Genomic DNA, 144,179 nt, shown 5'->3' with positions numbered 1-144,179 from the left:
CCAACCACAGTACCTGACTTTTCTCATAAATGATCCTACTTGTCTTATAAACATAGGCAGGTCATTTAACCTGTCAAAGCCTGGCATCCATTTAAAGGGTGCCATGTGCCTGTTGACTTCAAGGGATAGTATCAAGTTAATCCCTACAATAGCTTTTCTCATTTATTGTGACAGTGGCCAAAACCTGTGGATATGGGCCACAAAGGGGCCCATAAACCAGTTCTGCCCTGGCTCACCAGAGAGCTCTGTGAAAAGAAAATCTCATGATCTCATTTATGTTTTGCTCCAAATACTTCTCATGGATCTTGAATATCTTCCAGGACTTTGTTTTTTGCCTCTGGCACACTGGACATGATGTTGGTCAACCTGCACTCTGTAGCAGGGGGCATCACCAAGGAAAATGGTTTCATTGGCAGATGTCCTACTGGGATATTTCAATTTGGCCAAGGCATCTCCTGTATTGCAGTGGTGTTGGTTCTGCATTTCCACATCACTTTGGGGAGGAATGGGGTTGTGTTGGACAAGGGAACCCAACAAGACTGTCATGGGGCACATCCAAAGTGCTGGGAAGTGCATGAAGATGATGGCCTGTACGATTGAGTCTTAGAGCTGTGGTGGCCTCTAAAGGCTTTATTTAGGCAATCTGTAACACATCGGGTGCCACTTTCACTTAGTTTTCTTTTCCTTAATTAATGTGTTGGTGAAAGCTTCTCCACCTGGCCCTGCACTGGTGTAAGAGCTGTGCAAAGACAGGAGGTGTTCCTGTGAAATTTCAGTATTTCCTCATTGTCCTTCATCCCATCAGGCTGAGATTAAAACTTACTAATAGTTGTAGAATTAGTTTTTGTCTCCTGAACACCACAGAGACCCTAAGGAAACTAAGTTCTATCATTTCTGGCACCTTCCATGGCTTATTTGTGTAAAACAGCTTTTGGGGAAGAACAAGGGAAACATCCCTGAGTCTAATCTGGAAATTTATCTTCTGCAGTGCTCCCCTTTCTGTTTGGCACTTAGCTGAGCTGAGCTGCTCTCTCCTTTGGAGTAGTTAATTCCAGAGTGATGGAGACATATGGTTTTGAACTTCTGGGTAGCACTCCAGGATGGGTTAGTAAATCACCCAAAACTTCCCACTAGAAGATGTATTATCTAGCTTTTAACATTGTGAACTCTGAAACACTCAGGCAGAAGTTTTCTATATTGAGTGTTTTGTACAATTGCTCAATCTTCAGCCCAAACCATTCAGCCTTTTCTAGAAACCAATAGAGAAGCGTGAGAGGTTTCTCCCTTTTAAGAAATCACCTGTGGGTTGGAGTTTTGGAGTAGGATTGTCTGTTGGATTCCTGTACCTGCCTGAATGCAATCGTCTCTAAAAATGGCCATTGGCCATTGCTCAGGTGAGATTTTTTCACACAGAATCCCAGACTATTCTGAGTTGGAAGGGACCCACAGGATCATCGAGTCCAACTCTTAAGTCAGTGGGGATTGAACCCATGACCTTGGCATTATTATAACCAAGTTTTAACCAACTGAGCTAATCTCAGGGTTTAAGATGTTTTTGGTGACAGCAGCTGAAATCCCAGCAGGCTCAGAGCCCACCAGGAGCCCTCCCTCCACCTGGAGACAGAGCAGGGCTATCCCTGTGCTGTGAGGGCTGCCAGGTCCTTCGGGCCTGCGGGGTTCAGCCCCAGGCAACCAGAACAACACTGATTAGCTGCTCATTAACTGAGCGCGGCACATCCTGAGCACTAAACAGGCAGCAGTGCAATGCAAAAAATAGCTCGGGAGTGCTCAATTAAGGGCCATCAGAGCTCACCCACACAAGGGAGATCATAGCAGGTCGCACAGATATTTTTAAGCCAGGGTCTTCCCAGCTTGTGTTCACTCATCTTTGCATGGCCAGGATGACCCACCAAAAACGTGCCTGGAGTCAAACTACTGAGATTTTCATATAATTTTTGAAAAAATGGTTCCAAAATTAAGGGAATACAGCTGTCTGTTACTAGAAAGTATCAATAGCAGTGATTTCTTCCTGTCCAAGCTCAAAAGGACCTCTCATCACTCAGACACGCCATACAGGGCATGGTCGGGCAGACCCAAGAATGACCACACTCCTTGCTGAGAAGAGCAACCACACTCCTTTCTCCCACGGGCATCAGGACAGAGCAGGTGTTCCAGCAGCACACCCCAAGCACCTGCCCTGTCCCACCAAATATTTGTCACAGCTCCAACCGTGATGGCAGAAGTAATGTCACCCTGCCCTGGCCCTGCAGTGTCACCCCATGCCAAGCCACTGCTCCAGTTTCAGGGTGATCACATGGTGCTTACTCAGAGGGGTGAGGTAACATCCCTGTCAGCAGTGACGCCATCACCTTCCCCGTAAAGCACCCTTCTTATCGCCTTCTCAGTCATGTTTTCCTGGCAGGCAGCCCAGCCAAGGGATATGGTAATCTCCAAAGGGTATCAGGGCAATCAGCGGAGGCTGGAATATCTCACTGCAGTGTTTAGGGTGATTGCACTCCATCCACACAGAATCTTAGAGTCATTTAGGTTGGAAAATATTCTCAAGATTGTAGAACGACATCATCATTTAGGTTGGAAAAGACCTCTAGGATCATCAAGTCCAATCATTCCCCCAGCACTACCAAGGCCACCACTAAGCCATGTCCCCAAGTGCCACATCTGCACGTCTTTTGAACACTTCTACCACTTCCCTGGGCAACCTGCTCCAGTGCTGGACAACTGTTTCAGTGAAGAAATTTTTCCTAATATCCAAACTAAACCTCCCCTGGCACAACTTGAGGCTGTGTCCTCTAATTCTGTTCCTCATTCCCTGGGAGTAGAGCCCTTCCTGGCTCCCCCCTCCTGTCAGGGACTTGCAGAGCCAAAAGATCCCCCCTGAGCCTCCTTTTCTCCAAACTGAGCCCCCCAGCCCCTCCTGGTGTTCCAGACCTTTCCCCAGCTCTGTTGGTCTTCTCTGGACACTCTCCAGCACCTCAATGTCTTTCTTGTTGTGAAGGGCCAGCAAGACAAGACAAAAATTCCCAGTTCCCTCACCATCCCTCTTGCACCTCCTGTCATTCCCTCCCTGCTGTTCCCACAGCTCTCCCCTTGGCCAGCAGGCTCTGTCCCTTTCTGATCCCACCATTGCAAATGGGATCAGTCTGGTGCTGTCTCCTGGCCCTTCCAGGGTGATACAGGTGGTCTCCATGGGTTCTTTCATCTGGAAAGGGACTGCAATCAGAGGGCAGCGAGGGTGGGTTGGCCTAACGGGCAGCCCAGATGGATTTTAAAAATCCGCTTGTTTTCTCCTCTGGATGGCATTCTTGTTTCTCGTGGTAGGTTTCAGCATTGCTGACTCATGTAATTTTATTATAAATCTTGTGATATTTCATGCCATTGATGACGCAAGGGTGGCCAGAGTCACGTGGCTCTGTGACAAGGAGCTTTTATTAGGGGCAAAAATAGTCTGGTGCATTTATTGTCCTCACGCTATGAAGGGAGCAGGAAAATATGCCCCCTAAAAGTTCGGGAAGCAGGCACAGAAAGGAAAGAAAAACCAAAACACAACCCAAATTGGGAGGATCATGTTATAAAAATCCATGATTTTTAACCTGCTGTGATTTTTCCTGGTGCTGGTTCACATCTGCTCTCCCGAGAGCAGCCACTGCACTGGCTTCCAAGCTGTTCCCTGAAATGTGGAAATCCCCCTTATACAAACAATGGCACTGTTAATCTTGCTGATTTTCTGGAAGCACAAAAACATGTTTGTTTTCAGCCATGGTCCACTAAGGGAATTTCCTCCCTGATTTGGAGTTTGGGAATTTTTTTTATTCCTCTGAAAGCCGTTTTCCCAGTTTCCAAGAACCTTAATAAACTATAATTACCAAGATTAGGAGCATTATATGGTTGGCATCTGACACAGAAACAGACCCTGAATTGTGATCACTTTGGTGGAAACTGGCTGGAATTGCTGAGTGAAAGGATCCCTTTTCCTGCACAGAAGTTGAGAGAGTGAAACCAATGTGTTCCTCTTTGGGATAACAGGCTCCCTGTGGCGGGAATTTTGAGTCAATGGAAGTGCAGGCACCTGCCCCAAGTGCTGTGCTGCAGCTGAAGGGCAGGGTGGACAACTTTGCACCATCAAAAGGTGCTGCTGGGGGGTTTTCAGGTTCATGGAAAAGAGGTTCAAGGACTTTTCCCAATAATGGCTGAGCCTCCAAGGATCCAGCATCTTATTTATAAAGGGAATAAGCATGCTGGACTCCCTGTCCTCACTCAATGTGCCCCAGATATTGCTGGTCTCTGTCACATCCCAGTGTGTTCTCTTCCCACTGCAACACTGTGAACAGCGTCCAGCAGGAATTTGATGGAGGGATGGGTGAAGGGGAAGGCAAAGGACTCAGGTCCCCACCTGGATGGGTGACAGGGAGGAACATGCTATTTTCACAAAGAGCATGGGAGCACCACGCTTGGAGCTGGTGCTGGATTTGAGGGCATGGAGTCTGTGATTGAACTGGAAGATGATCCATCCTGGCATGAGGGCAGGAGGAAGAGCTGCTCCACAGGATAAACATCTCCACCTGCATCCCTGGCAAATGGTCTTGCGGTTCCTGGAGCTTCCTTGCTGTTCTTGCTCCAGCTGCTTATGTGCCCCTGTCTGGAGAGATGTGGGCAATGCCGAATCCCGCCCAGACCTCGCAGGGATGGCGAAGTGCCACTGGTGGAGAGCAAATACTGACCCATCCCAGCAAGGCCTTTTGGAGCCAGATGGGCTGCAGCACTTGGGAGCTCCCAGTGCCGCCCTTCCTTCCTTTGTGTTTCACTGACTGGGGCCACCCTGCCCCTGTGCTCCGAGTCTGGATGGCACGTTGAACCCTCTGATCCCTCCACATCCCCAGACAATGCCATGGAGACAGAGCAGATCCCAGTCTGGGTGCCTCAGCACAGGGATCTTTGCAGTGTGGAAGATCTGAAGGGAGGTCTGATCCTCCCAGGAACTTCAGAGGTGGGGAGTGCCATGAGGGCTCCACGCACATCCCTCCCGTGGGAGGAAGAAGCTCCTCTGCCAGTAACACATAAGATCTTCCCAGCAGGGAAGACGGCAGCTATTGAAGGAGGAAGTCTTTGAAACGTACTCTGCTGCAAGTACCTCAGACATCCTCAGTGACCCCAGGATGAATAAGCAAGGAGGGTTTTTCTTTTTCCAGAAGAGGTTGAAGGATATGTGGGATTTCCTGAAATCCTCCTATTTGTGTGACCACATAGCTTTGATTCCAAGCTGCCAGGCACGTTAACAGCTCAGCACATCCTTTGGAGGACAACATTTGCTGTTGACCACAGTGGGCCTTTCCACCCCAGCTACTCAGTAGAGACCCAAGAGATGCCAAAAATTTTCCCAAATCCATTCTTAATCAGGCACCCACAACAGGCTTTACAAGAACATCCACATCTGCCCTAAAAAATTGTCCCAAGGGAAGTGTTCTCCAGTCACATCTGCAGTTTGATGGAGAGATTGCAGCTGGTGCAGGAGGACAAGGAGCCCTCACTCAACTTTTTGGCTGTCTGGGCAGACCCTGAGATGTTCAGCACCAACTATGCCTTGACAGGCTCAGGAGAGCATCCTGCAGGTGGATGTGCAGCACCAAATATATCCTGATGGGCTCAGGAGAGCATCCTGCAGGTGGATGTGCAGCACCAATGACATCCTGATGGGCTCAGGAGAGCATCCAGCAGACAGACACGCTGCTTTTCCCATGCCGTCTTTCCTGCAACACTCCACCAGCGTGAGAGCTGCTTCGCCTGCGAGGGAGGCAGGACTTAATTAGAGGAATCTGGAGAAAGGCAGATTTTGTCATGTAAATGATTCCTGTCATAGGACACGTTCTAAATTTGGATTCTGAAGCTGAGGCTGAGCAGAACAATCTCTGCCGTAGCGTGGCAGCTGTCAAAGGTAGGGAGAAGCGTTGAATGCCTACAGGAGTGATGGCTGGTGCCTTTTGTTTCACTGCAGGGTGCTTTCAACCTCTGAGCACATCAAGTGATTATACATTGCTGGACAGGAACAATCCTGTGAGACAGGCTCCATCATCCCCACTCCTTTTAGGTACAGTAGCCAAAACCCCAAGTGCTTGTCGGCAATAAAAGGAGTTGTTATCACAGACATTATTTGATCCTGGATTTCCAAACCCCCAGGCCTGTGCCCAGGCTACGAGCCAATATCACAGCCTGTTTCTGTTTAATGTTTGCTTTCTCCATTGCTCAGTCCCGCACAGCATCACTACGGGAGGCAGCGTTTTCTGCTTGGCTCCACCTGCTAATGGTGTCTCTCACTGGGTTTTTCTTCTGATGCTGCACCACAAGGTACCTACTCCTTTAAAATTACAGCTTCTAAATACATTTTTTAAAAAATCAAAGTAGTTATTAGCAGCAAATAAAGGTCCTGTTGAGGATGCATTTTAAGTGTGGATTCTCTGGTGCCTCATGGGGTTGAGGCTCACCTTGCTTGCAGGCAAAGGTCTTACAAGACTTCATTTCTGTCTGGATTTCCAGGGGAATTGCAGTCAGCCTTTAATCTTTCTTGTTCTTGCTAGTATCCTTTGCTTGCTTTCATTAAACTTCCAAACATTTTCATAGAATCATAGAATCCCAGAATAGTTTGAGTTGGAAGGGACCTTGAAGACCATCCAGTTCCACCCTCCAGCCATGGGCAGGGACACTTCCCACTACACCAGGTTTCTCAGAGCCTCATCCAGCCTGGCCTTGAACGCTTCCAGGGATGGGACATCCACAACTTCTTTGGGCAGTTTTTTACTTTTCCATCTCTATAAAATTCAGATGAAGACACCCACCAGGTTCACCAGCTGTGAGAAGTGCTGGAGAGACAGGTATGTGAGTGTGAGCTCAAACATGCAGTGCTCCAGCGTGGAAACTTTGCCTCCTTGGGAAGCCAAACTAACGGGGAACTGTGAAAATTCACTTTGGGAAAGGTCTGGAACAAACCCTGTTGAATGTATAATGTGGGTAATCTTCCAGCAGCTCAGAGAAGTGCTAAGAGAACCAGAGCAGAAGTGCATCATTCATAAGCACCAGCTCCTCTAACAAATGTGGCTCCTTATTATGCTCATGAAATAAACATGGAGAAATCACAATTCCTGACGGTGCTCGGTGTTCGCAATCGTTCGGTTCAACTCTTTGATTCTCCACAGACCAAGCACTGGTGCCACCATGGAGCTGATTTCATTTGGATGGGATCTTTTTGGCTGGCCAGAAAGTATTGCTGCTCCTGCCTGACTATTTAAACAGCTTCAGCCTTGATGTAAATCTCCCTGCTGTGCATATTCTGGTTGTAAATTTACATACAAGTCCTATCTGCCAGTAAAACCTGACCTAGGCCAGCAAAAATCTTAATGAGCTAAAAAACCCACCCACCTAAACACAAATCTAGCAAATCTCTTGGACTATGGAAGAAAATAGAGGCAAAATACTACTGGCAGTTTTTGCTGAAGGTTCTCCACCAGATTTTAGTTTTGTGAGCCACAGAGCACTTCCATGGTGTATTAAATCAAACAGAACATCCTAATAAACCATTTTCAGGAATAAAAGCACTGAGGAAGAGGTCCAAAAGTCAGACTGCTTGCTGTGCCATCATGTACTGCAGTGATCTGCCCTCCCCCTGCCCTCTCCATCTGCAGGGGATGAGAAGCAGCAATTAGCCAGCCTGGGGGTGTATTCCCTGCTCAGGCTGAATGACACCCTGAGCCTGAAAAGTTCAGGTGTGACCCCATTTGGTGGGAAACCTGGCTTGGGTTCAGCCAGCCAGTGGTGAATCGAACTCTAAGGTCAAGCTGAGTTTGCAAAGTGGAAAACCCCAGCAAGCAGCAGCCTGAAATCACACCCCGAGTGCCCCAATCCCAGAGTGGTGGCTGAGCCATGAGCCAGTCTCCAGGACACCAGGTCCTGGGCTCTGGCTCATCTCACACTCAAAGACATGGTCCTGATTTTGGAGACCTGATCCTGAGCTTGGCTCACCTCCAGGATGGAGGAAATGACTCAAGTGACTCTTTGGCAGCAGCTGTGAAGAGGAAATAATAAAGAAATCCTTGAAAATAAAAATACACTGTCATTAGCAAAGGGCAGCGAAAGCCCAGCAGAGTTTTTATGGGTTTTTTCTCTGGTTGAACAACCAAACCCAGAGGGAAGCAGCACATTGTTCATATTCTTCCTGTACCTGGGGACTGTGTGGACCAAGCTGTGCAATAAATACAAAATCCAGAGTAAAGGACTCACCTCAACCCAGCAGTGGCTTTTACCTCCTGTGTTTAACACAGGAGATGGCAGATGGACTTGGATTGAAGGACAGATAAATGAATATGGGATTTCAGTGACAAAGCCATCTGTCTAGCCAAAGTCACCCACTTCTGTAGTTTGTGAGGTTTGGTTCCACCCACTTGTGTTGTAGAGCCAGACTCTAAACTCAGTAATTTTACTTGTGTGTGGAGTCTGCTTTACAAGGGTCTGTACTTCTCTGCATTTACTGCAAATGCAGAGCAGGATTTAGTTCTTGTTTTGTCACCTATAGTCAACAAGTCCCAGGCAACTCAGCAACTCAGCTTTTTCCCCATGAGAGATAACTTGGTTTGGTGTCTTGACTCATCAGTATTTAGGTCTTAAGTGATGGACAAGTAAAGGGGATCTTCAGGATACTCTTATGAGCTGACCCAATGGCAACAGGACTCGTGCTCAGAAGGACCAATCCTACCTCTTCTCACTCACTGCCACTTGATCATGTATCTTTCTAGCTTAAGAAAAAATTAGGAAAATTTCTTCACCAAAGGGATTGATAAACATTGGCACAGGCTGCCCAAGGCAGTGGTGGCATCACCATCCCTGGAGGGATTTAAACACCTGTAGATGTGGCACTTGGGGACACGGTGTAGCGGCAGCCTTGGCGGTGCTGAGTTAATGGTTGGACTCAATGATCTCAGAGGCCTTTTCCAACCCTAATAATTCTTTGATTCTGAGCTTAAAGGGCCCATTAGGAGCACAGTTAAATAAGGCCTTTGATATTTTGGTGCAATGATCTATTCCAGCTGGAAGAGAGGTGAAATTCCAAATTCCCTGCCATGCCACAAGTTTGCTTTTTGGCTTTATGTGCTTGGGCATGAAGAACTGAGTGGTCACCCACACATTCATCCCAGTTCAGTGTCTCCTTTGCGTCCCTGCACACTGGGAACTGGCAGAAACATCTTGAATACACATGTGGGCACAAGCCAGACAAGAAGATCTCATTGTCTTTATTTAGGCTGGCTTTGTGGAGGTGTTTGTGTCTGCAATGACCTCTCAAGAACACTGGACCTAAACTGGAGTCCCTGGTGTGGGGCAGGCTGCCCCCTTCCTGCCCACCCCTGCCACTCACAGGGAAAATGGAGTTGCAATGTCTCCATCTCCACGAGTCCCTAATTTATGCTTAATAAATGGCCCAGCGGGTGATAAAACCACCCATTTCTTGTGGTTTGTCCCACTGGGTAGAGGGGGCTTTTCATGCTGAGGGATTCTAGGGCTTGGTAAGGTTTTGTTCTCACATTATTATTTTGAAATGTCAGGGCCACGTTGTGTTTTGGTGCTCGCCATGGGCAGGAACCGCCCCACAATCCCTATGGGATGTGCAGGGAGCTGAGTCCAGCCCTGGCAGAGCCTCAGGAGCTGCAGCCTGGGAGAGCTATGCAGAAGCCAAGTGGGAGCCTGTGCAGTCTCAGTGTTACAGTCAGGAAAGGCGGTAGCTCTGCCTCAATGTGTTTCCTTTGCTGTCCTCCCACCCTCGCTCCTACGAGCTCCTCATCATCATTTTTACAGCACAGCTGACAATTCTCTCCTATATTTTCTGTCCCTGAGAACTCTCTGTTCAAAGCGCCAGCAGGAACTGCCAGGTATTTAGACCAAGGGCTCACACAGGTACCTCTTAAGAGCTGTTTCTCTACTATTTACCTGCATTTTTTTGTGTGGTCTGCAAAGTATTTGAAGGGGGCAAAGGCATATTTGCCCTCTGGGCTGCTGGGCTTTTTATGGCAAGAGCATCAAAAGCTCCAACCTTTCAAAGCTGTGCTGCAGAGCTTCTTGCGGAGTCACTGCTGGCAGCGATTGTCTCGTTAAAATACAGGTTCCCATTATCTCTGACTTGGGCAGGAGTGTTACAGGTGCCTTGCTTGTCCTGCACGTGTTCTTCCTGCAAATCCATCACTTTCCTTTGGTCTGGCTGATTTTTTCAAGCCTCCCCACAGCCATTCATTGATTCTTTTAAGCAAATTGCAAAGCAAACAAACAAACAGAAACAAACCAAACCACAACCCCCAAATACAACACAAAATACAAAACAAACACCCCAAGCCTCATCAACCTGAGCAGTTTAAAGCCAGAGAATATATTAAAAATTTCCATCATGGAAATTTCCTAGCTCAGCATGGAGACTTCCCAGTATATTAGACTCTTCTGTTTTTCAGGGCTGCAAGCAAAGAATGGAAATTTCCAATTACTGCATCAAAGGCTGCTGCTCTCCTGACAGTCTGCTTAGCAGGGGTCATCTGCTCCTGTAGGACATTAAATAATTTAAGGGAGGGACAGGGAGGATTTACTCAGCAGCACCATTTCCTGCACAAGGCAGGAGCATTTCCGCTGGTGATTGGTGGAAGGGAAGGAGCCTGGTGGCCCAAGTAAGAGCTCGGGGTGAGGATTTGGGGGAATGCTTCTCTCTCATCCCAGTAAGGTTGGTGTGCAGAGGTGGGACCAGGGCAGCCCAGGCACCTTTGCCTTCAGGGGAGCTGTCCAGCCCTCAGCCCACCACTGGGATGCACATGCACAAAGCTCCTCCCTACCGATGGATCATCATTTTTATTCCTCCCAGTGCACTGTGGAGGAGAGCAGAGCAGAGAACATTCCAGATCAGGAAGGAATCACACTGCCTCCCCCACTTTGCAGTTTCCTTGAACTGCAGAAAAACCTTCACTGGCCACTTCCAGACAGGTTGTGGATTGAGGGGGTCAGAAAGGCAGGAGAACCATTCCCTGCTTTCTTTGCCCACTCCACCATTGGATCAGCAAAGCCCACCAAGCCTTGGCATGGTGTGATGGCTCCTACTGGGCAGTGTGTTGTGGGGCTTCATCAGTTTGTGCTTGTGGACAGTGTGGGAGTTCCCAGCTGCAGGTTCTGTATAAAAGTGCAAAGTAATGCCATTACACGGGGATTTTCTTTAACAAGTCTTGATGCTGCAACATGAGAAACGCTCAGGGGGATGCCATTAACAGTAGCCAGCTCATCTCCTTTGGCAAAAGCAGCAGGGAAAAGGGAAAGGGAGAGAGGGAGGAGAAATGAATACATATCAGTCCTAGGAGAATTCAGATTTGAACTCAGTGCCTCATTTTTTACAGGCTGTGTCTTATCCATCTTTGTAAATCTGGCTCTGGGGCATTTAAGGGAGCTCTTTTGTACCAACACTTCTTCTGAACTCTGGTAGTTACTGCCTGGTTTTTGTGGGTCCCAGCTCATTACAGAGGTAATCATGTGAACCAGTTTATTTAAAGGGGAAACTGGATCTGAATGTTCTCCAAGCTGAGAACATCTCTTACGAGTGTGAGTCTGCAGTAGTAACTGCCTGTACTTTTGCAGCCTCTTGTATCCAAGAAATTCAGAACCTTTTGTAAAGCAAGGTTGATGTTGTTTCCCTTACAGTGATGGGGGGATGGAGAGAAAAAGTGGCTTCTTTGTGAGTTATTGGTAAAACACAATTAGAGGTTTGGTTTTGTTGGCCCACATACCTTCTACACCCTCTCTGTTTTAAAAAGAAGTCAGGCTGATCATAATCAAGCTCAAGGGCAGGTATTTGTAGCATCAACAGAGGTCACAGAGTAACAAGAACATTTCTATGAGTCCATCTTCATAATGCATTTCAGTAAATACAGCTGTTGTTAAGAGGAACATCAGTGTGAGTCAGGTACGTGACAAGTCTCAGGCAGCCAGGAGAAAAAAACATCCACAAGCCTTCTAAAAATGAAAGGAAATAATTTTTGACACAAATTGTCTTGCACCAAGTGGAAGCCAATTGTTTGAAACCTGATTATGACAGATAAAATTGTACTTACCACTGGACTGGAAGCTGGTGGCTGTTCACAGCCTTGTGAACATCTCCTCTGACAGCATTTGGTGTGAACTAAGAGAGAACAGACCCAAAGAGAGATGCAGCAGCTGGGAGCACAGTAGGTTTCCAAAAGCTGTGGAGAAAAATGCAGTAAAACATTGAGATGAAGCCCCTTCAGTGGAAATGAGAAAGTAGCAAAGAAGAGTTTTTTGGGGATGTTCAAAAAACTGAAGCGTTCAGGGTGGTGCTCATCGTGGGTGAACAACAAGAATAAAGCAGCAGGAAGAAATAAAAGGCAGGATATAATCAACAAAAAGCAGGGGAAAGAGGGGATGCAGAAACCAGGTAGAAAGTGTCATGCAGAAAATAATTAGGGGAGCTGTAGCTGTGAGAAACAACACAGTGGTGGTTGGGCTGAGAAGCATGAGGAAGATAAGAGGAATATTTAAAGTATATGGAGGAGCAAAAGGAGAGCTTGAAAATGGAGATGTTAAATCATTGCCAAAAGGGAAGAGGGCTACCAAGTGTTAGCTCCTGATGCAGCTGCCTACTTTGCCTTTCTAAGCAGCTGATGGAGAGAGACAGTTCTTCTGGAGAGTGATTCAGTCGCTCCTGAGATGGGTGGGATGAGATGCTTTCTAAAACTGCTTCCCTCCATTGACTAGAGAGGGGGAGGCCAGACACTTGGCTCGCACCGAACACCTGACGTTTTGGCAGCTAAAATTAGGTGAGATGAGTCTCATCTGTTGGTAGAACCAAGGAGGATATTGGATATCTACTACAGGCAAATATTTTTAGGTTAGGCATCTAGGAAATTTGCATCAAGTGGTCCTTAAAAGCTGCCTCCATAGGCCTCTGGATTGCTCATATTAATATTATTGCAAGCCTTGGAATATGGAGGAGCTCTTGAAGGCCTGGAGCAGGATAATCATAGAATCATCAAATGGTTTGGGTTGGAAGGACCTTAAAGATCATGTATTTTAACACTTCTGCCATGGTTGGGGATACTTTCCATGAGACCAGGTTGTTCCAAGCCCCATCCAATAATGATTGAGGAAAAGGCAAACAGGACAGAACAAGTGATTATAGGCATGACAATGGTCCCATGCAAAAGACTGGAAATGCTGACACACAATTCAATCCATATGGAATTAAACAACAAGAATATAATCAACGTCAATCAAGTTGCTTTTGATAGAAAACCACTATTTTCAAATGAGCTTTGGCTTATCATTCTTGAGTGAAATTACAGATTTGTTTGAGAGAGGCAATTATGACTGTGCAATATGCTCAGACCTTTGTCCTCATGCCCCATACTCAATACTCACTTGTTGGTGATATATTTCCATTAAAAACTGGCACTCTGAATTATCACAAATGATTATTTGCAAAATGGATTAAAAACTGGCTGTCTGGCAGACCTCAAATTCCAGCTTTGGCTGGGAATTAGCATCAAATGCAATTTGGAAGGCGAGGTGTCGCAGGGATGAGGAGTCTGACGGTAAATACAAATTCACTGCTGGTGATGTGTCACTTTCTGATGTCATGTGGTTGGATGAATAGTCAGACTTGGGCTCCTCAAGCAAACTGTGCTCATTCAAACACTCACCAATGGTGAGTTCTCCAGCCAGGGAGATGGATGGCCAATCATCCCCATCTGCTGAAGGATTACACTCTGAAAATAATAACAACTGTGGAAATAATTCAGGGGACAAGGAACTCAATATGGTCTTCCAGTGGGGGACTGGTTAAAATGGTTGATGCAGACCTCCTGCAAGAAGCACATCCTCCTCTCTGTGTGTGGGGAGAGAGCTCTGTCCTGTGGTGGTTATGAGAGGGTGTTGAAAAAGGGATGAAAGAAACAAGGAGAGTCTCATCCAGTGAAGAGCAATGGAGCTGGGGAAGGGTCTAGAGCAAAAATCTGATGAGGAGCAGATGAGGGAGTTGGGAGAGCTCAGCCTGGAGAAAAGGAGGTTCAGGGGAGATCTTTTCATTCTCTACAGCTCCCTGAAAGGGGAATGTAGCCAGGTGGGAGTCAGCCTGTTCTCCCAGGTAACAAGAAATAAGTTGAGAGAAAGCAACTTCAAGTTGCACTCAAAGAGGTTTAGATTGAATATTAGGGAAGATTTCTTCAATAAAAATGTTGTCAAACCCTGGAATAGGCTGCCCAGAGAAGTGGTAGAGTTACCATTGCTGGAACTGTTCAAAAGGCTTGTGCATGTGGTACTTGGGGTTGTGGTTTAGAGGTGGCCTTGGCAGTGCTGGGTTAATGGTTAGACTTTAAGATCTTAGAGGGCTTTTCCAACCATAATGATTCTATGATTCTATGATCAGTGGGCTGGAGGCAAGGCTTTGGAGAGAGTGGTCAGGAAGCTCTGGCTTTTTAGCTGGCCATAAGCAAGGCAGAAGTTTACTATTCCACAGGATGTGGTACTCTAGGCTCTTGTGGGCTCTTGAAACATCAAACAGTCATAACAAGACCAGATGACTCAAAGTGGAAGCCAGACAAGCTTAAATAAGAGCAAAGCTTCAAGACCACAGCGGTAACCCTGACCTACCACTGGAACGAGTGGTGAAGTGAACAGTGGCTCCTTTTCCCTGTGTGAGGCTTTTTGGGCTGGAGCAGGTGCTCCTGCTGGGAAAGTCTGTAGGTTCCCATGCTGGGGAAACCAGAGAAATGCATCAGCTCATCAGCTCAGAAAGATCGAACCAGATGATCTCACACACCACGTATGACTCTGACTTTGAACTCCCCACATGCCTCCCTGGGCCAGGGAGCTCGCCAAGCCCGTCTCCCCTCGAAGGGGAGCTCTGCGTCACCAGAAGGAGCCATGCAGAGCCAGCAGTGCCTCCTCTGAGCCAACTGTGCACCACTCACTGTTAGGATTTGCTCCAGTACTTTGGGCTTTTTATCATTTTCCTGCTGCCGGTCACACGGCTCTGACAGGGCCCTGACTCACGAAGGGACGTGCTGCGTGGGCATGACTCCCTCTGCCTCCCTGACCTCGTAATCCTGTATCCAGTGCCTGCTTGGTGATTTCCTTGCACCAGCTCTGCCTCCTGTGACTTCAGCCCTAATACTTCCCCAAATCCTGATGGCTGCTTTTGCCAGCAGCTGCTGCAGACACTGAGGTTGCCATGAAGGATTCTGACAACACTGGCAGTGAATTTTGGGGTTTGCAGCCTGTGGTTGGGGTGGTGACACCCCAATGGGTGCTGCCAGCTCTGGTCCTGTTGCCAGCCAGATGATCCCTCCTGACTGCTCCCTCAACTGAACATGGATGAGCTGTGACACCCACAGTGCGAGCATAGGCTGAGAGGAAGGATTCTCTACAGAGTGATCTGCCTCAAAAAGCACCTTCTGTTCCAGGAGTCTCCCACCACGTGGAGAACTGGACAACTAGAAGACAGCCGCTTCACCAGGTCCATCTTACAGTGTGGGATTTAGTCTCCTCATGCTTGGGAAGGAGACTTGGGAGAAGAAGGCAGGTGCTTTGGGAAGTGCTGTGTATGAACTAGCAAGTGATGGTTCTTGCCTTTGTGAGGGGGAACTTAGGGAGCAAGGACAGGGTGCCATGGCCAAGTGGAAGGAACACCTTCCATTCTTGCTATGTCCAACTTGTTGGGTGGCAGCAAATCTGTGTCCCCCCGTGCATGGATCAGTTTCCTGGTTTATAAAATCCCATGCCATAACCTGAGCAGTATGACAAGGGTGGAAGTCTTCTGTGCATCAATCTAATCCCATCATTAACCCCTCTAAATAATGAGGAGATGGCTGAAAAGTTCAGTTTAACCTTTCACACTCGAAGGACAGGGTTTTATGGGCTGTAACACATTTTCCAGATGGGCCCTACTGCTCTCCCGGTACCACTTTGGACTTCCAGGGAATAATATAATAAATATGATAGAATATAAAATGCCTTCATGCCAGGCAGTTACACATTGAAAACAAAGCCAGAGATGTGCCACATGAGATGGCAAAAATTAGTCTGGTAGCCCAGGAGATGCAATGCACAAGGTTTTTTTCCTGGGATGCCCAAGCAATGACGAAATCTAATGCTTCTTGCAGCTTCACTATATCACCCAGAGACAGCAAGAGAACTGTGCAGAAAGCTTCCAAAAGTCCTGGGCTGAAATCCCAGTAAAGCTGGTGGCAGGACTTCCAGCCATTTCAGTAAAAACAGGGCATTTTCCCTGAGAATCCTGGCTGGCTCTGCTGGCCTGTGTGTCCATCACCAGCTTCTCTTTCTCTGTTATCCATAAAAGGGACACAGGAGCACCTGTTTTACTCCTAGGGCTGTTGGGCAGCTTCACTCATTTTTGCATGGTGGATGGGAATTGTCTTTTGGCAGAGTCAAAATAACCACATTATTGTCTTTACTGCCTGAATTTCTGCCCATTCTAAAGGTTATGAGCAGATTCTCACTCCCAGTCTGTGCTGTGTCAGAAGATGTGAAGTTTGTTGTTGGAGTTCTGTATCCTCCTCTCCATCCCTGTGCTTCAACTCTTATTACAGTCTCTGAACTGTGGCAAATTAAGATTAATGAGATCAGTGATGAGTTTTCCTGGTGTTTCCTCTTTCCTGCCTGGGGCACAGGTCTAGTCCAGCCCAGTGCGATCGCCTTGGGCTGGAAGGTGGACCAATATTACGCCATTTTCACACAGTGATCCATCTGCCCGCCCATCCACCCCTCTGGACAACTCATGGATTCTACTACTCTACATTTTTAGATCCAAAAGCAAAATATAAACTCCAAGTTTGTTTTTTTTTAAAACCTTTGACCATGCAAATCCCTATTGCTTTATGTTCTTCCTGGACCTTGGGCTTACACCCTTAAAAAAGAAACAAAACCAGGACTCAGATTGTGCTGGAGGGGTTCTCTCTGTGAAAGCTTCATAGATCTTCCCTGCCAATAGGCTGAGATGAACTCTGTTGGAATGAAACATTTCCAGGTGGTTCCCCATTAAAACTCGAGGTAGTTGCAAACCCCTCATATCGTAGAATCGTTGTTTGGAAAAGATCTTTGACTGAAAGGATTAAAGGATGGTGGGGGGTCCTGAATCATCTCAATCAGATGAGCAAGGCTGAGCTATTACCTGAATAGCATGTCTTCCTGAAAAGACAAGAGACATTTGTGTTTAAAGATTGAAATACCTTTTCCTAAGCAAAAGAGAACTGCTGACACAGCATCCCTGTGATCCTGGGACTTTGGGAGAGAGCTTGACGTTCAAAGAGACAGAAGTGGGGGAGAGACTTTTGCAGTCGGATGTGTCATGGTGGGGTCAAAGCCAAGGAGAAGGTGACATCACAGGTGCATCACCCTGCAGATACAAGTCATGGGTAGGAGGGGAAACCAAGGGATGAGTCAGAGTCAGCTGCTGGGAAGGAGACAACACTAGTGTGCTTTGTCCTGGGTCTGCATCCCCTGTGCTGTCTGAGGCAGAGGGTTTACAGCTCAGCCTAATCACCCAGTGAGGTCCTGAAATATTCCCTCTGGGGACAGACTGGCACATTTGGAGCAGGGCTGCAATCCAGCCCTGCTGGGATCTGTCCCAGCCTTACCTCTCATGTCTTGAATATCATCCAGTCCTCTGAGAGCTTGAGCATCCCAGGTGAAACTCAGGGTTTTCCCCATCCTCTGCTTGTGCTGGAGAAGTATCTGGGGGCTCACACTGCAAGCCCAGAAGAATCCCAAGGGATCTGCAAGAGAATAAAAGGGAACGTTTGGGAGCTCACCAGTGGACCCACCGCAAATATTTCCTCCCTGGAGAACATTTTTAAGGCTTCACTAATTGCCACGTGCCAGGCAAGTCCTGGGCTAGGAAGTGCTCAGGTAAGACTCTGCAACGCTGCCCACCGGCTTTTTGCATGAGGTAATTCAGACTCTGTGTCATTTTACCCTGACCACTCTGTCCTTGTGCAGCACAGAGGCAAAGGCTGCCAGGAGTTTTTAAGTCTGGATATTACTGTCTAGTGGGAGCCAAGGTTTGAGTTGCTCAGGAGTGTTAGAGGAGCCCTAAATGGCCGAATTGTTACTTGTGCTGAAAGAAGCAGGCATGGTGTTTCCAATTATTCTTCATTTCAGACAACAGCGAGCTGTTTTGGTTTATTGGAGCAGTAGCTGGGTAGAGGAACAATATTGAGGAAACTGTGCTGAAAAAGGCTCAGTGTGAGGCAACAAATTTTTCTGACATAGACCCAACCTTACTTTGGAATATTGCTGGCAAGTCAATAATAGGTACAGCAGAAATCAATCGGGAATAATGTTGCAAATGAGGCAAGGAGCACAAAAAGTTCTTTCAGCGCCGTAAATAATTCTCTGTTTGTTCAAACAAGTAGCATTTATGACATGATATGGAGCTTCCAAAAGCAGGGATTTGGGCAAACAGGGAAAGACGTTGAGTTTATTATGCAGAAAAGAAATAGGCAGCCTCTTTCTTCTTTTCCTCCCAACAGTGTGGAGATAAAAGATTAGAAACAAAATGCAAGCAAAGGGTTCTGATGCTACAGCATCTTACAGAGAGATGCAGCTGGGGGGAGGCAATCTCTTGCTCAGAGATGCTCTCTTGGGCATAAAATTATTTTTAGGCTACGAACGTATGTTACAATCCCATAGAATTTAGCAGGAAATTATACCTTTCTGTTGAGCTTTTAGCTGATATTAAATCAGCGCAATGGAGTTTTAGAGGTTATTAAAAACTCTGTAAAAATTAAATTATTCTCTGTTTAACTCTACAGCGTTTTAAAATAACTTCCATAAAACTGAGTTACCTTTCTATTGACTCACACTGCTTTCTTTCCCCACCCAGTTCTACGAGACTTTTCCCCATAAAGTTGTATTATGTAACATTAAAATTGCAGTTGATTTTCATTTGCTAGTGGACTGTCTTTCAGCTATTTTAGTCTTTATTAAAATATACAACTCCATAGTACTAAAAAATCAGTAGCACAGCAGAAAAATCACATAAAACATTCACACATGCATATTAAAAGAAAGGTGGTGTTAACTTAAAATATATTGAAATTTAAACCTTGGCAGGTCTGGTATCATCTGGATATTAAAAAAAAATAGGGAGAATTCAAACTGCAAACAGGAAAGGACATTAGAAAAAATTAGGAATTTTTATAATGTATGAGGCATAATAAGGAAACCTGGAAGGAAACTGGTAATCTTGCAGCACATCAGAAAGTAGAAAGGGCAATTAGGATGTTGCAGAGAAGAGAAATAATTTCTTTGTGTCTGTTTCCGATCCAGAGATTGTCAGTGAAATACTTGTTCCGTGCTTGCTCGTTGCATGTAATAAATCTGGGAATATTGTCAAAGAATTAGGCTAAACCCGTACTTAAACATTTTGCTGGTATAACCACGTCAGCAGAATCCCATGTGCTTTTTCTATTAAAGCAGCAAAAAGTCAGCATAATGCACAAGACAGCTTATTCTGCTGGAGGGAGCTTGTTTACCCCAAATTGGGGAAAACTGAAGTGTCAACAAAAGCTAACTGAGTGTAATATCACCATTGAGGCTGCACAGCCCTCGCCTGCCAGGATGGGTCAGGAAAGACCTGCAGGGTTGAATACCTCCTTCCCCATGGAAGTGTTCAAGGCCAAGTTGGACTGGGCCTGGAGCAACCTGGTCTAGTGGAAGATGTCCCTGCCCATGGAAGGGGATTAGAACTGCAGGATCTTTCAGGTCCCTTCCAACCCAAACCATTCTAGGATTCTATGATTGAGTGGGTTTTGGGTGTGCCCTGCAGAAGTGTTGGAAAGCCAGGGGAGCTGAAGGATGTCCCATAGTATAGGTTGACTCAGAGGCACTTCAGGAGCAAGGAGGCAGCCTGGGAGTCACAGGAAGAGCCAGGTGTGACAGCGTGGGTAGGGTGTCCATGGGTGCTGCCTCATGGGGTGTGCTGTGGAATCATCCTGGTCCTCTCCTGGTGTCCCTTGAACAGAGGACTGGCTAGTGCACATCAGTCTGTCTTGGTTATGGATTTAGGACATGTCCAGGGTTTACTTGCCATAGAATCACAGTCACTAAGGTTGGAAAACACCTTTAAGATCATCAAGTCAAATTATTCTCCCAACACTGCCAAGGACACCACTAAATCATGTCCCCAAGTGCCACATCTACAGAACTTTTAAATCCCTCCAGGGATGGTGACCCCACCACTGCCCTGGACAGTCTCTTCCAATGTTTGACCACACTTTCCATGAACACATTTTTTCCTCATATCCAACTTAAATCTCCCCTGGTACAACTTTGAGGCTATTTCATCTCATCCTGTCACTTGTTACTAGGGAGAACAGTCTGACCTCCACCTGGCTCCACCCTCCTGTTAGGGAATTGCAGAGAGTGAGAAGGTTCTCCCTGAGCTTCCTTTTCTCCAGGCTGAACCCCTCCAGCTGCTCCTCATCAGATTTGTGGTCCAAACCTTGTCCCAGCTCCACAGCTCTTCTTTGGACACACAAAAAAAGTCCCAGACACAGGAGCCAGGGTTCTCAGTATGAGCACTGCTACTGATCATTTTAGGCACCAGAGCATCCAAGCCTGAGCCTCATTCCATGTGGTGGATGGAGGGAGACAGGCATCAGTTCAAAGCATATGCCTGTAATGCCTGGCAATTCCTGTAATTCCTGGTACATAAAGGATATTTTTGGAAGTTCTCATGAGAACCACAATCCCTGAGAAAGAGCAGGCAAGTGCCCTGGGCAGTGTCCCTGCCATGGTTTGTACAAGCTGGCTGCTCTTCTCCCAGGTGCTCTGCTTTGGGACAATCCCAGCTACCAAGCATTTTCTAATACTTCTCTCTGAGATGCTTATCTAGAGAAGTCATATGAGAGCAGAAAAAGAGATGCTGGAAAAAAAGGATGAATTAAAGAACAAGAGGTCTTCAGGACTGATTAATGTACCTTCACATATTTTGGAGAAAATGAACTATAAGGTATTAAGCCACTAGGGAATACCTGTGTTAATAGAATTAAAGATCTGTGGCAAACCAAAGGCCTGGAGTATATCTGGATAGTGGTCAACTCTACTATGGAAGAACAACTGTGTAAGAGCCATCCTGGCTCTTAGTCCAACTGGCAGCACTTGGCCACCAGGATGAACTCTTCTACTCTCAAAAACAGGGATTTTATAGTCAAACTGCTCAACAGGAGAGTTAAACTCAGGACTGTCCCCTGACATAATCTTGGAGACTGTTCATTAGCCTTGGCCAAAATGAGACCAGAGACTCCACTAAAAATTTAACAGTCTGGGCAACACTTGACCCTGTGCCCAGGCCCCACTTAGTCACTGGTGTGGATGTCACTGTTGGGTCAGACCAAGGTCCAACCAGGCTGACAGACAATCTCCAGCAATGCCCCTGTGCACCCCCACACCCAAGGGGCTGTTTGCAACAAGCAGCTCTCCACCCAGGAGGAATTTGTGACTGTGGGATCTGTCTCAGGAGCTGCAGCATTGCGCAAAAACAGGAAAGCCGTGCAGTCACCGTGACTAAAAGCAAATTCATGATTAGCTAATATGTTTTGCTCTAATACTAACACAGTGATGTCTGGTGCTAGCTCAATAGCCAAAAATGACTGGTGATAGTTACACCCTGTGCTTTGCACAGAACAATAAATAAATGATCCAACAAAAATGCCTTGCTCAGTTTGTCCCATTTCCCTGCTAAGGTGCAGGCAGAAGTGCCAGTCCCAAGCTCTTAGAGCCAGGACTTGTCATGCTTTAGGCTGAGACTTCCAGCATCCTCCCATTCATCATTGTCCTCAGTGGTTTTCAAAAATCTCAGCTATGAAGCAACCAGCCCAAGTGAAGGCAACATAAATAGTTGTGCTGGTAAAGGCTCAGCTTGTGCCCTGCATGGTCACTGTCTCCAGCCAAAGCAGTCACAGACGTGCAAAGGACGCTTTTCCCAAGCTCATCATGTGCCACAGCTCATGCTTGGCACAGCTTGTGTGTCCCAGCACTGCTGCTGAGTGGCCTGGTGAGGGTAGAGAGGTGGACTTGAATTCCTTCAAGGACCACCATGTTTCTCCATCAAGAGCAACATGATGGGATCCCACCTCTTTCCACAATGCAGAGTCTGTAACAGGTTCCCCAGAGAAGCTGCGGCCACCCCATCCCTGGAGTGTTCAAGGCCAGGTTGGACAGGGCTTGGAGCAACCTGGTGTAGTGGAAGGGGTCCCTGTTCCTGCCAGAGGGTTGGAATGAGATGAACTTGAAGGTCCCTTCTAACCCAAACCATTCTACAAAGGAAAATAACAGCAAGGACCTGCTAAACCTTTTCTCCTTTGGTTTCCAACTACAGAGCATTTTCCAAAGGTGCCAGGCAGAGTCTGGCCCAGGCTGGATGATGTGGCTTTTCGCTACCCCTTTTCACCTGTGGCTCTCAAAGCATTTGGCAGGGCCCTCTCCTCACTTTGCTGTAATTGCAATAATCTAAGCAATGCACATAAAGATTCAGAGGCTTTATAATTACATACCTTTTTCCAAAGCACATGGCACAAACCCTTCTATCTGCAACTCAAAATAATCTCCCCTCGTTAAGGCTGCAGCCGTGAGTTAATTGCATGGAAAGAAAATGCAGGAGACTTCAGACTCTATCCCAAGAAATTGTTGCTGTCATTCATCCAGCTGGTCAAGATGTGATGATCGGTATCAGTTACTCAGCAACTGACCTGGCACTGGTCTCCTTTGATTTAAGGTCCCATCAACTCACTTGAACTTGCACACAGAAATAAGTTCTCCTAAGGACAGTCAGCCTCCTCTTGGAAACGTAGTATTTCTTGTGAATCCTGGAATTCCTTTGGATTGGAGGGAGGAGATTTTTAACTTGGGCTGGCTGACTGCTTGTGAATCAGCCTTCTGAAGAAAACTTAAATGAGGTGATAATTTAAGGTTTAGCTAATGCACAGGTCAACCTTTTGGCAACACTGTGATGCAAGCTTGACGTTTTCAGGTTATAAACCTCAAGCAAATAAAAAGAGAAAGAAGGATGGCTTAGGAAAAGTTCCATTGGGCTGTAAGTCAGAGGCTGTTCCACAACATTTTATCTCTGAAATGTCATGCTGTACTGGCCTCAAAGCAAGAAGAACAGACGGTTCATCTAATACAATTATTTTAGGATCCTTTCATCATAAACAGTGAGCATGCCAAAATGAAAACGTATCATGGGAAAGCATTTCTCATTGAAGGCTGAATCTCCTCCCAAATGTTTATTCTGTGTCATGGAGAACACTAGGGGCCAAATACACTCTGGGTTAAAAACACTGGCATCACTTCTTGCAACATAGATCTGGCAGGGATTCAGGATGTGACAGCCCAAGGAGGCTGCAGCCTCCCCTTCAACCAACAAACCAGCTGGTGCCTAGTGCTGGCCACTGGGGAAAGGGGATGAAAGGAGAAATCTGGAGCATGCCATGGAGGTTTGTTTCCTTTCTGGAGCTGCTGGCTGGTGTCCTGGATCTCTGCTGTGATGTCCCAAGTGCCTGGAAGGTGCAGAGTAGGTGGGTAGCAGCAAAATACTACTCCTTTATTGATATAAATACCTGCATGGTGGTGGTTGTAGCTCCTTGGAACAGCTCTTTGAATGCCATCCTGGCGCCAAACCAATCTCTTCTCCACCTTCAAGAACATCCTGAAGTCTTTTTCCTGAAGAAAAGAAAAGGCTTTGGGTGTTTTATTAGCTAGTTGGGGTTACTGCAAAATTCTCTCAGCATGTTCCCACTTAGTGGATTATTTGGCTGTTTAATTGTTCCCACACTTTGAGCCATTGACTTTTCTCTTGCCAACACAATCCATACATTCAACAACAGTGACACTGCAATTTGTTGTATTTAAATTTATCTTATTTCCTTGGCTCTCTCCTACCATGGGTCTGGAACTTCCACATCATCTTCAAGTTTATCAGTGATGATTATTATCATTTCCTCTGGGTCAATCCTAAAGACACTGAACAACTCAGGGTCCAAAATAAATAAATGGAAGACTTCAATATCTCCAGCCTAATTGAATTCCAAATTACATTATAAGATCTCTTGCTGAAATAGTTTTTAATCCATTTAGTATCCCAGATTAGGTTTTGTACCATTTTTCTTTAATTGGGACTGTGTTCAGGAACTGTTCAATAACTTGCAGAAATCTAAGTAATTTATAACAGCCTTATCTTTATTAACCAAACTTACATTCTCATTAAAAAAACATTCATTTGTTTGACATGACAGGCTTTCCATAAAACTGCTCAGGCATATCAATCAGGTTAGCATCCTTTAATTCATTACTAATCACAGCCTATATCAGATTTTCTTTGATACTGTTTGGGATCAGTGTTAAACCAATGAATTCATAATTACCTAGGATTTTTCCTATCACATGCAATACAGTCTTCTGGATTCTGCACAGAGTATTCTTATAAATTCATGCAAAACAGAACCAATGCTGGGCAGTGCATAGCAATTTTGTTGGCAATCAGCTGGCACAAGCAGGACAGCAATACAACCAGCCCAGACCCACCTGCACAGATCCCAGGATCACACAGATTTGGGGAGGGAAAGATCTCCAGGGAACTCCAGATTTCCTTCTCACAGCAGGGCTATCTTCACCCATCAGACTTCCCAGAGATTTGCCCAGCTGACTTTTGCAAGGATGGAGATTCCAAAAGCCCTCTGGACTCCTGTTCCACTAGTTGACTTCTTCAGTCTTTATTTTTTTCCCTGCTAATGTCTAGTTTCAACATCCTTTGCTGCAACTTGGGTTGATTTTCTCTTGTTCTACCACTGTGCACCTTCATGAAAAATCTGGTGCTGTCTTTTCAGTTATCTCCTATGGGTAGTTAGTGACAGCAGAAAGCCTTGTTGTCCTAATAACCTCTACTCACCTCGGTCTCACCAAGTGTCCTCCATGGGCTCAGTGCTGGCTCTGATGTGATGACATGTCCCCCTTCACCAGTAGCCCCATTGATGGGGAACAGGCTGCTCAGGTACTAGAGCTGCTTGTTTAATGTTCTCTGCCAAAAATACAAGCAGGCAGATATATTCTCCTGGCTTCAATGCCACCTCCATCCTTGTGCCTGCTCAGTGGAGAGTGTTGCTGAGCCTGGAGAGCCTGAGGAAAGCCTCCAGCGAGAGTCACCTGTGTGTAGTTAATGAGAAAGAGGAGGCAGGTGGAGGTAGGTGGAACTGCAGGCCTGTGTGACCTTGCAGGTTTATGTTCTTCCTTGTTTAGAGATGTAATCACTTTATGAAGAACAGTGACCCAAGAGCTGGGAACTTAATTTAATACATCTCACATGGGCCTGGGTTTGTTGTCTGATTTACTAAAAGATAGCAGCACAATTTTTGTGGAAAAAAAAATGCCATCTGTGTGCTGGACACCATAAATCTCAAAGGGTAGAGGGATGTTTTCACTGCATGGTACACTCAGACCTCTTAATTCCCTTTCCTAAATGCCTGCTCAGTCTCACACTGAGCTGGAGATGGGACCCTCAGCAGGCAGGTGACCTCTGTAATGCTTCCATGAGCCATCATCTTAATCTACCACCCTGAAAAGGCTTTTAATAAAGTCTCCTAGCTCTAAATCTAGGCCCAGGGAAGAAGAGGGAAGGAGATGAGGGGATGGCAAACGTCCTCTTTCATCTGTCTGGCTGCAGGTAGAAGTCAGGGCAACGACTGGCATATTGCAGAGGTGTGCATGGGTTTAAGAGACAAACTGATTATTAATTAGATCTGCAATAATAGAGCAAAATGGATAATGATTTCCTATCTGGCAAATGAGCAAGGGTGCTCTGCAAAGAGGGACTGCACAGCAACTGCCTTGCAAGCCCAGCAGAAGGGTGTGAAACTGTGCTTGGAGCAGGCTGGCAACAGAAGTTCAAATGATGGAGCAAAGTTCCTGTGGGACGAGAAGATCGGACCTCTCTGAGATCAGAATCCAACTAACAAGGAGGAAGGTGGAGATTAATTAATAAAAAGAGATAACAAAATGATGGAGCATCTTCCTATGAGGAAAAGAAGGAGTGAGGGGAGCAGAAAAAAGAGCATGGACATTAGGCTGTACAAAGACTGGAAACAAGATCAGGAAAATGATGTCTGTAAAGGACTAGCGTGACTGTGGAGCACCAAAATGAGAAAGACCAAAGGCAAAATGAGTTTCAATTAGGAAGGATATAGAGGGTGATAAAAGAATGCTCTGCAAAGGTATTGAAATAAGAGGAAGACAATGAAAATTGTACAGAACTGAATTAATGGAAAGTGAGAGAACAGAAATAACAACAGAGAAAAGACTGGACCATTCATTAGTTTTTGTGCTTTAGCCATGGAGGGAAACAAAAAATAGGTTATAAACTGGTATTTAACAGAACCACTTTTACCAAGGGTGTAAGGCAATTCAAAATAGCAAATAAACACAGTTAAAATAATTCAGAGAAGTTAGACAAATTAGAGTCAGCAGGATTGGATGAAGATCCCCCTAGAGCACTTGAGGCACTGGCCAGAGCAATCTGACTCATTGGTAATTATCTGGGAGAGCTCATGGAGAACGGGGGGAGATCCCAGAGGAGGGGAGAAGGGCAAACACAACTCTTGTCTTTAGACAGGGGGAAGAAGGACTTAGGGAATTACACAGCAGTCAGTTCAGCATGTAATGCAGAAAATAAGATACAATAAACTGTTAAATGATCACTTATTAAGCATTTGAGTGATAATAGAAAAACATATAATCAACCAGACTGCATTTGTCAGAAATGAGTGATGTTAAAACCATCTAGTTTCCATCTCTGAACCCAACAGCTGTGCTGTAGAATAAGGGAGAGGGAGTATATGTCATGTATTTTGAAATATACAGGGTTTTTAACACCATTTCACATGACATTTCCATAAGCTGACCGGGAACTATGATCTCTGTGAAATCATCTGAAGACATATTTGACAGAAATAAACTGTATTCACACAAGAATTATTAATTCCCTTCCTTCAGATTTAGAGGGTTTTCCCAAAGGGCTCCCTCAGGGTTTGCTCCTGGACATGATTCTAACATTTTCATTAGTTATTTGGATGACAAAATAAAGAATATATAAATACTCCAGAGAATTTCTTTCAAATCGTGGCTGGGAAATTGGAGTAGAAGTATAAAATCAACCAGATTTGGTTCAGCGAGGTCATAAGCTACAAAACATGTCAATGCCAAGTGGTAAAACACTGGTCAAGCAGATGATAAATGGAAAAAAACTCATGAACGAGGCACTGAAGAGTACACAGCTATTGCAAAATAAGGCAAATCTTATTCTGGGGTGTATAAACAAGAGTGAGACATCAGAAGAAATTATTCCACTCTGATGAGTGCACAGGTGAAATACCAGGTGTGGGTTTGGATGCCATGCTAGAAGAAAGTAGAAGAAAGTTGTAGACAAATCACAGAGGGACTGGAGGAAAGCAAGAGAGATTATATGTGGTTCAAAAAAATCAGAGGATTTTTTTTGCTTTTTCCAGAAGGGAAAAAAAATATGTGAGAAGATGAAAACTGCCTTCTAAGACAGAGGAGACTTATAAAAAGGATATTGACAATTGTTCTGGGTCCCACAGAAGTAAATTCGCTGATTCCCTGCAAAGATCGTTGTTACTGGATATCTGGGAAAGAAGAAAAACCTGCAAATCAAACCCAAAAGCTTTTTAATTCAAAGCAAATGTCTTTGAATTAAAATGTCTAAATTCATTCCTATTATTCCCTCTCTGGAAGTTGATAAGCTTCTCTCAGGGATGGTTGGGTTCTGCTCAGAGTGCTCTTTCTCCATCTCTCCTTTTCCATGACTGTCTCCTCAAGGTGTGCCAGTGCTTCCATCTTCCCCATGCCTGCTCAGAAGGTAAAATATTGATGCAGATCCTGTGTTTGTGCTTCAGCAGAGCTTCAAACACTCTGTTGGTGTTAATTAATTACCCAACCACAGCAGGAAGCCGAGGGTACCAAATGAATCACGGAGCTTCCCTGACCAATAACAAAATCAATCCCTCCTCCTGAGTTGCAGAGCTCCACCAATTCCCTTTTCTAATGCACCAGTGCAGCTCTGTACAAGAAGAATGAAGACCCTCCTCTTCTGCAGACCTCCCACAGACAGTGAGTGGTTGATGGGGATGAAGGTGATGTGGAGGTCCTCACTCCCAAGGGCTACAAAAATTAGGGAATGTGCTGGAGTGCAAAGCAGTTGTGCAAAAACACACATTGCCAGGCAGGAAAACTGTGTGTTTTTTCACTTTTTTCCTAGCAAGGAACAACTAATTTGCAAACAAAGGAATAATGCATGGATAAAGTTTGTCAGAAGTGCTGTTCAGAAAGAGCAGGTGGTGAGGAAAAAGGAGGAGGGTGTTTACAAGCTATATTCCTATCTGGAAGGAATATACTTTCTCTGAACTCTGGGAAGATTATGAAACAATCTGCTGGATGTCTCTGGGTAGTGATAAAGGAAGGGAGAAATCAAACAAAACCAGGAGCAGTCTCATGGTAGAGTCCGTTGTACATCAACTAATAAAAATAAAAGGAGATTGAGGAGGGTGTTTTTTTTTAAATAAAAGGTTATGCAATGAACAGGTGCTGGTGGATCTAAAGGAAAGTGATACATCAAAGATACTGGGAATTTTAAAGTGAGAAAAAAAAGAGAAAAAAAGGAAAATAGTGGGAAAAAAGGAGACTGTAAGGAATTTCAGATTTTGCCTGCTGTTCAGCACAGCCCGTAGGGTCTTTAGGAATTTTCTGGTACTCTCAAAGTGTTGCCTTCTGAGATTAGCACCAAGTTCTGAATTGATCAGATGGTAGGGATGGGTTTCTGTGGGCATCTTTCTTCTTGTAAAACACTTTGTTTGCTCTGTACAAGTAGCATAACTGTAGACTGAACTTCTCAGTGTAGATGTGCAGCATGGTTTTGGGGAGGGAATGATGTCCATCCATCTTTAGAGAGGGAGCAACCAAACACTGGTCAGCTCAGCTGGTCAGGCAGCATGGTGAGTTCCTAATAGCTATGAATGTGTTGCTATATTTTACCTTGAATATTTACCAAAGGCATGATACCAAAAGTATTCAACATGAAAATCACTTTATGGATCTCGTATGATGCTCACAGCATCTCCATTCAGCAACTCAGTAATTCCTGTTCTCAGGAGGATGATACAGAGGCAAAGAGTTCAATAATGTATATTTGGCAAATTTTGATAAGCCTTAAGGGTGAGACCCCTTTGTTCACTGGAGACACGAGGTGTGAAATCAATGTTCATATGCTCCCTGCACCTCTTTGCTCGGTCGCTCATGGGACGCTGGGGTGGCTGTAGCTGCTGCACTTCACATGTTGCTGAAGAGGTGGATGAGGAAATGATGAGAGAGGGTAGGATGTGGTTAAAGCCTCGGTTTGCTAACTGGGGCTAATGTGAGGGGAGCATATTATGTCTCATATCCATTAAGGCCTCCAGCAATCACCTCCCATGAAGGCGAATGAGCAGCAGAGAAGGACTTGTGACTTCCTGAGTCCCTGTAGCTCCTGGAGCTGTTCCTGTTAATATTCAATTATGTTCTGCACTGGACTTAAGAGTGCTGAACTACGTCTCACTCCAGCCCTGAGGCTCAGCTGCAGCAAACACAGCTGCAGGAGGCTGAGCCACGGAGAGAAACAGCCCCAAAACACACCTCGAGCCATCTGTGCAGAACCAGCATGTAGGAGGAACCCTCTCCCCTCTCCAGGCTGCGAGACTTTGGGGAGCTGCTTACATTGTGAGCTGTTGGCAGGGTCATCAGACTCTTTCCCCCTGCTTTTTATTCTGGATATACCACAACTGACCACAGACTGCTCTGCATGAGCTTCCTCTGCATGTCACACCACGCACCTTCTGCTGTGGCTTTTCTTACATCTCACCGCCCCAAGCCTGACTGTTGTCCATCCCTGTTGACCCACCTACCCTCTGATAAACCCCTTCCACTTCCAGATCATGGTATTAACTTGACATTTGCAAAAGGTCACCGTGTTTGCTCTGCCTGAGTGTTATATTGCTCACTCTTTTGTTGTTCTGAGTTGTAAGCCCTTCAAGGTGGAGGTTATCTCCTAGGGTGTGACTACACAGTGTCCAGGAAAACAAGGCCTCTGGTCTCAGGTGGTATCCAACAGCTGCAACAAAGATAATAACATGCTCCTCAGTGGAGAGGCTGCCTCTAATTTTATAGAGTAATCACCACAGGTTAAAGAATCTTAACTGATATGTAACAGTCTTCCTTCCAGAAGAGGTCCATAAACAGGATCACAACCAACATCTTAATTTCAAAGAGCAGCAGTGTTAGATCCCTCCTGCATATCCAGGAGTCCATTTGGACCGCATGGTATTGTTGGAGCATATACCATTTGCTGCAGGAACAAATGTGGGACATAAGGGAGGTGACACACAATACATACTTTGTGCATCCAGTTTATGCCAATGAAGTTCTGGCTTTTTTTAGTTTGGAGTTTGTTACGCTGAAACTGGTTGTTGCATCAAACTAATTGTAATGAAGATGAGCATGTTTGGCATATGCAGCATTTGGGTGTCTGTCCTGTGGAGGTTGGTCCCAGCAAGGTACAACTGGCAGAGAAAGGGCATACCAATTAAACCTTTGCTCTCAGGTAGGAACAGATCTGATCCCATCCATAGCCCTGATCTGACCAGCATCCCTTGAGGAGGAGATGCAGAGCTGGAGCTCTCCCATGCCATAATCTCCAGAAGGGCTCCAGCCAAGAACGAGCTCAGCATGCTTCCCTTCGACCCATGAAGAGACACCCCAGGCTTGGCTCTTCCCCAGCATAAACTAACTCTGAGCCTCAGCTACAGCGAGGCTACATGACAAAGGAGGATGGGAGAGTGGGGCTGCAGGACTGGGCAGGCTGAGCCTGTGGTTGAGGCTGCCCCTCACTTAATGTTGGCATCACAGTGGAAATACATCTACTGATCATGGCTGGAAGAGGCGCTGATGGGGAATCTTTGCCTTTAGTTTTAGTGCCAAGACCAACAGAGCTCTAGACTGACAGCCGCGCTGGCTCTAAGAACAGCCTGACCTGGCTCCTCTGCCATAGTTTGTTTTGGGACTGACACAAAGCCAGATCGTTCCCACAAAGAACGTACAGCCTTTCCCAGGTACTAGTTTTTCCCTATGGTGATACTCCTTAAATTTCTCTGCTAGTTTGGTTTGAAAATGAGTAATTCCCTGAGCTACTGTGGCTCCTCTGCTTCTCCATGGTATCGCTTGCCTGCCAGTGAAAACTGTACTAGGCAGGATCCAGCAGCGCTGTGGCTCGGAGTCACCACGCACAGATTAATTGCCTGGTATGGGAGGGTTGGGTGGCTGGAAGGTGGCTGCCAACCTGCAGGTGTTAGGGCTAAGTTCTGCTTCAATTTACAATCCAAGTCTCTCCCTCCTGTCTGCATGCAACTTGCAGGAACATAACTGTCTTTGAAATATCTGTTTCCTCTCAAATTCATCTGAAATTCATTAATGGGTTCAGAAGCTTTTGGGAGAGGGGGATGGACACATACGTGCACAGAAAAGCAGCACAGCAGAACCTTTATTTCCTTGGGGAGGCAGCCTAAAGAAATATTAGCATTTATTCTCCTCTGTTGCTGAGCTTACGACCCACACAAATAACAGGGAATAGCAAGCGAGCAGCCGACTGCAGAATGGGAACAGGGAAAATGACTCAGCAGACTTGGCACCAATCTGGAGAAAATGCAGGTACATTATAACCTTGCTTGAGTATCAATCTGATCCGTGACGTGACGTAGAAACAGCAGCTAGTGGAGATATTTGCATCCGACAGAAACATTCCTCCTGATAAATGATTTAGCTCTGCTCTTGCAAATAGTTATATCCAGGAGCAGAGCAGGTGAGAAGCTGCTTTCATATCTGCCATGAAAGGAGAGAAAAAAGTTCAATGAAAACCTCTCACTGCTTTCTAAATACCCTTTTTTATTTTTTTTCCTGTTATCAGTCGACAAATAGCTGCTGAATTGTAGTTTCATACTTTGTTCATGTCATTTTCCCCAAGATCAGTATTTCCTGCTACATCACCTTAGAAACTCTATCAACAAACACTCTGCTCTACGCGTAAACAAAGCTTTATTTTAGCCTATTTTTGACAGCAACCAGCATCTTAGAAACCAGAACATTTCAGGTTCTCTGGGCTATTTGCCTCAATTTCACAATTTGGTTTTGGTTTTGAGGGCCTGTCAGCATTGTTTATACCCAGATCTGTTGGTATTGTGATGTTTTTGTGTGAGTAGCAAAGAAAATACATGGTTGCAAATTGCTTTCTGGAATCAGACTCTCTTCTCAAGAGTCCAAATGAAACTGAACTTTCTGACACACAGGAACTAAAGAGTGAAATGAACTAGAAAGAGAAATTAAGTGAGACAATTCAGTTGCAACAGCAAAAATGAACCAAAAAGAAACAAAGATAACTTTGGCAATTAAGCAGGACCACCTTCAAAGCTCAAGCTCCGATAAAATCCAGGAGTGTTATGTCCAACAAAGCAACTGAAGAACTCTGCAGGCCCTTTAAACATTCCCTCATAGAATAGCATCAGATCTTGTCCTGACCCCATGGCAAGGTCTTTGTTTTATTGTGAAAAATAAGACCAGAGCCCTATAAAGTTTTCTTACTTGGTTTCACAAGATGAGCATTTCCCAGGTAGCTGCTGAGAAAACATAAATTAATCCATCAGCTAACAGGGTATTTCATTTGGCAGTTTTTAAAAACCTGCACAAGAACTCTGGCAACTGAGCCTCCTGTTATCTGCTACCACACAGAGCCCATCAGTTAGGGATTAATTTTAAGGCAGATATTAAAGCCTATCACATGATGAAGGATTTTCCTTTATGTGGACTTCAATGGGATGCTTTAAATCCTGTGCGTGCGCGCGTGTGTACGCACGTTTAAGTGTTTATTTAAACCTGTTCCATTCACATGCAGACACAGCCTGAGGCTTCTTCAGGCCTTTCCAGGGAATGTAAACTTGGGAGGGCAGGGAGAGAGAAGAGTCATCGTTAAACCTCACATTTTTGAAAGTAAGATTTTGAAGGAGACAGGCTCAGGTGGAAGGAGCCAAGATCATAAAGATTTTATAACGAATGTAATTTTTTAACAGGAGACAGAATCCCTGCTCTTTAAGTGCAAGATCTCCTTACAAGAATTTAAAGCAAATTAGGGGGAAAAAGCATCCTTTTTACAGAAACGCACTGGTTTGCTTTCCTGCTCGGCTGTAACCTAAAGCATCTTGGCTTGAGAAAATGAAATAAAGCTGAGTGATGATGCGCTGTCAGTGCTGCTGCCGACACTCTGCCTCCTGCAAACCTCCCGACATCCTGCACCGATCTGCCCGTCAGAGCCTGGGAAGGGAGCGATGCCTCCTCCTTCCAGGCTCGATTTTGCACCAGATAAACTTACCCTCCGGCTTTGTAAAGCATGGCCCGGGTTTGCAGCGAGCGGCTCTGGCCGAGGTGCCGCTTCGGAGGGCTGGTGTGGCCAGGAAACTCTTCCCATGACACAGCAGAACAGCAACAGCAGCAGCAGCAGAGTAAAACAGATCAGTTCTGGCAGCGCTCCTAGAAGACTGTTCTATATCCCAGCTCCAGCCTCTTCTTTCTTTCAGGATGATCTGAAGGAGGGAATATGGAATAAAAAGAGGCTTAGTGAGGCAGGGAAATAAGGACCAGGGAGATGGGAAGGAAGGCACACTGGAGCTGGGCTCCATGGCAGAGGGACAACCTGGATAAATGGCAGAAAAGAACCCAGAGAAGAAATCCCCCCAAAATTGGATGGGAAGGAGACATAAACAATGTGTAGAGTGGATGAAGGGAAGACTCTTAAAAGAAGGAGCGAAAGGAGGATAAACTGTTAACTTGGTTAACTCTTTTCAGATAAAATCATTACTAATTTTTACAAAACTCCTGACAATTTTGAAAAATAATAGCACAGATTATCTGAAATACTGATCTGTAGATATACAGCTCATTGCATGGGCACTTGAAAATGAGTGGGGCAGAGCACAGGTACTTCAACTCCAAAGCACGAATGGGAGAGCAGAGCAAGATGATCCACGGGGAGATGATCCGCTGTCACTGCAGGATTGGGCCTGTGCTGGATGGTCAGGAAGCTCTGGTCCCCTTCTGCGGCCAACAGGCACCAGGATCAACCCAGCAGTCGGAAAAAGGTTGTTTATATGACTCTTTTCAAGAAAACTTGGTGGGACACTGAAGAAATTAAACCCCCGGCTTAAAATTTTTTGTACCTATAGGTTGTGCTTTAATCAGCTGAGGGGCTTCTGGAAGCCGCGGGGAAGGAGGGAATGTGGGATTGCTTTTCCTCCTCCAGTTTTAAACAACGAATCCATTCCCCCCTCTCAGTCAAGCCCCTTGAGCCTTGCACTTGACCACCACGACCGACGTGATGCCACCAGTTTGGGAGCAGAATTTTGGGACCTCCCGCAGGAAACTTCCACGGGGTGAAAACCCCAAGAGCCCCTGAATTTTGTCAGCCGGATGGCGGGAGCGTGGAGCGGGTGGGCTTTATCTCCCTGATCCCAAATCCTGGGGGCAGGAGGAGAGCGGGAATAAAACCCACTTCAGCACCGCAGGCGGAACAGCAGCCGAAGGAACGCGGCGCTGCCGCCGGCCGGCCCCGCACCCGCCGGCGGCTGCGGGCGGGTGGCGGGATGCGCGGGGCACCAGGGGCTGCCCGATCCACGGGGAATGTCGGCACCTTCCCTTTTCCCTTCCGTAAGGGGTGGCTGCTTGCAGGGAATGTTACAGTGGCCAGCGCACATCCCTAGGAGCGGCTCCCTCCAGCATCCCGGCACACAGCCGGCTTTTGGGAGCCGACGGTGCGACGGGTCGGTGTGGTGAAACCGCTTCCCTGTCGACTGGCGGAGTTAAAACGCGGGGTGACGACCACCGCGTAGACCCCGCACCGGCAGCACCGTTCACATCTGCTGCTCCTCGGTGCGACACAAGCAAGTTTGGTTTTTTTCCCCTCTTTTTAAAATTTTCTTCCCCCCCTCCCCCGGTTGTTTTATTTTTTGTTGTGTTTTGTTTTTCCGCCGCTTCCAGCACCCGAGACCCACCGCGGGCGCAGACGAGCCCCGCATCCCGCACCCTGCGGGAACGGGGTCCATCCCCCTGCACGGTGCCTGCCTGGTTATTCCGCGTAGCGATCGGTGAGAAAAGAGAAGGGAAAAATAAACCCAAACCAACAAACCCCGAACCAACCTTAATTAACAATAATGATAGTAGTAGAAGCAAGCGCAGCAACTTGCTTTAAGCAGAGGGCGGTAGGAGCGGAGAGCGCAGCCCCCCGGGGAGGGCAGGCAGGGAGCGCAGGGAGGGCAGGGGGGCACCGGCGTGGCTCGCAGCCCCTCGGGGGGACCGGCGGGTCCGGTGGCGGACGTGAAAGTCCCCTTTAAGTTTCCATAGAGAGGCCTCCGGGTGTCACATGATGGACATGATATAACGAAACAACATAGTGGGGAGGGAGGGAGGGAGGCGGTGGGGGAGCCCGGGGAGGCGGCGGGGAGGCGGTGGTGCCCCCCGACCCGCCCGCCCCGGGTGCACCTGTCTCGGCGCGCCGAGAGCGCGGTGTCCGCCCCGCTGATGGGGCTGCGGGCGGCACCTTCCCCCGGGGAGGGGACGAGGAGGAGGAGGAGGAGGAGAAGGAGAGCCGGTGGCGAAGGTAAGTTACCGGCCGGACCGGGGCGGGGGGCGCGGGGCGCGGTGTGCGGGGAGGGGGTGCGGGGTGAGTGTGCGCGGGGTGCCCGCGGTGTCCCCGCGGAGCGCGGGGCGTGTGCGCGCCCTCCCGCCCTCCATGTCCGCATTCCAGCTCATGTTGCGCAGATAAAATTCAAACTTGAGGTAAACACAAGCGGCGGGGGGGTGGGGTGGGGGGGGCCGAAGAGGGACGGGGAGCTGGGGGGGAGGGAGGTTCGCTTCATCCCGGCTCCATCCCGGCTCCATCCCAGCTCCATCCCGGCTCCCGCCGCCCCCTCCCCTCCGCTCCCCCCACTCCGCACCCGCGGAGCCCCCGCGCACCTGGGGGAGCGCCGGCACCGCTGCCTCTCGCGGGGAGGGAGAGCCGAGCGCCCCTTTTCTCTCACCCTCGGTAGGACGCGGCGGGTCGGGGGTGGAGAGGGGGGGACGCGGCAGGTGCGCGGGGCGCTGTCGCGACATGGCGAGGGGGGTTGGGGGGTGTGTGCGCATCGCGACATGGGGGAAGCAGCCAAGTGACAAGCAGGATGGTGGGGAAAGGACGGGGCTGCGCCGCGTTATTTTTTCCTCGTTGGTGCGTGGGTATCCCGAATGGAGCGGGAACAGCAGCGATTGACCCCCGATCCCCCTTTTCTCCCTACGCATTTCCAAGTGCGTATGGAGAAAACAAGATGCGGAGCGGGGCGGGCGGGGGGGGGGGGGGGAGGCGGGCAGGGCCGCACTGGCGCTCGCAGCCCCGGTCCGTGACACAGGCGGTGCCGCCGCGGGGATATTTAGCGCTTCCCCGCGGGGTGATGATGGAAGCGGCCGAGGGCACCCACAGGTGGGTGCGTGAGGGGAGAGAAGGGGGCGAAGCGGTGGCCGTGAGGGGAGCGCCGGAGCGGTTCGCGCACCCCGCGGACTCACGGCGGGAGGCGCTGGCGGCGCTGAGGGTGAGCAGGGAGCGGGGACAGGACTCGGGAGCCGCGGGTTCAGGAGTGGCACACCCGAGGCGGTGCGGGGGTGCTGGCGGTGCCACCATGGCGGGTGTGAGGGAGCGGCGCCCTCAGGGGGGTCCCGGCGGCCCCGCCGAGGGCGGGAAAAGCGCGCGCGGCCCCCGCCTGGCGCCTCCTCAGCACTGCACCAAGGCGGGGGGGGGGGGAGGGGGGGGGGCGGCGGGCACGCCCCCCCGCCCCCCTGCCGGCCAATCGCCGGGGGCGGCGCGGCGGAGACACGCCCCTCCGGGCGCGCGCCGCGCCCTCCGGCCAATGGCAGCGCAGCTGGGCCCCCCCCCACAACGCCCCCCTTCGCCCACCCGCCTGTTTGTTACGGTCCGGGCCACGTGCGGCCGCCGCCTCGCGCCGGTCACGTGTCCCGCGGGGCCGGAGGGGTCTGATGGGGAACACGGGGGTCTGGAACCCCCCTGACCATGGGGTCTGATGGGGACATTGAGGGTCTGGAACCCCCCTGACCATGGGGTCTGATGGGGACATTGGGGGTCTGGAACCCCCCCCGGCCACGGGGTCTGATGGGGAACACGGGGGTCTGGAACCCCCCTGTCCATGGGGTCTGATAGGGACCACGGGGGTCTGGAACCCCTCTGTCCGAGGGGTCTGATGGGGACATTGGGGGTCTGGAACCCCCCTGTCCATGGGGACCACGGGGGTCTGGAACCCCCCTGGCCGTGGGGTCTGATGGGGACCATGGGGGTCTGGAGCCCCCCTGTCCATGGAGTCTGATGGGGACATTGGGGGTGTGGAGCCTTCCTGTTTGTCCTGATGGGGAACATGGGGGTCAGGAACCCCCCTGTCCGTGGAGTCTCATGGGAACCACAGGGGTCTGGAGCCCCCTTGTTCATGGGATCTGATAGGGACATTTGGAGGTCTGGAGCCTTCCTGTTTGTCCGAATGGGGAACATGTGGGTCTGGAACCACCCTATCCATGGGGTCTGACCAGGGACATGGGAGTCTGGAGTACCCTGTCCATGGGGTCCGATGGGGACCCTGAGGGCCTGGAACCCCCCTGTCCATAGAGTCAGATAGGGACATTGGGGGTCTGGAGCCTTCCTATCTGTCCATGGGGTCTGATGGGGAACATGGGGATCTGGAGCCCTCCTGTCCATGGAATCTGACCAGGAACATGGGAGTCTGGAACCTGTCTGTCCATGGGGTGTGATAAGAGATCCTGAGGGTCTGGAGTCCTCCTGTCTGGGGGGGTCTGACAGGGATTCTGAGGGTCTGGAGCCTTCCTGTCTAGGGCTCTGACAGGAACCATGGAGGTCTGGAGCTCTCCTGCAAAGGGTGGTCTGACTAGTTCTGGTTCTGGCTACCACCCCAGGGAACCTGGAGCCCCCCTGCCCAGAGGAGCTGGCCAGGACCCCTCTTGCCATTCCCCTGTGGCCTTTCTGTCCGTGAGTGTCCATTCAGCCCCGGCTCCATTAAACCTCCTGGACGGCCTGTCCCTGGCAGTCGTTTCTGTCATGGCCGAGCCGTGACAGCCTGTCCGTGGCTGGCTCTGGCCTCCAGAGAGGGAGGTGTTTCTCTCCCGAGGAGAGCTGTTTATGCCCAGTGATTTTTTTTCTTTTTTTTTTTTTTTTCCACCACCCTCTGTGCTCTCCTGCACAAGCCACGGCAGCAGCTCCGTGTCTGCCCAGCCCGGCATTGCTCTGGCACAACTCTTAGGTAGGTGAAGCAGGGAATGCTGTGAGGATCGCGTTGAGCTGTCAGTCTCCTGAGCCTGGAGCTTTGAGCCTATTTATAGGGTAGGTTGGACAGTGTTTAGCATGAAGGACTCATGCCACGTCCGAATCCGTGGCACAACGAGGCGTCCTCAGTGTTGGTGTTTTCTTTTTGGTGGCTATTCCTGCAAAATAGAGTTTTACGGAGTGCTCTGGTGCTTAGTAGGTGGAGAAAGACGGGTCAGTTTGGAGTTAAGGAACGTGATGCCATTTTAATGCAACTTCTCGGGTGGCAGAGCAAACAGTAAGAGGATACTCGGTTCTAGATCAGCAGCTTTCAGCCTGCAGCAGTGGGCAACTCACTCGGTGTCCGTGGGAAGCCACGGAGGAAAGGACATCTGTTTTCTGTAGGCTTGTGTTGATTATACAGATTTCTGCACTGCTGAAGGTTTTGTGACCGACTGGCTGAAAAAAACCCCATGGAAATCGGCTTTTCTAGATCACTAAGATGTTTTGGTTTAGAGTAAGTGGAGGAGGAGTGGAAAAAACCTGCGTGTTTAGTTGTGTGTGTTTCTGTTGGACTGCTTAAAAATTCAAAAATTCGGTGTATTTTTAAGAATTACATAACCACTAATAACGTGGTGACTCTCAAGTAGCCTTTCAGAGTTAAATAACAGCAGATCAACGAGACTGGGTCAAGAAGAGGAGAGAGGGTTTTATAACGAGTGGTGAGCACAGTGCACAGATATTTAAAATTGCACTAAAAGGGAGTCTTTGGGTAGGAGGAGGATTTTAATGCCCTATAAATAATAATAAATATGGAATATGAGAGGGATGGAAAGATGAAGTTTGCAGTTTTATGCTGATTTAGTCCAGTAAATGAACTGGGAATGGTTTGTGATATTTCACATTCTTTGGCTTCTCTTCCATCTTGACTTTTATCAGTACAACTTTTTGCATCTGAAATGATGCAATGAATTGATCTGAAATGGATTTCCAAATACTGAGTGTTGTGGGTGAGGAGGGAATATGGCACTAAAATAACAAGAAGTTGGTGAAAGGAGGGAGGGGCACTGTAGTGATGAAGGGACTGGGGTGGAAACCAGCCATACGTGGCATGTGCAGGGAGAGCTGATGTTTTGTGTTGGTTACAGGGGTAATTTGACACAGTGTTACCTACGGAAATATGTTTATTCAGCCCAGGTGGTGCACTTGGTCTGTACGGGCATATCCGCATAGCTTGGTATTTTTTTGGGAAAAAGAACCCTGCCTAATATAGGAAATTAATAGGGAGCAGTGTTGGAGATCTGAGAATACCCGGAGTGTGCAGTGACACAGCGTGCCAGCGCCTCGGAATTTCGGGTGTACATGGAATTGCTGGTGGAATTGATGCACCAGGAAATTGCTTTCTCTATTTTTGTTGGTGAGATGCAGTTAACGTAAAACGAGCCCTTTGGATCCCGTATCCCATTTCTCTTTAATATAACTAAGATCATTTATCTTCTTGGGCGGTGAGAGGGGAAAAAAACCCACCTCATTTTGTGACTTGGTTCACCTTCTCTTCATTTGCTGTCAGCTCATGACAAGGCACAATGTGTGCTGCACACTCTGTTCCACAGAGCTGTTTTGGTGACGAGCACAACGTATATGAAAAAAGGGCTATGAGAAATAGGTGTTGTGCCAGTTCTCTCCACTTTTTATGTAAACAATCCCCTTTTATCTCTGAAAGAGATCCTCAAAAGTTTCATTTTAGGGTCTTAATACCTTGCCAAATTTCAGTGGCAGAAAGGTTGCTGTTTTACTCTTCGTAAGTATTCAAAAAGCAGCTGTAAAGGAAATATTTAAATTAGTGTTTGTGTTGGTTTTGCAGTAGGAAGTAGTGAAACCTTTTATTTTCAGTTTTAATAAAAAGGGAAATTGTGAACTTACTTGAAAAATGTGGGGTTTTATGCTGTAGTAGCCTGTTACGTGGTTAAAATGAAGAGGATTTCTTTAATCCAGGCTGTATTTTAATTACTGTAATCATGTTTTTACTATACTTCTTTTATATTTCCAAATGAAAACACGGAGTCCTGTTTTTTTCACCTCGTGTAGAGCATGACTTAGCTGTACTTCGTGCCATATTTGCACAGTGTTTTTCCATAAACATTTTGCCCCTGGAATTATTGGTACCACCAGAATATGAGCTTGAAAATGCCATCACATAAAGGGTGAGAGCACTTGCAAACAGGAATGCCGAAATACAAAGTTAAAAATACAAAAAAACCCTCTCCCCAGCAGTTCTTTCAAGTCAGTTCGATGATAATTTTGGATCCCGACTCGTGGTTTTCTGAGTGGCTGGAGATGGAATTAATGGGGCTGCGACTGTTTGTCACAAACTTGAGCATGAACAGGATTATTTTTTTTTTTTTTTGGGCTTTGGATTTCATGCAGATCCAGTGAAAAATTCCCCCATCCTTTTGCAGTCCCTCAGGATGCTGCACCTCGGCCAGCAGACGTGGCGTTGCTGTCTTAACAGCGAGGCTGGAAATGGGAGTTGTTTGTGCTGAGTTTTACCCTTACCAAGGTCAGAGATTTCATCCTTCCGTAGAGTCCTGAGCTGGGAATTTAACACTTGCATAAGGTCCTGATTTGGGAGTTTTCATGAACTATTTTAAGCTCTGGAAGGAATTTGTTAAATGCCCCTGTATTGTGCATCTTCTCAGACATCAGTTTGGAGATCTCTGAAAGACTTGACGTCTGGGTGGCAAAAATATTAATGATGGCAGTAAAGGAATCAAGCTGAAAATATTTTCTCATTCTGTTATGTAAAAGTAAGTTACCAGGACAACAAAGAAGTGATAATTGTAATAATATACTTATTTTAAGTGGTTTTAATGAGTATGGACATGGAAGTTTTGCTGTTTGTTTGTTTATTTTATGAACTCCGTAGTCTAAACTTGTGGTAAGTTTTTTGGATAAGGGGGAATGGTCCTACTTGGTTTTTTAGCTGAATTTCTGTGCATTGTTACTTAAGAATTATTTTTTCATAATTACAAAGCATTAATGGGTTGATAGTGAAGATTTTTTTAGTTCCTGCTAGGCTAGAAATTTTTTGCTAGAATATAAATAAAAAAATTGAGAAACAAATTATTTAAAAGGAGCATTTGTAAGCCTTGATTTTACAAACACTCCTCTGAATGTGTCTTGTTTAAGGAGCAGGTCCTGTTAAGGAACGTAAATTGTGCAATTGTGTAGAAAATCAGCAGAGTCTGTAAATTCTAAAACAGTCATCTTATTTTTTCTATCCTATATTTCAAATTCATGCTCTCTTGCAGCCAAAGCATGTGCAGAGTGCTGAGCAGGAGTCTCATCTGAACAGAAAACTTGTGAAGTCAGCGTGGTAGTAATATTTAGATGATATTATTAATACTTTTTAATTTATTTTTGTGTTATCTTGCCAATTGTCAGAAGCAGTAAGTTGCATGGGGAGGAGGGATATGAGTTGAGCAGGAGGGAGAGAAGGAAACCTGCTTAAACATCATGCACTGCTGTTACAAAATTTGGGTATTTCTGCCCCAGGAATGAGCTGATTTGCCTGCATTCAACCCCAAAATGTACCAATTTCAGTCCAGCTCCTGTAGTGCTGAGCCTGAAGAAATCCTTGGGGTTTTTTTGTGGTGGTTATTAGCTGGGTTTGAACATCATCCTCATGGCTTCTCCTGATACAGGTGGAGTGAGTTTGGATCTTTATGGGGAATACGCCTTGATTATGGGCTAATTCTTTTTCATCTGTGTTGTCTTCAGGTCTATTTTTTTTTTGGTAGCTTACAAATTTTCCAAAAAGAAAGATGATTTTTGTGTTGATATAATAGCATTGTGTATGGAATACCCCCAAAATGTGCTATTTTAAATAATACCTGCATTATGCCCAGGTTACTGAATTTTTAACACAGCTGTAGGAGCTTCTCCAGGAGCTTCTGCAGAAACAGAGGTGTAAAATGAAGGCAGGTGCTGGCCTCATAAATTCCAGCGTGCAGAGGAAATCAGGGAGAATCCAACAGAGGTTCAATTTAAGCCTGTTCAGAAGGAAAACAAGCTTTTGCCTGGTTTTATGCCGGTTGTTGTTTCCACCAGCGCAGGGAGGTGTTTGCCGGTGGCCGAGCTCTGGGTGGTGGTTGTTGATGATGAGACGTGTCTGGAGCAGGAGGGGATCCTTGGGCTGGATTTTTGGAACTTGGGAGCAGCTGTCAAGTCTCCTGGGAGGGCGACGGTGCCTCCAGCCACCGTGTTTACATCCAGCAGGAGGAGGGAAAAGGGCATTTCTGGCTGTTATCTGGATGTGTTTTGCAAACTGAAAGCGCCGTTCGTGCTTTTTTTTAACAGGGTGTAGTTGCTGTATCATCCCCAGTTCTGCAGTGTCGCTCCCCCCACCCCCTTTTATTTTATTTTAGCATAACTTGTTAATCTGTCAACATCTGCTGTGTCATCTGCAGCTCGTGGGAGATCTTTATATCCTAATTTCCGTGACTTCGTGGCAGTGCTCCAGGACCCTGGAGCAATCAGGATTACGTTTATCCCATTGATACAGAACAGATTCCAAATCTGGACAGCAGTGGGTGTTTTTTACTGGGTAAGATGCAGGTGTGGGAAACACAACACTGGGAGGAGAAGCCTCGGTGGGGCAGCAGCGTTAAAATCCCGCAGCATTCAGTGCTGCGTGTGCTCCGAGGCAGATGTCGGCGATGTCTCGATTCCATGAAATATTCCGCTCCTTTCCAGACGATTTTTCCAGCGTTGCCCTCTGCCGGGGCTGCCAGGGATTGCGGTGTGGGCTCCTGGATGGAGTTCTTGCCGCTTCCAGCTTCCTTGTCGGCTCCGATTGTGGGTCCCTTCCAACTCAGAATAGTCTGTGATTCTGTGATCCCGTGATTCCAAGGATACATCTTTCTCCTGGAGCTGCACAGTGACCCCTGTTCAAGCCACATCGTCTGATTCCTGCTCTTCCCTTCTTATCTGTGTCCATGGGCATCCGTTCTGGGAAGCCTGGAGTTGTTTGTATAAACTGAAAGCCGAGCAGTGGATCCAGCATTGTGGGATCAGCTGCTGCTCCAAAGATTATTGTCCTGCTGGCTCTGGAAAGGGTCGTGCACCTTTCCCATAAACGAGGAACTAAACCAGCTTTAATCTGTGGATTGGTAGCCCTGTCTGCTTGTGGTAATGGAGACACCTTTAAAACAATATGGACCTCAAAATCAGTGTTTTGAATGTAAAAATCACTTCATTTAGTCTTGTTCACACAGTTTAAGGAACAGGAATGACTTCACAGCAACTTTATGGGGTTTCATTAAGACTGAATGTACCTGTTTTGGTCGCCCTGATGTACAGCACAACTGTTTTGAGTTTTATGGGTTTTGTTTGTTTAAGGGTTTTTTTTGTTTAGATTTTGTTATCAGTTTGGGTTTTTGTGGTTTTGTGTTGGTTTGTTGTTTTGTTTGGTGTTTTGCTTTTTTTTGAATTATGTGGTTTTTTTGGGTTTTTTTTGGGGGGTGGTAGTATTCTGTGTTTTTTCCTTTTTTTGCATTTTTGTGGCTTAGGAAAGAGCCTTCTGTTTGTTTTTTTCCAGGAACTGCAGATTTCATATATTACTGGTGTTGAGTTTAAAAGGAGTTAAGAAGGGCAGAGCTCAGCTCTACTATTTCAGTGGGAGTGCAGTGAGAACCTCTGTTCTCCCAGTCCTTGTTAATGGAATTGCTGACATTTGTAAGGAAGTCCTTGCTGAATATTGGAGAGAAAAAAAAGTCAGAGATGGCAGCTGTGGAGAAGTAGCCAGGAATTGTGAGCTGAAATGTTATTTATTGAGGAAAGCTGAATTCCTCAAAAGCAGCATTACTTCAGCAGCGAATGAGTCACATCTATAAGCAGCAATAATTTGTACTGGAGACCAATATTGTGTAATACAGTGGGGGAAAAATGCTGGTGGAGAGGTTTGATGGGTTAACTTGGGCCTTCAGCATCGTGATGGGAGAGAAGCATCTAGTAGAGTGCTCTTTCAATTGCAGAATTCTGGAAAATAGATTCTCATGGTGCAGCCTGGATGGCAGGATCCAGTCCTTCACTACTGTAAGCAAATGTGTAGTAGGATTCCTACAAGAGCTTCCAGGTTCCAAATTGGAACCCTCATTTCTTCATTTTTCAGCTTTTTCATGCCCTTCCCCTTTTTCAGGTTGCACTGCAGTCCCCTGGTAGTTTGAAAAACAAGCCCTTCTATTCTTTTTCTGTAAAGCAAACTCTGTGTTCCTGTGGGTAAAGTTACTCTGAGAAGGTTTATGTAAGATTACCCTCTTAGTTGCTGAATCAGGTAAATATTATAAACACAGTTTGTCCTGTCTAATATTATTCTGGTCATGTTCTCTGTAGGATATATCTGGTTGTATTTATCCCTTTGGTTGATGTTCTGCTTTGAAATTACAAAGTACTCCTATTACCATGGACAGGTTTAATTCTGTTCCAGATGCTGTGGGCTGATAAAGTACTAATGCATCTTCTGGCAGTTTCTTAGGAGATCAGTTACCATGAAAAAATTCTATTTACCCAAAGTAAAGTCTACTTAGAAGCACAGGGTTGTGATGTGTGTACAATTCCTGGTAGACAAGGACTTTAATTTATTTTTTTCTAATTCTGTTACTTTAGAAAAATCTTCCTGGCTAGATGAAAACTGGAAGTCAGCTCTGAGACTTTCAGATTCAGTCTCTTTGGTAGCTGTGTCAACATTAATTATTGTATAGCTCTAATGTTGCCATATAAACTGACACCTCTTCTGGCCTGTGATGTTCCTCCTGGGTAAACTGTGCTTGGCTTATTTAATTTTCATATTTGATCCGTAAATCTTTGCAAAGATCTTAACTAGTGTTTTCTGACTGTGTTCTTTTTAGTAGTGGAGGCAGAAATGTGTCAGGTCTTTGAAAGGGGTTGCAGTGATTCTTTCCCACTTCACAACTTCTCCACTGAAATGTTGTTTCATGGTTGTCCCTGCAGTCAGTATCTGCCCTGGGTCTTGTCTTCAGTCTTCCTTGCAGGAAACAAAAATGAGGTGATTAAATACCCTTTTTCTGCAAATGGCATTCATGATTTGTCTGTTTTCTTCAGTTGTTTTTTTGGCTTTTCCTGCAGCAAGAGGAGACTTTGCCTTTTGGAGATTATCTTTGTGTTTTGGTTGTTGTGGAAATGTAAAGAATGTACAAAGGGTGTAGAAATTCCAGCAAGGAAGGGCAGTAGGTAAATAAGTGCCCTGTCCTGTTGGTGTTACACAGTTTAGACTCTTGGGATCAGCTTTCCATCACTGCCATCAGGTATCCAAACCATGAGGATGGGCAAAATCCATCTTAGGCACTTAAGAGTGCTTAAGGCAGAGCTCCTGTGGGTTGCAGTGGTCTGGTTTTTAACTTAGAGGTTTCTGGAGTAAGGAATGGCTTTGTGGAGTCATAGTATGGGTTTGGTTTGAAATGACTTTAAAATTCACTCAGTTCCAAACCCCTGCCGTGGTCAGGGACACTTTCCACTGGACCAGGTTGCTTCAAGCCCTGTCCAAAGTCCCCTCCAGCTCACCTGGAGCCCCGTTAGGCATTGGAAGAGGCTCTCAGGTCTCCCTGGAGCCTTCTCTTTTCCAAGCAAACTCCCCCAGCTCTCCCAGCCTGGCTCCAGAGCAGAGGGATCCAGCCCTCAGAGCATCTCCGTGGCTTCTCTGAATTTGCTCCAGCAGCTCCATGTCCCTCAGTGGTGGGAGGCCCCAGAGCTGGATGCAGCTCTGCAGGTGGGGTCTCACCTGAGCAGGGCAGAGGAGCAGAATCCCCCCTTCTCCTCTGCCCATGGTCTGGGATGAGCCCAGGGCATGGGGGTTTTCTGATCTGCAGTTGCACATGGCCAGAGCATGGTGAGCTTCTGGTCTGTGGAGACCCCCCAGCTCTTCCTCATCCACAGAATAATCACACCTGTTAGTTTTATGTGAATCAGGACTTGTAAATAAGTGACTTCCCATCCTGCAGTTTTAAGGTGTGTTTCCCTGGTGTCTCCACTGTTTGTACTAGATGGATGGTGGTTCTCAAGATATTTGCTTATAAGACTGATTTTGTAGCATCATTTCTTACAGAACTGACTTCAGAATGAATTTCCCTCCTAGCATTTGCTTTAAAATGGATGAAGATCGTAAATATGTGTTTTTGCAGCTAATCGTTGCTCAGCTGACCCCTCTACTTCTACATTCTGTGCCTCTCAAGGGTTCTGTTAAATAATATTTATATTAATAGTACCATCTACTGCTGAATCCCTCCTGTGGTTTGTAAGAGCATATTTAAGTATTACATTATGTTAACCAGCTTCACTGGTAGCTCAGAATTCAAGCTGTTTGTGTTTGAAATTCTGCTGCTACATTCTTCATCTCATGTGAGTGTTGTAAATAAGATTGAGGCCTGGGCAGCAGGGACTGGGATTCCCCAGCCCTGCAGGCAAAGGGATGAGCCCAGACTGTCTTGGGATGCATCCACAGTCGGGTTTCCTTCCATGGAATTCGGTGTGTGTGGATCAGTGTCACCAGCGCAGGGGGCACAGCAGAGGAGGCAGTGGGAGCTGGTGATGTCTGTGGGCAGCAGTGCTGAAAGTGCCAGGAGCACAGAAACCCTGACTGGGTAAGAATAAAAATCCAAGGCAGTGAAGAACAGGCAGATGACCAGTGTAGGGAAAAAATAATCACAGAATCTTAGAATCAACTGGGTTGGAAAAGACCTCCGAGATCATCAAGTCCAACCCTTGGTCCAACTCCAGTCCCTTTACCAGATCATGGCACTCAGTGCCACGGCCAAGCTCAGTTTAAAAACCTCCAGGGATGGGGAATCCACCCCCTCTCTGGGCAGCCCATTCCAATGCCTGAGCACTCTCTCTGCAAAGAATTTTTTTCTGATCTCCAACTTAAATTTCCCCTGGCAGAGCTTAAGCAGAAAGGCTTAGGCTGGGGGAAAGGCTGTTGAGTCCAGCCATTAACCCAGCACTGCCAAGTCCACAGCTTAATATAAAAAGTTAAACACAAATGTTTCCTCTGTACACAAAAATCACATTTGAACAGTTCATACAGCTTTTCTCTATTTCCTCTGCTTATTACTAATTGATGTTCCTAGTGCTCCATTACTGTGGAGTTTGCCAACTCCAGGGGTCTATCCCTTGACTTCTATAGGGCTCTTTTTATTACGATATTATGTTGCCCACCTCAGTGTATCCATGTGGGAAGGTGTGTCATTCCAAGCTCAGCTCCACAAGGAAGCAGTTCTGAATCTCTCACCTTTGCTAGACTGCATCTTCCTACACATGGAATTTCTGCTTGGATCTTCCATAATCCTCACACAACCAGCCGTGCTTCCTGTTGATTTGCCTATTACCCGTTCTTGCAAGTGCTGGTGTTTGACCTGGTTGTGTAAATACAGAAGGGTTGGTGGGTTTTATCAAAAGAAACATGGAGTTAATGGAGGAATTAACTTCAGAGATGTCGACTGCCTGAAGCTGTGGCTCAGGAGTTAGCTCAGGAATACAGCAGGAATCTTAAATTTAGATTTCATGGAAAGATACGTCTTTGAGTTACCACGAGATGAATGTGTTGGCCCAGGATGATGTTGGCTTTTGAAGAGCTTATCTTCAAATGTTTAAAAATCTGTTCTTGTGTTTTACCATAAACTGATGTGGTCCAGCAGTCATCTGGCTCACATACTGGAAATATTTTGTTTTTACATGACTCATTACCATGCATTTGTAACTATGGTTATTTTCTCTTAAAGGATTTGTCCTGCCCTTTAATTATCATGTTTTGGGGCTTTCAGGTTTGACTTATTACCCATGTAGAAGTTCCTCCAGGGACTGCTGGCTTCCAAATGAATGTTTTAGGCTGCGTGCCCATAAAATTACCAGTCCTGTTACTGCTTCTCCGTTAGTCTAAATTAGAACTTGAGTGAGGTTATGTTGCCCTGCTGCATGTGTGAATCTTACAACTTATTTTAGGTGTCAGAAGTGTGGCTTATAATGTGTTTGGGGGAGTTGAGCTGCTAGAGGTGCTCTCACTCGCTCGGTAGCGATGGTGTGTCCTTGTACTGATGAAATAAACACTGAACTACCATGGCTGATGTTACTACCAATAATTTGGACTCTAAAAAAATCAAACAAAATCACTGTCTGTGCATTCCTGTTCTCACTAAGGAATTCCATGAATAGTGACTATTTTTCATTCTTCTTGCATTATTAGGTATGTTCTGTTGTGGTTTTGTTCTTTTTTTTTTTTGTAATTTCTTTACAGAGAATTAGAATGTTTTTATTTGCTTTCTGAAGGACTGTGTTGCAGTTTCTGTCCCTTTTTATTGCTGGAGGGGTTATTTTAGATAGCAGAACTTTTGTTTAGATTCTCTTTTCTTGCCTTGATTTCCTGGTCTAAGATGCTTATTGCTGAAGGTGTTTGTGTTACTCTTGCAGAATTAATGCTAACTTAGAGTAAGAGTATTGAACTGGAAATGGCTTTCTAGGATTCTCAGTCTTTTCACTTGATACAGGAAACCAGATGTTGTATAATTGCTATATAATTTGTACCTTAAAATAATCAAGAGCTGACTTGAGGACTTGATTTTTTTTTACTTCCATTATTAGAGTTACAAGAAAGATTCTAGCTTTCAGATCATTCAAGCTATTGAAAGCCTCAAATTGCCAGTCTTACCATTTTGAAGGGCCATTTCATACCCATTTTTAAATGGTAATTGCAGAGTTTGCCTTATGCCTCTTTGCTCATGTTTATTACTCTAATGCTTTTATGACCAGTAACTATGTCACTTACTGCCTCTTCAGTCAGGTAAGCAAACAAAGCTGCTGGTTTCTGTTCAGTGCTGAGTTTTCCATTCTCCTGACCCCCCAAACTGTGCCTGCTCTGCATTCTTGGCTCACATCTGAGCTGGGTTGCCCCTTGGTCTGCCAGCAGTCCCCACTGTTAGACCAGCACGGACACAACGTCCCTTGGGATCTCTGTGCATCCTCCAGGACCTCTTAAGTCTGTAGTGAGTTTAGTTGCTGTGCTGGACTTTGATGTGCAGTTGGAACTGGTATCAAAGCAAAAACAGGGTTTAAGAAACGATTCTTAATCCTCTTGCTGTTGTTTTGCTGTTGTTTGCAGCTGAGGCAGATTGGAACCACTTGACTCGTCCTCCATTTCCTGCCTCAAAAGCCTCGTGGTCCTGCCTTTCATTTTGGAACTGGTGCTCCTGTGTCGTTTCCCACTGTCACTCCATCTATGCTGCTGCTCCTCTTTGCTCTGTACTGCTCAGGGTCTGCTATAATATACTCATAACCTACTCCTGTACTCACAGTCCAGAGTGAATCCTTTGACTGCTTGCCCTGATCTTGGCTCAGAAATCATAATTCCAGGTCCAGGACCACTGCTAGTGATCACACATCCTTTTTTTTTCATGGTTTTTTGGCCATTTTCATCTTACAGTGAAGTGGACCAGGTCAGTGCATCCTGGCAGGCACCGAACTCGCAGTTGCAAGGCAGAGCTCACCATCTGTTGCCATTTTCTACCTAAAACTGCTTTTCTTTCCATGCCTGAATGTGAATCCATCTTCCTTAAGCAGGGCACGCACAGTAATTAGGTGAGTTTTCCAGGCAGCCATAAATTGGGGTCACAGTTATTTTATTTAGCAGGTGTGTCACTCTGGTGACCTGTGGTCACTTTGTAATGAGCTGGGATATTTCCTCCTTCATATTTTCTGAATTAAGGAGCTGTTTACCTGCTGGGAATATTTATTATACTCAGGTCTATGACTGGGCATCTTCTACCATTGAAATTATTTAAATCTATGACGTTATCCAGTTCTTTCTGTACAGTGTCCTGATTCTCTAACTCAGTTTTATCTAAAAACATGAACAAAAGATAGGTTTACTAATGAAAAAACAGCCAAATTTACCCCCAAATCTGACAAATTTCTAACTCTAAGCATCTGCAGGTATCCATCAACAAAGACTGTGATGCATGGAGATCTTAGTGCAGTCCATGAGTTGAAAAAGTTGAATTTCTGTGTGTTCTATTAAGATTTTAAAAAATGTCCCAGGATATATTGGTGGATTTAAAAAGCAGATGGTGAGATCCAGTTCTTCCTTAAGGCATTTTAACGCAGTGAAGTAAACCAGGCAGAGATCCTGCAGATTTGAGAATGAAGAAAGAAGGGAATTTGTTTCCATCAGTGATGTAAGAGCTGATAAGAGAGTGGTTACATTTTTGTATTATTTGGGTAGGAATAATGAGGGCTGCAAATCCAAATGTTTTGTTAAGTACATCAAAGAAGAGACAATGTAAAGAATGACAAGAGGACTAAGCCTGCTTTAAAGGATGAGAAGATAAATAGAACCTGCAAACCACTTTAATACATGTCAAACAATGATAGATAAATACCAAAAGATTCTTTAGTCAATTCAAATCAAAAATAGAATGGAGAAGCAGAGCTGTCATTCCAGATGGTGGCATTTAACAGTTGGTTCAGTCCTGTGAGGAAAAAGGCAGGATAATTAGTGGATATGATGGTTTAGAAACTGGACAAGAAGTAGTGATAAGTAGTTTTGGAAATGGAAGGAAGGCGCTGGATTGTTAGAGAATTCATGAAGTTTTGGTGGTTGATGTGGTTGTGGAGGGTCACATCATCTGCCTGGTGGGACTTGGCACAATAGAGTTAAGATTCAAAATGAAAAATAAAAATCATTGAAGAGTTTCGATATTATCATGATGTGTCACTGCTTGGAGTGACACAAGGGTTGCATCAATCTGTATTTTAAACCTGTAAAACCCGATTCCTTTTATCTGCAGTTTGCCTTTCATAACTGGGAAGCGTTGAGTGAACAGTGAGCACGTTAAAAGCAATAGCAAGAAATAATTGCCCTTTCTCCTTCTGTCAGAGTGTGGTGTTTACACGAGGCTGTGAGGTCATGGCTTCCGGCACCAGCCACTTCCTGAAAAATGGGTTTTACATGGTAAACCTAAAAACATACTTCTTAGAAAAACTCAGCTGATTCTTGTTTTTCCTCCTCCTGCTGCTGACTGTCCACCTGACTTCTGTTTCTGCTCCAGAGCTTGTACAGCAATCCCATGGGATGAGGGTTAACACTGAAGGGGGCACAGGATGTGCTGGAGAAGGTACCAGAGAGAAATGGAGTTCACAGGACCCAAAGCAGGCAGGGAGAGCAGGGAAACAAACACTCAGTCTGACATGTAGGAAGCATTGACAGTCCCAGGCTTTAGCAAACTGTGAGTCTGCATTGCCCAGTGATGCACTTATATTTAAAATCATAGAATCATAGAATGGATTGGGTTGGAAAAGACCTCCGAGATCATCAAGTCCAACCCTTGGTCCAACTCCAGTCCCTTTACCAGATCATGGCACTCAGTGCCACGGCCAAGCTCAGGTTAAAAACCTCCAGGGCTGGGGAATCCACCCCCTCTCTGGGCAGTCCACTCCAATGCCTGAGCACTCTCTCTGTAAAGAATTTTTTTCTGCTCTCCAACTTCAATTTCCCCTGGCAGAGCTTGAGCCCATCGTGCCCCCTTGTCCTATTGCTGAGTGCCTGGGAGAAGAGACCAACCCCCACCTGGCCAGAACTTCCCTTCAGGGAGTTCCAGACAGTGCTGAGGTCACCTCTGAGCCTCCTCTTCTCCAGGCTAAACACCCCCAGCTCCCTCAGCCTCTCCCCACAGCACTTGTGCTCCAGTCCCTTCTCCAGCCTCGTTGCTCTTCTCAGTTGGGTTAGAAGAGACCTCTGAAATCATCAAGTCCAACCCTTGATCCAACCCCACTGTGATCACCAGCCCAGGACACTCTGTGCCCTGGGCTGGTGATCACAGTGGGGTTGGATCAAGACATGTTGGATTCTCTGTCCCTGGAGGTGTTTAAGAGGACACTCAGTGCCACATCAGTCCCTTCTCCAGCCTCGTTGCTCTTCTCTGGCCCCACTCCAGCCCCTCAAGCTCTTTCCTCAACTGAGGGGCCCAGAACTGAACACAACACTCAAGGTGTGGCCTCCCCAAGGCAGAGTCCAGGGGAAGGGTCACTGCCCTGGGCCTGCTGGCCATGCTAGTTTGGATCCAGGCCAGGAGTAAAACCAGCATCAGCAAAACTGTTCCATGTTCTTATTTTCCTGTTGAGTTCCAAGCATGTAAAAAGCCATTAGTTACGTGCAAAACCTGTCAAAATTAATTATTTTAAATTTTAATGGCACAGTTCTCACACTGCCGGGGCTTCTAAACTTGAGGGTTTTGGAATCATGGAACCTTTAAAGTTGGAAAAGACCTCTAAGATCATTGAGTTCCAACTGTTTCCTCAGCACCTGCAAAAAAAAACACATTCCCAAGTGCCACATCTGTAGGTTTTTAAAATTCCTCCAGGGTTGATGGTGACTCCACCACTGTCCTGGGCAGCCTTTTCCAATCCTTGTTGGTTAGAAATCTTCCCTTGTATCCAACCCAGACCTCCCTTGGTGCAACTTGAGGCAGTTTCCTGTTGTCCTATGGCTTGTCACTTTTAGGAGATGGAAGTAGCCATGAAATTTGGAGAGACATCAAGGATTTGGCAGGAAAAAGCAGGAAGAATAAATACGTGTGTGATAAAGGAACGAGGCTGCCAGACTTTATTGCTCACTACACAGAACGTTCTTTGGGTATTTTGTAATATTTCTTATGTAGATGAGATTGTTTTGACCAAAATGCTTTCTTAGAAGTGAAAAATGTTGTCCTAAGAGTGAGTACAAATCAACTAAACTGTGGCAGGTCAGCGTGTATTGAAACCAGAGAAGATAAAGAGCACATCTGAAGGAAAAATTAGAATTCTGATGTAGTTTTAGTAGAGTTATGTCGGGGGTGTGTTTCTATTTTAAAAAAAATTTTATATTTCTTTTTTTTTATTATTTTTAAAAGCAATTTGGATGAATTGAAATAATTCAGAATGTATCAAATTTTTCTCAATAACAGTATAATCCTAAAAGGCCTGGTTGACATTTTGGAGTTGAATATTCTGTTCTATTCTCTGAGGGTTTTCCCCTTCATAAATATAATAATTTAAATATTAATTGGCTAAAATAGTAGCTTAGCTACCACTAATACCTAGGCTAGCAGAGTAGTGGCTAACTAAAGCATCTTTAAAGGAGTGCTTTGATTTATAAATTATATAAGTTTTGCAGTGTATGAAGTTCCAGAGGTTCTGCTCTCAAAATGAGGGTTTGAGCATCATGTTGCAGTCTGAAGGTCGATGATAAATGGGAATATTTGGGGTCATTAATGCACTCATTCATTTCCAATCAGGTTATTTTGTTTGATGACCATGAACAGCTTATTGAAACTTGCCAGACTTCACAAAAATAATAACAATGGGAAATTCTTAAATGCAAATAGTCCTTAAATTTACAAGCACTTTAACAATACTGTGGTTTTAGCCAGCCAACATGCTGTTTTATTACAGCTATAAATTCCCTCTATTTCCAGAAAGACATGCTGCCTGTCAGCCTAAAGTTGGCAACTTTCCTACAAATTTCCATGGTAATTTTATTGGTAATTAGCATTTGTCAATAGCTTGTCTGTCATAGCCCTTAACATGTCTCAAATCCTTTCTGCCTCTACAGCAATCAGTTTTTAAATTTTTAAAGCTAAACTTGGTGGCTTTTATCCCCTCTATAGGAAGAACATGGGATATAAAACCCCCTTGAGGTGCTTATGTTTGTTGTTCTGTTGGTATTATTTTTTTTCTTATTATCTGAGTTTTAAACTTGTGGCCCTGGAACAAACATCCTCATCAGTGTGTTCTTGGTTCTGGTGTGTTATTTCCTTCAGTCCTGGGGTGGATGCAGAAGGATGGTAAGAATTGCAGGTGTTCATTCAGACAGTACCCATGGGAAGTACTTACCCCAAAAGTTTACTGGTTTGAGGTCCAGATGGACTTTCAGTTCACTGTGGTAGAGCCCTGGATGATTTTTGCATTCCCCTGAAGTTGGTGGTGCTGTTCAGATGAGATAATCTGGGAGTATCCCATTGAATCAGTTTTTCCTGGTTTTCCAGTTGCTGCGTGTCCACCTGACAAGTGGGAAAAAGAAAATCAGATAAAGTTCTTCTGAAGGAGCAAAAAGATGAAATGCAATAACCTGTGATAGAAAAGCACCAAGATAAAATGACTTTAAAGTCTTTGGCCTACGGAGTTTCAGTCCAGCTGCTTTGTAGAAATGGACTTGGAAGTTCATGAATCTTCAGTAATTATCACAGTGCATGTTTATTTGCATTTAAAATGCCTCATCTCTGAGTGAAACTGGCACACAGACCAAACTGAAAATCGTGTTGGAATCTTAGTTTTCTGTGTTGCTTAAAAACCTCAAACCTTGAAGTCCTTTGCACAAGGCTGTTCAGCCTTCCCGTGCTCTTCCGAAACATAAAATTGCTTTATTGTTTTGCCATTTTATGTGCAGTACTTACTGGTTATCTTTCCATCTTGGTTATGTTCCCAGTGGATACCTGGTGTTGAGCTTGTGGAGGTTTTATTTGCATGAGGAACAGCCACCAGTATATGTCCTGACAGGTGGAATTTCCTAAGAATAAAAGCAAAGTGAAGGAAATGAAGAGTTAAATGCAAGACCAGGAGCTCTGCAGGGATCAGTGCAGTTTCAGATAGTTATCACTAGGAGGACACACAGACCGTGGTATTAAGGAACTAATTGTTTACCTTTTAGTATTAACTGGTTTGATACTGGGAAATGATGTCTTGAATTGTTGCCATATAATAACGTGTTAATTCAGGTACTGTGTTTTACTTGAAATTAAAGAAGAGATTGGTCTAATGAACAAAACCCCGAGTGTGATGACATTAGGAATTCTTTCCCAGGGATTTCTTCCTCGGTGAATCAGAAGGGCACTTATTCTCGAGGGGGTTCGTCAGCCAGGAATAGGTGACATTTAGGCAGAAGTGATGCCTCTTTTTATCATTTCCTTTACAATTTCGTGTTGCAGGAATGCTTTATACCTTTTCCCAAAATATTTGCAGCGTTTCTTCCCGGGCAGGACGCCGTGTAGGGGTGGATCAGTGGCTGGGATTTGCTGCAGCAAATCTTATCTTCACTTAATCTGTTTGGGATCTTTCACAGTGTTTGCAAATAGCTTTCCTTTTATTTGTCTGTATGTGTTTGCTTAGGTTCTGATACACAGTGTCTGTGTCGGGTTGAGTAATATGGAAATGAGTCTAATTGATTTAAATAGTTTGTAGACTGCCCATGTTGCCGAGGCAAGCTGTCACCTAATAAAGATTTCGGAATCTGACTCCTTCTGTATAGAATCATTATTGATATCACACATGCAGACAAAGATGATAACTCAAGCATATGCTTCAAATAAAATGACACCAGAAAATGAAAAATGGTTCAAATCAGAACTTAGTGAAGGATGCACAGAAATAACACCAGATGGAGAGAAAGAGAAACTAAGATTATTAATAAGTGTGATGTGTTACTGTTGTATAGAATAGAATCTTGCTGGGTGTGTAAAACTCATTGGGACTTTGGTAAGAGTTGCTGTGATGTGTAGAAGGGAAAATGTATCACTGACCTCCTTCCAAAGTCATGATCCCTGAGAGTACAAAAAAAAGCACAGCCCAATTTTAGGAGACTTTTGAAAACTTAGTAATTGTTTTGCCCTGGTATAGCTGGGCAAGATCGAATGACATCCTCGTAAAAAATTAAAGTTGTGGAATTAATGTGGTTTTCCATCTCTGGCTTCATAAACTTATTTATTTCACTGGGAGACATTTTCCTCAATCTTGAAGTTTGTTTCTGTAGTTCCATTTTGTGAGACTGAACAACAAACCACTGAATCTCCCTTTGATAATACCCGTGGTCTGGACTTGTTGCACAGTTCCTTTGTTAAAATTTTTCTGTTTGAAGGCACTTGTTCACCTTCCCCTCAGTGTCTGTGTCTCGCACACTCTGATTTTTCACACATTTTCTGCGACTCGCAGTGTTTCTTTCATCCTGACAGAAAATCCTACTTCTTTTTCATTTTCCTGCAGACTGAAGTTCCTGTCCATGCATTTGTGTGCCCTCAGTTCACATCAGTGTCTCTGCTTTGTAACAAAAACTGGTACATGAGGTCCTTAATTGTTGGAGAACCAGGACCCAACGAGGTTCCTGATCTCCGTCTGTGCTGACTTATGGACAGGACTCTGCAGATCTCAGGCTTCAACCCTTTGGATTAATTAATTCTTCATCATTTGAGCTGAATTTTGGATTTGTCAAGGCAACATTTTACTTTATCACCCTGCAAAGATTTTCTACCACTTGCAGAACTTTGTAGAAGTCTGGGCTAGGACTTGACTCAGCAAAGAAGTTCTTTTTTTACGATGTAAGTTTTAATGGCTGAGGTTTCTCAGTCTGGCTTTATGATTTTTAAAAGGACCTTTTAAAATCTCAGCCTAAAGATACTCTGCATCCTCTAAACAGTGACTGATTGATGTTTGAGCAGAAATACTGTATAATGCTGCTTGTTACATTTTTACAGGTGTGTCCTGATTTTATGGATGATCTATTGAGCATTTTGGAAACTTTGGAGCGTAGAACGTAAAGATGAGACCCCATATAACTACCCAGAGAAAAGATGATCATCCTTTTTATTTAATTGGGGAGAATGAGGATAAGGCTGCAAGACAATGTTAATTGGGGAATGTTCAAAATGGGGGGTGGGGTTTGTTGGGGTTTTTTTTTGCTGTGTTTTTTCTATTTTTTTCCCCCCAAAAAGCTGAGTGAAAAACTGAGGAGTTACACTGAACTACCAGAATAAGACAAGGATGAATAAATACTGAAGTGCATTTCTTGTTCATACTGGGGAATAGTTGGTACTGTCAGGGTATTAACAGAGTGATTATTGGTGCCATGGAATATTTGCAGAGTTCTCAACAGGCAGTATTGTGTTGATGGTGAAGTGGGGTTTTGTTTATTTGGACCCTTTAAAATAAAAATTGCTTTCTAAATTACACTGACTTACACAAATTAATTTGATTAATTTTTTGTGTTAAAACAGATTTTTAACCTTTGACTAAAAGTGAGTGCTTTGGAAGCTGTTCAAGGTGACACATTAAGATAATCATTCAGATTTTGAGAATTATGAATCATAGAATCATAGAATTGATTGGGTTAGAAAAGACCTCTGAGATCATCAAGTCCAACCCTTGGTCCAACTTCAGTCCCTTTACCAGATCATGGCACTCAGTGCCACGGCCAAGCTCAGCTTAAAAACCTCCAGGGATGGGGAATCCACCCCCTCTCTGGGCAGCCCATTCCAATGCCTGAGCACTCTCTCTGCAAAGAATTTTTTTCTGCTCTTCAACTTCAGTTTCCCCTGGCAGAGCTTGAGCCCATCGTGCTCCCTTGTCCTATTGCTGAGTGCCTGGGAGAAGAGACCAACCCCCACCTGGCCAGAACTTCCCTTCAGATAGTTACAAAAAACCCCAGATCAATCATAGAATCATAGAATCGTAGAATAGATTGGGTTGGAAAAGACCTCCGAGATCATCCAATCCAACCCTTGGTCCAACTCCAGTCCCTTTACCAGATCATGGCACTCAGTGCCACGGCCAAGCTCAGCTTAAAAACCTCCAGGGATGGGGAATCCACCCCCTCTCTGGGCAGCCCATTCCAATCCCTGAGCACTCTCTGAATACTGAACTCTTGTTCTGTGAGCAATACGAAATTAAATAATGTCACATAAACTTAGCTGTGACACTCCCAGATGGACAGCTGGGACAGACTGGGAAGCAGAAGCAGGAGCAGGGCAGGGAAGGATGGATGGATGGATGGATGGACGGAGGCAGGAGGTTGCAGCAGGCAACCATCTGTTGGGCAGACACTTCAAAAGGAGCAGTGGCTTCAAAAGGAGCGGTGCAGATGGCCCAGATACTGCTGTGAGTGCTGGTGTTGTAGGGCAGCACGTTGGATCCTGTGTGCATTTCCCACCAGGAGTGTACTCAGCCGTGAAATCCCAATTTTTGCAGCGTTTAGAGCCCGTTGCGGCAGATTTGCCTGACTTGCATTTTGCAGCCGTGTGAGGTGTTACAAAGAGCAAATCAGGTACGGAGCATTTGCCTTCCTTCAGCTTCCGAGGTGGATAATGGGAGCTGGACAAAGGGAATTGTTGTGGAAATGAGGCAGGGGCTGAGGAAGTTTGGATGTGCAGGATTAGAGGGTTGTTACATATCAGCTTTTCTCAGCTGGTGGTCAAAACTGGACTGCTTCTTCCAAGTAGTTGCAGGTTTATTTCCAGAATAAACTAAGGATAAAACATGAAGTTTTCTGCAATCAAAAGACTAAAAAAACCCCAACAAAGCAACAGGCTTTGCTTGTCTCCACAACTCTTAAGGATTTCATGCTGTTTCAGTGAGTAATCAGATTTGGTACTTCTTTTCTTTGGTGTAGAACTGCATTAGCACTGGTGGAAAACACTGGATATTGCCAAAATTAGCAATTTTGATATGTATTAAAGGTGAAAAGAATGGGATCCTGGTATTGTAGAGTGGTGTAAGATTTGGGAAGCTTCTCTCCTATTGCCAATTTCTGCTATTATAACCCTAAGAGTAAGAAACCAGTTCTGTATAATTCTAACAAAACTTCTAAGAAATTATTGTCATTTATTTGTCTGAAATTGTTGTATTTGTTTGAGGATAAAGCAAAAATTCTACAATTTATTTTACAATCCTAACGAATAATTAAGGATTGTTTCAACAGTTTCCCATAAGTAAATCTGTCTTTATATTTCTATATGTAGTTGATCATTATTTTTGTCCTACTGTACATTTAAAACCATTTTGTAAATTTTTTTTCACCTTTTAAGTTTGGAGGTTTTTTTTTAAACTAAAAACGTTTTAGTTGCTAAATGAATTTTCTGTTTTAAGTGCCACAAGTGGCAGCAGCATTTGAGGTCCTGGATGAGCTTGGGAATGACAATGAACTGCACATCATGTTGTCAGTGTTAGAATATAACATTTTGTTTGGACCAAAAATATTTGTTAGAACAGGAAGGCAATTTCTCCACCTATGTCTGTCGTGTCTGTCATGTAAATAATTCTGGGAGCTGGAGCAGAGAGTTCATGTTCTGCCTGAGGACATGAGTTTTACCTGAATCCATGTGTTGTGCAGTTTGGATAGAGATCCAGGGTGCAGGAGAGGAAATTCAGGGTGCAGGAGTGGAAATTGAGGGTGCAGGAGAGGAAATTGAGGGTGCAGGAGAGGAAATTGAGGGTGCAGGAGTGGAAATCAAAGGTGCAGGAGTGGAAATCAAAGGTGCAGGAGTGGAAATCGAGGGTGCAGGAATGGAAATCAAGGGTGCAGGAATGGAAATCGAGGGTGCAGGAATGGAAATCGAGGGTGCAGGAGTCCCACAGAGGGTCTTGGGTGGCAGGGGAGTGTTTGTATACTTGTTTTCTATCTGTCTTACGGGCAAGAGATGCTGCAGCCCAGTGGAGCTGGCTTATTGAAGATGAAAGGTAATTGAACCAACATGGGATTAAATAAGGCTTTTCCATCTCTCCATGTGACCCGTCTTAGCAGCTTTTAACCAAACAGTGGAAAAGTACAGAGTGTGTTCGTAGCCATTTGGCAGTCGGTGTCTCCAGACACCATTTCCAGGGCCTTTGGTTGTTCCTGTTCATTTGCAGTAACTGCTATCAGTTTGTTGAGTTTGATAATATTATTTGATGTTATTTGATAACATACTCTTCAATCTTAAACTGAAGCAGAGAGTGGCAGAAAAGAGGGGGAGAATGAAGGAAAGGCAGGAGTGTTCACCCTGTATGTTGTGACCAGAACAGAATCCTGTGTAGAAATAAATTGAATAAATGCTTGTGTAGGAGCTGCTCAGTGAATGAAGGTTGCTCAAGTGGTTTTATTTCCAACAGAAATAGTGTAAATTGATATCCAGAGAGTTTCCCAACTCCATTTATTCTCAGTTATCTCGGAGCTTTTGGGTGAAGCTTGCACAGTTTGCTTTAATAACAGGACTGATAAGTTCCAATGGAATTATGTCTCCGTGGTTCAAAAGATGTTTTGAAATTTCTTGGAAGAGGAAGGTGACTGACATAAATGTATCTGAACAGGAAAGGAAGGATGTTATTCCTAGTATTGTTCAGGGTATTTTTCTCTTCTGTGGAATACAGTTGAATCACTAACAGGAATGACAAGCTGGGAGGTTTGGAAGGGAGTGCAGTGATCGGACTTGGTAGTGCTCAGGGAGTCAAACCCCTCGCTGACCCCAGATCCAAGTGCATGTTAAAACAGCTCAGGAGCTTTCCTGGATCTTCATGTGTCAAACATCCAGTAATAGGTAATTTTCTAACCTGTTTTCTTTAGAAAACTAACGTTGATTGACGTTTGGGTTTGTTTTTTTAATAAAACTTTTTGTGGTGTAGAAAATCTTTGGCAAGTGATCATGGGTGGTAAAAAATTTACATGAGTTGTGTTGGGTGTTTTGAATCTTGCAGATTTTGTTACGTGGGTAATAATACTGTCTAGTTACAAGGAGGAAATGTCCAAAAAAAGCAAAAAAAATTCAGAGAAGGTAAAAGTTTAGAATAGATTGATGTAGAATATAATTCCCCATTTGTAAAGATGGACCTTATGGTTTCAGAGTGCTTTAGGCTGACCTCTCCCCACACCTACACTGTGCTGAGAGAGGTCACAGGTAGTTTGGTTTTGAACTCCTCACACCCCATTACCCTCTCTGAACAAATTTGCTGGTCATAGATCTCTGAGCTGTAATGGATGGAAAGAATAAATGAGGGGAACTGCTTTGTATTTTGCATAATAGAAATTATACTTCTCTATACCTGCATTTCATAACTTCTGTCTGAGGTTCTTGTCTTATCTGTGGTTTCCTGGGTAGGTATAAAAGACTCCTCAGTTTAAGGAAATAAAATCAGATGTGATGGTTCATTTCACTCAGGGAATGGAGAAATATCATCTTTTCAGCAGAGGGGAGGTTGTGGTCAGACCAAGAGGGCAGAATGTCTTTTGTCCTTGGCGTCATTTCCTTGGCTGATGACCACAGGGTCACCATGTCTTTAATTAATATTCTGGAATTAACATGTATAATTTCTGATACCAGAAGTACAAACATTCCTTTTGCCAAGTGTTTAACTTCTTGGACAGGACTGTGGCATTGAAACCACCTAAGAAGGCTACACTTGCCAGTGAGATGAATCCCTGCAGACTCCAGAGCAGCAGGAGTGGCTGGTCTGAGCTGGTCACTGTGGGCTCTTTATTGTCAGTGAAAGGCTCCCTTCAGGAGTTCAGCCTGGAATTCTTCATTTTCTCATGGAAAGACTGGATTTAGTGAAGTGAACCATACCTAAGACTCCAGTAGTTTAATCAGATCTCCTTTACCTACAGTGGGTACCTGGACAGCTGGTACTTGGTGTGGACAAGTGAGGTAAATTCCAATATTTGTGATTCAATTACTGTGCTTTGTAAGAAATCTGGGGTTATACAGGTGGGCTGTTTTTCTGTGGAAATTGTATAATTCAGGGTCTTTTGTCTTCCAGAGTGAAACCAATATATGCCAAAACAGGCTTTTTCAGGCATAATGGATAATTATTGTGCTTTTCCTTTTTTTAATATGTGTGTTGATGTAGAAACTTTCTTGGGTTGTAAAAACTGAATTGAGCAATTAGAGGTGAATGTACTGGGTTAGAGTAAAATCAGCCTGTCAGTTCTAAATACATAATAGACAGCCCAGTGCTACCTTGGTCACTCTGTCATTAAAATCCCCAAAATAGCCTTGATGAGTTTTATTCTGTTCTTGTAATCAGACTCTGCAATGCAGTTGACTGTAGTCTTAAAATACTCACATGGATTGGTTAAAGAGGTGCTGAGTTACAGGGCTGTGCTCTGATGTTCCCAAATGATTTGGCCATCTCTGGAAATGGGACCTGCTCTGAAATAATGGAGGGGAAAGTTGCAATTGAGTCATATTGGTGAAATTAAAAGAGTTTTTATTGGAAGGTTTGGATGTGCAGTTAAGCCCCTGCTGAAATGATTAGGTGGGATCTTTGCCTCTTGGTGCCTGGTTACTACAGCAAGGTGTGAAGGATGGGATAGGATAGGGATAGGGATGGGGATGGGAATGGGAGTAGGGATAGGATAGGATAGGATAGGATAGGATAGGATAGGATAGGATAGGATAGGATAGGATAGGATAGGATAGGATAGGATAGGATAGGAAGGAAAAGGAGAAGAGGAGAGGAGAGGAGAGGAGAGGAGAGGAGAGGAGAGGAGAGGAGAGGAGAGGAGAGGAGAGGAGAGGAGAGGAGAGGAGAGGAGAGGAGAGGAGAGGAGAGGAGAGGAGAGGAGAGGAGAGGAGAGAGAGGAGAGGAGAGGAGAGGGAGGAGAGAAGAGAAGAGAGAAAAGAGAAGAGAGAAAAGAGAAGAGAGAAAAGAGAAGAGAGAAAAGAGAAGAGAGGAGAGGAGAGAAGAGAGGAGAGAAGAGAGGAGAGAAGAGAGGAGAGGAGAGAAGAGAAGAGAGAAGAGAAAAGAGAAGAGAAGAGAAAGAAATAGGAATATAGAATAGAATAGAATAGAATAGAATAGAATAGAATAGAATAGAATAGAATAGAATAGAATAGAATACTCTTAGTTGGAAGGGACCTGTGGTCATCTAGTCCTGTTGCCTTGGCAGTTCAGGGCTGGCCAGGAGGTTAAAGCATCCAGGTCATGGACAAATACATTGAACAGGAGTGTCCCTGGGATTGATCCCTGAGGAACACTGGTGGTGACAGTCACCCCTTTGAGCTCTGCCCTTCAGACATTCACCCAGCACACTGTGAACCTGCTCATACCACAGTTGGACAACTTGACCAGAACAACGTTGGGAATACCAAAAGCTTTACTAAAATCCACAAACCCCACATCAGTTTCATCCACTGGACAGGTGACCTTATCATAGATGGATATCAGATTAACTAACCTGTGCTGAATGTACCTGGCAATTGTATTCTTTAAAGCCTTTCAGTTCCTCTCCATACTTTTTCCAGGAGTTGTGGCGAGACTCACAGCTCTGTCCTGGTTTTGGCTGTGATAGGGTTAGTTTTCCCCAGCAGCTGGAGCAGTTCTGTGTTTTGGATTCAGTGTGAGAACAACATTGATAACACCCTGATGTTTTAGTTGTTGCTAAGTAGTGGTTACTCCAAGACAAAGACTTCTGATTTTCCAGGCTCTGCCTGTGTGGAGGTGCATGGCTGGGACAGCTGCCCTGAGGTGGGTAAAGGGATATTCCATCCCACAGGACATCATTCCCAGGATACAACGTGAGGGGTGTTGTCCAGGATGGGTCAGTGGCTGTTTGGGATGGAGTGGTCAGTGGGTTGTGAGCAGTGGTCCTGTACATCATTTATTTCTTCTCTTTTTGTTACCTCCCTTCTCATTACTATTATAATTATATTTTATTTTATGTAAATTATTAAACTGTTCTTACCTCAACGAAGGGGTTTTCACTTTTTCCAGTTCTCCTCATCCCACTGTGCTGGGAGTGAAGAGCTCTGTGGAACCGAGTTCCTGGCTGGCATTAAAACCACGACAGTTCCTGGTGTTGGTTCTTCTAGAATTATTTTCTGCACATGTAGATGTCTCTTGCAGATAGTTTAATTACGGTGGATTATTTTAGATATCATATTGATGACATGGGTGAGCAGAAGGAAGGGGAATGGGGTTGTCATGACTACTGTGAATTTTTTTTTTTAATTTTTGTACTTGTATTTAAAAATATTTTTATCTCCAAATTTTTAGGGATAAAAAATGTTCTTTGCTGATGGTAAATTACTGGTCATACTTCAGGCTCTCCTAATTCTAGCAGATACAAGTTTTGAAGACACATTTTCTGGAAATCAGAAAGGGTGAAAAGAAAGGGCATTCTCTCAGTAACTTACATAAAGGAAAACTGGGTTAGTTTAATACTCATGTAATAGTTGAGTACAACTTACTCTGTTGCTTACACAAGGGCATGATTTGTTTCAAATCAGGTGGTTTTGCATAGAATTCCTCTAGAAATTTTTTAAAATGTTGATAATTATTGCTTGAACTAGAAAATTCCTGCAAGCTTCCAGCTACAATCACTATTACTAACAATAACTTCATTGTTTTATTTAAAACAATACAATTATTTTTGCAGTAGTAGATCTTGCAGTGCTCATGCCTTAGTTGTGGTTAAAATGAGTTTCTCCTGAGGAAACGAATCAGGCCTGTAATTATTATTTAGCAAAGGGAAGACTGAAGTAATGGAAGGTATTTTCAGTCATGAGAGGGAGCAAATTAACTTCTTTATGACTAATGGGGTAAACAGACTCCTCTGATGCACAAGAGTGGGTGTCTTTTGTTTTGTGGGTACATCCATTCCTGACCTTTGCATTACTTGGACCATAAACACGGATACAGGTCAGAATTCCAGTGCCATCCATGTGTTGTCAGCATTGATCAAACAGGGATCCTTTTACAGTGAACAGCTCAGGTCTGGCTTTTAAAACACAGAAGGAATTTTCTTGTGTGTTTTTTTTTTTCGTAATATGTCCATTTACTGAAAAAATCCCCAAAGCTCTTGCTTAGTTTATCCCTAAACATACATATTTATGTGATTAGTACCTACATAGTTCCCTCCTGAGTTTGATTTATGCCTCTGGCCTCCTTTATGTGCTTACTTGGCAGCAACAGAAGTGTCTCTGCTCTGATTCCCAAGCTACTTTAAGCTTGGGTTGGTGATATAACCAGATCAGCCCAAGCTGGAAAATGGGTTAATTTGTCCTTTTTCTCAGCCTAACAAATCAGCCCTTGCTGAATTGCCTGGTACATGAGTAGGCTGCCACTTGTCCCCCTCCTTGCTCAGTCTCATTCTTGAACAGTCTGGCAGTCAGTGTTGGGATGAAACAGCAGAGAAATTATTCCTCAGGCATCCATAGGTTGCTGGTGTCTCTTAATGTCTTTTTTTTTTGTATGTTTACTGGAGACTGATAATTTCAGGTATTAATTTTATAAAAGAGTGAAACGTCTTTGTTTCTAATAACCCAAAACAAACAACACTGAAAGTATTTTTTTGGTGAACCCAATAATAAAAGTAGTAAAAAGAGTCTTGTTACACCACACTGTGTCAGTGTGGACTCCATGCAGTTCATTCAGCTGAAGAGTTTCTGTCTGAAGTCCCACAACTGAGCCACTTGAAAGAGCAAAATCTAAACAGAGGCTGTGAATTTGTAGAAAGTGTAAAAGGGACTTCAAAGCCTTGTGATGGTTGAGATGTTTTTGTGCAGTGTCTTTATTTGGAGTTGGTTTTCAAGGTGTGTAAAGCCAGACAGCATCAGTGTGAGGAGGGATGCTCTTGTCTCTGCCAGCCCTTGGTGCTCATCGTGTATATCCATGACTGTTCTCCCCTCCAATCCATCTTTCTTCATGTTGGATTTAAAAGAGGCATTAATTCCTCTTCCCTGAAATGCACTGGTCACACAGAAAGCAGGAGAGGATTTTTAAAAAATTGCAATTTCCTGCCCTGTACCTTCTTGCTTTATTTCTACTTCTCTGACAGGTCTTGCTGCCTGAGTCAACTACATTATAGTGAAATGAGCACAGTCTTTATTTTCAGATGAAAATAGGACTTGGGCAGAAGTTGGCAGCGCTAGAAAAATGCTCCTACTTGCCCTGAGAGGATTGTTTCTTTCCAGGGGGTGTGTGTGTATGTGACAGAGGCTGGAAAAGAAGGATAAGTGTGTGTGGGCACTGGCAAGAGGCCACAGTCTTCAGGCCATGCTCTGTATCGTCTCTTCCTCCTCTCACTGCCTTGCAGAATGTATAGGCTTAGCTGGATAAAATAATACATTTATTTCAAAATTGTGTTAAATGAGCTCATCTCAGTCACTCAGCAGCCATGAAACGCTGCCAAGTGCTACACGTCTTGTAAATTTAGAGGGGTTTTTTGGATTTTTTTGCGAAGGATGAAATACTACACAGCCACTGAGGCAGAGAGAAAGGCGTCTTCCCTCACCCATAACGTACAGAAGCGTGAAGGAAGATGCTGAAAACCAAGATTCCTAATTTGACCCTCCTACTTGGAGCTTCTGAACATGAAGATTTCCGACTCACGGAGTCTTGTCTGCTCATGGCAGCCAAAATTATCATTCCCTGCTCTGCCAGTGGAGGGTTGTGAGGAGGTTGGTGACCAGCTCTAGCACAGCAAGGCTCCTTCTCCCTCCTTCTCCCTCCTTCTCCCTCCTTCTCCCTCCTTCTCCCTCCTTCTCCCTCCTTCTCCCTCCTTCTCCCTCCTTCTCCCTCCTTCTCCCTCCTTCTCCCTCCTTCTCCCTCCTTCTCCCTCCTTCTCCCTCCTTCTCCCTCCTTCTCCCTCCTTCTCCCTCCTTCTCCCTCCTTCTCCCTCTCCACCAGCCTGGAACCAGGAGCAAGTGAGGCTTTTGCTGCTTCCCTCCTAACGAGGTAGGAATTCCAGATCAAATGTTAGAGCTGCTTGTTTCTACATGAAGAAATCACATTCAACCCCTGGACTTGTTCCAGGCAGGGATATCATTAGATTTGACTCTATGTTTCAAACTGTTAAAGCCTGATGGTCTGACACAGCCAAGGAGGGAACTGAAATATTTCTACATTTCAGAGATGCGAGGCAGAAGGAGCTGTTGGATAATTCAGTCTGACATTTAGGGTGTTGCAGGTCATTATGTGTAACTGTTGCTCCCTGTTTTGAGCTCAGTAGCTCATGTTTGACTGAAAAATTGAAGAATTAACAGGCATTTGCTGAAAATGTTTTTCAGAAAGGCAGGCTGGCTTATTTGGGAGTTACTTAGAAATGAGGATTTCAACATCTCTCTCTTAATAATTTGTTCTATTGGATAAACAGTCTGTGCTTTCTTCTTGGTTGTTTTTTTTTTGTTTAGTCTTTTTTGTTGTTGTTTGTTTTGCTGCATTTGTAACTTGAATATGTCTAGTTCCACGTAGTTTCATGGGAATTATAAGCTGGCATAAAGTGGCATTGCTGCTGAAAGAAGCAGTCAGCATCATCTCCCAGTTGCTGCTTTGGTGCCAACTGGCATGGCTGGAAAACTGGCCCCTGGTCCTGGCCTGATGTTCCTACAGCTGTGGGTGCACCCACTGCAGAACCAGCACCAACAGCAGCATCCCATTTGTCCAGGGTCAGCACCGAGGTGTAGTTCATGGCACAGCTGCAGGAGGAGGGGATGGATAGTCAGGGATGAGAGATGGGTGAAGGTGGTGGTTCCATCAGCACATGGGGAAACTGTGGAGTTACTTTCAGCTTTGGGTTTTGGCCTTTTTCTGCTGGAAATCCTGTTGGTTCTTGGCCTTTTCCTACTGGAAATAATGTTGGTTCTGGGCCTTTTTCTCCTGGAAATCCTGTTGGTTCTTGGCCTTTTCCTACTGGGAATAATGTTGGTTCTTGGCCTTTTCCTACTGGAAATAATGTTGGTTCTGGGCCTTTTTCTGCTGGGAATAATGTTGGTTCTTGGCCTTTTCCTACTGGAAATAATGTTAGTTCTTGGCCTTTTTCTGCTGGAAATCCTGTTGGTTCTTGGCCTTTTCCTACTGGAAATAATGTTGGTTCTTGCCCTTTTTCTGCTGGGAATAATGTTGGTTCTTGGCCTTTTCCTACTGGAAATAATGTTGGTTCTTGGCCTTTTTCTGCTGGGAATAATGTTGATTCTTGCCCTTTTTCTGCTGGGAATAATGTTGGTTCTTGGCCTTTTCCTACTGGAAATAATGTTGGTTCTTGGCCTTTTTCTGCTGGGAATAATGTTGATTCTTGCCCTTTTTCTGCTGGGAATAATGTTGGTTCTTGGCCTTTTCCTACTGGAAATAATGTTGGTTCTGGGTCTTTTTCTGCTGGAAATCCTGTTGGTTCTTGGCCTTTTCCTACTGGAAATAATGTTGGTTCTTGGCCTTTTTCTGCTGGAAATCCTGTTGGTTCTTGGCCTTTTTCTGCTGGGAATAATGTTGGTTCTTGGCCTTTTTCTGCTGGGAAAAATGTTGACTCGTGTTCTCTGTGTCTGTGTGGGTTGGTCCTCATGGTGTTCAACATCACAACTTCACAGCCAGGTGTTCATTAGAACACTGGAATAAAAAAAAAGGTGGTTATTTGATGCAGCAAAAGCTGTTCAGAGACAAGTATTGTCCAGGTATTAGCATTTATTTTGTTGATAAGTTTTTAGTATCTGTGTTATAGTAATTGGTAACTAATACACCAGGGAAAAGGGCTTGGGATTGTTTTACTAGAGGGCTTAGAAGGGGCAAATTAGTCTCAGTGTTAGCAGGTTGAAAGTGAAAAGTTTCAGTATGTGAGGACTGTGTTTAGTAAACTTTTTTTCAAGAAATATACTTGATTTTAAAGATACAAATCGATATTTATCTTAAGACCTGGGTGTTGAACAATATTTAAGGCTAAACCAGGTGAAATTGACACTAAATAATTTTTTTTCTCTCCACTGGATGATTATTTCTCTTAGGAGAGAGTTTGGTAGGAAGTACCTGTGCCAGCTCTCACGTTTTTTGATACTCTGTCATGCTTTTTTAGTAAGAGGAGATCATCTTGAACCTGTAAAAATCTGAGAGAGATGCACATTAAACCAACACTAGTTGTGTTTCCTCTGTTAGTCTGAAGGAAAGGCAAAGTTTTCAGGGATAGAGGAAGAAAGAGCTGGAGCTGGGGAGAAGAAGAAAGAGCTGGAGCTGGGGAGAACAAGATCTCAAGGGCAAGTCAAGCCCAGCAATACAGGATTGTACAGTCTGGGTAAGGGAATGTCTCCAAACCTACACTATAACCACAGAGCACTGTGGAATTTGTCCCTGTGTAGCTGTAAACTAGAAATTCACAATATACCAATCTTGTATAACATCACATACTGATGTGTTTCTCTCTAGGTGGAAAAAAATTTCTTCCAGATAATGCTGAAAAGTGTCAACTGATTTTTTTTAGTGCTGTCAAAATAATTTATTTTTTTTTGCTTGCATTGCAGTTCCCAGTGACTGTAAGTTGTTACATAAAATTGGCCTGTATTTTCTTGCCAAGAGATTGCAGTATTGTTTAAGCAGCAGTGCTGAATGGGTGAAGTATAAAGTCACTATTCAGCACGTTGATTCCATGTCTCTTCTGGCAGCACAGTGCAAAAACTGCTTGTACTTAACACTGGAAAGTACTCCCTCTCCTTTTGGGATGGATTTATGTGGTTTTGGATTATCTGGTGATGTGTTGTTGCATCAGGAGTTCACCTGCCCAGGTTCTGTTTGGTGCAGATCCCATTTTAATCCTGGGAATTGATGAGCTGGGCTGTAGAGGCTTGTTTTGCAAGAGGAACCTTCTTTATCCTCTCTTTTTTTTTTTTCCTTAGGAACTGGTGACAGCCCAATTCATCAGAATTGTTGGCCACCACTTATGTGGGGAGCAAGGAAAGCTCTTCATTTAGATCTTTCTGATTACCAGTGTGCATTCAACTCACAAACATCTCTAAAGTGACCATCTGATTTTGGGCTGTGCTTAACGAAGCTTCTGGAAGCTGCCCAGCCACAGCTGTCCGAGGATGTTCCACTGCTCCATCCTGGCAGTGCTGGATGATCCTGGAGATCTTTTTTTTTCCAGCCCAAATGATTCTGTGATTCCCTTCTTCGGTTGTCTTTATTTCTAGTGACTGAGCCCCCAGACTTTACCTCTCTTTCCTGTTTTATTTCCCTTCCTGTGGTTGCTGATTGGCATCTGTCCTTACTCATAGTCGTGTCCCAGGCACTGTCTCAGTCCTGATGGTTCTTTTTACTTCTATTTTGTATAATCTTGTTGAAACTGTGGGAAAACTCACTTGGCTGAATCTTTTCTGGCCACCTGTGATTTTTATAGGGGGAATTCCCATATTTCTCATTTAAAATTCTCACTTTAGGTTTTTGTTGAAGACAGCAAAGGGTGTTTTTTCTGTTCTTTTTCATCTTTGTTTCGGTATTCATTGTGCAGATTTGCATTAGCCCAGTGAAGCTGTAAAGCAGCCAAGTTGTGATGATCTTCACTGGAGGTGGAATGGTTTAAACAAGGCTTTGCAGTCTGATTCAGTTGTTTGTACTTCCAAATAAATTAAGAGAAAGATGCCCTTTTTTTTATTTGCCAAACATTTGCAAGTAAACCTTAAAACCCCATCACAGTAAACAGCAAATAATTTTCTTTACAGGGTCTTTTCTTTCTCTGTGAAAAGATGGGATTCTTGCAAGCCATTAAAGTTTTCAGAAGATTGCTGCTATTTTCTCCTTATTACATTTCAGATACTAAAACATAAAACATTATTGACAAGCTTTCTCAAAAACAAATGTATCCAGGTTTGACACCTCTTGCTAAAATACTATTTAAGCTTCTTTTCAGGTGGAAAATAAAAGATATAAGAAAGGAAGATCAGTAAACAGTGCTGAAATAAGAGAATTTTTTTTTTAGAAAGAATCTCAAGTGATTAATTGCTCCTGGAACCTTATTCCAGTGCCTTTGGAGTCAGTGGGAGGCTTTAAGTTGATTTTCCCAAGGGGACAGTGGGGCTCACTCTCACTGCAGTCCCTCTTTCCTATTGTATCTTTGATGTACAATACATACATTTTGAAAACATGCAAAACAGTAAACTCAAAGTAATTTCTGTACTTGTTTAAAGCTCTGTGTGTGTCTCCTGCAGATGCCAAAAGTACAATTGTCAAGAAAACATCAGTTTCCTTGTTCTCTAAGGAATGTTGTTGTGGTTGTGTATCAGTTTCGTGCATGGACTTTTTTAAAAGAAAAAAAAGTGTAACTAGAGGAACCAAAATTCTAAAATGAGCAGTCACTGAGTTTTCCAAACCTATTAATGGGGTGAAACCAAGACCAGTACAAAGAACTTTGCACTGAGAAGTACCACTGTGGCTTGAATGTACCTTACATGAACCAAACAGGAAATTCTACAGAGGAAAAAGGGAATTAAGAGCTTGGATCTTGTTAATTGAGGTTTTGGCTGGCTGACCTTTTGGTCCTTTTTGAAAACCCCAGTGTGGGATGCACCAGGAGTGCTGTTTGGATTCCTTGTGTCTTTGCTGAGTACCCTGTGGGGAAGGTTCCTTTTTGTGCTGCCCTGTGCTGTATTTGCCATCAGATGGAAATCCCTGTTAGGAGGGAGCTGTTGGTGCATTCCCTGAGAGTGTCTGAGTGTATTTTTGGGGAGCAGCTTTTTGGAGGACTGGATAGAGATTGGTCAGAAAGGAGCCTTTGGCAGGAATGGAAATTGAGGAGGAAAACCAGCAGTGTTGGTGCACATTCAAACATGGAAACAAAGACTTATTTGAGGATGCAAAGGGACTTGCAAAATCAGGTTGTTAATGGATTGAGAACTAGCCTGAAAAAAAAAAAAGTGAAACCACAGTGGACCAGGGAAATTATTTTTAAAAGTATTTTATTCATTGTGCTTCTGGTTTCACTATTCACAAGTGCCATGTTTTATGTATTTTACTAATAAGGTGAAGCTCTGGAGTTTACAGAGCTTTTGGTGTTTGATGATGCTTGTCCTGAAGGAGAGAACAGGCAGCTCCTCCATCACTCAGTGACTCGGGGTCTCACTGCACTGGTGGGAGAGGCAAGATGTGAACCTTGAGGCAGCCCTGGCTTTGGGGGCTGGAAATGAGGAAACATCTGTGTCCCCTGAAGACTGAGACAGATTTTGTTTGTATTTTGAAGAGGTGGTAGCACAGAAACATTCCCTCAAGTCTAGAAAAGACCTGCAGAGTGTGACATCCCTTTCTTCAAAGGGTTGGCCAGAACCTCAGCTGGTGGAGCTCCTTGGTCCAGGTGTCTTTGTAGCACTTGAGAGGGGCAAATGCTACAGAAATTAAATGGCATCAGAGTCAGGCAGTGGATTATTCACCTCATGGCTCTGATGCATGACCTTTATCTGTGGGGACCCCAAGAACCAAGTCAGGTCACCAGATTGGCAGAGACAGAACTGGGATTAAGAAGCTTGAGCAGGAGGAACATGGAAAGATAACCCAGTGCACAGGTGGGGCCACTGTAAAACAGACTGTATATGTGATAAAATGATCATACTTAATATAAATAAATCCCAGAAAGGTTTCCAAAATACATTTTTACAAAAGCTACCAAGACATCTGTTACAGCCTTGGAAATTAATTACTTGCTGTGACTTGATGAGGGTAAATGGAAGATGTAATTCCATCACCTCTTACAATGAAAACTGTAGAAGTCACTTTACTGAAAGATCCCTTTAGAAGGGTGTAGGAGAAGCCAGAAGAAGACCTGCAAAACAACTTTTTTATTGATCTCAGAGTGGTATTGCTTTGAGAATAAGGCAAATGAAAATGAGAGGCATTAGAGCCTGTTGGGAACTGGATTTCCTGGTGTTGGAAACATCTCAGTGGGTTAAAAGGACTGACTGGGGGAATTGGTCAAGTACCAGGTTTGGTTGGAACAGTGATAGATGAGCACTCAGAGTTGGCATCGTAGATAAAGTTCCTCTCTCTGCCCTGTGAGAGGCAAAGAAATGAGATCATGAGTGCAGAGTGAGATGTGCTTGAAATGTTCAGATGCCTGAGCCAGGGATGAAAAATCACCTTTCCTCAAAGGAAAGAGCCATCTGTGATAAAAGGGTCATTTTGAGGCTTTGGAGACTCTGTCAGAGCCACTCCAGAGAACTGGGGCAGAGAAGGTGTTTTCTCCTGCTTGGGAACATGCAGGCACTTAGAGCTGTAATTGTGAAGAGGAGGAACAGAGAAATGCTCTGGATATTCCGCAGTATTTTGGCACACCAATTCTGCAGGGAGAATCCCTGAAAGTTCCATAGCAGACCAAACCTGAGGGACTGAAAGGGAGGCAGGTTGCCCCTCCCAGAGGATGGAGGGGGATGGCTGGATGGCAAGTGTGCCCTTGGCTGGCAGGACAGGGCAGTGCAGAAAACTCCTGTTCATCCTAAATTGAATCCAGAGAGGATTAAGTAGATCTGACTCCTGGAAACTACTGGGGGAGGAGGGAAAGAATATACCTAATTTTGTCAGCTGATTTCAGACACATTGTTCGTAAAGGGGGGAAATTACGTGACTGAAGGGGATGTGCATGGGGAAGCAAGGAAGGAAAAAAGTATGGAACCCACCAGGAAGGAGGCAACCTGTGTAGGACTCATTTAAATGTTCTGTGTCCTGGTGGGATTCAATGAGACAGGAGGAAAATGGGTTCATGTTCTAATTCTTAATCAAACAAGTGATTGATGAAGGCAAGAAAGAGACAAGGACCTGCCCTGGGAGGGCCAAGTGGGCACTGAGGAGATTTTTGTTACTTCACCTCAGGGGTTTTTTTCTGTGCAGTAAATGCATAATTATTGTAGTTTGTTGTATTAAAACTCAGCTCCAGTATTAACAAACATATTCTTGTGTCTTTTGGGTATCTCGTTACGGAAGGGTGGAGGGAAATCCACATCTTACTTGAGTTGCTGCCAGGCAGTTTGTTAATGCCACTAATCCAAATACTTCCATATGAATGAAGTCTTGAGAAATCATTGTTAATTTGGACATATTAATTATATCAGGAAAGACAGGGAGGCCTCCGGGTGTGGGAGTGACCATTTGCATGATTGTTTTTTAATGAAGATGGGTTTTCTAAGAAATATTGCTAAACTTTTTCTTGTTTAAAAAGTCAAAATGGGTAAACAAACAGAAAAGAATTCTGAAAAACTGAAATTTGTAATCTTGACCAGTGACAGAAAATGTAATGAGGTTTTGCTTTGCTTTGGTTTTGTGGTAGGTTTTTTTTTATATATTTAAGTGCAAATTATCAGCTTTTGAAATAATGAGAAAGCAAGGAAAGGAAAATTTTTTGTGCTCTCAGACCAGAGACATGAATGCAGAATTACATGCTTTGCTAGGCTTGTAATTGTGTTTTAAGCAAAGGAAATTTTCCTAGTTTTGAAAGCTAAATGAAGTTGGGAGCAATTTGCTGTATGATACGGAATACAGTGATTCAGCATTCGCAGTGGGAGCTATTTATAGGCACTCTATTTTTATTCAAATCAAAACAATAGCACTGAATTTCAGGCAGTTGGACCAGATGCTCAGGAAGGTCTCTGTTGAAGCTGAGGAAAATATCATCTTGCTGGGTCCTGAAAGCTGAACTCGTGAGCTCCTTCGGCATCACCATTCCAGTGCCGTCCTCCGGAGGTGAAATCCGGGGCTGTGCCGGGAACACACTGGCAGAGCGGCCCTAAAATGTAGTTTGTACCTGCTCTTGAGGGGTTATCAACATTTTTTGTATTTTATCCTTGAAGAATTGAGCAATATAACTAATCTTTGTTTACCTTAACCATCTCTTGCAGGTTTTCATCACCGCTCTGATTCCAGCGTGGATCCGGATGCCGTGGCTACAGAGGCTTGTTGCTTTCTCCTGCTGGATCCCTCAAATCCAAGAGCTACTTGGCAGTTTCCAAGGCAACCACCTGTGGAATAATTAAAAAGGATGAAGTGTTAGCCTGCCAGATATAAGGAATTCTCTTGCCTGGAGAGAACATTTCACTTTCATCTGCCTTGAAGAATCAAATGTGCTGCTGCCAGCAAAGTTAAGGTAGTACAGTGAAAAAGTGCTGATTTTATTTTCTGGAGGTACTGGAAGTGTGAGGTGGTGCAACAAACCTGCTATGAGCTTATACTATAAAAAAATTGCTGTGGTTCCTTCTGTGTTAAAACTTTGGGTATATTTAAACATAAAATCCAGGAGAAAGGGGGTGATGGAAAGCAATGTAGGTGAACAGTATTTGTGTGAGTAAAACCAGTTTGTGCTTTGTATCGTCTTCCCTTGGATGGTTTTGAGCTGGTGTGGACTAAAATGGAGCATAAATTAGTGGGAACATAAATATAGGAAGTGCAGCCTTCATGCCAAGCACACTGAGATTTCTTTGGCATTCAGTGGAGTGATGGATATAAAAGGAATGTAGGAGTGGGCTCACTGCAGAATGACAGTCGGAATCGGGGATCCATCTTCATCCCAGAGCATGAAGGGTGGGCAGGGACTGAAGCCATGTTTGAACTGATCATCAGGTTTAGCTGCCTGGGTGAAACAGCAGCTAAAAACCCATTTTGAAGCCCATATTCCCAGATTCAGAGCTAAAATTGCATAGTGGAAACACAAGTATTAAGCAAAAGAACCCTGTTAGAATGACAAAGAATAACAAAAAAGTGGCAAACTCAGTTCTGAAAGTTTGAAACTTTGCTGCAGAAGTTGATGGCAAAACTGTTAAGCTGTAGATAACTAGAAAAGTTCTTCTCCAAGTAAGAATATGTTACTGGATGTATCTGCTTATTATATCTCTCATCTCTGCCAGTCATTCAAATATAGTTGAATAGAAAAATATTACTCATTTCTGACAATGGAGTTAAATGGAGAAAACCACATTCTCATTCTTGCCATGGTCCAAATAACTGCTCAGTTAAGTCTGGTTACCTTGCCTGATGCTCTTGTACAGTTAATTTTAGGCGTGATGCTTTTGTGTAGTTTATTTTAAGGGAGGGGGGAAAAAGGTTCTAAATTTTGAAGTAGAAATATTTGGGATGCCATCTGGGCTTTACATAATAAATTTTCCCTGCCAAAATGTTTGTGGGATTCTGTTGGGATGTGGATGGGGTTTCACATTCCATCCCTTCCACAGCACAAGAGGATCATTGTTTTTTAGATACGGTGGGTCCAAGAAGAAATAAGAACTGTGTGGTGGCAGCTCTGTGATGTGAGGGAATACAAAGAGAATCTCTCCAGTAACCACTGACACCTTTTACAGCTGTTACCCAATTTCATGAGCAAATACTTGCAGGTACCAACCGAGTACAGCTGCAGTTTTCCACCCTAATACTTGATTTCCAGTTCATTGGTTCGTTGTCACCACATCTTAAATGCCAAATAGGTTTTATTTTTGAAGTAATTCTTCAGGCTGTTCGATTCTATCCAGTGTGGAGCTGAGGAAAGTGGGTTTTTTGAGACAAATGCTGGGAAGGGAATGTGCTGGCAAAGCATCTGCACCAAACACATGGAGGAGGATACAAAATTGAGGCACTGGGCAAGTACAGTCAAGGTAGTTGGTGTGTGTGAATCTAAATCTTTCCAAGAAACACAAATAACTCTCAAAGGTGGAATTGGATGGTTGTGAAAGAGCATGTTGGGTGTATTTGTGTAAGCCTGATGTAATAGCAATCAGGTAAAGTAATGCAGGATGCCCAGGGGTGTGCACAGAGAAATTTCATCTTGGATACTCCTGCAAAACATACTAAACTCACATGGGAACCTCCATTTTTCTGTTTTACCTTGAATATTGTGGATGAGATTTGTGTCATGCAACTTAAATATCCAGGTACTGCTTAAGCAGGTGGTGAAAAGCAGGGTAGGATGAACAGCTCCCTGAAGGTTCCTGCTTCTGACTTGCCTCTAAAAAACCTGTACCTTTAGAAAAGAACCTCTCCCTTTGCATGGGTAGTTCAGCCTGGACCTCTGATTTAGCCTATTTGTTTAACATTTCAGAAACTTCTAAGTGTGTAATTAGAGGTGTTTGTGTATGAAATTCATCTCTGCTTTTTTCCCCTCCACATTTCCTTCCCAATCCAGTGTGTCTCATGCTGAGTGGAGTTGCACTTGATTTCTCCTACAAGCCACTTACTCATCCTCCTGTTCCCAGCTTGGACATTTATTTAACCCTGGCAGTTTTTCCAGGCTTCATCTACAGCCCTGTGGTTCGATATCAAGGGTACTGGAGAGGCACCTGGAGTTTGTTAACATGGTTTGTAATAGAAATAAAAACATCCAGGCTAAATTTTGGCATCTGGGCTGTATGAAAGAAAATACAGTGACCAGGCAGAATTGTTTTCTGAGGTTCTTATATAGGTTATGTTTTAAAAATCTTTATCCCTGAGAACTTTGACAGGGACTGAAGGGGAGTAGAAGCCTTAGGAGTAATGATTTGTTCAATAATTTTAATCTCCTAAAGTGATTCAGTACATGTCAACATAAAAGTTGTTTCTGTAGCCTTGGCCATTAAGAATTAGTGCTATATGCACCCAAAAAGAGTAAAAGTTTCTTCATACTTCTCTTTCTGTAACAGAAGATTTACATTGTGCTCCATATTGGAGTAACTTGATGTCATTTTGAGTGGAAAAAGTGGGAAATAATAATATGGTAGTTCTCTCAAAGATTATTTTGATGCTGTTGTTAAAATTTGATCCTATTTTTCTGCCATCATAACAGCTGTATCAAGAGTCAGTTACAGGATGGTAGTCTGAAACTTTCATTAAAATGCCCATTAATTTTGTTAAATAAAAGGACTGTTTCCTAGAATAGGAAGGAGTAGGTTGGACTTTTATCTTGTTGCATGGAAATCCAGGTAATTTTTCAGGCTGGGATTTTTCAAAGGGAATTTTTCCTTTTAGCAAGAAGAGCCTACAGTGAAAATGTAGGGAAAGAGCAATAAAGAGCAAGTCACCTTCCAGTTAGTAGAAGAGGGAACTGAAATAATGAATGGACTCTTTTGTCTAGGCTTGATTTTCCTTTCAGGAGGAGGGAACTGTTTTGCTGCACTTTGGTGTGTGAATGTTTATGGGGATCAAAGCTGCACTGCAATGTGAATGGTTTTGCAAATAGAATTATCTATGAGATGATTGATGCACCTTCTGCTTCATCACCAGATCCCTCTATCCCCTCCAGCTGCTACTGCTGTGCAGTTTGGATTTGCTTTTCCAGGGTAGTTCAGAGGATTTTTCCTGACAGGTTATGCAAAAAGTCCAGAATAGAATAAAAAGCTCCAACAGCTTTATTGTCATTTTAGGGACCAGTTGACCCCTCTCTGAAATCAGTGAAAAAACTGATAAAATATTTGGGATTTTTTAGCAGTAGAGTTCTTGGTATTGGTGTGTTTACAGCTTCTCCTTTGTGATGTGATACTGGTGTGACCTGAGATGTTTGGGTATTTGGAACAGGCAAGGAAGAGGTGCTGACACTTGGCAGTTCTTTGGGGTGTTATACCTGTGATAGACAGAATGACTTGCAGGGGATTGTGTTAAGAGTAGGAGAGCAGCTCTTTGGACACTCATTTAGAGCAGTGATTTGTCTCCAGCAGTGGCCACAGGTGGGTTATTGAGAAGCACAGGAATAGGATCCTCCTTCTGCACACTCCTCATTCTCCAAATTTTGGAATACAGGGATTTACTGAGCTGGATGTCTTTTTTTCACAGTGCTTACTGGACTTGTCCTTTGGAATTTGTTAATGACAAGTATTACGAGGTATAAAAACCCAGTGGTTCCCCAGCTTACCTAACACAGCAGCTTGTTCAGTGAGGAACCATATTCTTTAGTTTAGAACTTGAACTCCATTTAAAATCCACTTCTTGCACTGGAAAAGACTTGAATAATTCATACACACCATCTCCATGACAATCACAATTTCCTAGAGCTCAGCCAGCTCCAAGTGTTGAGTCACTTCAAAGCCTGCTGACCTGTAGAACCACTTTCCCCACCTCCAGCCATCCAACTTCACACTTAATTTCATTGAGATTCTTCCTGAATTTCCCTCCTGAATTTCATTGATGTATTTTATTGTCCAGTCATTAATGTATATGCAGCCCTTTTTCTGTTTTTCCCACTCATTTACTGCGTTGCTGCTGTGAACAACTTCAGTATCATCAGCAGGTGTTGTCATCTCACTGTTGAGCCCTTTTCATGTCATTTATGAATTCATTGAGCAGTGCTGGGAACAGATCCCAGCTCAGATCTTCATGGAAAGCAGAGCTGAACTGGCACCAAGTCCTGCCAAAAGCAGGGTGGGTTTGCCCTCTTGCTGAATTGGTAGTGAAATCACTGTGGTGTTTTGGTACATTTACAAACTTAGAATAATTGTAACATACTTAGTGGGAATGGATAATTTCATCTACAAGCTACAGTGTCCTTCTTTATCATTGACACATTGAGGTTGGAAAAAGTCACCAGGTTCTACCAGCCAGTTCACCACTAAACCATGTCCTCAGGTGCCACATCCACATGTTTCCTGAACACTCCCAGGGATGTTGACTCCACCACTTCCCTGGGCAGCTTGTTCTAGGGCTGCATATTTGTAATATCAGATAAATAAGGTGGGGAAGGGATTCCCCATTTTGGATGACTGAGGATGATGTTTACTAGTCAAAAGGGCCAGACCTGCTTTATTCACAGCATTTTTCAACTTCTGAGTTTTTGGTCTCAAAAGCAACTGCACTGGAACTTCCTGGTTTTTCGCTTTCTATGTGACTATTACATAAAAAATAATTTTGAATAAGGGAAATTAAGCCATTGAAAAATCTCCATAATCATAATACATATTGGATTTACATGCTTTAATGTAGGGAATTGCCTTACCAGCAGACCTGTTACTTGTTCTTGTTTTTGCAAGCTCTTCCCTAAGTGTTGTCCTCACTGTTCCATACCCTGGTGTGTTACCCACGTTCTGTGATGGGGAACCAAAACTCTGCAGAATTGGACATGAATGTGCTGCATTTTCCCACTGCTGCTTGTCTTGCCTTCTCTCATCCCTTCCTATTTACTCCTGAAATTCTATTTGCTTTTTCACTGCTGCTGTTATCACCCCCTGTGAAAACTATTTTCTCAAAACTATCTGCAGGGACTCAAGGTCTCCCCTAATCAGAAAGAACTAATTTAGAACCCATCTTGCTCTGTGTGTAGTTGGCTGATTTTTTTTTCCAATGCAGGGCCTTGGAATTAATCTACTCAAATTTCATCTTCATTTTCACTCCCAGTCAAGCTGTAACTAGTAGGACAAAGAGACTGAGGATAACTGCTTTGATGCACTTAGTTGTTTATGTTGACAGACCTGTGGCCTCACACTGTGTCCTTTTCAGTGTAATTTATTGTTCTGTTAAATGACAAGACCAGTTCCAGGTCTGTACAGGACTCTGCTTTTGTTCATGTGTGTGTAAGTGGATGTGTTGTTAGCCTGTTAATGAACTGTGGATTAATAAGACCTTCCTTCTTGCTGCTCTGCAGCTGAATTTCCTTTAAGAGCTTTTGGAGAAGTTGGTAATTTTTCGAGGGCTCTCAATATTCAGTTAATTGGAGCTCTTTCAGAGCCCTCCTGTCTATGCTGTATCACAGTCCATCAGTTGGTATTTTTAGTGTTCTGGTTTCCTCAGAAGTCTGGCAGGATACAAGTGCCTCCTGGAAGGCTAAAGCAGTTCTCAACTGCCCAGAGAGGATCCTCCAGGTTTTGGAGGAACCTGGTCTAGTGGAAAGTGTCCCTGCCCATAGCAGGGAGGTTGGAAAAAGATGAACTTTAAGGTCCTTTCCAACCCAAACCATTTTGTGATTCTCTGAAATGAGGAAAAACCCCAACACACTCAACAGAAGAATTTGGGTGAGATGAATCTGCCTTTAAAGGTCAGATTTAATTTGTGTGTTACCACTTTCTGATCGTTCTGTATGGTCAGTGGCAACATCAGTTGAGCTGGTTTTGAGTTTCTAAGATGAGTTTGTGTCTGGACTTACTCATACACTACCAAAAAGAGGAAAGCCCAAACCCAACCCTAAAGTGGATCTTCTAACATACTACTTGTTAGTGGTGGTTCATCCAAATGACTGATCTGACTGGCTGGAAATTCTGTGGTGCTTTACCCTGGATGTTCTGAGATTGCCATTCTCAGGTTTGTGTGGGTGAGTGGACAGTCCTGCCTAACACAAGACTCGTTAAGCAGCCCCTGGGCTGAGGTTAATGAACTTTCTCTGTTCCCTTTTGTTCTGCCTGTAGCTTCCTCAGTTTTTGGCTCTGCAGGAATGCAGACTGGTCTAAAAACTATGTAGATTGAATAATGCAGGGCCAGGGTTTGTTTCAGCTGAGTGGTAGCTGATCTTGGTTTGGTTTTAGCAGGTTTGAAATGCTCTCCTGCCACCAAACCTTAGAGTAGGTGTTTGCTTCAGCAATGGCATTCACTGGTCTCTTGTTCTTCTGTTAATTTGGGGAAAGACAGTATTTTCTGAAGGACTAAAGGATGCTGAGAGCTCAGTGTTGGTTCCCATCAAGTAAGTGTGGATTGAATACAAATGTTCATGGATGGTGTCAGGATGGAGAGGATGAGGGGTGTTTTCACTTAATGCCTGCCAAGAATTAAGGAGAATTAACCCAAAATTCTTGTGGTTTGGGAGAACTCACTGGAGGAGTTGTCTGCTCCACAGATGAGGGCCGTACTTGGGATAACTGGTTTGAAATGAGGGTTCACACACAATTTGCAGGCAGATATTTCAATTTCTTTGGGATATAGTAACTTGTATTTCAGTTGCTGAGCATTTCTCAAGGGAATCACAGAATGGATTGGGTTGGAAAAGACCTCCAAGATCATCAAGTCCAACCCTTGGTCCAACTCCAGTCCCTTTACCAGATCATGGCACTCAGTGCCACGGCCAAGCACACCTTAAAAACCTCCAGGGATGGGGAATCCACCCCCTCTCTGGGCAGCCCATTCCAATGCCTGAGCACTCTCTCTGCAAAGAATTTCTTTCTGCTCTCCAACTTCAATTTCCCCTGGCAGAGCTTGAGCCCATCGTGCCCCCTTGTCCTGTTGCTGAGTGCCTGGGAGAAGGACCCCCCAGTCTTTGCTCAGGCAGAAATCTCAGTGAAGTCAGTGGTAGCAATAAGGATTTGTTGATACTGAGACCTGAAAAAACCCTCTGCACTGTCTTAAGTGTGAGGCAGGAGTGCTCAGCAATCAGTGAATAATCAGGTTGCTGTTTATGCAGAGACTTTGTTTCCTCCAGGTTGTCTGTTTTCACCTTCTGTAAGATCCTTGGGTTATTTTTGGAATGATGTTTCTGGTGTTCTCTATTTTAGACACTTGATGCAGAACTTCAGGTTCTGCTGAGGTGTTGGCAGTGGCACAACATCAGTCTGGTTTATGGTACCTCCCTTTCATGTTTCTGATGCAAATACCATCTCTGCAGATCTTCAGAGCTCTGGCTCTCCTGGAATTCAGGGTTTCACCCAGTTTGCCTTGTCTTGAAGGATGGTATCCCATCTAATCCCACTGGATTAAGATTAATCTCACCTGGATATCTGATTTTTAAAGGTAGATGAAATCCATCCAGAATCTCTTAGCTACTGGCATAACTCCAAACAGCAAGTAGTAAGATCTTATCTTCTTTTTATCATCACTGTAAACAGATTTTAGGCATCCTTCATAGTTGGTGTTTCTTGGTGTTCTGCCATAAAAAGCAGAACGCTCTAAAGATAATTGTGCAAAGGAAACTTGGTGCTTGATGTGGAGGGGTTTTTGTGTTGGTAGAAGAGGATGAGCATCCTAAAGACTTCAGTGTAACTCACTTGAGAAAAAGCTTGATTTGATATCTGAGCAGTTTTTTAGAATGATGCTGCTTCTCTTCCTTGAAGTTCTTCCAACTGAAGCACACACTGCCATATCCATATGCTGCTGGAATACCAGCACTCCAACTGGATTAAAATACAAATGAACAGAACTGCAGTTTGGGGCTTTAATTCTGCAGAGGAATCCATTTTGGATCCCCTTTTCAATCCACAAAAGGCACAAAATTAATTGTACCACATGCAGGTGCAAAACAGTTTGGAGGCTCTGGGTCTGAAAGGAGGATGAAAATGATGAGAGCAGAGAAAAGAAACTTTTCCAGTTTTTTTCCTAATACAGGGACAGGCACAGGTAACTTTCACCCATAGCAAATAGAATCATAAATCAAGTTATTTAAGCAGCTCAAGATTCTTTGATAGAGCATTGGACATCCAGCCCTCTGGTGACTTCCAGAACTACAGCCATAGTTTCATAGTTGTCTTTGTTTCTGCCCCTTACTTAAAATGACTTTTAATGTATAAATATTCACGTGTTCCATAGAATTTGGGCTTCTTAATGTGTGTGTTAATCTTTTTAAATCTGTTGGTGTATTAATCTTTTGAAATCTGCTTGTGTATTTGAAGAGAATTTGTGAACTGTATAAACATGTTCTTTAATTGAGAACAGATAATTCAGATGCCTCATTTTTATATTTTATGTAGATACTTGCTAAGGAAAAATGCAAAGTCTCCCAGCTACTCTTCTGAAAGTTGTTTTGGGCTGGAGTTATAATGAATAATAATGAGCAATAAATTAACAGAGCTGTATGTGGCTGTCAGTGATGGGGAAGTGCTCCTGCTGACTTTATTCCATGTACTGATTCCATAGTGGTTGGTGCCACTCAGGAGCAAACTCATGTGTTTCATTAAAGCCATACATATTTATTTTAATAACAACATCAGGTACTTGTAATCTTGAAAAGGCTGGAAAATGGTCATGGAAACCAGTACTTTCTCTTTTTTTTCCTTTTCTTTTCTTTTTTTCTTTCTCTGGATAAAGAAGGACCTGACAGGAATTCATGGAAACTATTAACAACATTCCTGACCAAGTATTCAGGCACAAATAGACCCACTAGTATTTCAATAATTGATAACTAATGAGACTTTTATTTATAACACTTTGAGCTCTTTTTACGTGCCTTCTGCGTTTTTTTTGGAAGGAGGAGGAATGTCAGACAAATTTCTGGCATTTCTGTGCTACCTTGGAGACTAGAAAATGTTTCATTATTGGCATCTGAGGTTCTTATGTAACTTGGTAATTCTGGGAACCAGAATTTTAAGAAAAATGCTGAGCAGTTCAAATCTTCTCATAAAATTAATAGATTCGGAACCAGTGTGCTAAAGACTTCTGTGATAATTTCCCCAGAAATATGAGTATTCCAAGCTGCTGGAATGCATTTGTTTTGCTAGGATTGCATCCTTAAGGAGTTAAAACTCCAATGCCTTGCAGTGAATGATGCACTGGCAGTTGTTACATAAACCAATATCTTTGATTCTGCAGAATATTAAAAATGGAATAAAATGGGAGTGTGAGCAGAAGGTGAGGAGTTGTTACCTTGTGGCATCAGGAGCAGAGCTGGGACTATTTAGGATGTGGATTTTATGCTGTTTTACAGAGGCCCCAGCACAGCCCTGTGTGAAGGAGTTTGCCCTGATCTCTTACTGCCGTCAAGAGGTTTTTTATTTATTTTCTCCAAGTTCAGGGCCTGTATTTCTAACAGGACAAGCCAGGGAAGGACTTTGCCTGCTTTTCTCCTGTGAAGCAGCGTGACTTATTTTACCCACTCTATTCAAATCTCTTGTTATATTCAATAGAGAGGACCTGATTATTTTTTTTTTCAGTATAAAATGAAAATGGTGGCTTGCTGCCGTTGCCTGCTGTGAGAATTTCCTGATTCTTAAGTTGATTAGAAATTGCCATATTTTGTTACCTTTTTCAGGGCACAGAGAGTCTGACACAGGAATCCACAGATTTGGGATGACTCAGAATTAAAAGTGAGTCAGTTATTCCTTATTCAGTTTAGTTTTATTGTTTTTAAAATAACACTATTAGAAGTAAGAAAGAGTTCAGAGCCTTTTTATGTCTTCCTTGGACTATTTCTTGTGATGCCCTTCATTTCTCAGGGCACTTTGGTGATGTTGTCAGTTCATTCCCTTTTTTCCCCTCTCCTCTCGGAATGCTCCAAGCAAAGTGTCAGTGATGGGCTCTGTGCAGGCTGACACAGCCACCCGTGGAGCTAAAATAATGTTTTTCTAAAAGCCTTATCTTTCCCTGGATTGCTGAACTGGCTGTGCCATCCACTTTGGTTCCTCCAAGTGCTGTCTAAACTTCACTCACAAATCCAGGTTCAGGAGTTGCAGAAGGGACAGCAATAAAAAGTGTTTGGATGGTAGAAGGGCTGGAAAGAGGGAACTGTGTCATGAAAGCAGCAAGCTTGTCTTTAGTCACCTCTCTTAATTGCTTTTTTGGCTAAACCAGTGTCCTCTTGCTTAAATTCTCATCATATTCTAATAATACACAATCTAAATAAACATTTTTGTCTCCCCTAAATTAAGGTCTTCCACTGTCTTTCATTTTACTTCTTGAAGTACTGAGGTGCAAGAAAAATAGTGTTCTCCATGCTTGTATTTTTTTGCAGATATGTTTCCTAAGGGTAAAACTACCTTTAAAATGCCTCTTTCAAGGCAAAATAACAGAGTTGATCTTGAGGGAGCACAGAGCAGGAAGCATTACCTAGAACTAACAATAAAATGAAACATTAAAATTAACTTCAGTACAGTTTTAGGATTTCATAGCTAACTTTTAATAAAAGGCAAACAGTGTTAGGACAAGGGGGAATGGCTTTAAGATGAAAGATTAGACTTAAATTGGATATTAGAAAGAAATTCTTCCCTGTGAAGGTGGTGAGGCCCTGGCACAGTTTGTCCCAGGGAACCTGTGGCTGCCACATCCCTGGAAGTGTCCAAGGCCAGGTTGGACAGGGCTTGGAGCAGACTGGGATAGTGGAAAGTGTCCCTGCCCATGGCAGGGATTGGAAAAGATGATCTTTAAGGTCTTTTCCATCCCAAACCCTTCTCTGATTCTATGGAATTTTTAGATTCATGTGTATACCAAGCCTGTAACCTTGTCTGGCTTTCTGTAGAAGATCAGGATTTTTCCACAGAAGTGCATCTTGGAGTGCTGTTGGAAGCTCTTAGTCCTAAAACACCAACTAATGGTAAATATTTAGCAGTTTTGTTGCTGAAAAGTGACAAGTTATTTCAAATTGGAGCTTGTTTGGCTTCCAGCTGTAATATCTTGCTGTGCCTTTCTCTCCAAGGATTGCAGCATTGTTTGTTATTTGTCATGTTCACGAAGTACCTACGAAAACAAGGTCATGGGCTCATCTCCTTAATAGAGGGCCTGTTTGGCCTGGCGTCAGGGAGTCTGTGTCCCAGCCAGACCTCCTCTTCCTGAGCTCTCCTCTGAACCCCTGCCAGTGCTTTGGCGTCTCTGCGCTCTGGGTATCAGAACTGGATGTGAAGTTCCAGCCTAGAACTGAGCTTGATTTGTTGCACGAGCACCGAAGGGTGATGTCACCCAGCCCAGCCCTCAGCGTGGGTCTGCCCTGCACTGGCCCAGGATGATTCAGTGCAGTTCCTTCTGAGCCCTGCTGTGGGTACAAAGTGTCCAAGTCACAGAGGAGTAGCCTGAATTCCTTCACATATGGGTGGCTTTGATTTGTTTAGGATTAAAATCAATTGTTGTCTCCAACCAGCAGCTCACTATGGAGTGTTACCATTTTCTCTGCCAATACTTTGCTTATCTGCAAGTGGTCACTAGTGGTGTTCCCCAGGGGTCAGTGTTGGGGCCCAGTCCTGTTTAATACCTTTACGGATAATTTAGATGAGAGGATTGAGGCCATCATCAGCAAATTTGCTGATGACACCAAGTTGGGAGGGAATGTCGACCTGCTGGAAGGCAGGAGGGCTCTGCAGAGGGATCTGGATGGACTTGAGAGATGGGTTGATTCCAGTGGGATGAAGTTCAACAAGGCCAAGTGCAGGTCCTGCACTTTGGCCACCCCAACAACCCCCTGCAGCGCTCCAGGCTGGGCACAGAGTGGCTGGAGAGCAGCCAGGCAGAGGGACCTGGGGGGACTGAGGGACAGGAAGCTCAACAGGAGCCACCAGTGTGCCCAGGTGGCCAAGAAGGCCAATGGGATCCTGGCCTGGATCCAAAGTAGCGTGGCCAGCAGGCCCAGGGCAGTGACCCTTCCCCTGGACTCTACCTTGGGGAGGCCACACCTTGAGTGTTGTGTTCAGTTCTGGGCCCCTCAGTTGAGGAAAGAGCTTGAGGGGCTGGAGCGGGGCCAGAGAAGAGCAACAAGGCTGGAGAAGGGACTGGAGCACAAGTGCTGTGGGAAGAGGCTGAGGGAGCTGGGGGTGTTCAGCCTGGAGAAGAGGAGGCTCAGAGGTGACCTCAGCACTGTCTGGAACTGCCTGAAGGGAAGTTCTGGCCAGGTGGGGGTTGGTCTCTTCTCCCAGGCACTCAGCAATAGGACAAGGGGGCACGATGGGCTCAAGCTCTGCCAGGGGAAATTGAAGTTGGAGAGCAGAAAAAAATTCTTTGCAGAGAGAGTGCTCAGGCATTGGAATGGGCTGCCCAGAGAGGGGGTGGATTCCCCATCCCTGGAGGTTTTTAAGGTGAGATTGGCCGTGGCACTGAGTGCCGTGATCTGGTAAAGGGACTAAAGCTGGACCAAAGGTTGGACTTGATGATCTCGGAGGTCTTTTCCAGCCCAATCCATTCTATGATTCTATTTTTATAATTACTATGTAGATTGTTTATAGAATTACCCGGGCCCAATCCCATGTCTGTTCCTCCTCCATGTGTCCCATGCTTCAATAGGAAAGTCCATCATCCACTTACTTTGCATAAGAAAACTGTTACCAGCTCTGGAAAAGATGAGGGGACTTGTGCATCCCGGGTGAATGTTCTTACGGACAGAGTGAGTCATTTTTGTGTGGACTTTTAACATGTGGGTGAGTGAATCACCAGGTGTTGAACAGATTAATCTTTTTTAATAGGACACTCACAAGGTAATGTTTTCTCACTGAGACAACTTGTACCTGCCTAGAGACAATATTATGGAGGCGGAAAGACAGTGACGTTGTGTGCCTTGGAGCACATTACCTTGGAAGATGATCCATAAAACCATCCCAGTGTTGCTTTTCCTAGTCCTTGGAATGCATGGGGAGTAGTGGCCTCTAAAGTATTGTTAAGAGTAGAAGGTTTTGGGTGGAAATAAAACAAAAAGTTGACTGATAGTTGCTAAGAAATTGAGTGAGAATTTGACTTCCTGATGTGCTCGTGTTATAAAGCAATTGTAGGTATGTTGTATTGGTCTTTTTTCCCCAGTAAGTGATGGGACAGGAGGAAATAGCCCCAGGTTGCACCAAGGGAGGTTTAGTTTGAATATTAGGAAAAATTTCTTCACCAGAGGATTGTCAAGCACTGGCACAGGCAGCCCAGGGCAGTGGTGGAGTCACCATCCTCAAAGGGATTTAAAAGATTTCTTGGTGTGGCTTTTGGGGACATGGATTAGTGATGGCCTTGGCAGTGCTGGACTTGATGATGATCTTGATGGTCTTTTCCAATCTAAATAATTGAGTATGAATTTGCACACCTCATGATGATGATCCCACATGTATCAAGGGCATGGGAATCAATAAAACTGTGACTGCATGTGTTTGTCTTTTCTGAAGTGCTGAGCTCAATACCCATTTAGGTAGTAAAACCAGACTAAATTTCATAGATTGTCTCAATGTTGGTTGTTGTGTTTTTTTTTAATCCATACCCAGGTTTCCACCATCCAGAACTGTGCTTAATGTTGGGTTTGACTGAGATCTGAAAATGACAAAGCAAACCCATCTTGCTGTTAAGACTGATTTAGGATAGGAAATGAAGCCCAAAATTTGGGCCTGGGTAGGTTGGGTTTGAGGACTTCAGTGAAAACTCACCACAAGTTTACGTGAAAAATGGGTGATTCTTTCCTAGAACTTGAGTTAAGGTTTAATTTTGTACCAGTACTGTAAGCTGAGGCAATTTTCTTTATAGGTTTCATTATAAAGCACTTCTCAGTAGGTGTCTTTTAAAGAGGGTTTTGGAGGGATAAAAATAAGCACAGAGAGTGTTGTCTGGCCAAAAAAAACCCCAATTTTCTGAGCAGCACAACTTTTGTCTAAGTCAGGGCTACAGGCTGGAAATACCTATTTTGGTCACCCAAGTAAATTTGGAGCAAGATGATAAATTCATTCATTGCAAATGAAGGTGCAGATGCTTTCAGAATCTGACCAAATATCTGTAAGTAAATGCATCTCCTTCATCCTTACAGACTTCTGAATATGGATTTCATATAGAGTGGAAGGGTTGAACACCAGAAGTGCAATAATAATAAAATAAAAAACCCAACACCACCCCCAGTGTTCACACCCCCCCCGTTCCCAGCTGTCGAGCTCAGTGAATTTCACACCACGGTTGCAAGGCCAGAATGATTATGAATTAGGGTTAGCACAAAATCGAGCTATTTGAACATTTTTACAGCATTTTACTGTAATGGAGAGGCTGGAATTTCTCTGAAAAACAAATCTGAAAAATGCACAAGGGCAGGGAGGTCACACTTTGAAAACCCAATTCATTGTGAGAGAAAATGGGATTTTTAAAGCTTGTCTTTCAAACAGACCAAATTGTGCCTTGTCCCCTTGCACTTTGCCATTTGAGTTCTCATCCTCTCTGCTCTCCTTCATGCTAAGTCTGCGTTCCTGGTTGCAGTACATGAAAAATCTTCCATGGAATCAACGTTTTTTGACCACTGGGTAATTTTTGACCTTCATTCTGAATGTCCCTGGGCAAGGCCCTGGGCTGTCATGACCAAATTCACAGGAGCTGCAGGATATGATGAGCTTTTTTAAAATACTGTGCTGTGAAGAGGCTCTCTGAGGGAGTATCTTTATTGTGGTGAATATAATAGAGCCAGTTTTCACTCTGATTGCAGCTTCAGCACAGCTCTCTCTAGTTAGCCCAAGGCTATAACATGCTGCTTTTTGGGTTTGTAGCACAGCCATTAATGGGAATTTGTTTAGAGTAGGTGTGCATGCCTGAAGGAAAAAGTCCCTACAAAATTAAAGCCTCCTGCTTATGATGTGCTTGGTGTGTGCTGCTGTCCTTGAACTGACCAAACTGGGTGCTGCAGGTGAGAGCAGCACAGCAGTTCTCTAAGTAAGTCACTTTAGCCTTGAAAGCTACACTTGATAGGGATTTTTTGGCCCCAGTAGTGTGCAGCTGGTTCTTACAAGTGAGTTTTCAGCTGTGTGCTCAGTGATTTGCAGCTCTGAGTACAGAGCAGTGTCTCTGCTTTAAGGATGGAAGACGATAGTAGGTGGCTTTCTAATATCCTTAAAGAATGTAGGATTTAATGAAAAGGTTTACAGTAATTGGTGATGAAGATAATGGTCCAATTCCATGTGCTCAGTGTATGACCCCCTTGCTCTGGTCAGTGTCACCTTTCCTTATAGAGTCATAGAATCAGTTGGGTTGGAAGAGACCTCCGAGATCATCAAGTCCAACCCTTAATCCAACCCCACTTTGATTACCAGATCATGGCACTCAGTGCCACGTCCAATCTCACCTTAAAAATCTCCAGTGTCAGAGAATCCACCCCCTCTCTGGGCAGCCCATTCCAATGCCTGAGCACTCTCTCTGCAAAGAACTTCTTTCTGATATCCAACCTAAACCTCTCCTGGCAGAGCTTAAGCCCGTGCCCTCTTGTCCTACTGTTGGTTGCCTGAGAGAATGTTGGTAGCTTTCTTTTCATATGAAAAGAGGACAGGTTTCGATTGGATATCAGGAGGGAATTCCTCCCTGTGAGGGTGGGCAGGCCCTGGCACAGGGTGCCCAGAGAAGCTGTGGCTGCCCCATCCCTGGAAGTGTCCAAGGCCAGGCTGGAGCAGCCTGGGGTATGGAAGGTGTCCCTGCCCATGGCAGGGGGTTGGAACGAGGTGTTCTTTAATTTCCCTTCCAACCCAACCCAGCCTGTGACTCTATGATTCTATAATATTTAATAATACATTTTTTAAAGGCTGTTTCTATTCATGGCAATATGAAGAGGTATTGTGTCAAAGAACAAAATCTCTTACTGCTGTGAAGGACAATTTATAGAAATGAGCTCCGTGCCAGTCACAGCTCCTGCTCACTGCCCTGTTTTAAAGGAGGTGTGAGAGCTGTGAATGCATCCTCAGGGTTTCAGGAAGGCATTGATACTTCAGTTGACTGTGCCAGAACACCTCAGTGTATGTGAAGCTTTAGTAACATCCCCTACAGACAAGTCAGAGTTCCCTAAGGAATGCCAAATGGAAACCAAAACCAATGTATAGGCAGAAAAAAACCATGATTACCATCATAGATCTACCAACCTGCCTTAATTTTCCCAAGTGTGGTGACGTGGCTTGGTGGTCTTTCTTCTTTCCACTCCTTTTGGCACAGCATGTCCCCCTGGGATCATGAGCAGGAAACCTGTTGTGTTCCTCACAGCACTTCCACACAGGACTCTCTTACCCCACTCTAATTATGCTCAGTGTGGCAGCTACTGCTGTTAAGAACATGCTGCACTCATGGTATAAAAAATTACCAGAGTTTAGCTTTTAATTTATTTGCCCTCCCATTTGGAGAGAACACTTAATGTGATTTCATACAATAAAACCAACTATGTGAGCATCCACAGAGAGGTGATTTTCTAAGTTTAAGTTTTCCTTTGAATTTGTTCCTATCACAGATAGATTGGATTACTTTGGGCTGTGTCAGCGTGAGTCACTTGTAAGTGCCTGTTAATCCAATAAACCTGAGCAGTTTCTTATGGAAATACTGTTTTCTGATTTTATTTATATGATTGTCCTGGCCTTGTTGAATCTGCACTGACTTCACTGGAAATATCTCTTTGGAAAAAAATTGGTATAATTTCATATGTTAATGGAAATTGCAGTGAAGCAGTAAAATGAAAAATACCCTGAAGTAATTAGTAAATGATTTGGAAGTTCTTTGTGTCAACTTTATTATGTATTTTTTAGCGGTACTGCCTGAAACTAAAAATAATCATCATCAGAGGGGATTGTTTTGTTGTGGTGGGTTTTTTTCCAGTTATTAATGCTGTCTTGTTCTCCATATTGTGTTTTCACACTACCCTGCAAATGTTTCCCCCCCTGTTGTTGCCACTGCCCTACTCAGTGGTGGCAGTTGCATCACTCTGGGCTTTAATTTCCCACCCATAACATACTTAACTAATGAAAACTAAACAGTTAAATAAAGTAGCTGGTTCAAAATCTCAACTTAAGCCTTTTTCTGTTTTACTTGTGCAGCAACTGGTATTCAGTGGCAGCAGAAGGCAAAAGCTTTGCTATGGTTTGGAATATTTGCCTAAAATAAGAAGAAATCAGGATAAGAAATGTGTTTTCCAGCTTGAGATCCAGTGTGCTCCTGTACCCAAAGAAGGTCTGAACACTCCTAAAAACTGGCTGGTAAACCTGGTCCTCTTTTGAGCTAGAAAGTGGAGAATATAAAGATTTATATTATACATTGGGAATTTCTGTTGCTGAAGTGGGGAAAAAAAATGCATTTACTGGAAATAGTTTGACAAAATTCAGTGTTTGTAACACGTGTAACAGCACTGCTACTGTAAGGCACCACAATTTTCATAATCTGAAATTTCCATGCGTGTACCAAGTTTCCAAATATCTTCCTCCTCTCTGTCTCCGCCGTTGAGTTTTCTCGTGCGTGGTGTGAGGGATGGGATGCTGAAAATCCCGGGATCTGTGATGTGTTAAGACAGACTTCTGTGGATGTTGCTGCCTACTGGGTGACACATGGAATGTTTATTGAGCCTGTGCAGTAAATGCTGCCCAGGGAGCTGCATCTGTAGGAGATGGGAAATTATCACAGAATCACAGAATGGATTGGGTTGGAAAAGACCTCTGAGATCATCAAGTCCAACCCTTGGTCCAACTCCAGTCCCTTTACCAGATCATGGCACTCAGTGCCACGGCCAAGCTCAGGTTAAAAACCTCCAGGGATGGAGAATCCACCCCCTCTCTGGGCAGCCCATTCCAATGCCTGAGCACTCTCTGCAAAGAATTTTTTTCTGCTCTCCAACTTCAATTTCCCCTGGCAGAGCTTGAGCCCATCGTGCCCCCTTGTCCTATTGCTGAGTGCCTTGTCCTTGTCCTTCATGTTGTGTAGAGGCAGCTCAAGACTGAGAGATTTCAGATCTGTTAGTGACAGTAGTTTATTGGTAGCTACTCCAGATCCTAATTAATTGAGATTTCAGCTAATTTACCACATAAGCAGGTGACCTGGTCTAGCAGAAGGTCCTGGTCAAGTGCAAGGTGTCCCTGCCCATGGCAGGGGTTTGGAACTGAGTGATCTTTTAGGTCCCATCCAACCCAAACCACTTTCTGAATCTGTGGTCTGTCAAGAAGATCCTCAAAGGAGTAGAGATCCTCAGGGAGACCTGAAGGTTAACAGTGTCCAGAATAAAAGCACAAGAGAAAAGGGAAGACAAAGCTGTGCATCGTGTTGATGTATTAATTTTATGTAATTTGAGAAGTAGAAAAAAGGACACAAAATTAATGTAAAAGCATATTAGAATCATAAAATGGTTTGGGGTTGGAAGGGACCTTAAAAGTCATCTCATTCCAACCATCTGCCATGGGCAGGTGCACCTTCCACTATCCCAGGTTGCTCCAAGTCCTGTCCATCCTGTCCTTGGACACTTCCAGGGATGGGGCAGCCACAGCTTCTCCTGGCAACAGTTAGACAGGAATTATATAAAATCTAAGGTAAAAAGATATGGATAACCAGCATTAATAAGGAACATGAAAATACCTTGTAAATACATTGGAAGTTGGGGAAGTCAGAGGGAAATTCATGTCTCCTTAGCAGAGTAATGATAATAAATAAGAGATCCCACACTGAATAAAACCTCTGGGTGTAATTGTGTTCAGTCATGGGTCTTCTGGAGGAACCAAAATGCCTTTGGACTCTCTGTGGCAACAGTTTTGGTAATTAACAGGTCTCATTGGAAAGCAGTGTATTGTGATTTTTCCCATCTGAGACCAGGACAGATTCTGGCATTTTACTGGAAAGCTTTATGGATTGGGCAGGCTGACCAAGAGGGACAGAGGCAAAGTTTCTTCAAAGATTGATACTTTCAAAAACAAACATTTGGAAGTGTTTGTATAAGTATTGCACTGGATTGGGCCAGTTTAGGTAAGGCCAAATTGCTCTTTCTGCCCCAAATGGGCTGTGTAGCAAAAGGAGCAGTGTAGGGATAGATGTGAAGGGTAAAGTTGTGGTCTGAAACAAACCTGCTTGGAGCTCTTGCTCTGAAGTCAGGAGTTGGTAAGATCTCTGATCCCAGGTGGGTTACTCCAGGGCTTTTTTAGGGGGGAATGTGAGACAATAAAAGTGCTGCTTTTAAGAGCAGGGTTTTTTTCCATTTGTTTGTGGCCAGCAATGTGGTGCACAATGCCAAGAACTGGGTTTGAAGGTTCTTTTCCCTCCCAAACACAGACAGTAACCATAAAACCAGAAATAGGCATTTTTTTGTGGTTTATGACCTTGTTGCACTCCCACAGAGGTATTCAGTGGCAGGAGAGAACTCACCCTAGGTGCATGGGCACATGAATAAGGCTGAGTTTGCTCTGTAGGTTTGCTGGTTTGTGTGGAATCATAGAATGGTTTGAGTTGGAAAACTCAAAAATCATCTGGTTCAACCATCAGCTTGGCAGCACCACCTTGTTCACTTACAGGCCATGTCCTCAGGTGCCATATCCATGTGTTTCTTGAACACTTCTAGGGCTGGTGACTCCACCACCACAGTCTGTTCCACTGCCAACTCCTGACCACTCTTTCTGTGAAGGAATTTTTCGTGATATTCAGTCTAAACCCTCCTTGGCCACTATTTGAGGCCATTTCCTTTAGTCCTGTTGTCTCTTGCCTTGTTAATTATTTAGCAGAAGTATCTGTCCCATTTGTTATCCTAGGAATTGATATGTATGGAGTCCTTCCTGGAGCTGAAGAAGGAATTCAGTCCTACCATGTGTGTTGGTTTTCATGGCTGTCAGTCACACTCAGTGTCTGTGTCCTGCACATGTGGATAAACTTCCCTGCAGGCAGGGATGGCTTTAACCTGTTCATAGCTCAGTTGGTTAAAACTTGGTTGTAATAATGCCAAGGTTGTGGGTTCAATCCCCTGTGTGGGCCATTGACTGAAGAGTTGGACTCAGTGATCCTTGTGGGTCCCTTCCAGCTCAGAATAGTCTGTGACTCTGAGATTCATATTATATCTCCAAGTAAAATCAGGTGAGCAGAACACTCAGGCTGAACTGACAGTGTTTGGGGTAGCAGCAAACATTTCACTGATGGAGTATTTGGGAATATTAATTATCCTGAGGGTAGAGCTTGGTCCTGAATTTGAGTTGTCTGTGCAAAGTGCAGCAGAAGGAAGAAGCTCATGGTAGGTCAGCTCAGTAGAGGAAGCCTTGCAGCAAATATTTTTGTGTACAGAGCTGCAGTCTGTGTCTGCTGGGGCTGTTTAGCACCTGAGAGTGAGGGCTGAGCCTGCTCTGCAGGCAGAGACGTCTCACTCTGCTCTCAGGAGGAATGTGCTGCTCGTCCCTGTTACCAGCACTGCGTATTCTGAAATTAAAGGTTCGGTTAATGGGTCATTTTGGCAGCAACAGCAATAACAGAATTACAGTCTGGTCCACGGACTTGGTGCAAACCTCACGTTCCCCAAGTTCTGCTTGCTCAAGTGGAATTGCATATTTTCTTGTGGGAGCAAGAGATCCAATTTCTGTGCCATTTCACGAGATAGGTTTGATACCTGCTGTTTATCAAACACTGAGAGCACTGCAGAGAGGGAAGGGGGTGGAAGAAGAAAACCAAAAAGTAGTAGCAGAAGATGCTTTAGCAAAGTACTTCTCCTGTAGAAGAATTTGTTTCCAGGACAACAAGGTTGATGGAGTTACAAAGTGTGTGTTTCCCTTCCTCTTCGACTTGTTACTAATCAGTGAGGTAGGAAAACCTCTCTTGGTACTTGAGTTGTTACATCAGTTATTTTTAGTCTGCACAAGGTTTTCTGTGTAGCTCGTCATAGCTATTTAGGAGGTTACTGATATACAAGAAATCATATTCTCTTTGTTGTTTTCAAGATCACGTGGTACTTAAAAAATTAAAATCTGGACTGTGAATGGCTCTGTTTGGGTTTTTTTTTTTTGGTGTGTTTGTTGCTTTGTGCTTTAGGTCTCAAGCTCATCTTGCTGGTGGGATGTGAGTTTCTTTCACTGTTTGTACAGAATTTTTCCTCTGTTGGTATAATACATTTTTTTTTCTGTATATACTAATGATATACTGTCATGCAAATGAATTTGGACTAAATTAGAGTATTAATTTTCTCCTGGAGTATATTCAGCTGTAGGAGTCCATTGTGAGATCTATTTTCAACTGGAGTTTGGAATTTGGAATAAGAAGGCACCGAATTAAATGTAGTTGCCAGTTTTAAAGGAGCACAGCTCACATAAAATCACACCCATCTCCAAAATATGTTGATCTATTTAAAATCTGGAGGAGTATGATGAAATCTGTACTTGTGTGGTTTTCCTTTGTATATTTGATTGTACTCTGAGTTTAATTTTTTTCTGGATTGTTTTTTTCCTGCACAACAACATTTTGAGAAAGAAGTGTCAATTTTTTTTTTTTAAAACCACAAATACTGGCTGTGCATTTTAGAGGCAAAAAATAACAAATATAGTGGCCAGGTCATTAGTGAAAAACACACTTCCTAAAGTTCTATTGTTTTACTAAATTAAACAGCTTGAAGTTTAACGGTGCCCCTTATAAAGCAGTTTGATGATTTCATACCCCCTAATGATACATATATTTATTTCATATTGAGATTTTAGGACTCAGGATTAAGAAAACAGTTCTTGTGCATAGTTGTCTGATGAATTAATGAGATAATTGGCTTCCTTCTGAAGGCATTGGGGTTCTGCTGATGCCGAAGGTTGGATGCCACTTGCCACGATCTGTGTGATGACTGTTGTGAACAACTTAAGTTTTATTCTTTGATTTGTTTTTCCATCCAATTCTGTGATCTTTTATTGATGTGGCAGAAAGCAGTGTGATGTGGCATGAAATGTGCCACACTCAGGTGACTGATTAGTGCTCCATCTCCACATCCTGGGGCTTTCTAACTTCTTGGACAGGGAAGTGAAGCAGTTTGACAAACCCCTGTTGGCATTTACTTGTTGCTTTGTTATTCCTTCCTGGCTGCAAACCAGACCCAGAATTCTTTCTGACTGGTGTCCTCTCTTTCCATTTCTCTCTCTCTTTTTTTTTTTTTAAATATTCTTTTTTTTTCTTTTTCTCGAAAATTACCATTTTCAGCAGAACCAGAACAGCACTAACCCTGAGTGATGAGATGTCTCTGGGCTTCATTTTCCAGAACTTCCTCAGTTACTTAGTTTTTCCATTAGTTGGAGCATACCAGTTCTTCATGGAGCTTTGAGTTCTTCTTCCAGGTTGCAACTTGTCCTAGTAAGGGAATGAGGAATTTTTTAGCTGCTTCTGCTGGAAGTTTACTAATTATGTGGTTAAGTAGAGAATGTAGCATCAGAGCATTCTTTCTTGGGACAATACCCTCATAACTCTACTTAGGAGATTTTTGTGTGTGTGTTTTTTTGGTTCCTTCCTTTTTATTTTGTTTCCATTCTCAGTAAGGTGTGGATGTACCTTCTCTGTTTGTATAGACTATCCAAAGCACAGAGCAGGACATAACCCTTTCCATATCCAGCTCCCACTGAAGTGTTTTAGGATCCCTAAAACTTGGGGCAATCAAATCAGATACAACCCCAAACCTTGGGCAAATCATCACATTTCTGAATTAGATGCTGGAGCCCAACAAGGAACAGTCATAGATGTAACAAGGCCCTACAAAGATACCTTTGAAAAATTAGGTATTTTCTTTTTTTATGTTTATTCACTTTGGCTACAAAGAGTTTCTTTGGTCAACTCTGCAGTAGGTTTTGGAATTTATTTCTAGTTCTTCAGTGTTGTGCTTGAATCACCAGGCAGTCTCCATGGATCATCCTGATAGAGCAGTGACATGTAATAAAATGCTCTGGCAATCAAAATCAGAGAAACAGAAGAGGAAGGATGAAAATATTTTTTTAGTGTTTACTAAAAGCAAACAGTGAGCTTCAAGCATTAATTAACAATGTAACAAGAAACTTCAGTTCAAGTAAAAGCGGGTTTTTTAATCAAATTTGTCTCTTTTGTTTTGCAGATAAAGGAACAGTGGCAGAGTTGTACAAGTGAACCAGGACCATCCAAAATGTAAGTCAAAGAGGGATGCTCATCTTCCTCTTTTCTATGACTATAAGTCAGTTGTTCTGTGAGACATCCATGTAATTAAACAGGCAATTAGTTGTCCTCATTTCCTGGACTCTGAGTGCAGTTTGCAGGACTGTTTGAACTCCCTGGTTTGGATCCACGTGGCTCGGGGTGAGTTGCATGAGATGGATCATTTTTCTCCCTTTGCCATCACTGTGTCAAGGCAGGAAGGATCTCAGGGTTGGGTTTTGTACCTGCAGATTCAGCTGTTGTGGTCCAAGGATTGAGAGAGGAGAGGTTGGAAGGCAGGAAGGGCTGGAAAGGGATTTTGGGCTCCAAAACTTAGTATTGGTGAAAGAAAACTTTGAACCTTCCTTGTATTTTGACTGAGTATTTTGGAATATATTAAAAACATTTGCTTGAGTATTGTGTTTATGGTTTGGTGGGGCTTTGAAAAACCTGGTCCACTGGAAGGTGTCCCTGCCCATGGAACTATAGATGGTATTTAAGGTTCATTCCAACTCAAACCCTTGTGGAGTTCTCTGCTTTAGCACAAGATTTTTTTCCATTTTGGTCAAGAAAGCAGCGTGTTTTTCAGTGGTGTTTTGCATAGCAAACCTCATAGGTCATCTCTCTTATTCATTTATAGTAGACAATGGCAAATTTTAAAGAGAGATGCTTTTAACTGTCTCTAACAGAGTGTGTCCTGTGCAATAACAACATCTACATTGCAGTTGTAATAACAAAACCCAAGATGATTCTGAATTTGGTTTCACACCAGCTAACAAGTGGACTCATTAAAAGATTGTGTGAGGTTTTCTATGTATTGTTGACTCAACCCTAAAATATCTATAACTCTGCAAAATGTGTCTCGACTTGTTTACTGAGTGATAAGGATATTTTTAACGCATGGGTTTTGAAATTATTGGTGACTCTGCTCTGTCAAACAGCCTTTGTGGGGTGCTTTAGCTGTTTTTTCATTACTTATATGAATCTCATTTTAATTTATACCTGTGTGTCTTTTTCAGAAAAGTTTTAATTCTTCAGACTTGCTTTTATAGACACTCAATATTTAAAAAAAAAAAAAAGAAGTAGTAGAACATGTGTCAGGCATCTGCAATTCCTTCAGCATCATGTTTTCCACACTGATTTAATAGCTATTGAGTCTCCTCAAATGTCCTTGTTTCCAAGACCTGTTTTATGGTAATAATTCATCTTGGCTGTAAAATTCTTGAAATGATTCAGTAGGATGATTGTTTCCTTAGCACATTCCCTGAGACATCATGGATAAAAATGGAAAAGGCTTTAACCAGGTCAACTTTTTCCCTGGAATACATCTAGTCAGTGCTGGATGTTGTAACAAAGTCACCAGCATTTATTCTAGTGAGCTGCTGTTGCTCCCTATTTATCTCCTGGTAATTTAAAGTAAGTTTTGTGTTAGAGATGCTAAATTATATTGAGAAATGCCAAGCCAGGGAAAGAATAAAAGCTGGGGCATGTTGTGATGCAACTTTCTACTTAAAAAAAGGTCTGCCTCAAAATGCATATTAAAAATAGCAGAGAAATTACCAAAGACATCCATAATTTCCTCCTGCATTTGCACAGGAGGGTGGGGATGGTGCAGTCCTTGGGGTGGAGTGGGATCTAATAAATTATCAGGCATTTGAGGGTGGTTAAGTTGTGGTACCTGATCTGTGAGTCTCTGGAGGAGGGTCAGGAATTCTATAACCTGTGGGGCTTCCTGACACCTGGAAAAAGCTGTTTAAATTGGGCATTAGGTAGTGGGAGCAGGTCAGAAGGGAATTCAGCCAAAAGTCCATGAGGAATTCTGTTTATGAGCTCTCCAAGGCAATTTGTTACATTGTTCATCTGCAACATCATGTGTGCAAAGAAAAGGGAGATGGGGTTTTGGCCAAAACCCTGCACAGCTGGAGTTCCAGGTGAAAACCCAGCAGCTTAGAGAGGGATTCAGGGAGAGATGACATCCCTTGATCTTAAAGTTTGTGTCTTTGTGAATTACTGCTGTGATGTTTTCCAAGTTGAACATTAGATGTGGTATCCCAGTGAGATTGTGGACTCCCCATCCCTGGAAGTGTCCAAGGCCAGGCTGGACGGGGCTTGGAGCAGCCTGGGATAGTGGAAGGTGTCCCTGCCTATGGCAGGAGTTGGAACTGGATGATCTTTAAGGTCCTTTCCAACCCAAACCATTCCATGATGCTGGAATCGTCCCTTATGTTGTTTGACTCTGAGGGTAGCAGTAAGTTCTGGGGTTAGTTCTTCCATGGGCACTTCCTTAAAATAATCAGGCTTTGTGTTCTGGGATTCCTGATTCTCTGTCCTACCTCAGGGCAGGAAATACAGCTTTGCAGTTGCCCCAGGATTTATAGCAGATTAATGTATTAAACTAGATTAAATCTCTTGCATTTCTTTTGGAAAAGGTACCCTTGTGTTCTTAGAGGCCTCAGCTGCCAAACAGAGATGCTTCTGTTTGAACTGTGTGTTTTGATCAGATGCTTTTACTGTAAGGCATAAACATTGAATTTTTCAATGGTGTGCTTTACAGTGGTCCAAAATAGATTTTGTTATAGCCACAACAGGGAGTAACCTCTGCATTTGAAAGGTGGGCTCCAAGATTCTGTCAGCCCTGCAGGATCTTAATTTTTCTTTTTTTTTTTCCACTGGCCAACAGTGTGCCCAGGTGGCCAAGAAGGCCAATGGGGTCCTGGCCTGGATCCAAACTAGCGTGGCCAGCAGGCCCAGGGCAGTGACTCTTCCCCTGGACTCTGCCTTGGGGAGGCCACACCTTGAGTGTTGTGTTCAGTTCTGGGCCCCTCAGTTGAGGAAAGAGCTTGAGAGGCTGGAGCGGGGCCAGAGAAGAGCAACGAGGCTGGAGAAGGGACTGGATGTGGCACTGAGTGTCCTCTGAAACACCTCCAGGGACAGAGAATCCACCATGTCTTGATCCAACCCCACTGGGATCACCAGCCCAGGGCACTCTGTGCCCTGGGCTGGTGATCACAGTGGGGTTGGATCAAGGGTTGGACTTGATGATCTCTTCTAACCCAACTGAGCAACGAGGCTGGAGAAGGGACTGGAGCACAAGTGCTGTGGGGAGAGGCTGAGGGAGCTGGGGGTGTTTAGCCTGAAGAAGAGGAGGCTCAGAGGTGACCTCAGCACTGTCTGGAAGTCCCTGAAGGGAAGTTCTGGCCAGGTGGGGGTTGGTCTCTTCTCCCAGGCACTCAGCAATAGGATAAGGGGGCACGATGGGCTCAAGCTCTGCCAGGGGAAATTGAAGTTGGAGATCAGAAAAAAATTCTTTGCAGAGTGAGTGCTCAGGCATTGGAATGGGCTGCCCAGAGAGGGGGTGGATTCCCCATCCCTGGAGGTTTTTAAAGTGAGATTGGATGTGGCACTGAGTGCCATGATCTGGTAAAGGGACTGGAGTTGGACCAAGGGTTGGACTTGCTGATCTCGGAGGTCTTTTCCAACCCAATCCATTCTATGATTCTGTGATCTTGGCAAGAGTGTGTTGTGTCATGTCAGTATATTCCTCCCAGTTCACAGAAAAAGCAGTAATAGCAGCACACAGACATGTTGAGGGTTGGTAGGAGTATTGCCTGTCATAGTCCTGTTTAAGTGATTGGTTGTGTGGAGATGGAAGGTGCTCTTAGGAAGGGACCAGATTATTAGAAGCTTTCTGCTGGCCGAGTAAGAGTTCTGCCAACTCAGTTACCTTCCAGAAAGCCACTTTGCCAGTTGTGTTTGTCCCTTGTGGCTGTGAAATGAGGGCACCACTGCTGCTTCAGACCTCAGACACAATATTAATATTTTGACTCTAGTGGTAAAAGCTCAATGTCTGATCTCAGGAGACGGCCCACTCTTTCCATATCTATGAGCACATTGCCCTTCACTCTGAATGACAGAGAGACTTGGAAGAGAAAATTACAGGCAGCAAGGGTAAATATAACCATTTCCCTTTCAGGTATCACTTTTCTTCTGAGCAAGTCCACAGGCATGGATGGCATAAAAAGACACAAACCCCAAAGAGGTCAGTGTTGTTGGAAGTGTGAGGAGCAGCCATTCACACAGGCCATGGGTGTTCAGAAAGAAACTCTCCATTTGACAGTTCTGTCTTCTGGATGACTTAGAAACAGAAAAACACAACTTGGTTTTAAAAGAAGGCTTTTAATTTATGTCAGATGTGAAAGTACCTTTAAGTTTGATGGGTGCTTTGCAGAAAAAGAGGATTGTGCTACGATTAATTCTTAGATTTCCATTTCGTGAGTTGCCTCTGTGGCTGCACATAGAAAACTCTGGCACCACCAGAGTTCCTCACAACAGTGAGGAATTTTGGTGTGACTTTTCTAAGAGCAATCCTTGTGCCACGAGTAGGAGCTGTGTGCTGGAGTGATCTGTGTTACTCACTGCACTTCTTGGGGCTAAAGGGTGGTTTGTCAGTGTTTGGGAAATTGTTTCATCTCTGCCTGCAGTGAAGTGTATCTAGAGCTGAACAGATAATACATAAAATACACTATCCATGATGTTAATGCAGGAAATGGAAACATCATAAATATATATATTTAGTAGCATCTTAGCACTTGAATTTTCATACAGTTTCCAAGCAGTGTTTTGTCATAAGATAAAAAATGAGTGCTGGTTCAAACTGTATTTGGTGTGCCCACGGGAAAAAGAATTTGCCTTTAGATGAAAATTTAGTACTTCCTTTATTCTTTCCCCTGTTTTCTTGATTCTGAAATACCCAATCCTTTTATATTGTGTGTGTCCAGAGGAGGAGATAAAGGATGAGGTACCACATCAGGAAAAAAAGAAAAAATCTGTAGAGCTCAGAATTAACACTTAAATCTATGCGGAAAATCTTGTAGGAGTGCAAAATAGGATTTGGATTTTTGAAATGAAAAGATAGTAGGACCCAGAGATGGAGCCTGGAGATGTGTGTGCTGTTTGTGCTTCTCATCCTGTTGCACAAGCTTGGACAAGCTGCTTTGCATTTTCCTGCTTCATTTCTGCTGCCAGAGACCTGTGTGTTTTACTTGCTGCTGGTAAAGCACTTCAAAAGCTTCAATTAGTATTTTCATGGACTTCTCTAAGCTTACTTAAAATCCATTTCCTCCTCACTCATGCCTTCCTAAAGGCAAAAACAAATAGTAGTATTTCTCTGCCAAATGGCATTGATTGACTGATATTCTGCAGCTGCTTAAGGTGGGATTTAACTGGTGCTCTCTGTTGTCTGAGCATCCACTGAGCAGCTCCAAATCGAGAGTCCTGTTTGGGTGTCAGTAATTCTGTCAGGGAAATGGTCTGCCAAGAGGTATTTCCTTCTTCTTCTTATCAGCAGCCTGGAGTTCCAAACCTCCTGGTGTAACAGACCTTTGTAAACACCTTGACATTCCCACTGGCTGATGTTACACATCAATCAGCTGGAGCTTGGAGCATCGTGGATGGGGGTCTGGATGGAGGCCTGAAGCTCACACTGTCAGGCTCTGGGTGTGCTCTGCACCATCCTCAGGTGTGTGGCACAGCTCTCCTGAATATCTGAGGATTGTTTAGCCTGGAGAAGAGGAGGCTCAGAGGTGACCTCAGCACTGTCTGGAACTGCCTGAAGGGAAGTTCTGGCCAGGTGGGGGTTGGTCTCTTCTCCCAGGCACTCAGCAATAGGACAAGGGGGCACGATCGGCTCAAGCTCTGCCAGGGGAAATTGAAGTTGGAGATGAGAAAGAAATTCTTTGCAGAGAGAGTGCTCAGGGATTGGAATGGGCTGCCCAGAGAGGGGGTGGATTCCCCATCCCTGGAGGTTTTTCAGCTGAGCTTGGCCGTGGCACTGAGTGCCATGATCTGGTAAATGGACTGGAGTTGGACCAAGGGTTGGACTTGATGATCTCAGAGGTCTTTTCCAACCCAGTGGATTCTATAATCTCATTCCCTCCTGGCCCTTGGAGATGTGGGGCTGATGTACCTGGACCAAACTGGGGCACAGCAATCATGAACCTCAGTGCAGGGAGTTCTTATCTGAGGTGCTGCTGCTCCTGCAAATGCAAGCAGTGAATTCAGGCAGGAATTTACACTGTGTGGGTGCAGTGGTTAACCAGGAAAATGCACTGATCCTGCACAGCCAAGTGTTCCAGAAATAGTTTAGTTTATGGAGTTAAGTCACCACTCTTAGAAGAAACCACTCTCCAGTGAAACATCCGTGCCCAGGAGGAGCTTCCACACTGCTGGGCAGCTTTGCATTCTCCATTAATGTTCCCAGAGCCCTGGCAAGGATCCCACGTAGGGAGCTGAGGAAGTGGATGGTTTAAAAGCAGAACTCTTTGGGCTTTTTGTTCCTCCTCTCTCCGTCAGCCTTCCTGTGACTGTGCTGTGACAGAGCATCTGCATTCCACGTCTGGAAACACGGGGAGAGGGAGCTCCTGAAGGACATTTACTGATCACTGTGCTTTGGTTCAGGGGTGTTAAAAGCCCTGCAGGCTGTATACAAGTGAGCTGTAATTTATTTTAATTAAATACAATAGCTGCACATACACTGCAGAAGGGATAAGACAGGGATTCCCCACCTCTGCTTTATCGTCTTACTGTTTGGATTTCTTTGCTATTGTCTTCCCACTCACAGATTTATGCAGAGATGTCTCATCCTCTCCCTCCTTTGCTGTTAGCAGTGGAATCTGTCTTTTGAAATGCAGCAAAATTTCTGAAATTTTTCTGGTTTTGAGAAGCCTTTCCTGTTGGATGGTGGCAGAGGCATCCCTGCCCTTCCTGACACACACACACACACCTATGCAACGTTTATTTTAAATGGAGAGCTACAGGAAGCGAAATCCTCATCCCTTGGAAGGCTTCTCAGAGCTGATTTTCATTTTTTGAATTAGGGAGCTGGGAGTACCCACCCTGGGACTGGCAGGCAGCCTGGCAGGAAGCTGGACAGACTGCCCTGCCGGCCAATCTTGTTGCTTTTTATAGAGCTTTTTGGTGAAATCAGCACATTTCCATGCAATCAGTGCTTTGCAGTTTAAAATAGTTGTGTGTTTGGAAGGTTTTGGAGAGGCTCTGGTTTTAGACTGCAGCTTGTCGCTTTGGGAAATGGTTGACTAATTAATAATTACTTGAGATGATTTTGTGAGAAGACGTGTTGGGTTTCTAGGGAAGAAAATCCTGCTGGAAGGATGTTCTCCAGCCAGTGTGAAGGATTGCTGGGTGCATGTCACTGTTCAGGTAGGTGAGTTGGCTGGAAGGTGCCTTACATTCCCCATCCACAAGTATTGCAGAACTGGAACTGTTTCTGATCAAATTGCTGCCCGATATTTTCTCTTTCCTTAGGATGGCTTACTTGGGGGAAATCCAAACCATGCAGGACCTGGATTTGCCACCTCTTTTGGCAGGGCAAAGTAATAGCAGTCAGTGGGCAAATACAACCTGGGAGAAGGTCTGGAGGATGGTGTGTAGGTGCACTCACTCCATCTGCTCCATTCCTGGAGCTCAGTCAGGACTCTTCCTTGGGCCATCGAAGTGCTGGGAGGAAGCTGAACCTGCTTTCCCAAGGTACAGCACTGCTGCTGAACAAGGTTGGCATTTTCTGGACTTCTTCAGCACCTGATGTAAACCCCTCAAATCCCCTGGCACAGCAGAACCATCCGTCTGGCACTTCAGGCAGATCAGGCTGATCTTAGATGTATTTTCTCTCCTAGTTCCCTTTCAGTAAATGAATCTGCCTCCTTGGAAGGTTCTTTGCATTAGGAAGCATTTTGAGTTTGTGAGTTTACAGTGAGTCACCAATTAGCAGTTCCATGGAAATTAATTTCAAGTATAATCAGACTTTGTTTGCTTAAGTAGTTGGTGCTTTCAGAGGAAACCTGAATGTGACCTGGATTCTCAGAAGCAGCTCATGTTGTAGTAGTGGCCTCTGAGTATGTCCTTAGAATAGATCTGATGTTTCCACAAACATTACAAATCATCTGTATAATTTTACATGAGCTGCTCTGAAATGGAATTCCATCCACTAGAAAGATAGGTTTGAAAATTCAACAGACTTTATGTTTGGGTTTTTTGTTGGCTGTTGGAGCTCCAGTATTTGCACAGTCACTGTGTGAAAGTTGAGTATGTAAATCCCATTGGAGGGAAACCCACGTGATAACAAAGAGCACCAATAAAAAAATAAACAGGGAAACTCTCCCATTGTGTAATTAATCTGAAGAGGTTAGTGGGTTCCTGTGTACATGGAGTGCTACTTCAGGATCCCTTCCAGGTACACAATAGATAAGTAGTTCCTAAGAAATCAAAGGAGTTATAGTCTTACAAAACTTGTAAAATAGTAAAGTTCGGCCTTTGTATCCAGAGGCTAAACTGGTTAAACAAACATTTAATATTGACTTGATTTCTTAGCCTGACTTCTGGGTGTGAAACTTACCTCCAGCAAAATGAAATGTGCCTCTTCTTTTAAAAAACAGATTTATCTTCTTCCCTCAAAAAAGTGTGTGTGTCATGTGCTCCTGCCTGAGCAAAAGGCAGCAGTTTTGACTCTGTTTGTGCTCTCTGTTTTCTCCCTGTGCTCTTCTCCAGTGCTCAAGGTGCTCTTGAATTAGAGGTCTCCTAAGGTGGCTGTTGTTAAATAAAACTGCACTGAGATTCAGGAGTTCAGAGCCTGCAGCAGTCAGCTCTGCAAACTGGTTTTTTCCATACTCAAGAAGTGTGAGTCAGTTTGTGCCAAATGAGTCAAATCTGTCCTCAGATTCATTTGAAGACACAGTGGATGTATGTCTTGGACTGGTATTATGCATAGAAATGGCTTATGAGGCTAATTTAGTTTGCAGTGGGAAGGGGCACAGGGTGGACAGAGGTGATGTGGAAGCAGCTCAGTGTGTCTCAGTGCCCTGAGAGGGCAGGGAATCCTCCTGCAGCTTGGAGGGGGGTCAGAGATTCCCTTTAGTTCACCACTCCTGTGGGAGGCAGCCAGGCCCTGAGTTATGGTTAATGTGAGTTTGTCCTTGGAGGTGCTGCTCAGCCATGGTCCTGAGCCTGTCAGCCCCACTGGCAGGATGAGGGTTGTCCCTGGGCTTGAACAAAAGTGTGGCAAAGGCCTCCTTGGCTCATCCTTTGAATCACAGAATCATAGAATGGATTGGGTTGGAAAAGACTTCCGAGATCATCAAGTCCAACCCTTGGTCCAGCTCCAGTCCTTTTACCAGATGATGGCACATCCAATCTCAGTTTAAAAACCTCCAGGGAAGGGGAAGATGCAGTTGGGCTTCCCTCTCCCCAAACCCTCTTAATACCTTCCAGGAAATAAATACCTTTCCTTTTGCTTTGCATTCCTTCCCTTTATCTTCCCCAAGCCAGCATTCCTGTGCACAAAGCTGTCCTCCCAGGTCAGGTGCCTGGAGCTGCCACCCTTCACCAGGATGTGACTCCTGCATGGTTTGCTGGCTGTGTCATGCAGGAACACTCCCTTGGGAGGAATTGCATGACCATTAAACTTCGAGGCACAGGCACCTTCCAAGTATCAGTTTGTGTTGCTCTGTTCCAGTGTTTAACCCTTCCTCTGAGAAATCTCTCTTTGGATTGTGACTTTTGGACCAGGAAATGAGTTCGATGGCTCCATTCTCAAGCGCTGGTCTTTGACTGGCTGCAGTCAACATCCTAATATTGTGCTCAGAAGAGTGACTAATCCCTCCTGTCTTCAGTGAACTAGTAGACAGGCATGTGTTTATATTCCCTATTCCTGTGTGTAGTCAACCTAGAAAGAATTTTTGAGATTTGCTTTTTTTTTCCACAGGTTTTTGGTGGGGACCCAGAGGAAATGAGTGATGGAATTCAAATGCAGCAGCTGAAAGATTTTTGCCATAACTTATTTGTGGTGCAGAGATGGGTTGGCAGCATTGGATATGTGATAGGCACAATCCCTTGTAGGTCTCTGAGTGATTTTAATTCTTCCCATAATTCAAACCAGCTCTGAGTTGTCTTCACTCTCAATGAAGAATGTCATGTTCTTAGAAATTTATTGGGTTTAGATCATTCAGATCTTTATTATCTTTCCTAAAAGATTTTGATTTACAAGATGATGATTGTAGAAGAGTGGAATTCATTGGAGTCCAGCAAGAAATCCTGTCACTTTTTTTCCTTCTTTAGTTTGATTCTGGCAAAGTTTAGTGACACATACAATGTTTGAAAGGGGTTTTACTCTATGCTCTTTTTACTCCTCTCCTGTCTAGTTCCTCACTTCAATTCCATCTCTCTGAGTATGTAACTCTATTACCCTCCTTCATCTCCAGTCTGCCAGTAATCTCTGAGTTAATTAGCAAGAAGCTGAGAGCAACAGGTTTGAGATTTTTCATGCTAAGATTTCTTTTCGGGAAACTGTGTTCCAGTTGGAAAAAGCAGCTTTTGCCTAAGGGAATTCAGGAGTCTGCATTGCTGTCATGCTGACCTGCAAAGCTGTTTCTCTCTCTCTGATGTTCGTGTAAATTTTTATTCCTAAGGATTTTAACAAGATTCACCATCGGCGGTTGCCTCTCTCTGACAGCTGCTCAAGAACACAGTTTAAAGTAAGCCTGTAATTTTTGGCACCTGTAGCTGAGTAAGATAAACCCAATCCTTACCCACACCAGTGATCCAGTCACTGTTGTGTGGATGCAGAGTCTCCCAGAAGGTGTTTTGTGTACGTGAGTGCTGTATCCTATTCCCTGCAGATGGTTAAGGATGCTGGAGTGACTCCAGGGAACGCAGGTTTGTAGTTCAGCACTCACTTTTGTTCAGGATTTCTCGAACAGAACCACTTCCTGGACAGGATGGTAAACAGTTACTTTAAAAAAAAAATTATCTTGTTTTGAATCTTTGTTGGGGTTGCTGCCACACATGCTAGAAACAGATCTGACTGTTTTGAAGTACAGGAAAATACCTGAGGATCTGGTGTGTGAAGACTATCAAAAAACACTTTATGGAGTGCCAGTTGTATTTTCAACCACACACGTTATTGCTCAGCTCTTTACATGAAGCGGGGCTTGTGTTCCCTTCCGACTGTTCAGACAGCCCAGAGAAATCTGTGATTATTGCCTTTTTAGCATTTTACTACTTTTTTATTAGATGCCATCTTTAAGCATACCAATAAATCACATTCTGCTGAATCACTGGACAGTATCACAAACCCCATGTGTAAAATTCACCCACTTGATTCATGTTTTTTTTGCGACAGTGGGTGAAATAGAGATGAGGTTTCTGACTCTGAAGAAAGTGAACTGTGCTGATGGTTCTATTTTCTGCACACATGATGTGTGTGTTCTGTCACAAGGGAGTAGAGTCCTTCAGTATTTAAAAGAGGGCATCACATTAAAAGTGAGCTCATACCACAAAGTCTTTTTTTTCTCTCTCCTCTCTTCCATTTTTAGGTCAGATGATTCAGGTTTTCCTCAGTGCTTTTAACCTTTTGCCATCTGATTGAGCTGCTCAGGGCACAGCAGTGCTGTGAAGCCATCACTGAAAAAAAAAAAGCCTCTGCTGGGAGAGCTCTGTTTCACTGTCTTAAAATGCTTGCTTTGAGTTCTTATCCCTTTGTTACTCCCCGTTTTTCCTTAGCACTCAGGGAGCATCCTGGTAAACATGACTTTGTAGTTTCTCTTTCACCTCTAACATTTTGCCTTTCTAGTATAAAAGTACTTGTGTGAGATAGGGGGAAAAAAGGTCTGTAGTTCATGTGATGTATCAGCTTTTCATGGAAATGCAGATTTAATTGCTGGCAACAGAGCAAAAAACAGCCCATTACAGTTTCTCATTGTCACTGGAACAAAAATGTCCATACCTTGCTGGATGTAACATCATAAAACTGTGAAATCCTCCTATTTTGTTCCCCAAATAATAAAGTGAGTGGCTGTTTGAACTTCCTTTATGAAATACAAGAGAGAGTTTTGTACAAAATGCATTTGCAGACTGTTTTGCCTTTTAATATTTGAAAATAGATCTTAAAGCATTCTTAGAGGTGTGCAGGTCTGCAAGAGTGTCAAGCTCAGCAGTGGATTGTTTGGAGGGAAAGTGGGAGAGGAGAGAAACATATTTGAAAATACCCTACAAATAGTTTGTGTGGTTGTTGTCCAGTACAGAAACTCTTCATTGAACAGACCTAAAACCATGGCTGTGTTTGCAAAGCAGAGGCTAAATTCTGATTTTAAATTGTCTGTGTGGAGACTAAATATTTCATCCTGCTTTGAACAGCATAAATCTGTCAAAGCAACAGAGTTAGAGCAGACACACATCGCTGTAAGTGAAAGCTGAATTTGGTCCTTCTTGTTCTCTGCTTTTGAGTCATGTGATAATCTTTCCATAAATCATGTACTTGAGACGTTTTCTTACTTCCTGCTTTTACCAATCAGGTTGTGTAAAATGCAGATGAACCCAAATTCTGGTTTATTCAGCATGAGCAGAACACCCCCTGCAAATCCCCTTCGGTCACACCAGCCCTGCTTTCCCCCCATCTGAAAACAAGACAGCGAGAATGACAAACTTTGACTAATAAAGTGGAGTTTTTTCGGTCTCCTCCCTTTCTTATTCTGACCTGTCCTTCGCTTTCGTTCTAAAGTGAACGTAGAAATTACCCTGTGGGAGTGGTGAAACTGCAGCAGAGAAACAAAAACTATTTGGATTCATCTGAAAGCTGTTCATTCGCTTGCTCCTCTTTTATTAACGGCGTGAAGCTTGTCTGGTTCTGACTGCGGATGTGTCAGCAAGAAGAGAGGTAATTCTTTGTGTGTCTCTTTCCTTTTAACAGTGCTCTAATTTTACCAGGGAAATTATTTATATTTTTATGATAGTCTGTTATTTTAGCTGTATTAATTACGTGCATGCAGCTGCCTGATGAGGATGTTCTATCGATCCCAGCCAGCTCCTTTTCCTGTAACTTTCAGTTTTCGAGTAGAGGAATTGGGTTTTTAGATTCAAATCCACGTTATACAGGTGGAATTCCCAACTCTCTCCACTGGAGGTTGCAAAGCAGCTTCCAGCAGACATCAGCAGCCAAAATTTAGTCTATAATGGTGTTGTTTGTTGTTTTTTTTAATATCCACGTATACCAGGATGAACATCTCTCTGTGCTGTAGGTGTTGCCAGCTCTTTTCGTGTCGGGGAAAGTACATTACTGTAAACTAATGAGCAAGTTCTTATTGCTGTTTGCTCTGGCGGGGTAAGATATTTTTAGTAAGTCATTTCAGAAGTGCAGGAACTTCCTGATATTTTTTTTTGTTGTTGTTGTTAATTCGCCACAAACCGAAAACGAGGGATTGGCAGCGTTTGAATTCCGAGAGGATCTTTCTCACAAGGCATGGGAAGTGTTCCTGGTCCCAGGCTGCCTGTGCAGGTTGTTGGGATTATGAGACCAGTGGTATGTTAATGACCAAAGAAAAGTTTGGTTTGGCTGTGGCTAAAGCAGCTCTGGCAAAAATGCCTCCTGAATATCACCCAGTAATTTTATGTTCCTTTGTGAGGTTTTTGCATGGGGGGGAAGGAAGGAAGGACAAATGGAAACACTTCAGATTTTGCTGATATTACCTCAGGTAGCCACTTCTGGAACTCCTCCAGAGATCTTATTGGGTGTATGTCTGTTTTCTTCACTTGAAATGTTTTCCCAGGGTGTAAGTCCTAGAAAGTTTCGGGGTTTCACCAACAAACGTGCTCAGGGTGTGTCTGCAAAGGGGAGCAGTGGAAAGAGGCACCAAGAACTAAGGACCCTCTGTTCATGTGCCCTGGTTTTAAAAAATAGTGCTAAGTGCTTAATAATATATATAAGTGTGGCTTCTGAGGTTTGTGTTAATTTGATGCTGAAATACAGGTCAGTTTGCCTCTGAAAATGTAGATTTTTGAAGTGCTCAGTGAAGTCTGTGTTTGTCAGTCCTGAGGACTTTGAAGAACCCGCAGTCAGTTGTGTTGAGCAGGGGAAATGTAAGTCAGAACCTTGAAGTTAAAGGTTAAAATCAGAGTTCTGTGCCTGTGATCTTGGGCATGTGTTTGCATTCTTCTGTATTGCAGTTTCCTACCTGAAAAATTAGGATTAATAACACCTACCATTAAATGTGGTGCTTAGGGACAAGGTTTAGTGCTGGGTTAATGGTTGACTTGATGATCTTAGAGGGCTTTTCCAGCCTTAGTGATTCTACTTCTCTTGCCTTACGTGAAGGAAACAGAATTAATTCATTACAGTTGCAGTCTCAACATGACCTGTGAGAATCAAGACTGCCAGGAATTCTTCCAAGGAACTGTAAAGATTTGACAAACAAGATGTGATTAGTTGCAATTAATGGTTAAACTCTTTACCTATGATAGTTTGTGCCAGTGCTCCAGTTGCTACTGTTGAGTTGCATGCTGATTAAAACCTAAAATTAGGTTTGTTGAAGAGCAAGAAGAGTTTACGTGCAGGACAGTCATTATTATTAGCTAAATAATATTTTAATTAAATGAAAATTGTGCAGTGCTACAGGGAGAGTTGGAATTAGATGATCTTTAAGGTTCCTTCCTATCCAACACCTTCAGTGACCAACCCAAGACAGCAAAATTCTCACAAATGGATTTGCTGTCATGGCACTTGTGCTCAATGATTAACTGCATGTTTGGTTGGTTTTTTAAAATTCTTTTTAATGAGTATTTCTCCAGACTTAAAAACAGCTCAGCTACTTGAAATTTGGATTTCAGCCTCTTTGCCCAAAATTTTTAAGTTTGTTAACAGAGATGTAGTGGACACATGAAGCTGTCAGAGTAGAAGTGCAGTGTACAGTAGGTAACCAGGGTGATACTGTCTGTTCTTGCTCTGTTTCAGTTGGGGTTTAAAGTGGTAAATCAATGAATTGTTTTTAAAATATTTGTAATTTTGCCACGGATTTCCAGGAGGTAAGGAAGGAGAGGTTGTCCTTGTGTATGCTGAAAAAGTGGACATGAGAAGAGCAGAGTTTTCCACCCCTGTCCTTGTTCCTTGTCTTGCTGGGTCATGCCTGGGAGAGACTTGGTGTGCCTGTTGTCAGTAAAACGAGGGTAATGTTCAGAAATAATCAGAAATTCTTCACTGATTTTAAATGCCATTAAAAACAAGAGGTGGAAACGTCTGTAAAAGTTTGTAACAATATTTTAGACTGGCTCGTAGAACCAAAAGTTTGCACTTAGGTGCAACTGAAGAACCTGCCTCTTTTCTGTCTGTCCTTTCAACCTTCTGTTTAACCACAGCACACATCAAAGTATTACCAAAAATCTGACTGTAAGGTTTATATTTGAAGAGCATTATCCATAGATGACTTGATGTTTGTTCCAGTCTTCCTTATTTTCAGGTTCTAAAGCGCTTTCGTAACTTTTTCCATTCCCATCCCTGCCTTGAATTGAAGCCATTTTGAAAAACAAATTATTTGGAATTATGTAATGAAAACTTGCAAAATTTACCCCCAGCTTTAACAACACTTTACTGCCACAGCTCTTTTTTCCTAATCTGCAGAACAGAGCAAATGAAAATAAATAGAAGCTGGCATGTCCCTTCTTGTGCAGTTTTATTGGTGTGCATGTTTGTTCATTTGTCTGTTCACTTGTAGAATTCCATGATCTTACAAAGTGGTTTGCGGTTTGGTCTGAATTGGTGAGACTTTTCCTATTTTTCACATTTCAGCCATTTCTGACATTTTAGTGCAACAGAAACAATGCAGTGGAGGAGCCACAGTTCTTTTGGAAAGAGCCATTAGATACGTTGGTGTCCTGTGGCACTGCTTGGATTTAAGAGTTTCTTGATGGATTTTGGGGTGGATTTCCCTGAAACATTTCAGAGGCAAATTGATTTGTGTTTTTATGTTTAGTTGTCCAGAGCTTGTTAACAAATGGGTGACAGACATATCCCAAAATGTGGGGGTTTTATACACAAATCTGACAAGGGTGGCTACAGCTCTTGCTGATTTTTATATATAATATCTGGGTTGCTCTTTCAAGGGTTACCCCTTACCTACAGTTACACTTCATGTTGTTTCCATGCTTTGTATTAGGATGGGTGAGAATTTGGCTGTACCCTAAATGTCAGATTGAGCAGCAAAGTGTTGAACATGGTTTGATCAGACCTGTTTGCACTGATTTGATGGTTAAATTAAATCAGTGCTGGAACATGGATTCGAGTGTGGTGGCACAGCCACAGCCGTATTTTCTTTCAAAAGAAACATTGGAACAACAATGGCACTGAAGCAACAGGTCACTTTGATCTACACTGGATGGAGTTCACTGGTCCTGAGATTTTCACTGAGGTCAGGAGTGAACTGAAACAACCTTTCCAGCATTTGCTTTTCCTATTAATGGTGCCAGTGGAGAAGCTGGGAATGGCCTCCTGGAGTTTTCAGGGAAACTCATTGTTCACATAAACCCTGAGAAGGAATTTCCCTTCCTTCTTGGCTGCTAGGTATGCAGTGAACCATACAGTTTGCTTTCCTACATACCATCTGCATTTTATTTTTGTGTTGTTTACTGACTTGCCACCCTTCAGAGTATCTCACTGCATTGTGTATTCCACCTCTGTGAACAGCCTGGCATTTGCTGCTCGTATTGTGCAAGTTATTGGTGTTTGGAACAGAGGTAGTCATGGAAGAAATGGAAATTGGTGGGAATTTCACCTGCATTGTGTCTTTGGGAGAATAGACAAGGAGTGCTTTGATTGTTTTGGGGCTGCTGTTGTTTACCTGGGGGGTGTGTGGTTTGGGCTTTGGGCTGTTTCTTCTCTCCTGAGGATGGAAGTGGCTTCTTTCTTCTCTGTCTAAAGAAGATCTAAAGCTGATAAACTGCAAGAATAACCCCAAGCCCAGGATGCCAGCAGTGCAGTGCTGTTTGAGCTGGAGTGCTCTGGGGTGCACAGTCAGCTCTGACAGTGACATCTGTCAGGCCTTCTGGGGGTGGCTTTGCTGTGGCCAAACACCAGAACAGCCTGGTGACTCTGGACTGAACAACCTTGGTGTTGGAGGAGACTTTGTGCAAAGGCAGAACCTCTGTGTGCAAACCCTCGAGGCTCCAGTGCTGTGTTAGAGGGAAATGGCTGGATCTGCACCATGACCAAGCCAAGAAAACCACCCTAAGATGCCAGCAGAGCTGGGTTTGCAAAGAATAGTATTGTTATTGGTAGTTTTTCATTAACTGGGTTACTCCAGCTTCCTGTTATCAGACATATTTGAGAGTTGACTGTGCTGTATTGTATCAAAGTTCCTTTCTCCTGCTTCATGGTCCAGAAGTTTGGCTTTTCCTTTGAGATAGCATTAAGCTGTGTATTCAGTATCCCTTGTGATCCAAACGTGGCCACGTTGCTCTGAGACACAAACCTTTACCATCACTGTGGTCACTGTATGAGCTTCTTCAAAGCTGGGTGAGATTGAACAATTGGTTAATGTTCAGTGAGCAAAATGTCTTTTTTCTCTGCAGAATTTGCATCCAGCAGCAGTGTAATGATAGGCCTAGATGACCACATTTAGTAAAACAGTCTCCTACCAAGACTTCTTGCTGTGAAGTAAATGAAAACATGTTATTTCACCTGGTGGCTTGTGGAAAATTAAGTAAAAGTTCTATAATTGGATCCTCTCCAAATGGTAAATAGCACATGACAATAAAATCATTAAAGTTTCCTTATATAAATTGTTTGTATGCTGCTAATCCTTTTTTATGGTGAAAAAGCATTTGGTGGGTTTTTAGTAGGGGAAATTTGTGTAATCCTGTAGTTACCAGTGCATTTGACTTCCATGGTTTGGCTGACAAACCTGCTGACTGATTTTAAATCTGAAGATCCTACCTGGACCCAGCTGGAAGTTTGTTGTGTAGAATACTCCTCAAATTTCCTGTCACAGTTGCAGAATAATCTGAATTACATTGACTCTGCAGAGGAAACAGATTACTCAAAAATGCACTTTGCTGTCAGTCTTTCCAGAGTGGAATTCTGGCCTTCCCTGCAGGGTGCAGTACCTTTGTCCCCAAATTCTGCTAGTGATCCTTTCCTCTTCATTGGCACATAAATCCTGGTATTTTTGGATACTTGCATGTTGAAACTTAGGAGAGACCTTCTGTAACCTTAACCTTTCCTTGCTATGGAGAACAGCCAGCACATATCAGAGCACTGATGGAGAGCTCAGGATGGGGTGGAGAGCTCAGGATGGGATGGAGAGCTCAGGGATGGGATGGAGAGCTCAGGATGGGATGGAGAGCTCAGGATGGGATGGAGAGCTCAGGATGGGATGGAGAGCTCAGGATGGGATGGAGAGCTCAGGATGGGATGGAGAGCTCAGGATGGGATGGAGAGCTCAGGGATGGGGTGAAGAGCTCAGGATGGGGTGGAGAGCTCAGGGATGGGGTGGAGAGCTCAGGGATGGGGTGGAGAGCTCAGGGATGGGATGGAGAGCTCAGGATGGGATGGAGAGCTCAGGATGGGATGGGATGGCCAACATGCTCTCTGTATTGGGAATGAAATCCTTGGCCTCAGCTGGAAAAATTTGCCCCAAGAGTTCCAGATCTCCCTCATTTCTCATGGAGTAGTATGTGAAAGAGGCCAAGTTCTCAAAGGATTAAGTTCCCAAGGTTTTAGAAGCCACAAAGCAGGTTCATTCAGATGTACAATGGTGTAACCTTTAACATGTTACGTATGTTGGAGGGATTGGTGGAGGCTCAGGTAGAGGCTGAGTTGAACTTGGGTGAAAACAAGAGTTAGGGCTGACCCAAAGTCTTTACTTGAACTCTGGGGAATAGAACAACCTGCTGAGAGCAGTGTGGCTGGGAGGAAGTGCATAGTCAAATTTTCCCTCATACTTAAACTCAAGAGTGGATACCCAGAACACACTGCCTTTTTCGGGTGACCTTTCCTCAGTAGTGCTTGTCTGGTTGCTCTATATCCTCACTCTTTGCAAAGAGGAATTCTCAGGAGAGTAACTGAGGCATCACTGGCTGTGCCAGAGTGAATTTGCTTATAGACATGTGAGCATGAGCAGTGTTATGAAATGGAGCAAGTGGGGCGTAGGGAATTTTTGGATCCCAAGATGAGAATAATTTCAGAGAAGTATAGACAAGTTCGAAGCATTACCAGTAGAAGTGAAAGTTGGTAGGTCCTTTTCTTGCTGCCACCCAATTCCTTACCTTTTGGCAGCGGAGAAGGGGTTTGTTTTGGTTTGTTTTTTTTCTCCATGAGACCCAAAAAGCATGAACAAGCCTGCATGGATTTTTATAACATGATACTCACATCATGGGATCACAGAATAATTTGAGTTGGAAGGGACTTTGCGAGGTCTCCGGTCCAACCTCCTCCTCAGGATCAGCTTTCTCTTGTTGTTTACCTGGTAGCGTTGCTGGAAAAGAAATTTTAGAAGTTGTCCTGATTATTTAGTTGTTGTGGCAGAATAAAGGCCACAGGTCAGTGCTGTGGAAGAAAAAAAATTTTCCTAAAGCAGGTGTATGTTTTTGGGAGATGGAGACAAAGAGGATAAAGGGAAGATCAGACACAGCAATAATGAAATTCTTTTACCTGATCATCCTTGCATGGATTTTCATCAATTACAAATATGTCTTTAATTAACCTGTAAGTGATGTCAGTGTTGTGACCCCTCACCCCAGGCTTAGGTGCAGGACTGTGCAGTGGGGTGGCTGCAAACAGAGCTAGAGCTGGTGCAGAGTTGGGAGACTGGGAATGGCAGGAGGACACATGAGTTTCCCTGTTTTAGCAGAGATACGTTTTGCACTGGACTCAGCTGGACTGCTCTGGAATTGCTGGAAGCATCAGAGATCTCCTGATAGATCCTTATCTAGCAAAGCATTTCAGTAATCAACATGAAATTAAGATGATGCTGTGCAATGGGGCTTTAAATTTTAGTAATACTTTTGAAATTCCTCTGAACTGAAAGATACAAAACTTCGGTAATTATTTTATTGTTCTCTTTTAAGAAATGGATTTCCTGACTTCATGTTTAGTGGACATAGTCACTCCCATAGTGAACTGACTTCAAAGAGTCTGAGTATTCCCAGTGAAGACCAGGGACCATTATTCCTGAATTTAAATGAGACTTGCAGGGAAGATAATATGACACAAATGTTGGACCTGGAAAGAAGTGGAAGGCTCATTTTTTTTGTGTAACTAATGGAACTGGGGAGGACAGGAGAGAATAATTCCTTTGTGCCAGCTGAGGCCAGTGGAGGGACATGGGTACACTTACTGAAAGAAAGAATTGTATGACAAATCTTAGAAATATCCAGCAAATTTGGAAGAAGAGGAGCAACGATAAGCCCCTTTGAAAAGAAGGAAGTTGGGCTTGTTAAAATCAGTCCTTGCTTTGAGTTGCAGGTCTTGGCACTACTTGGCACTCTGGCTCATCCAGGGATGTCTTGGCACGAGCTGGGCTTGACCAGGAAATGATTTTCTCTGGAGCTTAGAGGGGAAGCAGCTTCGCTTCTCTTTGAAGGCACGTCTGGAGAAGGTGTATCACAAATGACTCTGCCTGAGCAAGTTGATAAAAATGTGTCTGGGTGACAGTAAATGTTTTCAGCTTTGCCCTGAGCAGCCTCTGCCTTTGAAGTTCCTGTAGTTCCATTATATGGTGTTTGCATTGCTGGGAGAAGTATCTCAAACAGGTTTACAAGGCAACTTCTGCGTTACTGAGAATTCAGGAGGTGAGATGTGATATTTTATATAAAAATGGGGACTCTGCTCTCTAAACTAGATTTTACAAGATAAAACTCTTCGTTTATCCCAGTGGGTTTAGTCCATATTTTCTTGTGCAGCCTCAGCCATTTTCCAGTTATAATGAAGTGTCTGTCCTTTCCAATTCAGGCTCAACCTGAAGAGGAATTTTGCTTCTTGTTCCATCATTCCTTCACTGGAGGGGAAGGAAGGACAATACCTAAACCTCTGATTTATGGCTGAGTTGTTGGAGCAAGCAGAGGTATCAGGGAGCAGCTGAGACAATGTAAGATTTTAGTCTTACTAATTATAATGGTAATGAGTAAAAATGGGCTGTGAATAAAGGCTTCATTAAAAAATATTTTCAGTTTAATTTTGACCTCTAATGTGTAGGAAAACTGATTGAGGGATAAACAATGCAGAAAGGGCTTTAACTTCTGGTGTCTGAGACTTATGTAGCCAGCAGCAATGCACAGACAAGGGTTTGGGAGCTGCTGTTCTCTTTTTCTTCCCCCCTCACCTTTCTTTTTTCTCTTTTTTTTTCTTCCTTTTAATTGCATTTCTTTGCCAGATCTCTCCTTCAGGGAAATGTGTCCCGTGATGGAGTTTCATCTGCAGGACAATGGGAGTTACTTTTATTTAAGGTTTCGGTGTGCTGCCCTTCAGATCTTCCATGGAGGGCTGATCACAACAGCTGGTACCTCTGTCATTTGGCACACAGGGACAGCAGGAAGGGGGTGGATAAAGGGAGTGTTGTGGAAGCAGGTACTTGTTTCTAGCCATGCACCTTTAACAGGTAGACACTGAAATAAAGATGGATAAAGGCAGTGCAGAGTTGTTAACGAGGTGTTCTGCAGTTAAAAGGCAAACACCCCTGCAGAACCCCCTTCTGCCCTGGGAAACAGCTGTTACCATTACACAGATGGATGTTGGGGCACAGAAAGTTTATAGGAATCATCTCCAACCTCAGAGTAAATGTTCAAACAGTGAAGCAGCAGCACTGAGCGGATCAGGTGGGTAGGCAGGACTCTGGCAATGCAGAGCCTGCTTCTGTCTTGTTATTTCAGCACTCCACTTGCTTTATCTGAGCATTAGCCTTCTGTTTTTTGCAAAGTCAATCTAAAGGTTTCAGTTTATAACTGTGATGGAGGAAAAGCAGCACAGGGATGTAGGGAGGGGAAAGGTGGGTTCGCCTGTGTTGCTCATCAGTGTAAGAGTAACATGAAAGATCCCTCTCAGATACAGCAGGAGCTGAGGAGTCCACCAAATCCATGAGGCTCTCTGAGGTGGAAATGAAACACAAATCCTTCAAGTAGCTTTGATCCTAAAAAGAGGAGATTTGCTAGAGATTTCCTGGAATTAAATGAAAACTTCACTTTCTCCGGCGTTTGTGTGGAAGGAGATTGGGTACATCAATAGCTGTCAGCCGTGGGAATGCTAAATGAGAGTTGCAGGTAGGTAGGTGGATAAACAGGGGCAAAGCTGTAATTACTGCCTGCTGTTTGGAAAGCACCCTGGTGCTCTCCAGGCCTCCCAGTGCAGCAGTGAGATGCCAACCCACTGCAGAGAAGCCACAGCTGGGTGCCAGCGATTCATATCCATTTTGCTGAGTGGCTTTGAGATCTGCAGATGATAGAGCTGCTAAGTGTTGTTATGAATGATTCAGAACTTCTGGCTCCTGTCTCCATACATGGATCATCAGACTGCCTTTCTCTGCCATCTTAAAATAATTGTCTGAATGAACTGAATATCTTCGAAGTAGCTTGAATGTGTGTTCAGGCTCTGGCTTGGGAAGTGAAGTCTTTCATCTGTTACACTTAACGTTAATTTTGCTTCTTTAATAGGATTCTCTTTACCCAAATTTACATGATTCAGCTTGCAGTCTGTTGGAGGTGGTGTTCTCTTCCAGTGGTAATTTTGCCCAAGCATCTCTCAGTATGTGTTGGGAGACACGTAGGTAGCTGTTGATGTGCCATCCCCTGCCACGGGCACAGGAACAATGACGGGTTTGTTCGGTTGTTGCTCGAACAACACTTGGGAAAAGCTCCGTCCTGCCTGGCTGTCAGTTCTGTTGTTGTACTTTGCTCTTGGTGACATCACTGGTGGCAGCTAAATAAAGTTTATTAATTGTTAGATGCTCTTTGACCGAGGATGTTGACTTGCCCTGGCAGCCAATCATACGCTGCTGGTTTTCCAGAAGAAGCTGCTAATCTACCATAATACAGTAATTTAGTTAGGAGGATTGGAGAGAGTGGAGTGGGTCTGTTTTTGTAGATGGGAGATAAATAAACGGGAACTGAAAAGCTGGAGAGGGATTTTTGACAAGGGCATATAGTGATAGGACAAGGGGGAATGGCTTTAAACCAGAGGGCAAGGTTAGATATGAGGAAGAAATTCTTTGAGGATGGTGAGGCCCTGGCACAGGTTTCCCAGAGAAGCTGTGGCTGCCCCATCCCTGGAGTGTTAAGGACAGGTTGCACAGGGCTTGGAGCAGCCTGGGCTAGTGGAAGGTGTCCCTGCCTATGCAGGGGTTTGGAACTGGCTGATCTTCAAGGTTCCTCCCAGCCCAGACCTCTCTGTGATTCTGTGAATTCCTTTATGTTTTCGAGGTCTGATTCTGCACCAGCAGCAGAGAGCTCTGAAAATTGCAAACCCCTCTGTTGTGTTGCAGGTTACTGTGGTGCCTCAGAGGTCAGTCCTAGCATGGGGAGCAGTGCTGTGTTCCAGGATCACCCCTTCCTGCCTGTGGAGGTCCAGCTCAGCCAGACTCCAGCTGGGCATGGCTGTGTCTGTGCTGCTACCCTGGGACATGCACTCGGGCATTGAGAGGTCACGTTACTTCTGTAGAAGTGATCCCTTTGGTTTCTTCAGAAAGCTGTTTATATACATGTGGTTGTCTGCTGAGGAGGAGGTCAGCAAGGGCAGTGAGGTTAAGGAAACGCTGGTGCTAGTTCTTCCTACGCTGAGAACAAGGCTGAGCGTGGCCACGCAGTTTCCAGATAAGATACATCAAACACAGCCGTGCTGCAGAGGCCAGAGCAACGTCATGAGTTTCAGTTCTACTCATTAATAGCCACATCCTTGTGATTGTCCTTGAGATCCATCCTCTTTGGAGTCAGCTTTGCCATACAAGGAGAGCTCAGCTCTTGATGCTTTGCTAGAGAAACTGCCCTGTCTTCATCCCAAGCTCTCTTTCTATGACCGTGTCCTCTCCTTAGGAGGCAGTAAATGTGTGTGAGGGATTAAGGTGGAGACTTACATGTGACATAGGTGAGAAAAATAGTCCAGAGCTATTGGTCACTTTGGACATGTTGCCCTTAACTGTAAGATTATTCCTCCTTCCTTGTAAACATCCTTTAATTAATGTAAGAGGATATTGCATGGTGAAATCCCCTGTCTGCTCTTTGGGTTACTGTGTTTGCTTTCAATTTATTTTAAGAGTTCAGATGGATCACTTACTTTCATTTTGCCCATTGGCCAAAATTCTTTGTCCATCTCTCTGTACTGATCCAGTCCTGCAAAATTTAGTTTGCAAATGTGAGGAAGAAAATTATTGAACAAAAACTGCAAGGGGCAACACTGTTACTTGTGGTTTTCCACTGAAATTAAGTACATCAAGTTGACACCACAAATCATTATCTGAAATCTCCCAGTTTTGCAGTAGTTTAAAGCAGCATTTGAGAACTGATTTCACTGTATCTCATGTGACAGAGCTGTGAAGTTCCCAGCTTCCCTTCTGTGAGGAAAAACATCCCAAGTAACTGCCTGGAATAAGTCAGATGAATCATGTCATGGAAGTGACAGTGTCTTTTCAGTGACTATAAAGGGGTTCCCTGTGACTAACTCAGACATCAGCATCTTTGCTGCAGGTATTTAAATAGAAGTGAGATTAATCCCACTCATGAAGTATCCTACTTTCTTCCAGTTGACATACAGTGGATTGGGGGTTTCATTGGCTTAAGGGGAAAAACTGAATCATAATTCCGAGGATTTTTCTTTTATAGATAATGAAGCGTTTTTTTCCCGACTTAGTTTTACAGTGGAGCTTGTAATTACAGAGGAATTAACTTGTGCCTCTACTTACTTGTGGTTCTTGCTTAAAAACAGTCACTAAACATGGTAGATGGCTGTTGGGAAGAGGTTCAGCATCATTCATGATTAGGGGGATGGAGCACCTCTCCTGTGTGGAAAGGCTGACAGAATTGGGACTCTTCAGCCCGGAGAACAGAAGGCTCTGATGAGGTTCTAAAGTCCCTTCCAAATAAGCTAAAGGAGAACTGGAGAGGGGACTTTTGACTAGGGCAGGTAGTAACAGGACAAGGGGGAATGGCTTTAAATTTGCAGAGGGCAGGGTTAGGTGGGATATTGGGATGAAATTCTTTACTGGAAGGCACTGGAACAGCTTTCCCAGAGGTGTTGTGGCTTCCCCATCCCCAGAAGTGTTTAAGGCGAGGTTGGATGGATCTAGTGGAGGTGTCTCTGCCTGCAGCAGGTAGTTGGAACTGGATGGTCTTTAAGGTCTCTTTCAACCCAAACTGTCCTATGATCCAGTGGAAACCTCTATTTTGGGACAGCCTATAGCTGTTCCTTTTAGTAGCTCTGAAAATACAGCTCCAACTGCAGTAATTGCCATAGTTCCACCAAAGTCCTGGCACCTCTGCATTGGCATGACCTCCTAGGAGTAGGAGCTGCACCCAGATTGCTGGCTTAAGGGGATTGGAAAAATTCAGGTGAGGTCATTATGTTGGGCATTGGATTCTCTTGTGTTGTTTGTCCATTAAAAATTAGAGGCCTTACTGGAATATTTCAGCAGGATGCTGGAGCCACGTGTTGATGTCTGCAAAGTCTTTGTTGGCAGAGTCTGCAGAGATCAACACAGAAATGTACCCTGGTGTGTTTAGAGGAGTATTTGCCCAGCAGGTTCATACCGTGTAAACATGAGCATGTAAATACCCAAGTAGTGCCAGACTGATGGATCAGGAAAGAGCGAAATTCCCAAATAGCAGTGTGGGATGGATGGTGCTAGTGCAGAGCTTTCCTGTGCTCCCTCAGGGGTATATTTTGGTCCTTCAGTGAGGTTGATGACGATGAGGGCAGTTCATGTCTCTGCTGGTTAAGTTGGAGCATCTTTACAGAGTTAAATCCTACATACGTGAAGGAAGACAATTGTTTTTTTGCCACAGTGCTGGAGCTGAGCTGTTCTTTCTTGGAAGAAGGAAGATGGTATTTCTTCTTCCATCTGGACAAGAAGCATTCTTTGCCATTGCCCTTGGGGGTCTATCAACAGCATCTCTTTCCTTCTCCAGTTCCAGTTGACAGTTATTTTTGCATTGACATGAGTGCCAGTTCCAAGGACTGAGTCAGATGTTGAAGTGCTCATAGTAAATCGTTAATCCTCATCTATTGAAGTTGCTCAGGGAGGGAATGTGGGGTGTGATGCCATGACAAGTACCAGCTCTGAGTGCCCACAGTTGTTACATTGGTGCTGAACTGACTTGTTCTTTTTTGAGGGAATGTTAGTTGGTTACTTGGAATGTTAGTACATGCTTGTGCTAATGCACTTTCAAAGTGGGTTGAGTTAAATTAAGGAACTGGCAGCAAGAACAAGCCAGAAGCCTTAAGGAAGTGGTGCTGCCAGGCTCTGGCATCCCTGCCAAGGCCAGTACACCAGGGCACAGCTAGGTACACTCCAAAACGTGTCCTGCACAAGAGGTGACTCGCCCACAAGGCTGACTCAGTGTCATGGACTGTTGTGTGTTTGCTTATCTGTTGGGGAGGTCTGTGGGACGTGAAGTGCTTGACACTTTTTGGAGAAGTTACGTCTTGCAACAGCAAAATGCGATGCTGAGGGTTGGGTCCATCTGCCGTTGTTTGGTGGTGCCCTGAATGTCTCCCTTCCATCAGTTCATGCCATTCAGTGACGTGTTGGAGGGGTTGTGGATGGTTTTTGGTCTGTTGAGCTCCCAGGGATGTGCAGGGAGCAGAGCATTGCTCAGCTTGGGGTGGAACTTGGCGTTGTGCCTCCAAAGGGTCAGCTCTCGCCCTCCTTTTCCCATTTTTCTCTTGTCTCAGCTCCCTCTGGCACATGCATTCAGATGCTCTCCCAAGAGGTGAAGTGATGCACCAAGGCCACACCAGGGGGAGGGTTGGAAGTGCTGGAGCTCAGTTCTCCCAGGCAGTCCTGCTCTCGGCTCACAAGTGGAACATTCAGGCCTTCCCATGCTGGCATGTTTTCCCTTGCCATTCTCTGCCTATCTCGGGTCTTTGGCTCCTGAGATATCATTTTACCTGTACTTTTCCATCCCAGGCGAGGACAAACATGGTGTGATGCAGAGCTAAGACAGAGATGCCAAGAGTTTCAAATGTGCCATCTAGTGGTGTGAGCTCGGAGCAGTCAAAATACAGGAAATCCCCCCAAAAATCCACCCTCCTCTAATACTCATTATTTCTGAAGTGCTCCTGTGTTTTTGGGCAGAAAATGAGTGTTTAAGGCCCTGTCGGGTTTTCTGAGTGTTGGGGTACTGAGCTGTTCAAGGATTTCTTAAGCAGAAGGAGGAACAGGGAGTTTTTAAGTCTGTTATTCAAAGTATATGCTAAGAGGTCTGCACCTTCATACCAAGAAAACAGAGTTCATGCTGTTACTGCCTCCCATTGAAGGAGCTGAATCGGCTTTGCAAACAAATCTTAACTTAAAACACCCATTATTTGGGGAGGAGGAGAGAAGGAGGTCACATAATGTGTGCAACAATTCATCAGCAGTGCCCTGTCATGAAATGCCCCGTGCTTGTGCATCAGTACTAGGACATACTCCACCCCAGCTAATAACCTGAAGTACTTCCAGCTTCCTCCCTGCTAAAGAAGGGAGAACCAAAACTGCAAAAGGCTCAAAAAAAATCTTTCTTAAAACCTACATTCATCATCAAGATAAGAATAGGGCTTACAGTGGGGAGTGTTAAAAGGCATGAGGCTTGTACCACAATCTGGCATGTGCATGCAGTGAATTACAGCCTGAATTACATCTGTCTCGGGTGTTTGTCTTTGCTGTTATCTTCAGTTCAGGCTCTGGCACAGAATTAAAGTTGCTCAGGTTGATGTTTATGTGTGCTTGCTCTTCCCAGGATTTTTACCTAGAGGTCACCGTGTCCTTTTCTCTCATTACCAAGAAACTTGTTTGCTGTTTGCATTGGATTATGTGATCCATCTGTTGTAGCTACCACAGTAAGTCAGGAGAGCAATTCCATCCTGTCTCGTGTGCCCCTCACGTCATCCTTTCCATGCCAGGGTCAGAATTCAGTCCTTCCTATCATCTCCTACAGCTCTAGAATTTATTTGTGAGCGTGGCTTGTGTGCAGGCCCATGAGATGAAATACAAGAAATTGCAAACACTGGAATGACAAAATAGATGCCTGTAGAATGAGCAAGAGTAAAACATGTAAGAATTGCCAGTGAGCAAAGTAGGAAGAAAGAAGTGTTGCAATATTAAATGCTGTCCTAACTTGAGTCTGCCTACATAGCTTGGATAAAACATAGAAAAAGGATTAAGGAAAGAAATCCAAACCCAGACTTCCCAGATGCACAGAGAAGACCTTTCCTCTGTAGGATGAGGGTCAAGCTGCTCTTGGATATTGTCTCATTCTGAATCTTTTATGTATTTTGTGAGCAGTGGCGTGTTTCAGAAGTGGGGATGAGAGGGAACCACTCGGCTCATAAATGTATAGAGTCAAAATTACAGGACAGTACCAGGCTGTGGGGATAGGAGGAGAAAACAGAACATAAGCCTCCTGCTTCCCAGGTAAGAGACTGGGCAATGGGAAGATGCAGAAGGGAGAGTAGCATCACTTTTCCCCAAGGAAATTGTGATGTCATGCATTGTGCTGACCCTGAGTGCTGGACTGTGAGTCCCTCTGAAAGGCTGGGCCAAAGTATCTAGAAGGTTAGTCCTATAATGATTTAATCTTAAGAGGAGGTTTAGTTTGCATCTGGTTTAGTCCTTCAGGTGCTTCTGCATGGTAACACAAAGTGGGACATGGGCAAGGGGAAAAAGCCCTGGTGTTACAGAGGCAGAGCTGATTTATTTATTTGGGTGTAGACACCTAAATGACACTGCAGTGAGTGTTTTTGTCTCACTGGCTGTGTCTGTACTCCCTGTACCACTCAGGGAGCCACACTGTCCTCCCAGGATGTGTTCAGCCCAGGTGGGGTCCCTGCACCAACACAGGGCGGAGACCACCATAAGGTGTTAATCACAACCTTCCATTTTTGTTTAGCAGGGCTTTTTTGTAGATTTATTAGGGGATTTTGTGGTGTTTTTAATTTTTAAGCTCCTGATGCTGCAGTTACCAATTTAGTGGTTTTACTCTGAGTACAAGAGTTTGAGTTTTAAGACCTGGTAACATACCCGGCTTTTGGTCCTAAAAACTGGGTTTGAATTTGGTGTGACTTGGCTCTCTGGTGGTCTTGGAAAGTGCAGATCTTTCTGGAACAGTGCCAGAAGCTTGCATGGGGACATGGGAACCACACCTGGGATGGTCTTAGCTGTGCTGCAGGATTCTCCAGCATTCTGGAGTGAGCCATCCCTGCAAACACGCCGGGCTGTGCTCCCTCCTGGTAGAGGCCACGGGGATAATCCAGCACAGCCCTGCTGTGGCCCACAGTTCAGAATGCTGTGTTATTTATTAGACAAAGTGGATGTACCTGGCAGGAAATGTTTGTTTGTACTAGTGGGAAGCAGCATTTGACTTTATGACGGCAATGCAGGTCTTTTATTAGTAAAACTTAATGTGTAACAGGATAATTCCGTTGCACCTACTACTATACTGGCATGATTTTGCACAAAATAAGTTTCTTGTTTCCTTGAAGGCCTTACATAAGCCTTAAAACTGGGAATGGATCCAGCGTGTTCGATCACAATAAAGGAGCTGCTTCAGAACAGGCTCCTCTTTGGAAATAGCCGTAAACAGGTTTATATATAGGCACTGCTATTAGACACAAAATTTGCTGAAGAAATGTTTCCCAAGATCTCGTGGTTTTTCTGCATGCCATGGGGACTCTGCTCAGGCTAATCCATGAGCAAACCTGTTGTAAGAATTCAAGGCAGTGTTTAAAACACAGCAATGTCTCTCCAATCTGTATCTGCTCAAAGGGCTGAGTGTTGAATGGCTCTTTGCTGTTAAAAAGGCATTTGATAAAAAGGCTCAGAAACTTGGGCTGGCATCCTACATATGCAAATGTGGGTGCTGTCCACGTTATATTTGGATTTCAGGGGTTTTCAGATCCATTTTGAGGCGATGGGTAGCAGCCTTATGTGGTTTGATTGCTGGCTTTCATCACCCATGCCCAATTATTATACATGAGATCCATCAGCCCCCTCGCAGCAACAGTTCCTGCAGCTGAGCATCAGCATGGTTGGGAACAATAAAGGGCTGGCTTTTGGGAGTTTCTTTCTCTTCTAATTGGGCAGGACCCAAAATTACTCCTTTGCAGAGCTCACCGATCAGGTTTGTGTCTTGAACAGGTACATTTCCATCCGATCCAGCCTGAGGATGTGGAATTTCAGGAGGTTTGTTGCCAATTTGCATTCAGCATCGTTAGTTGTGTGCTCTCATGGAGTTTTGGATAGGTACAGGACAAAACACGGAAAGGCTCCTGCCTTTGTGATTGATTTTTAAGGACAATTTGCCATTTTGTTCCTCTCCTCCTTCCTAATGAGCTGAATTGTTAAAATATGTTAATGGAAGGAGACACAGGAGAAGAGGTGAAGCAATATACTGACACGTTGGATAATTAGATCATCTCCTGCGCAGGAAAAAAAGTCAAGTACGAAACAGGAACAAGAAGCGCCTCCCTCCCCCCCTGTAGAGGCACCAGGTCTGGCTCTTGCTGCATGCAGAAGCAGGTTAGACAATTAGATCTTTAATATTAATTAATTTTTGTGAAATTCCTGAAGATTCAGAGCGTCGTGAGTAGGAACTGTCTTGTATGTGTCGATTGGTTTTTTGGGAGAAGTTGGGAGCCTTGTTTCCCAGGGCTGAATTCGTGAGCTGCGTGTAGCGTGTGATGAAACAAAAAAATGTCTGTTGCTGGACTGAATTTGTGAATGCTTTAGTGGTTAATCAGGTCTTCCCAGGAAAAATACTTGGGAATTTTTGTCCTGAATAGGTGTTAGCTCAAGGGAGTTTTGTAAGGAGGCGCGGGACATTGTGGCTGCCTTTTCTGCTGGTTGGTATTTGGTGTTCTGGCAAAGCAGTGCTTCGTAATTCTTATTTATTTATTTGAAATAATAATTGGTTACCAGTCACTGAGAACCCAGCCCCGTGAGAAGCGATGCCTGCAGGGTGGCTGTGACAGTACTCCGCCTTTACTCACAGGAGTAAGCCCTCTCTATGGATTAAGTTTACTTGTTTGATAAACACAACACTTTGCTTTTGTTCTCTTAATCACTTCCTTCGAAGAGTTAACTTCCTAGGCAGCCACAGATTAGTTCTCTCAGTTGTTTTAATTATTTTTCTTGTCACGCACAGTGAAGGTCTCGTGTTTGTGAAATGTCTTCTTTTATTTTCGTCCCCCCTTGCATGGCAGCCTCAGCGAGGCTGGCACTGCCAACCCGGCTGAAACACGCTCTCTCTGCACTCCTGGCGTTTATTTTTATCCTGATTTTAACCCAAATCTCACTTTTTTGAATGGGAGTGCCACAGAACATAACACTTTGCTTTCAGGGTGAGCCGAGCGCTCCAGAATGTTGTGTTCCCGTAAGGGGTACGCGAGAGGCTGGAGCAGAGGCTTCCACGTGCTCGGTGCTGAGTAATTTCCTTTTGTATTGCTGACAGGTGACTCAGAGCAGGAGGGAGCAGATGGCAGCATCCTTAGCTGGTGGCCACAGCCTTCCCAGATGAGTTTTGGAATTTCCATCAAAGTCGGGATTAGACTCAGGATATGCCAGTGGCACAGAGCACCCTGGGGGAGTGTGGAAGAAGAGGAAATCATTCACAGCGACTCATCTCGTGGTGGGGTGAGTCAGGGGTCTGCTGTTGGTGGTCAGAGAGGCACGTGGCTGACGACACCGTCTTTGTGCGCTCTGCAGGATGAAAACTGTCTCCAAAAATTAATTCTCCCCACCTGATTTGTCCAGTGAGTTATTTCCAGAAAGGAGTTACTGTATTTTCTGGAATGACTGTTGTGAAATTCTTTCTTTTTTTTTTTTCCTTTAATACAGTGGGCAAGTTTTCAGCTGGTGATTTATCAACAAAGTATTTTACAGGATCACAGTCAAAAGCTCATCTTGAAAAAAAAAAATCATACCCCTGTGCAATAGGGAAAGCAAAAGCATCTCAGTTTCCAAGTGATGAAGGAATAACTGAAAGAGCTAGTTCTTGGAATAGTAGCTCCATTGGCACTCGTTGGTGATTTCCTGTGCATTTGCTGCAAGAATTGCTCTGTGATGTGAGTAGGTGGTACTAAAGGGTTATTACGAAACCAGTTTCCAACCAGACGTTTTGAGTCATGGATGGGGAAGAGGGATAGCAGCTTTGGAGCTTTCTCTTTGTTCAGGCAGTGCTCCTGAAATGCACACGCAGGATATTCTGGGCTTGCACGGAACGAGGCAGACCAGAGGGTAGGTCTGGGATCATGTGAAGTGCACTCTCCGTGCCTCTCCATCCCAGGGATGCGAAATGGGAATGTGGGCTGCGAACAGCGTGCAAGGTGCACACGGAGCAGTTTCCTGACTGTCTTTCAATTGTAAGTATTTGCTCATGGTTTTTCCCAGACGTGGGAGACAAAATGGAGTTGCGTCAGGATGGATGCCTGTGCCAAAATGAGGTGGTGGTTTGGAGTGCCTTGGTTCTGTTCTGGAAGCAGATGGGCTGCCACTGGCAGGAGACAGTTGGCTTCTCCATCAGAAAAAAGGAAAAAAAAAAAAGAAAAAGGGGTATTTAAGGGAATTGGTCTGGCTCCTAAACCGAAGGAATTGTTGACCCACTGACTCAGTTCTGAAGCATTAGGGAAGCAGTCTTCCTGTGGTTTCTTTTGTTGGTGGCAGATTCAGAGCTGGGCTCTGAGCGTTCGGGTGTGAGCATCAGAGGAGAGGCAGTTCTGGTACCTGCTGCTGTGGGATTTGTTTGGTGCCAGGGACGAGCTGAGGCGCTGATGGCTGGGGAACACCTGAACTTTATTTCTGATGCTTCTCCTGATAATGCACTGGTAAGTTTATTGTGCTTGTTTTCAGTGCTTAGATGGTATCTTGCTAAATGTGATTGAGAGAAAGCTCTTCAGCAACTCTTTGAAGAGGTGCTTTCATTTTTTCACTGGAGCAGCTTTTACAGAAAGCACTGGCCACCCTAGCACAGTTTAGGAGTGTGTGATTAAGGGGGAAGCTTTCTGGATGAGGGTGACAGGAACAATTTGAAACTCTTCTCTCACACCTTTAACCTACAGACCTCTGCTGATGTTGGTGCTGAGCAGAGGGGATGGGCCAGCACATCATCCTGGAGTCACAGCTAAGCTGTAATTTCCCTGTTACACTGAATGAACAAGGCTTCAGTCTTCTTGAATTTCACATGAAAATCAGATGTTCATCCCTGGAATTAAATCTAATGATACTTTCCCTAAGATATGCCTAGAATAGAAACAGTGTTATTTTTAAGTGGCTCTGCAAATGCCAAGAAAAAAGATATCAATTAGTGGTTTCTCAAAAAAACCCCTAAATCATTAACATACTATTGGCTGGAAGGAATCACATTGGCTGACGGAGCAGGGTCTGGAAGTCGTGCTCCCTGAATCTGCTGTGATTCTGTCACTGGATTTGGGAGGAATTCTTCGCAGAGGGAGCTTCTTGGGCAAGTCATTATTTATTTTTAGTTGTCAGTGGAATGAGTGGAGTGGTATTTAACTTCCCTTCAGTGCTTTACCAGCATTATCACTGTGTTTTCAATTTGGAGAGGATGCTGATAGGGGATACTGTAGCTCTTGGGTTTCCAGAACATTGGAATGCACAGATTATTGGAAAATGGGGAAAGCAGAATAGTGATTATTGAATTGATGGTGCTCTGTGATTATTGAATTGATGGTTCTCCAAACACCAGCTGTAGGAATTGCTGGTGCTCCATGAAGGAAAGAAGCCTCTGCTGCTGTTACTCCCTGGGTGGGTGATACCAGGATGTCTCTTCCTTTCCCAAACCCAGTTGTGGTGGCAGCTGCAGTGAGGCATTCAGGGATGGTTTTTCCCTCTTTTCCAAAACAGCAACGGAGAAGGCTGTTCCCCACACATCCCTGTGGAATGGCAAATAAACCCAGTGGTTTAAAAAAAAAAAGAGAGAGAAAAAGGAAGGTTTAGCATTGTACTGGGTTTCCTTTCCTTAAGTGCTTCCTTTGGATCTTGGGAGAAGAGCTCAGGACCAGGGAGCAGTTGTACCAAAAGGCGTGGGAGGTCGGGTCAGGGAAGAGTCACTTGGTTGTTATGTGGGTGTGAAAAGCCTATGAAAAGGAAAGGGTGGAGGAAAATATTTTACTTGAATTAAACAAATAGAGGAGAACGTTATATGAATTAGCTATTCAAAGATAGATTTTTGCCAAGTGTTTTTGTGAATTAACTGCATATTTCCTGAAAATCATTTATTTAACCGTAACCTTATCAGAATGTTCTCAGGAGTGAATTTTTTGTTTTAAAGCCAAAAAAAAATTTAAAAAAAATCATTGTTTTCTTATCACTTAAGATGAAAAGAAAGGAAGTTGCAAATTTTTATTGCCCCTGAGTTGTTAACTGTTAAACCTGTATTGAAGCAGCGGATCAGTTTTCCTCCAGCTCACAGTGGAGCAGTTTCACTTGCTGAGAAATCCCAAGCAGGTCCTGTTTGAGGAGAAGCCTTAGATCTTCAGTCCATTGTTGTGTATCCACCTGTGGGACAGGGAAACTGCTGCTCTTGAAAACCACCTGTTTGGAAGAACAAGCTGTTGTTGCCTTTGATGCAACAGAGATGGTTTGCACCTAGAGCAATTGAAAAAAATTATAATTTGAAACCTGATTTTTTTGACATAGAATCATAGAATATGCTGAGTTGGGCAAGGATGCAGTTTCCCCATTTATGTGCAGTTTTTTAAATATCACCTAATATTCTTGAAACAATTTAAATTATATGTTGCTAAGGTAACATTTTCCCATGCCTTATGCTATTGTCTTGAGCCAAAAAAAAAAACAGGGAAGCACGTGGAGAAAGTTGTGACAGCTTTTTGTTACAGAAGAAGAATATTACTTGATACATTAGTTAGTCTTGATGTTGCAAAAAACACAGGCAAGCAAACAAAAATCAACAAAAAAAAAAGTACCATAAACAGCAGCTTTTGAAACACAAGCCATAAATTGCATGTAAGGAAAAACTTGGTGCAGTCCCAAACTGGATGCACAGGTGTGTAGTGTGATGTCTTCTATTAAACCAACACAGTGCTTGATGGTTTAGGTCTGAGCAGTGTTTTGATAGTGTTGATTTGTACTGATGTCTGAGGGATTCCCGTGTGGAAGTTCACAGGCAGTTGTTTGTTTTGTAAATTTTTTAAAGTTTTTTTATGGCCTGTAGCTATCCAAGTGCGGAGCTTGCAGCTGAAGTTTGAGTAGGAAATGGTGAGCTTAAAATTGCACCTGGAAAAAAGGAGTGAGGAGAACTTCATCTTCCATCACTCCACTGGAACTGTAATCACAGATTCAAAGTGCTTTGAATTGGAGGGGACCTTACAGACCATCCAGTTCCAATCCCCTGCCATGGGCTGGGACACCTCCCACTAACCCAGGTTGCTCCAAGCCCCAGCCGGCCTTGCCTTGGACTCTTCCAGGGATGGAGCATCCACAACTGGATATGTGTCTGCTGCCAAACTGGGCCACCCATGGGCAGTTCTGCCCATTCCATGGTGGGATTTCAGGGATTCTGTGGGGCAGTAAATGGACACTAACAGGACACTTGTAACCAAAGTTTGGGCACCTGAATTGTGCCTTTAAGAACCCAAGTGGCTGCAGAAATTCCCCGTATGGCCTGTTATTACAGGCTCAGGTGAGAGTGTAAATGCAGTTCTGTTGCCAAAACATGAGGTTGGCAGAAGTGAGTCATAAGTGGGAAGATCTTGGATTTGCTTTTATCCACCAAATATAAAAACTACTTCTTCCAAGAATACGGGTAGGAATATGCTGTTCTCCTGTTAGGGCAGAGCTCTCACTGGCTCTTAGGTGTGTTTACACAGCTCACAGGATGTATTTTTGAAGATTTAGTATAAAAGGAGCTATGCATACATTTTATCTCATCTTCAGTGCAGTAGGTATGAGCAGTTCCTGGAGATGGGACCACAATATAGGGCTCTGCCCCTTCTCCCGGGAGTCTCTTTCCCATGGAGTCATACTTGCCCTCCAGGGCTTTCTCTTTATGGCTTTGTGAGTTTTGAATTCCTCTGTGAGCTGGCCCAGCTCCAGTGGGAGGGCAGAAAGCAGCCTCAGCCCAAGCTCTGCTTCATGTCTGCTGGTTCAAGGACTTTGTAGGAGGTGGGATCTGCAGGAGGAAAAGTGCCCAGCCCTGGGAAAAGTGCCCAGCTTCCCAGGTGAGCTCTTATCCATTGGGTTACCGTTTAAAGGTGACAATCTTGTCTTTTGTGGACATGGTTTTAGATTGCAGTGGTTGTTGGATGTTGTTTTGCCGTTGATGTGTTAGTGTGAGCAGAGTGTACCTGTTCTGCAGATTTCACGTGTCAGCTCCAGGTTTCAGGGTCGTTTTTTTCCCTGTGGTCATCACTGGTGAACGTGTGGCCTTGGGGGGAGCCAGCTCAATTTGCTTATCTGGTTTGAAAAGGAGACTTTTCTTCTCTGTTTATTTTTCTTTTGAGAGATGAGAGGTGCTCCATCTCACAGACATGGTTGGTAGTGCTGATGGGGAGGTGGCAGGAACTCAGGACCAGAAGTGAAGGAGGAGGTGAGACCGTCACTTTCAGTGATACCTGCGTGAAGTTTAGTTCAACCTGTAGAGGAAACCTCACCTCTCCTGTCTCTTCATCACAGTGGAGCTTGAAGATGAGCTAATTTTGCTCTCTAAAAGAAGTCTGATTTTTAGTCTTTCCTGTTTTTCTTTGGTACCTGGATTTTACTGCATGAGTAGTCCACGCACTCCTTTTAATTTCTGTTTTCTGTTCAAAGGGCTTAAGAATAGGGTCAGTAACATCATGTTGGGAGCAAAGAGGAGTCCATCCTTTACTGAAGTTTCCAGTTGCAGATCATAAAATCCCAGAATGGTTTGGATTGGAAGGGACATTAAAGATCTCATTCTAGCCCCCCTGCAACGGACAGGGCCACCTCCCACTATCCCAGGTTGCTCCAAGCCCTGTCCAGCCTGGCCTTGGACACTTCAGGGATGGGGCAGCCACAGCTTCTCTGCCCAACCTATGCCAGGGCCTCACCACTCTGACAGTCAAGAATTTCTTCCCAGTATCCCATCTAAACCTTAAATATTACTGATAAAAAATAAATAGTGTAGAAATAAACTTCACAGAGCCAAAAAAGCTCATGACATTTATCAAACTGGATTTTTTTCAAACAGCAGAAGTCATTCTTCAGCTTCATACTTTCCCCCGGATTTACCTCTGTCTATAGTAGGCAGTTAAATGCCTCCCTGACATCCGATCCCATCAGATCTCGGAAGCTAAGCAGGGTCAGCCCCGGATTCGTACTTGGATGGGAGACCTCCTGGGAAATGCCGGGTGCTGTAGGTTCTAGTCCTGAGGACTTCACTGGCACTGTCCAAGCTCGCTCAGCCGTGGCAGATGAACCTCAGGATTTAAACGGTGGGGCCAGTTCTGCGCACGCTGAGCCTCACCTAAAACATCCACTGCGCAGGCTGGAAGGGCACAGCCACGTGGGGACAGCCCTTCCCAAATCTTCGTTCTCGAAGCTGAGCCGCACACACACCTCTGTCTATAATACCACAAATCACACATTGTCCTAATTAGAGTTGGGGTAGAAATTCCATTGGGCAGTTAAAAAAACAAGGCAATGCAGCCCCAAACCCAGCTCTGCAGGAGGTGTCAGGGCAGTGATGGATCAGGCAGTCGGCTTCCAGCAGGCATAGCACAGTTGTGCGTGTTGGGAAGGATTATCTTCCTATATGCCTCTGCCTTCTGCTCCTCTGCTTTGGAGTTTTTTCTCTTCTTTTGCGTTTTTATTGGTATCTTCTTTATTTTCAAACTTCTCATTGTTATAATCCATTTTTCTCATACAACATGCTTGGAACATCAGAGGTGCTTCGTGCCGTGTGTCCTTCTGCGCCTTCTCTCCTCATGTGTGCTTACCTAACAACTCACAGCAAACAAAGCACATGATCTGAGAAACAATCTGCTGTTTTACCCTAAGGGGAGATTTTCTCAGCACACAAATCAAGAGTAAATAGTTAAAAATGCTGTATAATATAGATCCAACCACACCAGAGCTCACTCGCACGTACGAGAGGAGTTACTTGCATGAATAAATTGACAGAGATGAACTCGGCAGTATCAAATCCACTGTCAAAAGTTCACCCCGGGCATTTTGCAAGAAAGATGATGATTGTCTCTTTAATTACTTAAATTCTGTTTTGCATGTTTAGCAGAGCTCCCCACAACCCTGTCATTACTGCACGACTGCCAGTCACATCAGGATCTCTGCTGGCACCCCTGATGCAGCACCCAGCTACAAGGGCCTGCTTTTAATTGAACACTTTCATTATCACACACTAATCAGAGGATTGAGTTGCTGCAGAGGTTGGCCAGCCCTCTGCTAAGAGCTCCTACGGAATTACAGAATCAGAGATGTTAGAGATGGAAAGTGCATTAGATCATCCAGACCGTTGTCGTGCCAGTACATGTTTCTGCTAGATGGTTTTGGTTGGTTTTATTCTCCCTGCAGTTTATGGCTAGAGATACTCTAAGAACTTGGCCTTCCACTTTGATCTTCTGGAATCTTTTCCACAAAGTTTGATGGCGAGATTTTTCTTTGCCTAATATTTGCCCTAAATTTTTCCTTTTCTTTACTTCACCATATTATTTCAAGTCTGCTTTCTCATCTCTCAGTAATTCTCTCTGCGGTGTTAACAGCCCGTAAATACGAGTGGAGTAGTATTATATGCTCCTGAATATTAAATGTATCACTTAACTTAAGTGCTGCATGTTCAGTTTTTGCAGGATTTGGGAAAATTCTGCTGATTGAAGATACATTTCAAACTGAACTGCTAATAGTATAATTTCCCAGACACGTGTTTTATTATAGTATTAGAGTGGTCTGTTACGGTGTCATTTGAGAAATTGTTGAAAATTACCTGAAAAAGTCAGTTTGAATTGGAAATGAAAATGTTTTTATATGGAGGAGATACAATTTAAGTGATTTTCAGCTCTGTGGTGGCATTTAAACTGTGGGGGAGTGATGTGTGCAATCAGGTCTGCAGAGGGCATTACAGGGACACCGAAAAAATTAGTTACCTATTAGTGACAGAAACAGTGGAAGTTGCAGTGTAGTTCCTGGAGTCTTCCCCAGCCCCCATCCCATCTTTCCATTCATGTTCTCCACTTCATAACTATTGTTTCTTTTTATAGTTTTATTTGTTTCTGTGGGATTTGGGGTTTGCTTCTTTGTTGTTTCTTCCTCAGGGCATGGTCTTTGCTACCAGAAGCTTCGAGTGCTCAAGTAGGACTGTCTTGAAAGTCTTGACCACTAAGAGCCTGACCAGTATCCTCTCCACACAAACATTCCATGGCTATAAAAAGGATGGTTGAACTTTTTTTTTGCTGTCACCCGTGAGAGAGAGACAGGGTGGTTGGTGTGAGCTGGCCCGTGGCCATGCTGGGCCAGTCCCTTTGGAGCTGCCCTTCGACTACGATCCAGCGCCTTTACCCCAGCCCTTCTCTGGCTTTTGCAGCATTACCTCTGGTTCTTCTTTCAGAGTATCCCAGAGGATGAGGGGTTGGGTTGGAAGCCTCCAAAACCAGGGGGTTTGCAGGGTGTGGGTGTGGGTGTGTGTTGGGTGCCCACTGGAGACACAGCGCACCGGGATCTGGGAGAGGCAGGGCCAGCACCTGCACTGCCCAGTCCTTCTCCCCACCATCCATCCTCACTGCATTGGGAGAAAGCATCTGGCTCATCCAGAAGGGATAGCAGGAGAGGGTTAGCAGTGAGAACTTGACCTCATGAAGCCTCTTGGACATGGGGAGCATGGAGCAGCACTCTGTCCTTCCCTCAAACTCTGCATGCAGGGTGGGGATGTTGATGAGAGAGGTGAGGATGGGTGGATCATGGGAGGCAAAGTTACTCTTAATGAGTGGATTGAAGGTGTTTGAGGCTCAGGTTGTGTAACCAAATGGGGAGATGAATTGAGAAACATGTAAATGGGTGGGTTACGGAGTGAGTAAGGGAAAGTGTGAGTGGGCGGGTAATTAGACTGGCAAGTGAGAGAGGAGGTAGGAGGGGGTGAGTACATGGGTAGGTATGTAGTGAAAAGCTGGAGTAGTGTTATGGGCTGGCTCTCTGAAGATACCTGAAAGACTGGGAAGAACCACCCTCCTCAAGACAGCAGAGGGGACCAACAGCCAGCACTGCCACAGGGGAGTGTGGGGTGTGCAGGTGAGCACACAGACCCTCCACACCTCTGTTGCTTTCCAGCTCATTTGGATGGCACATGATCTACTCTGCCTGAACTTCACTGTGTCTGGGCATGCATTAAACAGCAATCCTCCCCTTGGTCAGCTGGCTGCATTCTGCTGGTGTTCCTACAGAAATATGTAAGACCATGATTCCTGTTTTCAGGGGTTTTTGACTCTAACATTAAAGTCACAGAGAAGGCAGGTGAAGCACAGCAGAGACTTTCAGTCTGTCTGGATCATTTCAGTTTGTAGTGGGCATTCCCAGGAGCTGAAATGACCTGAGAGCTGCAGATGGGAAGACTTACCTGACAAATAAAAGGAATGAGGATGAGTGATACACTGGAATTACAAATTTGGATATCTCCCAAACTCAAAGTTCCTTTCATGTTAATGAATGAGATGAGAAGGTAAAGTAACTTTAAATGATTATCAAACCCTGCCTGATGAGGCTTTTATTAGGTTTTTTAACTGCTGTAAGGCTGGACGTAGTTCACTGTGACTAATCCAAACCTGTTTTTAATTGCTATGGCAGAGTTGCAGCCTCAGCTGTGGCCGCTCTATTCAGCCAGGTACAGTCAGGCTGTTGTTTGAGGTTAAGGGCTCTACTCTCTTGTTAAGTTACATTAAGTTGTGCACAGTACATTTTGAGTATTTATTGTAATAGAGCAAGTCCCTTTGAAGCCCAGATAGAGGTGAATGGCTGCAGGAAGTGACAGGCCATACCTCAGCTGCCAGAAGGTGTGTGTTTACTAAGGGGTAACGTTACATGCAGTGTTGTTCTGGAAAGTCCTGCTAGGGACCAATCCCTGCAGTTTTCATCAGTAGCCAGATAAGGTGTCTCACCACTCTCACAATAAAGAGTTTCTTCTTAATACCTAATAAAAACTTACCTTCTGAGTTTAAAGCTGATCTGTCATTCCATGCCTTCCTCCAGAGTCCCTTTCCAACTCTTGGAGCCCCTTTAGGCACTGGAAGAAGCTCTAAGGTCTCCTCAGAGCCTTCTCTTCTCCAGGCTGAACATCCCAGCAGCTCTCTTGGCCTTTCCTCATTGGAGAGGTGCTCCAGCACTTGGAGCATCTTAGTGAAATCTTCCTCGTCTTGAACGTGGTCACCTGTTGCAAACTAAATTGCCCATGAAGCTTGGAACTGCAGCCAAGCCAGCTCGTACAGTAGTCAGTGTTTACTCATTTTTTTCATCTGAGACAAATCCAGAAACAATTTGCTGTACTTAGGCAGATGTTTCTTACCATTAAAACAGAGCAAATCTCCTGCTGATGTTCAAATGCTGTAGTAACTGTGCACAATAAAATCCAGAGGAGGGTGTGGGTATGTTTAATACAAGCCTGTTGAGTTGTAGATCTGTCAAAGCCCCAGATTTGCATTCCTTACATAAGCAGAGATCCTGGTAGTGTTTACACGTGCTTTGGGAACTGCAGGAATTGAACTGCTGGGTCAGAACCTCCACTCTCAGTTGCCATCCGTGGGTTTGCATGGACAGGGTTAAAATATTTACAATTGCAGTCCTGAGTAGAAGTTTATTTACTCTCATGCTTGATATTAAAACTGACCACAACAATGATAAGAGAAGCATGAGATCTCCATGGAATTGTGGGCAAATTCTGAGAGTACACAGGAATGAAAGCCTTGGCGTTTCCATGTGGTTAATTAATGGTTTGTTTTTGTTGGTGACACAAGTTGTGCAGCATTTGCAATAAGTTTGCTTCAACTTTGGCCATTTTTTTCCACATGGGTGTGTGCTTCCTTTTCATTATGTTGTTTTTCTTTCCTTTTTTTTCCCCCTAACACAGCCACTCCTTTCATGTTATGAATAAGAAATGAGCTTCTTGACAAGCAGAAACCCCAAAATGTATTACACATTTTAATTCTGATCCCCCTAATCCTTTATTACCTGTAGGGGCAGGTGCAAGAAGCTACTACAGGAGAGGAGGTTACTTAACTTTTTCAAAAGTTGGGATTGCACAGGAGAGCAGTTTATTTTAGATGCTATGGAGAAAGTTTTGAATAACATGGTCAAAAGGTGTGTGGATGAGAAATGCATCTCTTTGGCTTGGCTTGTTACACTTCATTCTGCTCCATGGAGCTTTGAGTCCTTCAGATTGTATTTTAAACATAACATTGGCATGGGCTGAAGGTGTAGAATCACAGAATGGTCTGGGTTGGAAGGGATCTCAAAGATGATCCCTTTCCATCCCAGCCATGGCCAAGGACACCTTCCACTAGCCCAGGTTGCTCTGAGCCCCGTCCATCTTGGCCTTGGACACTTCCAGGGATGGGGCAGCCACAGCTTCTCTGGGCAACCTCTGCCAGGGCCTCCCCACTCTCACAGTGAAGAATTTCTCCCTGGGCTCTATACATACTTTCTTGTTTCCTGCTGTTATAAAATAGTTTTTATTTCTGGAGGTACCATCTTCTAATACTTTCAGTGCCCAGAGTTTGTCTGTTTGTTGCTCAGGAGAAAGTGAAGGGCACCACACACTTGATCTCAGTAAACCAGAAAGCAGCAGTTCATGGCTGTGTAATGCTGAGATAGTGTCTGTAGGAAAACAACCAGACAGCTTCAAGAAGTAAGATCTCTTTTTTTTTTTTAACATGCTGAAACCATTTAATTGTGTAAGGGGATAGGGCAAGGAGGGTGGTAAAAAATACATCACCCATCCCTTGTGACTCTGTGGTTTTGTCTGAGTATTTTTTTTTGTATTCCCTACAATCAGCCATGCATTTTGGTTGTGATCCCTGCCCTAAGACCGTGGCTGCATCCAAGATGCCTCATTTGCCTAATATTAAAAATATGTGTGTGCAATAACATTTTTCTGATGGTTCCCATCTGGAAGATACATCACACACCTTTGTATTCAAATTCACAGCACCCTTTTTACATGTTACTAGCTTTGTGATGGAGGCTGTGCATGGACTTCTTAATTTGGAGTTCTGGTCTGAAAAAGAGTTGAAAGCAGCTTGTTATTTATTGTGAGAAATAAGTTTTCACTATTTGTCCATCTTGTTCAGTCTGGTAGAACCAATATATTTGTGAGAGGCAATTTGTCTGCTTTGAAAGGTTATGGTTCATTTGCTAGAAGAAATGCTGAGCATCTGACACATAGTGAGGGGTCTGAAGATCCTCCAACCCTTCAGGAGATGTCTGGAATCTTTAAGGTTTTGATCTAAAATACGTGCAGAACAAATTGTAGTGATACCACAGGTGTGAGTTCCTGTCAAAAATTTGTGTATTAGTAAGGCTGCATTCTTTCTTGAAGGAATAAAATACTGTCAGAGAAAAGGAACAGTGAATTGTTGAGTTTTTAGTCTCTAGGGAAATGAGCTCCTGAGTGGCTTGTGTACTTCAGATGTATTTGGTGATACATCCTGAATAATAAATCACCATTTTAAGTGTATAACCATCCTTCAAAAGATGTGCTTTCCAGTGTTCTGGGTAGCAGGCAGTACCTGTGTGCTTAATTCCAGCTTGTGGTGACATCTTCGGGATGCTGAGCACTGAGAAAATGTCACCTGTTATTTGAGTAGTTTATTGGAAATTGAGTTTTTCCCTGGCATAATCCATGGCCAGTGGTGTAGTAATAGGACAGACAAGTCCAAATCTGCCATCTCCCAGGCTTGTTTTATCCACTGTTACAAAATCTTTGCTTTTCAAATTGCTTTCAAAACACAACGATGCGAATTTGAACACACTCTGCAAATTCGACCTGTATTTATATCAGCGAGTTTGGAAGAGGCCCATCAAATGATTTCCATATTGCTTTCAGTGTGTCTCCACTTTATTATTCTGAGAACATTCGATGCATCTGCAGCCTGCAGGATCTGCCTCTCTGATATGCAGATGCAGAGCCTCTCCTATCTGGTGGAATCAGTGTAGCAACTGCTCTTACAAACGCCGTGACAATGTGCAGCCTCCTATCTCAGAACCAGATCAGACTGAAATTGGACTCAATCCAGAAAGCAAAACACTGCAATCAATCTACTTACTGTGTCAGCACTCAGCTTCGTTTCTGTTCTGTGCACTGCAGGGAAAGGAAGTGGGAAATGCACGGCAGGATCCAGAAACGGATTCCTGAGTCACGGAGGATGGTGGGGATGGGTGTTGGTGATAGGAGGTGCTTAGAGGTTCCCATTTTTGCAGACACTCAGTGGGCTCAGGGATGTAGCAGGCGATGTTCTAAGCCCTGTGACACTCAGGAAGTCACTGCATGACACTACAGATGCCACGTGACTTCCCTGTTTACTCTCAGCCCTTGTCTGTGGAGTGGCAGTGACAGAATGATGGAATTGTGCCACATCATCTTTGGTCCATGGTCCTTGGCCTCTGGAGTCACAACCCTTGGGGACCCAGTGGGGATTTGTGGAGCCAGGCCATTGGCAAACCATACTCAACTGCTGATGTGTTCAAACTGGGGTGACCTCTTGCCTAAGACTGTGCATTTCCTTCCCTTGCGCCGGCCCCGCTGCTATTCCGGGCTGTGGGCTGGCACCGCTCCTCATCCGGCGGGCATCGCTCTGGGCACAGGTGGGCTTCCTGCTGCCAAACCACCTGCTGCACGGCTCGCCCTCCACTCCTGCTTGCTTCCCACTTAACCCCCTCATTTCTCGCTCCTTTCTGTCCTAAAATTCACTCCATCTTGGGCAAACCATTCATCCCAGCCCGGATCCCTGGTGAGGGGAGCGTAGCGTGTGCTGCACAGCAGCAGGGTCACTCTGGGGTTATAACACTCAGTCTTTCAGAAGTAATCACACTTTAGGAGTGATTTAAGCACTCGAGTTTCTGGGTGAAAGCCAATTGCCAAGGTCTAATCTGCACCCTAAAGCTCTGCTGGTAAATCTGATCTGGCAGTTCTGCCTGCACATGGGGCGAGACACGGATAACAGAACATCTTCCCTGATAAAGAGCAATTGGGACCTTAAATGTCCACAACAGAAATAAAACCATTTTAAAGGGTTATAAAGTTATTATTGCAGCAGAATGCATGGATGGGGTTTGGCTGTGATATAATTTTTTTTAAATAGTAAATTGGGATGCAAAGGAACTTGATGTTTTCCTGCTGCTCAGACTGCACAGAAGAAAATGATTAGACCCAAAGCCAGTAACTTGCCATTAATGTGATTACAGCTTGTTGCTTGCACTTCCATATACATTTCAGTGTCATGAGCATTTTTATTTACCCATTAAGCTGATTTTTCTTTGTAAATTAGATTTTTTGGTTATGTTTTGCCATAGCTAACTAGTTAGTAGTGAGTTATTCATTTAGGGAAGTAGAGGATAATGTGTATCTTGAGACAAAATACTATGGCACCTAAGAAAATAGAGTTTCTGTTCTTAATTCCTGGTTTCTTTCTGTCTTTTATGGTGTCTTGGTTTAAAAAAAAAATCAACAAGCCCATTGTGATGCTTTTGATTAGGCTTTAACAGAGATAATAAAAGTGTAGTGTCCCTTTGTGAAAGGAGTTTTTAATTAT

The 144,179-nt window shown here is 44.1% G+C and overlaps 2 long non-coding RNA genes across 2 annotated transcripts; one reads left to right on the top strand and one right to left on the bottom strand.

Moving 5' to 3' along the window:
- Positions 1-11,267: 11,267 nt before the first annotated feature.
- LOC139669614 (uncharacterized) lies at positions 11,268-23,036 on the bottom strand. The gene is made up of 4 exons (XR_011697283.1): positions 22,611-23,036; positions 17,691-17,828; positions 12,132-12,260; positions 11,268-12,033 (listed from the first exon to the last, which is right to left on the bottom strand). It is a non-coding gene; the product is annotated as an uncharacterized lncRNA (long non-coding RNA).
- Positions 23,037-35,773: 12,737 nt separating this feature from the next.
- On the top strand, positions 35,774-98,425 carry LOC139670711 (uncharacterized). The gene is made up of 3 exons (XR_011697530.1): positions 35,774-35,848; positions 74,950-75,194; positions 98,376-98,425. It is a non-coding gene; the product is annotated as an uncharacterized lncRNA (long non-coding RNA).
- Positions 98,426-144,179: the final 45,754 nt, after the last annotated feature.

This window comes from Pithys albifrons, chromosome 3, assembly GCF_047495875.1.
Source record: "Pithys albifrons albifrons isolate INPA30051 chromosome 3, PitAlb_v1, whole genome shotgun sequence".
NCBI classification, from domain to species: Eukaryota; Metazoa; Chordata; class Aves; order Passeriformes; family Thamnophilidae; genus Pithys; species Pithys albifrons.
Note: the sequence above shows the minus strand (reverse complement) of the source record. Positions and strands in the feature narration are given on the sequence as shown.